Source organism: Podarcis tiliguerta, assembly GCF_965153285.1.
Source record: "Podarcis tiliguerta genome assembly, chromosome: 1".
NCBI classification, from domain to species: Eukaryota; Metazoa; Chordata; class Lepidosauria; order Squamata; family Lacertidae; genus Podarcis; species Podarcis tiliguerta.
Window position 1 is genome coordinate 35,340,731 of NC_139534.1, and position 144,179 is coordinate 35,484,909.

The following is a 144,179-nucleotide window of genomic DNA, read 5'->3' on the forward strand; positions in this document are numbered from 1 at the left end:
GAGGCAAAGAAGGCATTGAGGAGTTCAGCCCTTTCTGTGTCCCCTGTTTGCATTTCACCATCTTCTCCTCTGAGTGACCCCACTGTTTCTTTGTTCTTCCTTTTGCTACGAACATACCCATAGAAGCCTTTTTTGTTGCTTTTAACCTCTCTAGCAAGCCTGAGTTCATTCTGTGCTTTAGCTTTTCTGACTTTGTGTCTACACGTGCTGGCTATTTGTTTGAATTCCTCTTTGGTGGTTTCCCCCCTTTTCCATTTTTTGTACACATCCTTTTTTAATCTTAACTCAGTTAAAAGTTCTTTAGATAGCCACCCTGGCTTCTTTAGGCACCTTCCATGTTTCCGTCTCATTGGTATTGCCTGAAGTTGTGCTTTTACTATCTCCCTCTTAACAAACTCCCAGCCATCATGAACTCCCTTTCCTTTTAGTATTACTGTCCATGGGATCTCACCCAGCACTTCCCTAAGTTTTATGAAGTCGGCTTTCTTAAAGTCAAGAAATTGAGTCCTAGTATGCTTGGCTGCTCCTTTCCGTTGTATAGTAAACTTCAGAAGAGCATGATCACTTGCGCCTAATGATCCTTCCACTTCTACCCCATTAACCAGGTCATCGACATTGGTTAGGACCAGATCTAAAATGGCTGTTCCTCTTGTTGCTTCTCCCACTTTCTGGACAATGAAGTTGTCTGCAAGGCCAGTGAGGAATCTGTTTGACCTTATGCTCTTGGCTGAGTTTGACATCCAACAAATATCTGGGTAATTGAAGTCCCCCATTACTACTATCTCCCTTCCTTTTGCATGCTTGGCCATCTGTTCCAGGAAGGCATCATCTATGTCCTCCGTTTGGCTTGGGGATCTATAGTAAACTCCCACAATGAGGTCACTATTGTTCTTCTCTCCCTTAATTTTGACCCAAATGCTCTCACTTTGGCTTCGAGGTTCTAAATCTTGGATCTCTTCACAGGTATACACATCCCTGACATATAACGCCACTCCTCCTCCTTTCTTGTCTGGTCTGTTTCTCTGAAATAGATTGTATCCCTCCATTTTTACATTCCAATCGTGGGACTTATCCCACCAGGTTTCAGTGATGCCTATTATGTCATATTTAGTTTGCTGTACCAAGAGCTCAAGCTCGTCTTGTTTATTTCCCATGCTTTGTGCATTAGTGTACAGACATTGAAGTCCATTAGTCATTCCCCCGTGTCTCTTATTTAAGGATTTTTTCCTCCCACCACTAGGTCTGCTTGCTGTTTGCTCCATTTGGTCTATGACATTTGGATGATCATCTTCATCAATTAATAGACTCCTACCTTCAGGAGCACTGTCTCCCTCCCCCGCATTAGTCAGTTTAAAGCCCTCCTGATGAGGTTTCTTAGTTTTTTGGCAAAAACATTCCTCCCAACCGTTGTGAGGTGCAGCCCATCGCTTGCCAGAAGTCCATCCTCAAGAAACTGCAGTCCGTGATCTAAGAATCCAAACCGTTCCTGTTTACACCATTTGCGAAGCCAGCTGTTTACTTCCACTATTTTCCTCTCTCTCCCTGGGCCACGTCGTTCAACTGGGAGGACAGATGAGATGACGATTTGTGCATTTAATTGCTTCAATTTCCTGCCCAGAGCCTCGTAGTCTCTTTTGATCTTCTGGAGGCTATTGCTTGCAGTGTCATTGGTTCCCACATGAACCAAGAGGAAGGGGTATTTGTCAGTGGGTTTTATGATTCCTTGCAGTCGTTCAGTTACATCTTGGATCTTAGCCCCGGGGAGACAGCACACTTCCCGAGACATCTTGTCAGGCCCACAGATCACTGCTTCTGTTCCCCTCAGCAAGGAATCCCCTATCACCACTACACGCCTTCTCTTAGGTTTGGTCAGGGTTCTTCCCTGAGCGGTCCGTTCCAAGGTCGCCTGCACATTCCCTGAGGACTGACTTTGCTGCTCATCTTCATATACGTGATCGACTGTAATGAGGGAGAGATCCTCAAATGGAGTCTGCTCTTCGTCTTCCATGCTAGGGGAAAGCCAGAGTATTAGCCATAACAGCCGCACAGAGAGCAAGCTTGTCCTTGGAGAGTTTAGAGATTCTCATTAGTTTCAAGAAGCTAAAAAGAATTGAGTAGTGTTGGGGCAGTTGACTCTAAATAATATACTTGAATGTATGTGCTTTTAGATTACATGAGAGAGGATCTCTATCTTAGGCCACACTTAAAACCAATCTAAAAAAAAATACAACAGTTATGACTACCTTGTTCCATTCATCCCAATAACATTCTAGTATGACTAACCTGGGAAACAAATTGACTTGCCAAGTTTGAGAGGATAAGCATGACTCATCCCTCACAAGTTTGGCTTACTTTCGTTGTACATATACAAACTCCAGAAGAGACAGAAACTCTGGATAAATTTAAGCATTAACGATGGCTGACAAAACTCCAGAATTAAAAGAAACATCATAGACTACAAAGTCACAACAAGAAAAATATTGCAGCAGAAGAAGAACTGATCAAATTCCAAACTAAAACTCGTTGTTGTTCTTTGAAAGCCTAGGGCAATGAAGAAGTCTTTGCATGGCAGTTTCAAAGTGAGTCTACTACGTGACAACGATCTACTTTTGGGTAGGGCATCCATAGAAGAGCCTTCATTTTTTAACTTTAATGTAGACTTTCTTAACATGGGATCCTCCAGATGGACTACAACTCCATTTCTGATCATTGACCATGTTGATGGGAGTCTAGAGGGCACCAGGTTAGGGAAGGCTGCTTTAATATATAGGCTGATATGGAGGTAGGTGATCCTTCACTGCCATGCATCTGGGGAATTTGTGACCCTCCAGATGTTTCTAGACACTGACTCCTATCAACCCCAGCTAGCGTGGTCCAATGACCAGGGCCACAGTTTTCACACCCCTCCTATCGCTATACAGAGGTACCTCGGGTTAAGTACTTAATTCTTTCCGGAGGTCCGTTCTTAACCTGAAAGTGTTCTTAACCTGAAGCAGCACTTTAGCTAATGGGGCCTCCTGCTGCTGCCACGCTACCAGAGCACGATTTCTGTTCTCATCCTGAAGCAAAGTTCTTAACCCAAGGTACTATTTCTGGGTTAGCGGAGTCTGTAACCTGAAGTGTATGTAACCTGAGGTACCACTGTACTTGCTGCTATTTTGTAATCTTGAAACTCTGAGCAAATGTGTGGATATGTCTTTTAAAACATGGCTATTTTCAACAGAATTGACACGTAGGGTTGCCATATGTCCTCTTTTTCAGGGGTAGAGTTGTCATAGTGATCCATAGTTAAAAGTAGAAGTTGGCTCATGTGTCCTCTGCTCTTCCAAATATGGCAAACCTAAACTGAGACTCAAATTATGGAATTGACTACCACATAATGTGGCTTTAAAGGGAGACCTGATAAATTCATAAAGGTTTGATCCAGGCACCCAGTCGTTTCTTTCTGTTGTTCACCCATAAATGTGGGTCCACAGAGATTCACATATTTTTCTCCCCACAGTAACTAATGCTGGTTTAACATCCTGTTTTTCAAGGGCGGTGGTGATTGGTTTGGGTTTATTTTTTACTAGTGTTGCTGCTTACAGTCAAATCCCAAGTCATATTTTATCAATAATATTCGATTAAACTGCTAATGTATGTTAAATTCTTCTGTGGTGGGCACTGAGCCTCCTTTGTCTCCAAGCAAATGTATTTTGCAGAAGCCACTCATACAAAATGCCTTTCATTTAACTCCCCCCCCCCCAAAAAAAAACCTCTCAGAGAATTTTAAACCACCCAGTCCATTACCAAATAGATTCTTCCTCCCTCCCACAGAAGAATGCCCAGGGCAGTAATGGGACATGCTGGGGCAAAGTCTTTCAGCTGCCTTGTGCTTCTTATCTTTTTCAGATATTTATGGAACTTGAAGACTTCAATCTTTGCACTGGTTGGGGCCAAGTATAGTTCTGAGACATTACCATTGCCTATGGGCTCAATTTATATTAAAAATTGTTAGGTACTCTTAAAGGTCTTTGCAATTAATATGATTTAACTAACGCACTGCATATTCAAATCCCACTGAATTCAATGAGACTAAGAACCATTGTACACACAAAACAACAACAAACTTGGGTTTGGCACAGGGTTGTACATCCGAAAAGGCAGCTGAAACCAGTTCTGATTCTCATGGCTGCAGCTGCATGACCTATGTTACGAAACACCTGTTTGTTGCCGTCATGCTGCGCATTAAGTGTTCACTTTAAAAAGCGAACGAGTGGAAGTGTGTGCATGTATACAGAGACATTCATAAGTACACATAGAGTGGTTCCTGGTCACAGAGCACGACTTCACAAATCTGGAGTTCCTGTGTCCTAGACCTAGAGCACCAATGGGCAGAAGATAGATATGGATTGCTGACTCATAATAGATCAGCAAGGATTTCTGACTTGCATTGGTTTAGCAGCAGCTGAAGCAAAATGACCTCTTGCCCTAAGCTTAAATAAAGAAAGCCTGAGGTATTTAGGAGTGTATTTTTGGGTGCGGAAGGACAGTGTGCTCCATTCAGTTCTGGTACTCAGAACAAGTCCCTGAGCTCAGCATCCTTAAATTCTAAGCATCTTTCTCTTGCATCAGGCTCAGGTTGGTGGGTCTCAGAGTTCTAGTAAAAAAATCAAAGTAGATCCCACAAGCCTGACCTCTGCAGGTGGCAATCCTGCAGAAGGGCCTTTTGTGTGGTGGCTCCCTGATTGTAAAACACTCGCCCCAGAGAGCCCCCCTTTTTACCCCAGCCTGACTTAATTTCCCAGCCTTCCAGTGTACAATCTGCATGCACTATAGGTCTATTTTACCTGCAAGCTTTGTAGTTCTCCCTGCTTCCTGGCTGATTGCAGGTTTTTTTTACAGGCTAATTCTTCATAATTTTAAATGTTAATTTAAATGTGCTTTGTATTATTTGCTTTTGCATCACCATTAAAATGCTTGGCATTATAAAGGGGAGGTCTGTGTCCATTTCTGTGTCTAAGCAAGCACACTTCTGCTAGTGCAATAGAAACTCACCTCCCTCTCCTCTCCCTGCTTACCCCCACAAAAGCAGACTTTTTTCTTTAATTAAAGATTTTCTGGTTTTACAAAAGTATGAGCGATGTCTCTCTCTTTTTTCCCAAGTTACATTTTTTTACAGATCAGTTTCATTTGTTGAGACATTAGTGTCACATTAGGAAGAAAAAGGGGGAAAGAGGTGGAGGGGGAAAGGTGAATGGGGTGGGGGCAGATGGCAATGTTTCTATTTTACTTAATATATGTGGGGGGTTTTGTGTCAGCGTCGCTTGTGCAGGTTCTCTGCTATTTGCTTGTCTTCCTTTGGTGGTGAGAGAGGTTGGGGTTGGCCTAGGGTTTTGTGATTGGCTGTGGTGAGCTTTGTTTTCATGTGTGAGTGGGGTGGCTGGGTGTTTCGATCAAGTTAGCCATATTAATTTGTATGCTGTTGGTGGATTTTTGTCGTTGTCTTGTTGGGCTGTGTGTGTGATAAAGGGGAGCCATACCAGGGTGAAGGCATCTTCTTCTTTTTGTCCCTGTGTCAGTTTCAGTTTATTGGTTAGGTTTTCTAGTAGGGCTGTTTCCCATACTATTTGGTACTGTTGGTCCATTCTTACTCCTGACAGGTCTCTCCAGTGCCTGGTTATGACATTTCTGGCTGCTGAAAGTAAGCAAGTACTAGAAATCACCCCAGAATTGGCCCTACTAAACATCTTCCAAGACAATAACGCCCATTTATATCACAAAGAACTCATAACCCACCTAGTTATTTTACATATTTCTTATATGGCTGTTGCGCAGAATAGTTGGATTTTGGGACACTCCCACCACATATGGAGATATGTGCCTGTGGAGGTGCACCCTCTCCAGCATTTAGGTGAGGTTCCTGGGCGTATCAGCGCTAATTTTCTTAGTGTTAGGTGCCACCTGTAGGTGAGTTTCAGAGTGAGTTCTTTCCTTTTCATTTATATGGATATAAGGGGGGGGGGGTTAGACCATATTCTGGTCCACTGGGTGGGGTTAATCTCATAGCCTATGTCATCCTCCCATTGTTTTTTGATTGCGTCTAGGGGGTTCGTGGGATTATGGAGTAGTATTTTGTATATTGTGGATACCATCGCATTGCCATATTCCTTTGTTGTTAGGAGGAGGTTTTTGAAAGCTGTCAGGGGCCTACTTGCTGCTGATTTTACTACTGGATTGTTTAAGAGGGCATGTAGTTGGTGGTGTGTTAACCAGGGCATTTGGGTGTCTTCTAGTTTGTCCTGTATTTCTTGTGTTGACAAGGGTTTGTTATTTTTATAGACATCTATTAGGTGACATAAGCCTTTGGTTTGCCAGGTTTTTATCTACAGGTTTTGTGCTGCATGGTGGAATAATGGGTGGTGTGCCAGCGGAATTAGTGGGGATGGGGTTGGGGAGAATTTGTCTATTTCTGCTTTTCATGCTTTGAGCATGGTCTGTATGTACCTGTTAAGTGTTGTGGGTATTTTCCTTTGTTTGGGAGGAGTGGGTATGCTGTGGTGCAGGTATTTTCAACTGTGTCTCTTTCTAGGTGTATCCATTGTTTTGTCTCATCTTCTAGTATATATGGGATTATATGCTGTACTTGGTTGGCAATGTAATATGCTTCTATGTTGGGGATTCCCCATCCTCCTTCTGAGAAGGGGAGGTGCAAGTATTTGGGGCTTATTCTTGTTTTTTTATGTGAGAAGATAGATGAGTGTAGTTTTCTCTGCCATTTGCGGAGTTGGGTTGGGGGAATCCAGATTGGGAGGGTTTGGAATAGGTAGGTTAGTTTTGGGAGCGTGATCATTTTGATCATGGCTATTTTGTCTGAGAGAGTGAAGTTTATGTTGTTACATCTCTTTAGGTCTTTGTTAATTTGTCACCACAGGGGCTTGTAGTTGTGGAGGTATAATTTATTGAGGTTTCTGGTTATTTGTACCCCCAGGTATCTGAACCTGGTGTGGCAAAGTTTTACCTTGGTGGCGTTAGTGAGTTCTTTTGGGATGTGAGGAGAGGTGTTGAAGCACATGGCCTCCGACTTTGCAAAATTTACCTGTAGGCCCAATACTGTTGCAAATGTGTTGAGTTCTCTGATTAGGGATGTTGCTGTGTTTATGGGGTCTGGTGTTGTGACCATTAGGTCGTCTGTGAAGAGCTCTAATTTATAGGTTCTGACTTTTATTTCCATTCCCTTGATGTCTGTGGCTGCTCAGATTTGGATTGCTAAAGGTTCCAGAGCCAGGATGGATAAGAAGGCAGACAGTGGACATCCTTGTTTTGTGCCTCTTTGGATTGCTATAGTATTAGAGTCCATATTGTTAGTCCTGCATTTTGCTGAGGCTTGGGAGTATATTTGTTTGAGAATTTGTAGGAAGTTGGGGCCAAATTTCATGTTAGTTAGTACTGCTAATAGGTATCTCCATTCTAAGCAATCAAAAGCTTTGAGGATGTCTAGGGACATAATTGTCAGTGGGAGTTTAGTTCCCTTACTGTGTTTGGTTCAGTAATGTCCTGATGGGGTCTGTTATATTGCGACTAGGGACAAAGCCAGTCTGGTCTGGGGCTATTAAGTTGTGTAAGAAGATTTTTAGGTGGTTGGCCAAGATTGATGTGAAAATCTTGTAGTCTTGGTTTATTAATAAGATTGGGCAGTATCATTCTATTTTGAGGCAGTATTTCAGTGGTTTTGGGATGGAGACTGTTTTGGAGTAGGTCCAGATTTTGGGGATGGGTCCCCCTTTTATGATATCATTAAATAGGCGCGTCATGTAGGGCATCAGTACTTCTTTGAAATTCTTATAGAATTCTGCTGTAAAGCCATCTGGGTCTAGGGCTTTGTTTGGTTTCAGGTTTTTGAGGACCACATCTATTTCCTCTGGGGTGATAGGACTGTCCATAAATTCCTGTTCCTCATCAGTTAAGGTAGGCATAGTCAGTCCTGCTAGGAATTTTCTGATTTCCTCCTCAGGTGGGTTATGGGAGGTATATAGGTTGGAGAAGAATTCTGAGGTTATTTCTTTGGGGGAGAAATTTATGCTGCCATCTTTTTTGGTGACGCAGTATATTCTTGTTTTGAGTGCTCTTTTCCTACATCTATTTGCTAATAGTCTGGAGTTTTTCCCTCCATATTCATAGAAGCGTTCTTTAGAGTATAGAATGCTGATCATTGTTTTGTTGATTTATAGAGAGTCTAGTTCTCTTCTTTTTTTATCTATAAGTTGAAGGAGTTTTTTGGAACCTGTTTGTTTGTAGCGTAATGAGAGGGCTGTGATGTCTTGTTCTATTTTGCTAATTTTTGAGGAGGTTTGTTTTTTAAGGAATGCTTTCTCTTTTATGCAAGCTCCTCTGGTGACCGCTTTCATTGAGTCCCATAGGAGGGGGATTGTTATATTGTCTACATCATTTTCCTTGAAGTAGTTTTGGAGAGACTCTCTCTAATTTGTTTGTAGTTAGGATGGGACTGAAGGACCATGCTGGGGTGGTTTGTGTCTCCTCTCTTATTTTAACGGTGACTTCTACCTGGGCATGATCTGTGATCTGAATGTTGACTCCACTGAGGGGATCAGACCATGTGTAAGGAGAACGCTATCCAGTCTGGACACTGTACCGGATTGGAATGTGTGACTGGTGTCTCCCGGGTTTTGCTCACCCCAAATGTTGTAGAGACCCCTGTTTTTTAAACAATTTTAGTAACTTGTAAGAGTCCCTAGTTGTTGGGGATTTTCTTCGGAGGAAGGTTGCCCATGGGGTTGTAGGGTGGATGTCTTTCAGGGATATGCCTTTTATATTTAGGTTGAGGTCACCTCCTAGGATTGCTTCCCCTTCGAGGAGAAGAAGTTGTTTAGTGTTTACTACAAAAGCAGACTTTTAAGGGCACATGAGGGGGCTGCAGGCAATGGACAGGAAAGTGAAATCCCACTGTTTGCACCACATTGGAAGACACTCTATGGTAATTAGAAATAAAAGTGTAAAAATATACTAGGGCAGGGATGGGGAGCCTTTTCCAGCCAGGGGGGCACATTGCCTTGTATGCAACCTCCCAGAGGCCACATGCCAGTGGGGACCCAAGGTAAAAATGGGCAGGGCCAAGAGATTTGACTCTTACCTTTATACAATGGACTATATTTCATCCACACAAAAGTTAAGAGGTTTTTACACACCTTATCACCATCCTCTATGCAAGCAAGCAAGAGAATGTTATTACAGTTTCAGGAGAGATTTCTGCGGAGCAGTGGAGCAGAGTTGGCGAGGGATGTGGCTTAGGAGGAATTCCAAAGACTAGATAGAGGTCTGCATTTGCCCCAGGTATGAAGTTCCCTATCCCTGGACCAGGGCATAAGGTTAGGAAGCAAGCTCACAAGACAAAACTCTCAAGGGTCAGGCAGCCTTAATACTTTGCTTCTATGAAAACAACATTGCGTAACATGGTAAATGCCATAAAATAAGGCACACGTTTTGCTAAAAGCGACAGCATCTATTCCCAGTGCTTTTGTTTTTCCAGGGGGTACTCAAGAGCATGCAGAACCGGCACCTCTTTTTTGTTGTTGTTGTTAAAAAGTGTGACTCTTACTGTAAACAACTTCATGGTGAGTACCGGCACCTATTTTTCAAGAAAAAAAGTGCTGTCTATTCCGAGTGTGCATATATGCAATGGGCAAACTGCTTTCATTAGTATATTTAATCATCTGTCCATTTTAACTATGTTGCACAATTTATTAACAATTCTTCTAGAACTGCTATGTGGGACCTCCCTCCCTTTTGCGGCTCTGAGTTGAAATGCCAAATTAAGACCGACAGGCAAGCAGGCAAGAATGGGCACCGATCAATTCCACATGTTTTTTGGCATCTTAAGTATCCCCAATGTTATGCATTAACTCTACAATGCAGGGAGAGCAGAATATTTTAAGCTGGTTGAGCTGCTTTGTGATCTATCTGTGGACAGTTTTTGGATGCCAACCAGAATATATTAGCACTTTCCTGCAGAATGTTCTGGTTTGCTTCCAAAAATCATTTCCGAGCAAAGAGTTCTCTCTCTGTGGAGGCCACACTCTTTTGCAGCGTTTTCCAACCAGCGTTCTTTTTATTCTGGTGTTAATGGTAATATTTGGGCTAGGTTGAACTCACTCTCCTCAGGCTGTAGCCACTAATATAAATTGTAGGAGCACAATATTTACAAAAAAGAAAGCAAGCATCAATCTTTTCCATTGGCTGTGGACCAGTTCCAGGCATTCTTGGATGAGACTTATTTTCTAGATCCATTTCAATTAGAGTTAAAGCCCAATTTTGGCACAGAAACTGCATTGACCACCTTGTATGATGACCCTTGCTGGGACAGAGACAAGGGGAGTGGGTGCCTGTCTATTCTCAATGTTGTCTCTGTAGTTTTTGACTCCATCAGCCATGGTACCTTCAGGAGCAGCTATCTGAGCTGGGGTAGAGGGCACTGCTTTGAGTTGCTCCTAATCCTTATTGGATGGTTATTTTCAGATAGTGGTGCTTGCAGGTGTTGCTCTGCCCTTGGAGCTTTCTGTAGGCTTCAGTACTATCCCCCGTGCTGCTTAACATGTACATGGTGTGTACCATCACTTACATATATTAGTAATTTTTACTGAAGATTTTCTTGGGTTACAATAGTATGCGCATTGTCTGTTTTTTTTTGAGGCCATAGAACCATTTCTATTGATCAGTTGCATTCAATGTGAGACATTAATGTTGTATACAGTATAAGTTGGTGGAGAAGTGGGAGGGTAGAAAAGCTTACATTCTTTTACTTAATGTATGTGTGGAGGTTTTGTGTCAGTATCACTTGGGTGGGTTCTCTTTCTATTCATTTGTTATTTCCCTTGGCAGTGAGAGAATTTGTTGGGGGCAAGGCATACTTGGTTGTCTTTAGTTGACTGCAATAAGATTTGTTTGTGTGTGGCGGGGGGGGGGGGAGAGTATTGTTGAGTCAAGTTAGCCATATTGATTCATATGCTATTGGTGAGTTTTTGTTGTCTTTTCAGGCCATGTATAGGGACGCGGGGGTGCTGTGAGTTAATCCACAGAGCCTAGGGCTTGCTGATCAGAAGGTCGGCGGTTCGAATCCCCGCGATGGGGTGAGCTCCCGTTGCTTGGTCCCTGCTCCTGCCAACCTAGCAGTTCGAAAGCACATTAAAGTGCAAGTAGATAAATAGGTACCTCTCTGGCGGGAAGGTAAACGGTGTTTCTGTGTGCTGCTCTGGTTCGCCAGAAGCGGCTTAGTCATGCTGGCCACATGACCCGGAAGCTGTACGCCGGCTCCCTCGGCCAATAAAACGAGATGAGCGCTGCAACCCCAGAGTCGGCCACGAGTGGACCTAATGGTCAGGGGTCCCTTTACCTTTTACAGGCCGTGTATATAATAAAGGGGGGGGGGTAAGGTGTCCTCTTTTATTTGTCCCCATGTCAGTCTGTAGGTTAACTTTTGTAGTAAGGCTCTTTCCCCATACGATTTGATACCAGTGGTCCATGTTCACTCCTGACAAGTCTCTTCAGTGTCTAGCTATGGTGCTTCTGGCTGCTGTGGTTAGGTGGGTTATGAGCTCTTTATAGTGTGAGTGCGCATTATTGTCTTGGAAAATATTCAATAGGGATGGTTCTGGGGTGGGTTCCAATATCTGTTTGGATATTTTGCCTATTTCTTGTAAGATTGCTGTCCAGAAAGGTTGGATTTGGGGGCATTCCCACCATATGTGGAGGGTATGTGCCTGTAGAGGTATAAATGTTTTTAAATAAATAAGCAAACACCAGGTCTTAGTTGCTACTCTGTATATTCTACAATAAAGAGAAAGCTTGGCACACAACTTTGCTCCTTAGAGCTAAGTAGTACAAAGACCGTCAAAGAGTGTGAGGATTATAGAAAGAAAAATCATTCAAACATGCCATGTTTAAAACATTATTTATTTATAGAATGTACAAAATTTACAACATTAACAAGTCTGAGCACTATTTACACAGGAATACATCCACAGAAGGTTACAAAAACAGTAGAAAGGATAATAACCAGGAGATTTTGCACAAATATGGCTTCAGATGATCATGCTTTTACTTAGACACATTTCAATATTTTTTTTCACAGCGTAAAAATCTAAAATTCAGAATGAAATACAAATGCAGAGATACAAATTTAGTAACACCATCATGCTTAGACTGAAAAATTTTCAAATTAAGATTTCAAAGTGTGGTCCAATTCAATGGTTACAGAGCAGTATAATAAGTTTCCTGAGTGATGTATCACATTATAATAACCACAGGTTTCACAGACAGGACAATTCAGTCATTCTTGCTTGTGAAGAAGTGCTTAACCACATGGTTCAATCGTGCAACAACGAACAACTGACTACCTTTTCAGAGATCACAATGTATGCAACACATCTCTTTGTAAGACACAATGCGAACAATTCTCTTAGTGATTAACATGTAGAGCAGCTCTATCACATAGAGACTGTTTAAAATAGCATCCCCATGAGGTGCTCGCTACACTCTTAATGTGTAGGATGGCACTCACCTGTTTCGTGCTAGCCATTGCCATGAATGGTGCCATATTGGTGCAGAAACTCTCCATATGACCTAGTCACATTACTTCATAGCAGTGGTGTGGAGAGGGCACACAGGGATGCCATTGTTATCTGCCTCCATATGGTGAGTGCACAAGTGTGGTATGTAGATAACTTCTAAGTGCCTTGCAATCCTTTCACATTTCACATGTGGAAAGTGCGTTCCAAATTACTGATGCAACATGACAAAGAGCATATAAATCGAACATATACGGTATTTTGGCACACAGTTTCAGCCCCAGTCATGACTTTGGTGAGTTGAGGGGTACTCTATGAAACAAACTCAGTAGTACAGAAGATTAAAAGTTGGCTGAAGTGATGCCTTCCTGTCCAATCCCAACCGTTTTAGTGGTATGCCACAACATTGGATGAGCAGTCCCAATAGTCAGTCTTGCATCCCTCTGAATTGCAATTATATTTGAACTAGATTTTACACGGGGCCTCAGGAAAAGGGTATGTCAGATCTGGTGTATGAAATTAGAGGTTACGGATTATAATGTATATGATGTAAGAAACGAACAAACAAAAAACAAGCCATTGCTGGCAGAGGGACATGGCTGGGTTGGATCCCAGGAACAAGAAAAGGGAGGCAAGTTTTACTGCCCCCCCCACCTCCAAAAAAAGCCACTCCTGAGGGTCAAGGTGACTTCTAAAATGGAGTAAGTGAGAATTGACCAAAATTGGATGGAGACACCTTGTTTTCAAATATATTCCTTGAAATTTCAATAACCCCTATTTATCCCTGCTGGCCGTTAGCAGAATAACGTAAGTTAGTCACACAACTAAATGCATCTCATTGCTTTCAATGGGACTTCGTGACTAATTTTATCAACATCATGATGTCTCACATTGCCAATGGGTCTGACTCCCAACTGATCCCCCTAGCCATGAAATGCAGTGTACATGGGACTTTGAACCAGGACTGCTGGGGAAAAAAACAGTGAAAATTACTTCCAGGTAGTTGCCTCCAGTTCAGACTCCTGTGTGCGCCTTGATGCATAAATGGATAGTATGGCCTGTTCTTATAATAGAAGCAGCAGGTTTACATTTATTTATACACATACATCCCACACACAAAGTCCTGCAACGAATACGAGAGTTCATGTTTTCATAAAGTAGCTGAATTACAAATATTTTAGGATTTGGGTGTGTGTCTACAAACACAGCACAGAATATGAGGCTGGTAGATGCTGGTTTGTTTGCTTTGGACAGAAGTTTTTATGAAGCACTTAGGATTTAGAAAAGGTTTCTTATTGGAATACATTTGATCACAGTTCCCTATTCCCATTTTCCCCTCCCCGCTCCCCTTGGTTTACAGCAAGAATATGCGTTGTAACTTGGAAAAGTGCCAGGTCCCCGTGGATCAGCATTAGCCAAACATAATAAAAAGCCAAAGACAACTCATAAAAATCACTATAACTCATGATTACACGGCTGTTCATTGTATATAAAATCCCACTGATCCTTTATACTGTCATAAGGCAGTGACACATATTTGAATTAGCTTCAGCTTTACTTCCCCACCCCCCACAGCACAAGTCTAAAAAAATTGTCATTGTCACATACAGGCTGAAAACACATATCATAGCAAGCCATGGTTGTTTTGTGGGAACACACCATGATACCCACTTCTCAAGTGGGAGCAACAAACCGTGATGATCCCCAACATATGAACAAAGGTTAGCTGGTGTTTTGCTCCAGTTAGGATTTGATGTTACACCAGAGGACCGCATCTCATTGCCTCCACTTACTAGTGAACAAGAAAGAAGTGGGAGCTACACATTCTGCACATTCACAGTAAGCAATCAACAATGGTTTGCCATGACATACTAACAGCCCATGCACTGCCCATAGCTGCTTAACAATAGGACACTGTATAACGTGTCACCAATCCTGATCATGTCATAAAAAAATAAATACTGTGATCTAGTATGTAAAATAAACCCTCTGATGTGCCAAAAGTATTGTCTGGATTAGTAAACGCATTTCAGTGGAAGCATTTCCTTAGTGAAAAGGAATTTGTCCACAACGTTCCTCTGTCAAGAAGTTCCGATCCAAACTCGGATTCTCATTAGACATTTTGTAGGTGTGTCCTACTGACCCATGACAGCAGCCTAACAATGCCCAATGTGCAGCTTTTAAGGGGCTCCAATGCACACAACCAGCATCGATCACAGGGACGGATCCACAAAGGAAATGGGGATGTATCTGTAAAGCACATCAAAACTGGGTTTGCAACATGTGCAGTGCCCTCCTGGAAAAGTTTACTCAGTGGAATGTTCCACTGGATCAGAGAGGTGCGCACAGAGTGTGCAGGACTCTACTCAGAAAGTCCCATTGAGTCCAATGGTCTTCACCCTTGGGGAAGTGTATACAGGACAGCAGTCTTACACTATGAATTGGTTAAATTAAAAGCCTTTTGAAATACAGGCAGTTCCCCATTTGCACAGGGGTGGCATTCCAGGTCATTGCGTGAATTCACATGAAATTGGGAACCCATGGAAAAAGCCTGCAGACACACTGTTCTGCCCTTTTAGTGATGTCTTTGTGACGTTTCCAGGTTTGGGACTGTGCATGTGTGTGCTTCCCTAAATGGTGTCAGCCCAGTATACCTGAAGGAGCATCTCTACCCCCCATCGTTCTGCCTGGACACTGAGGTCCAGCGCTGGGGCCTTCTGGCAGTTCCTTTACTGCGAGAAGCGAAGTTACAGGGAACCAGACAGAGGGCCTTCTTGGTAGTGGCGCTCGCCCTGTGGAATGCCCTCCCATCAGATGTCAAGGAAATGAACAACTGACTTTTAGAAGATATCTGAAGGCAGCCTTGTTTAGGGAAGTTTTTAATGTTTGATGTTTTATTGTGGTTTTAATATTCTGTTAGGATTCGCCATAGTGGCTGGGGAAACCCAGCCAGATAGGGTATTAATAAATTATTATTATTGGACATGCCTAAAAACAGGGCCTGTATTAAAACAATGACCCAAATTAACTGGGTAACAGATGTGTGAAAGAAAATGCTACTTATTTTGTAAAAAAGAAAACACTGACCCTTCAAAAAGCAGAAGGTGCAGGCAGTGGCGTAGCGTGGATTGTCAGCACCCGGGGCAAGGCAAGTAATTTGCGCCCCCTAACCCGGGGCAAGGCAAGTAATTTGCGGGGGGGCCCCCCCGCTGCACTGCCCTCCCCCAGATAGTCCCTCACTCTCTCTCCGCACCGCACGCCTGGCACCCTCCCCTCCACAGTGGGCGGCGACCCGGCAGCTCGGATCGGATTTCCACAGCCAGCACTGCAGTGAGAGTGAGTGAGTGAGCCAGGTAGGGGCAGAGAGCTGCGAGTGCGAGCGCCCCCCCCCCAGATGTTGCGCCCGGTGCGGCCGGCCCCCCTTGCACCCCCCACGCTACGCCACTGGGTGCAGGAACCATCTTGGAAGAGCCATGGACTTCCTTCATCACACATAAGGAAATGCCTCTAAGCTGGTAACTGTTTTCCATAAATGCGTGAATCAAGAATACTTTTCCTTCAAGAGGATCTTTTCATTCATATGCAATAACGTATGCAGTTTATTAAAACTAGAATGATCAATCAACTAATATTTCTTTAGTGCTGTCAGCTGATTAATCAAAAGCCTTTTTTTGCATAGTGGAGTGGCTTCACTGGGGAGCCCTGGTTTAATTTCTTTACTGTTATGTACAAAACTCTAGATATATTCCCTTCAGAAGTTGAAAGCTACTACTTAGGAAGAAATATACCTTTTCGATCAAGTATTTGCAGTGACCAAAATCTTCTGATTACAAAAGGTTTCCTTCAAATTGTTAGAGTTACAACAAAATTCTGTCTTCTTTTTTAAACCAAAGACACAGATTAAAACAAAGGCTTTTTAATCAGCCAAGGCTAAAAGGAATTCACGACAGCTGACTTTAGAAATGTCACTAAGAAAGAAGGGTTTAAAAACATATATTAAATTAAAGTCATATGTATTCATAAATACTTTCATCCTTGAATGCTTTTCTCAATATGTAAGTGGCACTTTATCCTGGGATGTCTACGTAGCAAAAACTAGCAAGAGACATGCCATTATGACTGGTACACTTTGCAAATGTCTCTGTGTGTGATTTATGGGAGTTGTTGTTGCAAATATGGCATCGCTTGAATTTCTGGGTAACGGCAAGTTACAGATGTTTCCCTCACAACACGAAGTGCAGACCTAGAAAAAGGGAAAAAAGTATTGGTCAAGAGAACTGTTCCATATGTGAAAAGACCTTCATCAGATTGAGATAACTACATGTTACACTCCAAGTTCCAGGTTTTGGGTTGGTTGGTTGGTTGGTTTTTAAATGATAATGGAAATTTAGATTACAGAAGTTGCAGGAAAGGGCTAATTTATTTGCCTGTTTCCAGATTCAGGTAGGTAGCCGTGTTGGTCTGACGCAGTCAAAATAGATTTAAAAAATAAACAATTGTCCAGTAGCACCTTAGAGACCAGCTAAGTTTGTTCTTGGTATGCACACAAAAACTTATACCAAGAACAAACTTAGCTGGTTTCTAAGGTGCTACTGGACAATTTTTTAATATTTTATCTGCCTGTTGTTCCATTTTTATCCATCCACAGCAAAGGGCCTCTTTGTCTCATGGCAAACCACTTTTGGAACTAGGAAGGACTTTAGTATGTCGTTTGGATTTATGGCTTGAAGTTTTGTTTTTAAAGAAAAAACAGCCAAGTTTTTAAAAATCCCACTGGATGTACCCAAGCCCTTTCAGGGTGGGAGAAAATTCAGCTGAATGCAATCCCCACTTGCGACCTGAAGTGGAAAGTGCTACCCCTCTAGAAGATGCTACCATGCCTAAAATAGTTTTTTGGAGCTGAGTTGTATTGTGGTGTGAAAAGTAAGGCTAACCAAAACTCACATAATACAAAATTTCTGTATACAGTGGTACCTCTGGTTACGAACAGAATCTTTTCCAGAGGTCCATTCGTAACCGGAAACCGCTCATAACCTGAGGCGCCATTAGCAAAAGCATGCCTCCCGCTGCGCGTGCCTCTCTGGCACGCAATTTCCACTTGCATCCCAGGGCAAAGTTCGCAACTGGGAGCGGCTTCTTCCAGGTTACCGGAGCTCGTAATCCACAGTATGTGCAACCAAAGGCGTTTGCAACCAGAGGTACCACTGCAGTCTCAAGAAATTAATAACGAAAACAACCTCATCTGTTTCCAGATCATTTCCAAATTTCAAAAGAAAAAAAAAAGGCCAGCTGTTGTGAACTTTGGAGAAATCACCCAAGAACCCCATGGAAGATATGATTGGTACGTACAATATTTCTGTGTTTTAAAAATGAACCAGTTTTATTCACATGATTACAGGTAACCACTTCCAAAACTTAACTTACCATCAAATGTATAAAACCATCTCGGTAGCATCCATACCATAGTTGAGAAACCTATGTAGGCAGTGCTTTTGGGGGGTGGGATGCAGGGGTATGCATACCCCTAAACATTTTGTGAATCTAAGTTTGGCCTCATTGAGAGGCAGTATTTCAACATAAGTAGGAAAATGAGAGTACCCCTAAACATATACCGTATTTTTTGCCCTATAGGACGCAATTTTTCCCCTCCAAAAACGAAGGGGAAATGTGTGTGCATCCTATGGGGCGAATGCAGGCTTTCGCTGAAGCCTGGAGAGCGAGAGGGGTCGGTGCGCACTTACCCCTCTCGCTCTCCAGGCTTCAGGAGAGCAGCAGCGCCAGCCCCACAAGATCGGGGGACAGCGGGGAGGCGGAACACTGCCATCCCACTGTCTCCCGATGTGGTTTGGAGGCTGACGGCGGGGAAAAGAGCGCTTCTCCCCGCTGCCTGCCCCGCAAGCTCCGGGGACAGCGGGGAGGCGCAGCGCGTCTTCCCGTTGTCCCCGGACCTGGTCTGCAGGCGGGCGGCGGGGAAAAGAGCGCTTCTCCCCGCTGCCTGCCCCGCAAGCTCCGGGGACAGCGGGGAGGCGCAGCGCGTCTTCCCACTGTCCCCGGACCTGGTCTGCAGGCGGGCAGTGGGAAGAAGAGCGCTTCTCCCCGCTGCCTGCCCCGCAAGCTCCGGGGACAGAGGGGAGGCGCAGCGCGTCTTCCCACTGTCCCCGGACCTGGTCTGCAGGTGGGCGGTGGGGAGAAGAGCGCTTCTCCCCACCGCCTGCCCCGCAAGCTCCGGGGACAGCGGGGAGGCGCAGCGCGTCTTCCCGTTGTCCCCGGACCTGGTCTGCAGGCGGGCGGCGGGGAAAAGAGCGCTTCTCCCCACCGCCTGCCCCGTAAGCTCCGGGGACAGCGGGGAGGCGCAGCGCGTCTTCCCACTGTCCCCGGACCTGGTCTGCAGGTGGGCGGTGGGGAGAAGAGCGCTTCTCCCCACCGCCTGCCCCGTAAGCTCCGGGGACAGCGGGGAGGCGCAGCGCGTCATCCCGTTGTCCCCGGACCTGGTCTGCAGGCGGGCGGCGGGGAGAAGAGCGCTTCTCCCCACTGCCGGCCCCACAAGCGCCTGGGGGGGAAATAAATTTTTTTTCTTTATTTCCCCCCCAAAAAACTTGGTGCGTCCTATGGGGTGAAAAATACGGTATTTGTTTTTAGAAAAAAAAGCACTGTATGCAGGATTAGCCTATGGGTCAAGGGGTTTTTATTTCCCCAAACTTCCACTTGATAAATGCTTACTTACAACCACCTAGTTTTAATAGCAAATATGCTTACTTAATTTTGGGATGCCAACAATCCTCACCTCAGTTCCCCCTTTTATGCAATGCTTAATAATTGGTGCCTATCTGAATACAAAACAAAGCCACAAAAATAAATCATCCTAACTAAAATGGCCATGTCCCCATTTTGTTGGGTAGATACACACACGTGGTGTGAAAAAGATCTGCTCTGTGTTGGAGTGAGCGTGGACCAAGGATTGTCCATTTCACTTCTTACCTTCAAACCCTTATGCTGGAGATCTATGCATCCTGTAGACAGGCAATCCTCCAGAGGAACACAGCGCTTGGTAACAGATACACTCTTTCCATTGGCTTCCAGCGTGTGTTGAGTATAGCAATATCGTGTAGCTGCCAGGACAAGGGGAAAAAATGTTTTTGTATTTTTCCTGTTTGTAAGAGGTTTCACAGGGCTTTTTTGTTTGGAGAAAAGGCAAGCGAGAGGTTACATGGTAGAAGTTTATAAAATTATACGTGGCATGGAGAAAGTGGAAATAAAAAGGTTTCCCCCCCTCTTTCATAACACTAGAAATGGAGTGCAAAATGTAAATCTTGGTAAGCTTCCAAGAGAACTTCTGCCTTCATCTATTTTGCACATCTCCTTTACACATTTTCACAAACCGAACCTTTCTTTTAAAAACAAAAGCCTCTAGACTGTGAAGTCCAATGCCTCAAAGCTTGCTATCCTGAAGCCATTTTACTCATTAACAGCATCCCATTATTCTGTAATCTCTCTCAATGTCTTTGGGGATTTCACATTCTCTAAGAAGTAAGTGAACCTGATTCTGGCTAGGACTAATATCTAGCTAGCGTGTACATCATTTGCCGTGTATTTTGATAGTTCAGCTAATGTAGTCATAAGACTATGAGAATAAAAAGGTTATCCAAAAGCTGTGAGTCTAAGCAGCTTGTGGAGCCTTTGCGGCAAAGTTAAAAGATGGATTAGATTTTCCACCCAGTCGATTCCAGCCTCCAAATCCCATATTTTGCAGATGTACAGCAATCCCACTGAGAGGAGATGTAAAAAGCTCCCGCTATCTTTCAAAGTAGATAACACAAAAGAGCTTTAATAGAAGCCTAACTATGGCAAGTGCATCTCAGCTAAATCATCAAAAGCAGGTAGCTTACGAGCTACACTAATGAATTCACGGGAGTAATGGAAACATGAGTCCAAAAATGTAAGCTGTTGTGCAGCCTAATTAGCCACTCTCCTTTAATACCCCAAATCATGTCTCTTTGAAGTTGGGGAATATGCTGCCACTCGCTTTGTTATGTTTTATTGAGCAGCTCCTTGTAATACAGCTTTTGGCAGTGTGGCTGCTCCCACAAATTGTTATTCTGCCCCCAAATAGAAAGTTCATGTAAATTGGCTGGAAGGTATTAATAATAATAGTAACAGTAATAAATTAAATTTCTATACCACCCTTCATCTGAGGATCACAGGGCAGTTTACGATATAAAAACACAAAAATATATAACATACAACACGTCCCCCCAAATAATCCCCCACCCGCCAGTTTAAATGGCCATGGATTGTTTAATAAGCCAAATTCCTGGGGGCAAAGGAATGCTTTTGAACGGCACCTAGATACCAGGCAAGTCTTCCTGGTGAGAACATTCCACAAATGGAGAGCCACCACAGAAAAGGCCTGCTCTTGTGTATCCGCAGGGTATTCATTTTAGAAGAGCTTGAGAAAGAGGACACCAGTCCTTCAACTCCCCATAAACTACATTTACCCACTTCAACCCGCTTTGCCATCTTGCTCTTCTCAGAAAAGTGTGCTGGGTGCTTGGAAAATCCAGTTTCATTCCTCATGGGCAGTATCATTTTCAAGCAACTTGGCAGAGCATAGTATTCCCCCAGCAGCCTTCTCCCATAGCGGGAGCAAAACATGGTGTCTGACTTCCCTTCCTCCCTTCAAACTAAATTTCCACAGCATTGGCTTCCTTCCAACTAGTTGCCACACTCTGAGCAGGACTAGAATAAAATATCAGAACAGGCATATCTTTGGGCTGTTTTAATTGTTCTGTGTCTACCAGCTTCGTATTTGATGAGGTAACCCTAACGTCTATATTCACTTGAATTAAATTGCTTCTTCCCTATAGTCTCGTGGGAGCAGAACGACAACACCGTGTGTGGTCATCAAATCTAACCCAGAAGATTAAATGGTAAGGCCAGACCATGTGGAAGTTCTACACCGATCTAGAAGGGACTGCAGATGTTGCTGGCCAACTTCCAAAGCACTGAAGTCTGAAATAAGACTGAGGAGAAAGCTTGCCTCATATTTGTTTATAAAAGATAGGCTGGTGGATGTGAATGTGGGAGGGAGTTGCTTGAAAGTGAAGAAAGGTTTTGGGGTGAAGGGTCTGAATGGATGAGAGGAAAGGCAGAAGAACAGTGGATGCATAGGGTGTTTGAGAGTGGACTCAAGTTGAAAGAGATGGGGGTAAGAATACACAGGGGATGATGAGAGGAATCCTACAGGAAGCAGTGAAAGGGACTTCTAGAATGGCTATTTGCAAATTGTTTGTAATGTGTAATCAGTGAGATTATTTTGCTTTCTTGTTTGCTGGTATTTGGGTAATATTGTCTTGGAGTACTGTATGTGAAATGTATTCCTGAATTGTTATAGACTGGAACCTCTGTTTTCGAACATAATCTGTTCCAGAAGATCGTTCGACTTCTGAAACATTCGAAAACTGAGGATCAATGGGCAGTCTGCAAAATCCATTGGAAAAATGTAAAAAAATGCAGCGGAAGCCGTTCGACTTCTGAGGCGTGTTCGAAAATGGAATCAATTACTTCCAGGTTTTTGGTGTTCTGGTTCCAAATCATTTGGCTTCTGAGACGCTTGAAAACTGAGGTTCCACTGTACTTTGAAATGATATAGGATTGCAATGTGACATTTGTTGTACATTTCAGCTGTAAATCATCTAGGGTACAGTATACAAATTAAATATGAAATTGGGTTTGTTTGTTTTGGGTTTGTTTGTTTATGTATGTCATAACAGGAGTTCTTTGGACAGCTCTCAAAGCAAAAGCAAGCCAACATAGCATGCAATATAACATAATAAAAACTATTGGAAATTAAAGTAAAACTGAGACACAAGAGGCCCAGATTATAAAAACAGGAGTTACCGTATTTTTCGCTCTATAGGACGCACTTTTCCCCCTTCAAAAATTAGGGGGAAATGTGTGTGCGTCCTATGGAGCGAAGACGCCATAGCCCCGCGACCCTCTCCCGGCTGGAGAGGTGATGCGCAGCTATGGCAGGAACCTCTATAGCCGCACGTCACCTCTCCAGCCGGGAGAGCGTGCACGGGGCTAAAGCAGCCCCCCGCGACCCTCTCCCGGCTGGAGAGGTGACGTGCAGCTATGGCAGGAACCTCTATAGCTGTACGTCACCTCTCCAGCCGGGAGAGCGTGCACGGGGCTAAAGAATCCCCCCACGACCCTCTCCCGGCTGGAGAGGTGACGTGCGACTATGGCAGCAGCCTCTCCGCTGCGCCTCTCTGGGGCTGGTGGTGGGCTTCCCCCCGCCAGCCCCAAAGAGCAGGTTGAAAGGAACCTGAAGCCTGGAGAGCAAGAGGGGTCGGTGTGCATTGACCCCTCTCGCTCTCCAGGCTTCCAAGGTAGCCGCCTGAACGCACCTTAAACGGCACCTTGTTTTAGAGCGGGAAAACAAGAGGAGGAAAATTCTCCCTCTCTCTGCGCAGCGCCTCCTGCCGCTTCGCTGAAGGGGCGCTGGACAGAGAGGGGGAGAATTTTTTTTCCTTGTTCTCCCACCTCTAAAACAAGGTGCGTCCTATTGTCCGGTGCGTCCTATGGTGCGAAAAATACGGTATTTAAAAGCTGCTTCCTTCTCCATAGTGCAGGGGTCAGGTAGTCTGTGGTAGTACAGCACCTTCAGCAAGCCCAAAATTGGGTGCCCCCAAATGAACCTTCTCAATGATAGGTCTTCCCTACTTTGCACCCCCTCAGCTAAATCTAGCACAGCAGGGGTAGGAACCTTTGGACTGTGGGCCTAATCAGGCCATGCCTGCTGCCCCACACCTCATTTCATAAAGAATGTCAGGCATGGGACAGGTAAGGATGTGGCTGAGCCAAGTGGCATCTGTTGATCAGCTGATTGGCTGTGTCTGAGAATCAGCTGATCTGTGAAGCCTTGCATAGTGTTCTCAAAGACACAACAATGAACTGATGGTCAGGCTTGTGCGCGATGCCTATGCCTGCTGCAGGCAAAACCAGCTCACCTGAAATCATGATGCAGAGTGATTCACAGGTGGGTAATAATCTGTCCTCAGTACAATTCCTTAGAGGTGGCAGGAAGGCCTATATCTGCTAGAAGAATCTGTGTAGCAAGTTTCAACCACATCTAAGATGGACGCACATTCTGAAAACACCTTCACTGCAAATACACAGCTCATTTACCTCTTGGGCAATAGATATCTGGAGCCCACTGGTTGCAGTCATAGTTGTCGACTGCTTCCTCACAGGTGAAACACTTGAATCCCCCAGGATACGGAGTAGCTGAGAAACAAAAACAAAAAATGCCACAGCTACATTAACATCATCAATCCATTTGGAACATTGTTTAAAGGGTGGGTGAGAATAGAAACAAACGGTGCTAAATGTTTGTACAAGATTTACACAAAAGTTGAACATTATCGGTGATGTGATCCGGAGTTCCATGTTTCTTCCTTGCTGTTAACTTTAGAAAAACCTTCAGATGAAAAAGAATGTCAAGCCAAAACAAGAACAGTATTTTCTTGGCTGAAGAAAAATAATATACGGCAGGGGTAGCCAGGGCTTATTTTCAGCTGGAACTCAGTTCTGGCACCTCTCAGGTGGGCACCATTGCCATCAGAAAAGACCGAGGAAGGTGTTCATGGTGAGTTTTGGCACCTCTTTTTCTAGAAAAATAACATGGTGCCTTCTTGTCTGCCCCAGACAGCAAGGGCCATGGGCATGATGGAAGCTGCAGATCAACACATAGAAGCTGCACTGTGCTGCTATTCCTGCTCTGGGGATTGTGCCTCCGAGAACCAGTTTGTAGAGTAACTGAAAGGGCTGATCTTTCAGGGTATGGAGCCAGATCTGCCATTTCAAGCACTATCCAAATCAAGGTAGAATTTGTATTGAACAGAAGCACAGCAACAGCACCTGTTCGAAAAGTGCCCAACAAGAAGAGGGAAAAGAGAGAAACTGAACAGGAGAAAAACAATTGTGTGTACCCCAAAATGCTTCACCACTCATTTGTGGTATTTTATAGCACTCTTCAAAATCTTCAAACCAGAACCTCCTACTGCAAAGCAAGAGAAAAGCAGCTTGGCTATACAACTACATGAGCAACTCCAGGAGAAACATTAAATAGATCCCCAGCTGTGTGCCTGATTTTCCTGCAGACCTTCCTTGCCCCAAATAAGCTATATTAAGTGGAACAGCTGATTGAAGGCTGGTTAGATGTCATTCTGCAGGAGGCAATTGCCCTGCTTCTTTCTCCAGCAAGGCAGTTCCATGGGTGGAATTCCACTCAAGGCATGCGTCAATCTAACCTTTTGGATTCAGAAGCCTTTCAAGCAGCCACCGACATGATGGACATAATGTTAAGAAAGGTCTACTGAAAGGGAGGGGGGAGCAGCAATCCAAATACCCCTCCTCAATGCAGCAAACTTGAAGAGCCACCGGATTAGGCAACAGAGCAGGGGGGCAGCTGAAAAGTGAGAGATGAACCAACAGCAAGTGCCTACTGCAGGATCAGTAGATATTGTTCCTGACTCTAATCAGCCCCTGTATTCAGAAAGTGACATTTTATTCTCTCTGCATATCTGCACTACAAACCCGCAGCACAAGCCTAGACATGTCTACCGTGAAGTGCCACTGAATTCAAGGAGGCTGACTTCCCAAGTAAATGTATACAGAACTGTAGCCTTAAACTGGTTCAATAGTAATTTCCTGACTCTGGGAATCGCGGAAACTGCAGCTCAGGTGGGGTTGGGGGAGAGTGTATGCTACGGAGCTCTAGCAGAAAACTATCAACACCTTCACCATCTCCCGTTAAGAAGTACCCTGATGGACCAGTCAACAACTAATCTAGTCCGGCATTCAGTTCTCTGAGTGCCAGAATTCTTTGAGGAAAATCAATAGACAACTTAAAACAGATATAAAAGATAATATACATTTGCAACTAAACCCTAATGATGCATCTACAGTGACCCCTCTACATTAATTTAGCCAGAGAAATAAATAGCATTCAAAAGGGATGGGGGAGATAAATGTCATAGTCTCACATTTGTCATAGCCAACAGAGATTTGGGGAATAGGCTACAGGGATGAAATTGCCGTGCAGATGTGGGAGCTAGGTTTGCTTTCAAGAAAGAGGTAGAAAAATGCAAAATTTGCTTCTCAAACAATTTGAGCAACATAAAGCATCACAGTTAATCTCTGCTTTTCAGGAACACTGTTCACTACACAGCCACTGGCAGATTATGTCTCCCCAAACCCAAACCTCAGAAAAGCCTAAATGAAAACATATAGACTTTTGCTACTGTGTTCTCTAGAAGCCATCACAAAAGTGATTGCTTTCTTCCTCCTGGGAAAAATGAAAACCTGTTACAGTGATTGTAACATTGGCAAGCAGCCTATATCAACTCCATATATCATACTACCATTGCTGGCTTACAAAATGTGCCTTGGGCCTTGGAACGCAAACACTCCTACAGTTCCGTTCTGTGTTCTGGGAATGAACCAGTACCTTACGAAAGAAAGGAACGAAGTCTTTCTATGTTACACAAAGCCTAGAAAAAATTCCTTGACGCCTACATTCTCCAGCACCCATACATCTGGTGCTAAGGCTCAGAATTTTAGTGCCAGCATAGTAAAAACAAACAAACACCCTTTTTAAAAACTGGCTTTGAATAATGTGATGTGCATGCAGGCACAGATAATCTATTGTGACTGAACTTTCACAATATGGGGAAAATACCGCCACACTTTGCAAGGTTGTTGTAAGTATTTTACAAGCAGTATACTATTCATGTAATGGGAGCTCATTCAGATCTGGATTTCTCAAGTGCCCATGAAGGCCAAACAAGCTCCTGTTTTCCAAGATGTCACATGTTAATTGTAGGATGTACATGCTAGCCAGGCCTTGGTCACAGGGATTGCAACAAAGCTAGCTGCTTTGGACTATAGCAAGGATAACCAGAGAGGACCGTGCATCCTTCGTGGATACATAGGGGGACAATGTTATAGGGCAGTCCAAAGGGACCCAAGGTCCAGGTTTTGTGCATCGGCCTCTGAATCTTCTGCCCTTATCATCTTAAAAACACACAGAGAGACAGAATTTTTATGAAAACTTTGCTTAAACAGGGTGGCTTTCCTTCTAAACACCAGACTCCTTTTGCACCTATATAACAAATGAGTGCATGCAGTTTTTATGTATATTTGTGCTATGGGCCTGGGTCTTTTAAAGCACCTACCAACCCCTGGAATGCAGAAACCCTGTTCATGGGACCTGGACCAATATCCCAGATTCCACAGTCTTCAACTCTTCCTATAATACTTGAATTAAGTATGTTAAGAGATCAGGGCTCAAGCAGAAGGGCAGCATTGCTCCTCTCCTGTGTTCAGAGGGAAGATATTGCTCAGCATTGTGACTCCTTGATGTTATACCTCCAGTCTGTAGGCAAGAGACACATACATGAAAAGCTAAGAAGGGCTGCAAGAAAAAACCTCCAGGAGGTGCCTGGTAATTTCTTTGCTTCTGCTTTCCCCCCTCCTTGTACTGAAAGGAAGCTTCAAAAAGCAGTAGCCACAGCTGTGAGCGAGATTTGTTTGGCTCAGGATCTAAGAAGTTAATAAGCCTGATAGACTGTGGTTCAGAGCAAAAGGCCCCAGTGCCCTAAGAGGACTATTCTAAAGGAAATCAAAAGCAACTGCCCAGTGCCCAGAATTTGCCTGTAACTGTATATTGCAATTCACTCTCTTGGTCAACAGGAAAGCACCTAGTGATGCCAAGCTGAAAGAAAATAGCAGAAATCAACTCCCCATCCCACCTTTGTGCCTTTGTTTAAAAACAAAATTGAAGCTGCAAGTAAAAAAAAGGGTGGAAATACACGAGAAAGGTTGCTTATAGTTGTGCAAGCATCATTTTTAAAACCACCTGTGAAAATGTAAGCCAGCCTTAAAATGTGTGTGCTTGTTGGCTTGTTGGCCTACCTGCAAAAAAAAAAAAAAGTGGCATACAACAGAATGCAGAATGAACAACACAAACAATAAGGTGCTATAAATGCAATTTAATACAAACTGGAACAGAGATATTACCTAAATAAGATGTGGCTAGGCTGCCAACTAAGGAATGTTTGGGAAAGGTTTGCTCGTGCCAACTGGGAGAGCTCAGGATAAAATCAGGAAGAAGCAACACAACCAGAGAAGGCAAGGAGGGTGGAAAGGAGGGTGGAGAAGGCAAGGAGGGTGGAAAGACACCACAGATGACAGTAAGATTGCATGCAACATACGCAATGTGTACAAGGCCATTTGCTTTTTCTGTCCCGCCTGCATGCAGAAGCTCCTTTTCAATGATTCTGGGACAACTTGCATGCTCACTCTGGATTAAAAATATGAATAAGGTTTGCCATTTATTCCCCCAGGTTTTGTGCCCCCCCTCCCACCCCGCAGGCCAAGAAAGAAAGAAAGAAACACACCTGACAAGCAGAAATGCACAACATTGAATTCCTACCATGGTTTATGATTCTGGCTTGTTTAGACTAATCAGAGTTCCCAGTAAACTGCAGTTTTAAATCAAGAAGCAGGTATTTCCAAACTTTGGCTTGTGGGTGGCCATGCCCAAGGAGGAGACTGGAGCTTGCTGAACCAGGCCATTAAGGGGAGGGGGAAAGTGGGAGATTGTTAGATATGCTTTACCATTCCAGAAAACACTTTCCCCTCATTATTTACAAGATCTATGCAATTGCTGCTATTTGCATTAGAAGCAACCTTGTTCTCGGGAGCTGTTTTGGATTCATAGGGTCTGTTTCATTGGATGGAGGGCAAAACAGAGACATTAAGCATTTTATCTGTTCCTATGAGCCACTTCAGTGCCAGCAGATATAGTAAATACTGTATGGCATTTCTGGAAGCATTTTTGGCTTTAGCTTTTTTTACAGTTCTGTTTTCTTTTACTGTTTACAGTGGAGAGAAATGGGAAGGCTGAGACTGAGGAGATGCAGCACCACACGGGGATCTGTGGAGCAACACTTTTGTTCAATAACTGAAATGACTTAATCAATGGCTGTCATTATTTTAAGATCCTGTACTTCTCTGTTGGGGGGATGTTTATGGCTTTTTTCTCTTTAGTGTTGACATCCAAAAATGAAAAAATGCTGTTTGTAAAGAGCTTGTGCTCTTTGAAATGTTAGCTTCCTCTCCTCTTTTTCATATTCCTTGAGATGACATCTTAATACATGGGTAGGCAAACTAAGGCCCGGGGGCCGGATCCGGCCCAATCGCCTTCTAAATCCAGCCCACGGACAGTCCGGGAATCAGCGTGTTTTTACATGAGTAGAATGTGCCCTTTTATTTTAAATGCATCTCTGGGTTATTTGTGGGGCATAGGAATTTGTTCATTTTTTCCCTTCAAAATATACTCCGGACCCCCACAAGATCTGAGGGACAGTGGACAGGCCCTCTGCTGAAAAAGTTTGCTGACCCCTGTCTTAATATAATAAGCTGCTCCTTGAGACTTACTTGAAGGATGAAGGTAGACAATATCTTTCACTGTAAACTCCCGGGCTTGAATTCCATTCAGGTAATCAGCAATGAAACGGATGAGCAGGACCCAGGCCAGCACAGGCCAAGATGCCATTGCAGAGGGGGAGCCTCAAACATGCGGATTTCTTGGGAGTTCGTTCTCCTTGTATCTGGAAGAGATGTGCACCTGGAGGGACAGAAAAAAAGAAAGCACACAACATTGGTCAGTCAGTAAACTCAATTAAACTATTCCCAGCTGCGGCAGACTCTGATCATCTTTCATAATATGGCACCCGGTCCGAGCTCCAAATTTGGCACCCCAAAATGGATTTCTTTTGTACCCCCGCAACTTGGTTGGGGGGGGGGTGCCCATGCCACCCTACATCCAGTGCTATTCCCAAGCAATGAGTACTAATCATGTCAGAACGCAAAGAATTTGGGATCTCTGCCATACCTTACACTCCAAAACTGGATTGCCAAAACATACCGATAATTATGGCCCAACCTCTTACTTTCAAAAAAAGGTAAAGAGGCAGCACATGCTTTCCCAGATCTTATCTCTTGCGTCTCCAGTTAACAAATCTTGGGTAGCAAAGCTAGAAGAGGCTTTCAGTCCTCATCTGCTTACTCAGAAAGGCCAGAAACAGTACAGGAAGTAATGGAACCAGTGGTCTGATTCAAGTTACCATGAAAGTTGTTTCCCCTGTGCACATCATCATGCATAGGCCCTCATATTTTATGAATGTGCAGGTTTATTTTACCATATGTACAGCCAACGCATGCACCCATCTACACCCAACTAAAGGAAATCTTGCATATAAAAGATTCCTTTGCAGAAGGTACATTTCAGAGGTTATTTGGACTTCAATCAAATAGGTACATTTTTATTTCATTAGAATAAGATCAGTACAACTATCTCTGTTCTCTTCATGCAATTATAAAAAACAACAACTATGTACCATAATGCTTGAAGCACCAACCTGAGTCAGGGCTTGGAACTGAACTGACGCCAAAAGTCTTTGGTACCGGAAAAGTGGCACAAAGGTGTAAGTTTAGAACACTTGGTAAAATTCCACACGGCCACTTATTTATTATACAAGGCCCTACAGTCCACCGAGGGCTATCCCCTTTAATATGCCAGCTACAATTTATTTTTAATCAGGAGAGATTGTTACCGTGAGATCCTATCATGAGATTCTTGGGCAGTTGCCAATGAAACCAAGAAAACCATTGTTCACAGAATGTGGTCTCAGCCCCAGTAAGATGTGTGCCTTATGAAACTGTAAGGATCAGCACACCAAGATACTTGATGTGTTGTCATGTAATGTGCTGTAATGTAATACATTTTTTTTTACACTGAGATCTGCGGCCCTTCAGGCCCTCTCGTCAAAACTACCAGCATGCTCTTTCTAAGCAGTTATGTTCAAGTCCATAAGCCAATTCACCTGGCAAATTCTGCAGCGTAGCCAGTCTTTCAGACTGAGATAAACAGATCCATCCTTTCCCCTTGAGACAACAAAGTAATTACTGGAGCAGTAATTAAAGGAGAGTAAGTTGCTTGAAGAGGTGCCACACAAATGATGGCATCTAGCTATACACACTTGTTGGACAACTTTTTTGTAAACAAAAGAAGAAGATCTAGCTTATCCAACAAATGGTGCCAACAGACATAATGGGAAGAAAATATAGAGCAGCAATTGTTTAGACTATCTGAAGCAGGCAATTTTACCAAAGTCTTTCCATCCCCATTTGCACTCCTAAGAAGACACACAGAGTGGCCTTCTAAAATCACCCCTACCAAGTTGAACATGAAAGCTATGAGAGATAGGGAACGATTATTATATTATTATTATTTAAAGAGAGAGAGCAGAATATATATATTCTCCCCTCCCACATACACAATTTTTAAAGCAACCTATTCATTATAATACTTTTATCCTTGCTCTAATACTACAGCTGCTCTCTTCGACGTTCTTTTCTGGAGCCATATAAAGAATTTAATTCTATTCTACATCTATCATATCTTCCAAGGGTTTCAGTAGGGGGCAACCAAGGAACCTGGAACCCCAGACCTTCTAGGATTGCTCCCAAATCTCTTGCCCCCTCCTTTTCTCAAAGCTTTAAAAAAAATATATGCTTGCAGGATGTGTTGTAACACAGAGTGCCATTGACACCCCAGCCACTCACTACCTTAACTTGCCCAGAGGCACTGTGTCTTTTCATGCCAATCTGTGTCAGGAGCTTGAGTCCAAAGTTCTTTAAGTACTTTGCAGCACTCCTTGTCTCTTGCATTGAATAGAACATGGAGTAGATTACATGGGGTAAAATGGCCATAGTTATGTTTACACCTCCAAATCCCATTCAAATAACACATCCCACCCTATTCTGGAGGGATGAATGGAACTGCACCTGATGAAGCCATGGGCAAAGCCACTCTGATGGGAGAGGCTTCCCACTCACATGTGCATCAAGGGAGGAAAGGGTAGTGGACAACCCCACACGTTTCTCACTATGTATGCAAGAAGGCACTGTTCCCCCTTCCGCTCATATTCACTGCACATAGCACTGTTTCATTGACATTACTTTATTCCACTCCATTCATTATAATGCAAATGCAGTGCAAAGGAAGTGGGGGAATGCAATCAATTATGTATCGTTTGTGGACTGAAAGCAACGACAGCAAATACCAATCATATTCACTGAGTTGGCTTCCATTCTGGACACATGATGAATAAGCCAACATTGGCCACTTCTGCTTGCTCCCATTTTCCTTGGACTTCTCCAATAGCCCTACTCCTCACCCATACAGGTCTGAGGGAAAAAGTGAATATGGCTAATATGAGAGCTTTATCAACAAATACAGAAGCCTGATCAGTTCTCTCTATCTCTCTCTCTCTCTCTCTCTGCCAGGAGAGCTTGGCTGTTCTGGAGGGTTGGCAAGCAGATCTCCAGCACCCTCCTACCTACCTGGCAGCGATCACATTCTTCTCCCTGCTCCTCAACAGAAAGTGAATGGCCTCCTTATATTCTTCTAAAAGCCTCATCCTTCCAATCCATAATGCTAGTAAGAAATGTTGCGACAGAACTGGTGCCAGCCTTTAGGGCAGACATGCAGCTGGCTCCTGTTTTCAGACATCAGTCCAATGGAGAACAGGGCATTGAAAGAAGTGCTAGCAGAACTAAAGCCATCTCCCTTCTCTTAAAAGGGTTGAAACATTACATCAAAAGCTTCTCAAAGATCCAAAATTCAGGATAGAACTCAATTCCAAGGAAAAGCAAATAAATGAGGTTATCAGCCAGGCCCAAAGACTTCACTGAAGAGCCATGTTTTAACTCGGCATCTGAAGAACATGAAAAAAAAGGCCCTGCTCCTTTTCGATACCTGCCAATCTTCACACGACTTCATGTAATAGGGCCTCAGATGTTAGAACAAAGTACAAAAGGGGGCACACACAGGGAATGGCCCTGCATAAACATAATGGAAGGATGTGTTGGTATCCTTGTGGCAGGCCTGAATGCTAGAAATGGTTGCTGGTGGTTCTCCAAGTTTTTGTTATTATTTGTTGAATTTATATACCGCCCTATACCCGGAGGTTGAGTTCCAGTGAGGTTCTAGTATTACAGAGTTAGGAAAACTGTGGCCCTACAGATGTGGAGACTCCATTTACTGATGACTGGTCAGGCTGGCTGGGGCTGAAGGGAACTAGAATCCCAACACTGTCCGGCAGACACCAAATTTGCCATCCCAGATCAAAATAAACCAACACCAGAAAATATAGAAGATGATTTATTTATCCCAGTAACATACTGCAAAGGCCGATGCACAGTTCCAGACTTGGGAATTTTGTCCTGTCATTGCCAAAAAAACAACCCAGCCATTTGTACAGTATCTTGTATGTTACATAATAGGAAATACAGGGGATGTGTTCTTTATTTATTCCTCCACTCATTCTGTAAGCTGCCTGCTGTAACAATAGTTCTCTGGGTGGCAAACAAATGACCACAGTGCAAATGAACAATTGTATTAGGCAAGAAATTACAGGGTGCAGTGCAAGAGTCACCACAGCTGTTATCACAAGAGTTAATGCTAATGCAATTAGTCCAGGTTCAAGGAAGGATGCCCAATCCAATGCAATCTGCTGCTCTGTGAGTGCGTATGTCATCATGGTTTCTCCAGCCCAGAATAAACCAGTAAAATGACTATGACTGGAAACATGGCCACCAAGTCCCTCTTTACAGCTGTGCCCTAAGAAGCTTGAAAGTGCACGAGGCATAAACTGGAGAGATAAAAGGCAGATCAAAAGAGCAAGCTACAAACTCTCGAGGGATAGAGTAGGGAGCTGTGAATACACTAAAATTGCCCTCGGGCAGAGCTGTTCTAACATACTGCATGCATATTACCACCAGCTCCCCGGGCCAAGCAGACAAGTCATCTGGGTCTTAGTCACAGCTGCTTTCATAGTGAAAGCACATTTACATACTTAACTATGGAGGGTTATCTATTTGCAATTCATATTTGCAAGAGGGTTCCTTTTATGAAGTAAACAAAGCAAGAACTGGAAGGGGGGGGGGAGAAACCAAGGGGTTAGTAGATGCCAGTTATTCACTGCATGTGATTCAGATATTTTGTTGACTTAAAACATTGTGGGGGAAAGCATGTCCTCTTATGCAGTGCCAACACAACAAAAACAGAAAACTAAGAAAAACAAACAAAAATTATAACCAGTTTTTGAGCAACAGTGCTGGCTGAAACATTTTTTAACCAAGAAGATAGAGCACCAAAAAATAGTACAGTATGTGGAAAGCCTACCACATCCTTAATGATCCTAGACCAACTTCAAATCAATCGTTAAAAAGAAATTTAAAATCTGAGACTGTGTTTCAAAGGGAGCCCAACCTAGCCAACTGTCAGAGGAAAGAGGTGGATTTTCCAGAATTCTGAGTGTTTAAATTCTTCTATCTGTCCAATCCCCTAATATAATGCTTCTCGCAATCAACCTTGAAATTTCCACCAAAGGGGCATTGCCCTAGGGCATTCTCAACCTGGTGCCTGACAGGGGTTTGGGGCTCCAACTCCTTTCAAATGCACAGATCTTTGTAAATCTACTGTCCCCTGGATTCACTCTCACTTACTGCGTCCCCTTCCCTTATGTTACACCTATTCTGTTTTTAAAAGCTTGCGTTCCGATTGTCATCTGTCACCCTGTAGTATTCTCTCTGTGTCTCATTTCCTTTGCTGACAACTTCTTGATCCTCTCAAACCTGTTTTTCACTCTTTTCAATCAAATGAGACTGCTGGAGTTTGAATTTCTGAACATCCCTTGTTTTCCTCTGCCGTATATCCATATTCTTGACAAGTCCTCTCCTTTTCAATTGATCGATACAGCTAGAATCACTACTCTCTCCACAAGCACTGCTCTTTTTCCTCTGAAGCCTCTACCATCATCTAAAATGCTGCTTATTGACCCATTATTTTCTACTCATTTCTCAGTTCACTCTCTTCTTCACTGACTTTTTTCTCCTCAGCATCACTTACCTTTGGAACATGGCTACTGTATATCCACCTTGTCTTCTCCCTCTATTGGTACCAATCAATTCCCTCCTTCTCTTGCTGTTTCCTACCACCCAACATCAAACCCTTTCTTCCTCTATCATTTCAATCAAGCACCTCCCCAATACACATTTTTAATTATCACTTTTCCTGATTGATTCATCCTTTTCTTCTTCCCTACTACGTATTGTCCTTGAAAATATTATAAGCCTCTAGGAAGAGTCCATGTTGCTTAAAAAAACACACCAACCTAGTCTTGAAGGATTTCAGGCACATTGAAATGAAAGTGTATTACTGACTGTGACCAGAGATATCAAACTATCCTTCCAAAGATCGCATGGTCAACCCATGGTGGAGATCCAGAGATCCTGCTTTCCCTTGTAATATATGAACTCACCCACCAAAGTAACCCAGATCCTACACTATATTACCTATTGTTATGTACAGCAGGAGCAGGAAACCTCTGGCCTTCCAAATATGGTTGCCCTACAACTCTCATTGCAACCATTATCCCTACATGCTAGGACTGATGAGAGCTGGGAGTTCAATAACATCTGGAGGGCCACAGGTTAGCTATTCCTGATGTTCAGCATCGCTAATGGTGACTTTGTAGCTGGAGAGGAAAGGAAGGTCATCAAGCCCTCTATACAGAGAGGCAAAGTGCTTATGTTCAAATATCTAACAAATTAGTCCACGCCACCCAAATTATTGTATAATTTACGCAGAGAACTGGGCCACACTAAAGTGTGCCAAATAATGGTATCTCCAAAACAAATATTTTCAGTTATAGACTTTCCCTGACTCATAAGATTGGGCCTGTTTTATGTGTTTGAATCCCCCCAAACCTGTTTTATTTGTTTTTTATATACTTCTATATTACGTTTTCCTTGCTTCGTGCCATTTTTAAAAATTATTTTTGTTTTACACTGTACACTGCTTAGAGAGTTGTAAAATATCAAGGGGTTTATAACTGTTTCAAAAAGCAATCAATCCATAATCAAGAAAGGGAGCTATAGGGGTAATTATCAGTACAGCAACAGTAGGTTTTTAAAGGAAAACAAAAAATGCCGCACAATGCTTAGTTCCTTCAGCCTGCATGCAAACTGTTCCTAACACTCTGGCATGAAATCCCGGCCAACTTGAAATTGCCTCATCCTCACCCAGCTTGCAGCAACACATCTCCCCCAACATTAGGCAGGCCTGTTCCCCCTCCCTTGGCCTTTTGCTCCGAAAATGGAGCTACTGAAGTCACCCAGCAAATTCGCCAAGCAGCAACATAATTGTCCATTTGTCAGATCTGATTAAGATGGCGACATGTTGTCTTTGCTATCACCAGCTCAGGAAACAATAGAAGGCTGGGGATAATAAACTGCAGAAGAGACTTCCTTCATGTGCTGCAGTAACAACATCAACTGTAATGAAACTTTTAATCCCTCTTGAATGCTGGACAGGACTTGCAGAGTGTCTCGTGGCACCCCGTCAGACCCATTCCCAGAACCAGCCTTTGATTTGTTACCCTCAGATGGTCCTTTGCTAAGAGTCTGGTCCACAACCCATTTGCAGAAATGGGAACGTTCCAGGGCACAGCATCTTCAAACAGCCTCCTGGGCACCAGCACCTTCAAATATTTTGAAAAATATTTTTTTGTTTGGTTTGAAGATTCATTACAGGGAGTGCTACCTACTTTTCTGTTTTGGGAGTTGTGGTTGCTTCACCCCTTGGGTTGTTTTGCAGGGTGGGAGGGTTCTGAGCAGCACCAGTTTTTCTTTTGCGAAATGGGTCTTTTGTGACATCCAGAATTTTAGATTTCCAAATGTGACACCAGGCTCCTACACTGTTCTAGTATAGAAGACCATGGTTAATCATCAGAAGTATACCCAACTTGAATTAGTCTTATTTTTAATCGTATCACTGGCCCATCCAAATAATCCTCTAGTCACATTACAAAGACATTCAAGCAGAATTCTCTCTTTCGCTTATTACCCCTAAGTGTCATAATAATGCAGGATTGTTCTGTAAGTCTCTTATGATTTAAACTCTTGAATGCATAGCCACCTTCTACAAAATGCATTAAGGATTTCACAGAATTTTGTGTGAAAAGGTTGTGTGTATATGATCAACTTCTTTCCCTTCAACGATTACCACAGCCTTCCTAAAAATACCTGTTTTAGGCTTTCAAGTAATAATTTAGTTCATCCAATCTAATAATTAATCACCTAAGATGTTCATCTTGAAGAGTAAGAAACGTTTTTCTTCCTAGTGGCACTGTAGTACTTGATACAGGCAGGAATTCATATGGCTTTCACACGGCACCCTCAGAATAAAATTAAGATAATTTATCAAGGTGCAGAAATAGGGATTTGAACTAAACAACACAATTGCCTAAAAACATTAATCCATAAATAATGCCATATTCTGACATTATCATTCCTATGTGGCTTATTTTTCACATGTGTAAGGTGATTTCATAAACATTTCTGTGGTCTATGATTGTTATCAAAGCAGCAGAATGCAGAAGACAGAGGAAAACTATCCAGAAGTAGCAACTTTCTTGTTTATGAACATGCATTTCAAACGGCACTGGGGAAGAGGGGAAAGAAGGAAACTTTGAGTGGGAAAAGGTAGAGGAAAGGTTTGAGGTTCCTATCATCTCTGACCTTGCTAGCTGGGGTTGATGGGAGTTGGAGATGTCTAAGAACATGTGGTGTGCAGATATTCTTCATTCCTGATTTAAGTGGTCCCTTCACATCATCCACTGCTTCTCCACTCAAATGTCCTCTTGTTATTTTATTTTCTTCTGCTTGGACTCAGTTACATTCATTTGTTTGCAACACATAGTTGGCTCCAGAAACTTAAATTCATTTGTAAAAACAGAAGCTAAGGCTTTGCATACAGAATTCTAACATGATGCAACACCATTGTATTGAATCTAAACAAAATATGAATGCAACCATTGTATTTCAACTGTTTTTATAGAAATGTTTTTATATTATAAATCACTTTGAAATACATTGTGGGAAGTGATTCATAAGCCAGATGAACAAACAAATAAATAAGCATGTAACCCTAAGCCATTATGATGAGCCTCAGGCTCCCATGCTCTTGTAATGGGAAGCTTCCGTTTCCATTTAACCACAGTTTATAGCATTACATCTGAACCCTAAACAGTGGTCAATCTTAACTATTATTTATGAAAGGAAGCTTGCTCCATTAACCATAGTTTAAAGTTGGCTTATTTTCGTAAACCATTGTGAAAACTAATAGCAATTTGTCCGGGTTCAGACATTGCAACAAGATGAGTTCTAAAAGAAACCAAAGGGTTTTCAAATTCCACCATGCAGCAGTGCCAAAAGGAGGACAAGCCCTGTTGCCCAGACTTTTCCTTCCATGTGTTGCTAAATCATGACTTAGTACAGGCTTCCTCAGACTCGGACCTCCAGAGGTTTTTGGCCTACAACTCACACGATCCCTAGGTAGCAGGACCAGTGATCAGGGATGATGGGAATTGTAGTCTCAAAACATCTGGAGGGCCGAGGTTGAGGAAGCCTGACTTAGCACAAGAGGAGTCAACATGATGCCGTCCAGATCCCAACATTTAAATTTGCATTGTTTTATGGAATTTTATGCTCCATTGTATTTGTATACATTGCTTGATACTTCTAAGCCACCTTCTCCTACAAGATGTAAGTTCAAATGGCTAGTGATCCTGCATACAAGTAGTTTTGCATTTCCTTTCGGCTTTCACCTTAGTCCAGTGAGGGCGCCATCTGCAACACTAGCATAGCAATCCCTTAAAATGGAGCCGCTTCCACAATCCTTTCTAAATATCATTTTGGGGATGGGGTGGTGAAAGCTATCAAAGATACCTCAGCAAGCAACATCTCACACACCCTTTGTCAAGTGGGGCAACCTCCAGGCAGGTCAAATTTTCAATCTCAACCCTCCCCCAACACACACACACACACACCAAGTCACAATAGTATTTGCATGTCTGAATCAGGCCTCCAGCAGCTTTGCTGTGCAACATGCTTACAATGGGAAAATATGTGGCAATGAGAAGTAATCCAAGTTAATCCAACCTCAAGGTCCATCAATAGCAACACCCTAGTAGTCCCGGGCCCTAAGGAAGTTAGATTGGCTTCAACCAGAGCCAGGGCCTTTTCAGCTCTGGCTCCGGCCTGGTGGAATGCTCTGCCTCATGAGACCAGGGCCCTGCAGGATCTGATTTCTTTCCACAGGGCCTGTAAGACAGAGTTGTTCCGCCTGGCCTTTGGCTTGGAGCCAATTTGATTCCCTCCCTCTCTTTCTTTTTTCTTTTCCTTCTCCTCCTGTGATGAGGCTATATTTTAATATTTTAATGTTTCAATATTTTAATGTTGTATTTTCATTTTGTTTTTAAGTTGTTATCATTCAACTTCTTTTTATTATTGCTTGTAAGCCGCTCTGAGCCTGACCTTAGCTGGGGAGGGCGGGGGATAAATAAAAATTATTATTATTATTATTTCATTGTGTATGATCCCCGTCAGATGCCATGCAATGGACTTGAACCGTAAATAACTTGACAGCACACTCTGCAATCCCACTGTAATCCTTGATCCCCTACCTCACTCCTGTTAGGCAACAACTGACATTGTTTTGGATATGGAAATCTTGGTGCAAATTTGATTTGGGGTGCAGGAACAAAAAATTGCTGTGATGGAGTGGAATGCTGCAATGCAATGGAAGCAACTGTTCCCAGAACAACACAAAATTCATGCTGCCATATCATTTCTCAGAATCTCACTTTTCGCTCAGAACTACAGAAAACTGAGACCAAAAAAACCCCTCTGTAATAATAATCACACGGCACAGTTTCACAGCACGTACCAAGGCTTTTCCTGTTACTGTTGTATTTGGAAGAGTTTCGTTTTGTTTTCACCAAAGGTAAGGACAAAAGCATGTCTAAATTGGAGAGCAACAGCCAGGAATAAATGGGATGAAATTTGATAAGGATAAAGAGCAGGCCCAGAATTAAAACCACCAAAATTGTATTTACTACTTGAGAAACATATGCCTGGCAAGCAGTGATGCAGAAATAGGACGCGAAAGGTCAATGCTGATGGCCAGCTAAATAAGGAGAGTTTTTCCATATGTTTAACACATAAATATTTCAAGTGCTAATCTCACACTGGTCCTGATTTAGCATCACTAGTGGATACTCCATTAACTCCGTCCTGAAGCCATTTTTCAACTATATCACTACTACTTTTATTGGCACAGCACTAGAAGTGGTTCAGGTAAGGTAAAGAACTCCAGTCGAATTCGACTATGGGGTATTGTGCTCATCTCCACTTTCAGGCCGAGGGAGCTGGCGTTTGTCCGCAGAAAGGTTTTCCAGGTCATGTGGCCAGCATGACTAAACAGCTTCTGGTGCTGGAGCACACAGAAATGCCGTTTACCTTCCCACCGCAATGGTACCTATTTATCTACTTACACTGGTATGCTTTCGAACTGCTAGGTTGGCAGGAGCTGGGACAAAGCAATGGGAGGTCACTCCGTTGTGTGGATTTGAACTGCCGACCTTACGCTCGGCAAGCTCAAGATGGCTGCACAGCAGATGGAATGTTGGTACAGCTTTGGAACATAGGAAGACACTGTGCTAGGCCATTGGTCCATCAAGCTCAATATTGTCACCACTGACAGAGGCTCTCCAAGGTTCAGGAAGGGTCTCTTAAAATGCAGGACACGGAACTTGAAAACTTCAGCGTGCAAAGCAGACGCTCAACCATTCAGCTATGGACCTCCCCATAAGACATCAAACTAGCTTGCCATCAGGTATTGAAGGGAACTGAATCTATCTGCTGAAATTCCCTTTTCTTTTTCATACTTATAAAAATATATGTATGTAAGCAAATCATCCTTTTGCCCCTAGTCACCCTCCCCATGCCTTTCCTTAGGTAGGGTGGGGGGAGCAAGTGCTGCCACTGCTGTGACTCAGCATAGGTCAGAGTGTGTCCCACTTGTGGTTTCGAAGCCACCAGATGAAAACTAAGGAGTTGATGGGATATCGCACCAGTGATGTTAGATTCCATAATTCTCCTGAACTTTAAGATTACAGTGGTACCTCAGGTTAAGAACTTAATTTGTTCTGGAGGTCTGTTCTTAACCTGAAACTGTTCTTAACCTGAAGCACCACTTTAGCTAATAGGGCCTCCCACTGCCGCTGTGCCGCCGGAGCACAATTTCTGTTCTCATCCTGAAGCAAAGTTCTTAAGGTAATATTTCTGAGTTAGCGGAGTCTGAAACCTGAAGTGTCTGTAACCTGAAGCGTATGTAACCTGAGGTACCACTGTACACACTTGGATTCTGTGGGGCTTACCTGTAAATAGAAATACAGTGGTACCTCAGGTTACATACGCTTCAGGTTACAGACTCCGCTAACCCAGAAACAGTGCTTCAGGTTAAGAACTTTGCTTCAGGATAAGAACAGAAATCGTGCAGCGGCGGCGCAGTGGCAGCAGGAGGCCCCATTAGCTAAAGTGGTGCTTCAAGTTAAGAACAGTTTCAGGTTAAGAACGGACCTCCGGAACGAATTAAGTACTTAACCCGAGGTACCACTGTAAAGCAGAACTGCTTGTTTATGTTTTTGCTCATTCTTGTATTCTGTGTTGGTGCTCAGTTTCACTCCCACTTTTTCTCCATGCCTGGGCTGGCTGACATTTTAAACAGACAAAAATCATTCCATGTCTTTCTCTTCTCAACAAATCTCCCTCCCCAACACCTCCACTCATTTTTTTCCTTTCCTGTCCCCCCACCCCTTTCTCCCAAGCCTTGGGAAAGGTCAAACACACTCTAGCTGGTTTGACGTCTGTGCAGGCTTCATTATATCACATAGTCATCGGTTAAGACCCAGAGCAGACATGGTGAAGGAGTTCACCGTCCTACCTCAATTACAGCAGGCAAGTATGGTCAAACAGTCAAACACAATTAGTGTACTAATTACTCCATGAAAAAGTGGACCATCTAGTCTTGCTGCTAATTACAAGTTGCAAGGGGAGTTCATGGAGCTAAAAAGGGCAGCATTTTTTTCAAGCGCTCATGAATGTGCTCTCTTTGGCTACATACACACCATACTTTTAAAGGATATTCTACAGGCACACATACACACATAAACCCCTCAAAGAATCCTGAAAACTATAGCTTGTCCCTCACTTAAATACCATTCCCTACACCCTTAACAAATTGCAGGTTTCTTTTTAGGGTGGGGCATGCTTCAAAGTGTGTTTTCAACCTTTCTAATCTAACCAAATTTGTATTCCTGTCCTGTTTCCCCCCCACCATTAGTGTTCCAAAGCAGCTTGTTTCATGAGGCGTGAATATTCTAGAAGAGCAATCATCAATAAAGTAACAAGTAGCCAAAAGTAAAAGCAGAAGCAATAATAATTAGTTAAACCTTGAAGAGACTTTTTTTTTTCAAGGACCAAGAAAACAAGATAGCCTTCTCTTGGTACCTGAGCAACAACAAACTCAAGCAGACATCTCTCCAGAGATGTGGCATTACCATAGAAAAAGCCTTGTTCCCAAATTAATCTGATAACCTGGTTTGTACTTCTACTTGCACACTTAACCACTGACAAGTTATTCATATCCTCCAAAAGATTTTCCCATTTCCATTTTGCAGGGCTCTGAAGTTTGTCAAGATAACACCGTATCTTTTGTAATTCAAATATGAAAGTAAAAATATACATTTTATCTATTAACTACAACACTCAGTTTCAAATAGAACAAAACGCATACTTCTTGAAGTCACCAACTTGACAGTTCCCAAGTACTGGCTTCTGGGAACTTAACTTCTCTGTTCCCAGCAAGACCCAGAACCTGAACCCAAAAGCCTTTGGACTGATTCAGCAGGGCTCTTCTCATGGGTACAAATACTTGAGGAATTCAATTACTCTGAACTGTGATGGAAACAGAAGCTCCATGGACTAATGGGTGGATTAGATGCAATTATTCTTCTATTTTTGCACTTCTTTGAATTTTGCGATTCGGCACCTGGTTTAAAAAAGTGCCAAGGTGAATTAAAATGTATATTTTATGATGAAATGCATGTAATTGAGTTAAAAGGCATATTTCAATGTGATCTTTGTGTTGAAACTCATAAATATGTGTTTTAATATATAGGCAACAACCGATTTGTGTGGGACTTATGTTCCTGACTCCTGTGTGCGTTCGTGGAGTAAACATAATCCCACTCCACCTCAATATGCCTTCTATTACAGCCCCCTTTCCAGCAACTTCTGAGTTGCTGCAATGCACATGTGTGCAATTGCACATCAATTGTATGTGCATAAATCAGTTGTTGCCACTACACAGATAATTGTGGAAACAGGATGGGATGAACATATGCAAAACTGGTAACAACTGGACACAGACTGATCTAAGGATGGTTATTCCTCCTGCCACGTAAAAATTACTTTGCTCATCAGATGGAAGGTGATACCCAGGCTGACACTAAGGCAAACTGGGGCAGTTTCTTCCAAGCAGACTGGCTGGCTCAGAAGAGCTCGAGGCTGCAAATAATTCCACGGCGAGAAGAGCAGACAAATGCCTCCCCCCCCCCCCAAGTGCTTCTCCTTGCTAACAGTGTTTCCAGCCTACCAGGTGAACACCGGAACTTTTCCCTGCCAAGAGACCTACTAATAAGGAGTTCTGCAGCTTGTCACAACATGGCAGGCTACAAGCTACAGCCCTCCTGCTTGGAAGTGGATCTTTTTACAAGCAGCATTCACCCCTGGGATATACACAGTTTTCTAGGAGGGATAGCGAAATACAAAAACACAGCCACAACAACAAATCTCTAGGAGCTGGCAGTCATCTGAAACAGGAATCAGATCATCTACTTGATTGCAAATTGATGTTGCAGTGCATTATTTGCAAGAACAAAAGCGATGCAAACTTTTATTGATTTATTGTATTTGACCCTACCACACACCTTTACTGTATTTTCTTTTGTAGTATGTTTAAGGGCCTTGGCCAAAAAGCAGCACAGTGGTGCCCCGCAAGACGAATGCCTCGGAAGACGAAAAACTCGCAAGACGAAAGAGTTTTCCATTTTCTGAGGTGCTTCGCAAGACGGATTTCCCTATGGGCTTGCTTCGCAAGACGAAACGTCTTGCGCCTTTTTTTTAAACCGCCAATGCTTTCCTATGGGAAACCGTCAATACACATTGGTGCTTCGCAAGACGAAAAAACTCGTAGAACGAAAAAACTCGCAGAACGAATTAATTTCGTCTTGCGAGGCACCACTGTATATAAATAAACCAACGATGATAATGATGAACAAGAAACATTAAAAGAGCATCCTAAGACATGCATATAAGCTACCAGGAAGGACCATTCCACAACAGTTTAATACTGTTCTGCGCCACCCCAGCCTCCAAATGATGCAAGATTTCAGGGGTTCTAGACACTTACCCAGGGTTTGGTTTCCTGGGAATGAGGGCAAGTGGAGACCAGGCCCATGCAGAGCTTGTCTGAGACCCAGGGCAGGTGTTCCTTGTTGGCTGGGAGGCATGGGAAGTTCTTGCATGACAGTGTAAGTCTGGTGGGGGACCCCAGCCAACTTAGGCTTCAGAAGCCTGGGCCAACTGTACCTGGCTGCCCCACTGCCTGCACAGGCCTGGTGGAGACTGTGGTGTCTTTAGGATATATGGTTTATTTACACATATCTTCAATCTTAACACCACAAGAGGGTCTTGCTCTCCCATAGCCAATGCCTTGGTTTCAAGCAGAAATCAGGCGTGGCTTTTCACCCAGCTGCCCAGCCTGAAGCCTTCCAGCTTCTAGTGAACGTAACTCAACTCCCAACTCTGCCTTTGTCTTTCAAACTACCAGAGAGTTGAAGGAGGGTGGCCATCTCATTTTTCTTCTGCCAGGCCGGTACAGAGAAGACAGATACACTTGCCCCAGGCCTCAGAGGCCCAAGCCCAGCAGGAGGGGTGTTGGTCAGGGGCCTGCCAGATTTATGCTACCATGCATAGAAAGGCCCCAGGCCAACCAGGAACTCCTGCGCAGGGTCTCACTTCTGCTACAGAGTGACTTCCTTCATTATCTTAATGGTCTATCCTTCAAGGACCATGACCTCACCAGGAAGCTAGCCTGGCTAGTCCAGGAATTGAAGCCATGCTAGATTGGGGAATTAGAAGGGAACTCAGGCATACAGCCACCCCCTCCTCAAAACAATACTTACTTAACATGGCAGTTAAGGACAATGCCACTTGCTATTTCTTCATCATGAGAATACCAGAACTCAGGAGTTCACGTGACTCTATTTCCAAGTACATAAAGCTCAATGGGACCCTGGATAATGAGACAGTACAGCTCTTATACAAGGAGTACAAAACAGTGTGAATATAACACTGCCTGGTCTTCTTGCCATGTTTAGGATGGCACCCAATTCCCTCCAAATGCTCCTCTCTTTCATTTTTTTGGAGCTTAAGACACAGAAGAGTATGGTACAACTGTGCTAGCATTTCCACAAAACTAAACACAGCCTGAAAATCCACTTTCAACTATCAATAGGTAAAGTGTCTGGTGCAGACATAACAGTAACTTGTCGTGAGGTTCTGAAAAGTGGAAGGAGGGAGGGCCACATACCCAACCATGGATGGTTAGAAGATCAAGCAGAGATGTAGCTGAACCAGAATCAAGTGTTAAGAGGAACAAACAAGCAAGCACATACACACACACACATGCACACACACACACAACTATATCCGCATCCAAAAATAGTCCCCATATCCAAAATTTACTAGTTCAGAATATTCCAATGAAGTTAGTGCAAACTGGGTGAGGGCAACCAAATCTGAATTCAGGCTCCTCAAAAATAAGGCGACTTTATTCAGATTATTATAAAATTACATTGTTTAAGGTTGTCACTACCCTTCCTCTTGAGGGAGGCTCTGTACTTATATGGGATGCAGGTGGTGATGTGGTCTAAACCACTGAGCCTCTTGGGCTTGCCAATCGGAAGGTTGGCGGTTTGAATCCCCGTGATAGAGTGAGCTCCTTTTGCTCTGTCCCAGCTCCTGCCAACCTAGCAGTTCGAAAGCATGCCAGTGCAAGTAGATAAATAGGTACCACTGTGGCGGGAAGGTAAACAGTGTTTCCATGCACTCTGGTTTCTGTCACAGTGTCCCGTTGCGCCAGAGGCAGTTTAGTAATGCTGGCCACATGACCTGGAAAGCTGTCTGTGGACAAACACCAGCTCCCTCGGCCTGAAAGCAAGATGAACGCCACAACCCCATAGTCGCCTTTGACTGGAAGTAACTGTCCAGGGGTCCTTTACCTTTTTATTTTATTTTATTTTTTACTTATGGAGCTCCTGGCAGTAAGAGGCTGTGGTCAGAAATGTAACCCGTTGATAGTCCTATGTGGCACAGTGGATCAGTGGGTCTGGCTGGTAACCAGAAGGTTGGTGGTTTGAGCACCTGCAGAGATGGCTGTGGGCAGGAATCCTGCATTGCAGGGGGTTGGAGTAGTTGACCTTCAGGGTCCCTTCCAGGTCTACGACTCTATGACTCTATGCTCATCAGCCAATGTTCCTGCCTGAGACCATGTGGTGAAGGGCAGGTAACAACAACAGACTTCCCCGATAACTGTTCTAAATGCTTTATGAGTTTGTAATTAAACAGCCTCCTTCACAGCTCATAAAAACAATAATTGCAGTTAAGATCTCCACATGGCAGCCTTTAATATGTGAATGTGGCCTTAGAGATCCCACAAATACAAGTTTAGTGTACACACATATTGGGGGATATATATATATAACATTTACAAGGCAATTTTTCTCTCTCTTGGGCCTACCTTTTTTGACTGTACCCCTGGTCTTATCACATTAATAATTTGGGAGCTTCATTTCCAGAAAGCAAGAATCAAATGAATATTTTATATTTGTTAACACAGCCCTGGAGCAAAAAGAGCAGGTGGGGAGAGAGGAGCCCATACTCACTGATTCAGACACCTTTAAAACAACATCCTGGCAAAGCCAGCCAGCAACGGCAGCTTCAGCTGAGCTGATCTTTCTGGTGCTGCTTCTGGAAGCATGGAAGAATGAGTTTAAGCCGACATTCCTTCAAGCTAGATCAAGGCACTGAAATATTGAACATGATAGCACCTATTTGAACACAAACGCCAACTTAAATGCATGTTAGTTCTTGAAATGAAGCCTCATCCCAATACTCTCAACTCAAATACACACGTAAGCAATTTGGGTTGTACTGCAGGGCCATATTAGAGGCAGAAAATGGGTTGCAAAGACAACAGCTATATTCAGTCTGGAGCACAATTTAGCAAATTTGCACTACCTGCTTTCACAACACAGTTTTGCAAAATATGAGGGGTGGGGGAACCTACAGCTGGTGAGCATGCTGTCTTTGTTCAACAATATTTTTTGATGACATATTCTTAAATGTGTAAAAAATAATAATCCTTGACATGTCTGCAAATAAGATATTTGCATTCATAAGTCATGGAAGCCGAGACTTCCAGCGTTCAACCACTTAGCCTTGCAGTGTTGCATGTATGGGTCCAGAACCCACCCACCCAGTTAATGGTTTTAACAAAGTGTGGTCTGAAAACAGCAGAAATAAACCAACCCTGGGTGGGGTAAAGCAGTGGCCAGGGAGGGTTAAGCAGCCCTCCCTCCACTTCTCTACTCCAAAATTCCCCCTGCCCTACTACCACTAAGCAGCCGCTTGGCAAAAGTGTGGGTTATGAGAACGGCCATCAAAATGTCTCTGAACCAAACTCATTAACGATACTTGCACAAGGCACCCACTGGACCCTATGGTCTGTCCACCAGGTTCTCCGCCACTAAACAATGTTAGTGTTCATACTGTGTGATATACCTAGAATTACATTTTTCTCCAAGGTGGCACTAGTCATAACACAAATTTGGCAATTATCAGGTCCTCGTGGTTTGCAACACATTACAAGCAGCTACCGAAGGTGGAGAAACGATTAAACCTGTCCCTGCTGCCTATTAGAAATAAGCTTCAGGATCAAACAGCAGCCCACTGCAGAGAGATCTGGAGAGAAAATGAAAACCAGAATGTCATTTGTCCCAACAGATCAAGGCCTATAATTTGTTAACTTCCTCTATGAGCATTGTCCTTAGGCTCAGATTTCAAGCTTGACATGTTTTAGGTAAGTGCCCTAGGACAAATGTACTGACATGCAAAAGAGAGTCAATGAGGTAACCATTTTTTTCATTAAAAAAAAGTTTTGCATCATTCCTCTGCGATAATTCTGCATCTTATACCTAATTGCTGCACCAAGAACCATGCTTCCTTCACACATTTATATAGCACAACCTGTGCAGTGATGCCCACTGCTAACCTCTATTTTCCCCGCAGAGCATTTACCAAAAATACTGAGAGGTATGTGGGCAAGTTTACCCAGCATAGGTTCTTGCTGGCACACGGAACCAGAACAGTAACCGACTTTGATGCATACCAACAGCATCATTGGTTAGAGCAGTGCTAGAAACTGAGCTATGAAAGCTAGGAGCTAAATGGCACCTTAAACCTAGGTTATGGGCGCAGCAACGGAATATCTAGCCGCACTTTTTAAATAACAAGAATACAAAGCTGAAAACGAATAAACTGCAGCTAAAATCTTATGTTCATTTAGTTCTCATCTGAAGGCTGCAAAAAACAAAGCCATGCTTCCCCTCCCCTACCCCCTAATATTCTTAAGAGGATCTCTTCTTCATTCTTTAGAGAGTGGCTGGAAGTGGGGAGGCAGAAAAAGGTCCTCCTTTCCTTCCAGTCTGCAGACAAGCCCTGGATTCCCCCTACACCCCCTTTCCTTCATATAAATATATCTTGTTGGCACCACAGTTAACACATATTAAAGGCCTATACAACTGATGGCAGAGACACCCACCTTGAGTGTCCAGTTCGCAAACCTAAGACTTAAGGGTTCCTTCAATGATCCCACTCCAAAATTTGTTTTGATTTTAAGCAAAGTCTGAGATAATACTTTAACATGAATTGCTTAAACCATCATAAATAACTGGCTAGTATATTTCAAATTAAAAGGACATCATACATTAAAAGTACATTAAACAAGGCAACTAAAACGTAAACAAAACATGTTGGGGTTTAAAGAAAAGAAAGTTTTCAGGTCCCCAATCCATGCACATTTTACTTGGGAGGAAGCCCCATTGAACTCATTTGGGATTTACTTCCGAGTAACAGTGGCAATTTTAATCTGAAATCTTCGGCACAGTACTGCGCCCAGAGCTCAGAAACTGCTCGTGTTTATGAAATTCCCTGTCGCAAAACACGCCTACAACAATGAGAGTGTTGAATGCTGGTTACAGTGGTGGAAAGAGAGACTGCCAGCACAGCCACGCACCAGCAGGATAACTGGGTGCCATTTTCTATCCCCCCAACCCACTGCCTCCCATATTGCGCAGAAACCTCAACCACCACTGCTCCACAATGGCCGTCAATAATCTCAGCACAGAGTACAATGAAAAAGGGCTTTGCTGGGACAGCCTAAAGGCACGTGAAAACACCGAGAAAGGAAAATACCAACAAGGGGAAGGCAGAAATATAAAGTCACATTTAAATCCCTCCATCCCAAATGTTAGAATACCTTCTGTGTGGAAATCCCCTCCAAGTGGTGATTCAGCAGGCCACTCCTTTGTATACTTTTAGGCATTCTGACATTCAAAAAATGCTGAGTGATCTGAAGCTTTTATTGACTGCTCTGCTTGCGGATGTTGTTTTAATGTTGTTTTATCTTGCTTTATGTGGTGTAAACCATTTTTAGGGTGCTTTGTTAATAAATTAAAAAATGCAGGGTACAAATTTAAACACTTACCCCTTTCACAACGCCCATGTTCAAAGACAGAGGAACAATCATATTGCTAAAGTGTTTGGTTCACAGATTTCCAGAACAGCTTTTAAATGGCAAATCAGCACACTGACATGTTTCTCAAACATCTGTATGTATTTTTTTTACCTTTACCTATATATTTTTTCAGTCTTAGGTTTGGCAGGAAACAAAACAACAACAGACACTCTCTTCAACTGCTTCTCTTCACTTGCAAAGACCTGAAAAATCTGAGGCAGGGCGCATGACTTCCAAATCCACCCACTGAAGTACTGTCACAAATTGTTCACTACACAAAGTTCCAAAAATTACTTAGGCACTATATATGCCATACCTTTTCTTTGGGGGCTTATACACTGAAGTGCTTCTATCTTATTGTCAAGTATGAGGTGAGTATAGAACTGCTTCCCGTTTTCTAATCTAATCCCCCACTGCATGTAGGAAAATATGCATAACATTGTTGTGGGTGAGGGCTAGAGCTAGAAAGCATGGATTCACCAGTTCTCCATTACTGGGCCTTTCCCATAAAAGAATATTCTTACCTAATTAATAATAATAAAAACCCTACTTTCCCCTGAATTCTATACAGCTCAGATACACAATGAAAACAAACAAACACACATTTTAACAACCCAAAATCACACAAGATACACTGAAAAAGGGCTCCCTTGCAAATAATTATTAGCAAACAAGGTACGGCCTTGAGGCAGATGAGGCAGCAGAGGGGCTGAAACTAAGCAGGTCTGGATTGGGCCAGTGTCTGAGTGGGAGTCCACTTCAAAGCACCATGAATATCACCTTGAGTTCCATGTTGGAAGACAGGCAGGATATAAAATTACAAAGCATGTTGCTTTGTAACGAGGAGAAAAGGAACACAAGCGCCACACATTTCCCCCCTGAAATCTTGGATGCCACAAGCCCTGAGGCTACTGCTGTCAGAGCAGACCAGCTCCACTCTGCTTCTCATCCGCTTTTGGTTAGGAGAATTTTGATCAGGATCTTGTCTACTCAAAGAATTTGCAGTAGCATCAAATCCACCCTCATCACATTTCATCTCCATTCACTGTTGGCCCTTATTGTCCCAGAACAAGTGTCTGATTCAAAGAAATGTAATCACAGTTACATTTCTAAATTTAATACTAATAATAATACTAATACTAAAGTATAAACGTTTTGCTGATTTTGGGCTATTTTCATATAGTTGCCCTCCATCCCAAGACCGCTTTGGGTTGGCATTTCATTGGATAAATTCACCCGTTTATGACTGTGCGCCAGAAAAAAAGGAAGGAAATCAGAAAATCAGCATCACTGGTTGTTTAGCTTCTGACGGCAGACAAGATTAGCAAATTTCAGCGTTGACTAGTAGCTTTCAGAATTGACTACTATAAAACTATTTCTCTTTTCTTTTTGATGAATCTAACTTAAGAGAGAAAGAGCATGCAATATAATACCAAAGGTTCGCAAAACACTGCAAGTCTTTGGCATGGGCCACACACTCAACTGCTTCTAGCGACATACAAATTATTTTGAGAAAACGAGGAAGTACCTCAACGTAGGCAGAAACAGATCGTGGAATGTAGCATGGAATTGGACCCTACACAAACATCAGCCGACCCCACACACTGAATGCTGAGCTGGATGGACCCGTAGGGAGAACAGGGGAGAATCCCAGGGTACTCAAGCAGCCCATCTCCCCATCCACATACAGAAGAGTAGGTTTCTTACATAAACAAGCTTAAGCTTTCCATTTAAGGGCAGCTTTGTAGACAGAAAGAACACAGCTCAAGCATGGCATATGCTGCCACCTACTTCTCTCTTGCCAATCCCTGCTGGCATCCATATTGGTAATTTCCATTGGGCAAGTCAACGAGTGCAACTGGGGCCAAATCAACAAATTCAGGCTAAACTGGGAAACACAATCTTGCCCAACTGTCAGAGCACGCTATCACCCGAAGACCTGCAGCAAGGGACAGTGTGCAAACCCACTAGGAATTGGTTCCAAACTGTTCTTACCATCAAGCAGATTTCTTGGTGGTCAACCAAAGTCTGACCTCTTTCAGCTAAAGCCAGCAAGCTCTAATCCTGTCTGCTGAAGCAGACCTTTATTGTATCGGCAGCCCTTTATTTGAAGAGTGCTCTTAAAGCGCCTTTCCTCAGTTTTCTCTTCTCCAGGCCATATATGCCCAGTTCCTTCAGAAGTCTTGTTTTCCATACTACTGACCTTCTCTGCCCTTCCCTAAACCCATTCCATTATGCCTGTATCCTTTTTCAAGTGTGTCTCCCAGAACCGGACAGAGAACTACAGTTGAAGTCTGACTAGAGCAAAACCAAGTGGAAGGGCTCCTTCCCACGACCTGGAAATTATGGTTCTATTCACTGAAGGCTAAAAATACATAAGCCATGTCGGATGAGCACCATCCTAGACTCCATTTCCTCCCCATGTCTTTATCCGGTGCCAGTTCCTTTGTTCTGAATAAACAAGCATGAATAGTGAACATTACTGTCAGATCAGCCATATTTCTACTCCTATCATCTCCTAGCTCTGGGGGCATTTCCCTCCCAATAACATTTAATCAAAAGTGCTTCCTCTAAAATTTCAAAGTTTGACTGATTTCTTGAACAATATTACTTAAATAAAAACAGCAAACGCAGAAGGTAAACTGTGGAAGAAATAATCTGCTAGGACCAAATATAGCTCTCTTGGGCAGAGGTGGAGGGCAAGAGTTCAGACCATCAAGAAATTCAAGATTAGCACTTTCAGAGTAGCCAAGTTTAACATTAGTAACAGACAGGTTTTGTAGGATGCTTACTACTATGGAAATCATCTGTCTTAATTGCACTTGCTGATAAGGGAAAAAAAGAGTTTACACGCTACATTCCTAATTGCAATTTTTGGCTGTTGAACTTTATGCCTTACGTTTATGCCCGTAAATCTTCTTGCACTGTAACCAGTCATTACAATAGCTCTGAGGAAAGTGATGAAATTCTAATTGAAAGCCAAGTGGGAACACCTCACAGCCACAGATTATAGGACTCTACCAGCAAACCTGGGAACCCCTTTGCTAGCAAGCTTTCTTGGTATATTTCAAGGATGGGGAATCTGTGGGGCTCCATATGCTGTAGGACCAAAACTCCCAGCATCCCTATTGGCCATGCTGCTGGGAATGCTGGGAGTTGTAGTCCAGCAACATCTGAAGCCCCACCAGTACCTCTATTATTGGTCTGTTTATCACAGTCTTGCACATTGAATGCCCTTGGTTTCAAATACGCTAAAAGAAATGAACCTTTCCAAAGCATCCTAAATTTGGGCGTTCTTAAATGGCTGAACTGGATACAACTCTGTTTGCAAGGGGAAAATATTTAGTTCAACATAGTATACAATTTATTACAACACAGAAATCTGAAAACAATCAGAACAAGTTACAGAGCAGTGTGACCTTCTCATAAACAAACTGCATAAATACACTGTAAACAAACATTTCTATTTTAGGTTCCCAGGACATTATTGTTAAATTGGAGACATTATTATTTTACCATTAAACACACACACACACACAAACATAAGCAAACAGATTTGCCAACAGCAAAAGCTATTTAAATTAAAACTCTTTTTTCAAAAATACTCTCTGAACAATTAACTGACTGTGCAAATATGCAATGTCCTTAATTAGAATTCTGTTCTGCTTACTACACTTTGGGGGAACATTTCTAGAGAAATGTTGGCTACCACACAGGACAACAGAAGGAGCTGTTCACACACACACACAAAGAACAACCATCCCACTCTATTCTGAGAGTTCTTATTGTTTCCTATACATGCCAAATGAACAGAGAGGAGATAAAAAGGTGGTCTGCCTCCACCTCTCAAGCCTGCCTCTGATGACAATTGTCCTGACAGTGCATGCACAACTCCCTTATCCTACTCCAAAATTTCATTAGTAAGACTTTTATCTTACTCATTTGTTGACAGCAGTAGAAAGGGGTGAAACAGACAGGGATGGGTGCGTGTATGCTCACATCTCATTCTGCCAACACAGGGCACCATCCCTGTGAGGCCATCCCTGCATCCTGAGATCACCTGTGATGAACCACCAGTCTCGTACAATCCTTTAAGAGGGAGGCTGCCTCTTACCAAAGGAGATGGTGATGAGAAGAGGAATTAAACTCAGGAAACGCACCTTCAGAGCCAATCTCCCTTATGTATTTTCAGAGCTTCCGTGTGCTTCTCTTACTGCCTCAGAAGAATGTGTTCTCACTCTCCCCACTGCAAGAGTACACATCTCCTGTGCTTCATCTTAACTGAGGTAGTAAAAAAGGATAAACACAGTGTGGCTAACCCCACATATTTCATGTGGACAGGTGGCATTTCTGGCACCTATCGTGAACTGTTAATAGGGAGGTCCATTGTTTCCCCCTCACCTACCCTGGGACACCAGAAGGTGTCAGGAGCTAGCAAACCTGCCCTTCAGCCGCACTTGACTTGAAGGCAGGTTGCAACTGAACACCACACATTCCCACTATAGGGAGAAGAATTCAGGAACGGCTGCCAAGCATGGGTTGCCACTTGTACTGAACCAAAGCTTGCATTTGGAACATCGTCTGGGTAAAGCAGGAGCCTGGAGAATAGAGAAATATACTTTATTGCATAAAGAGCTGCCCATTCATGCTTGCGTGCTCCTCATATAGCAATGTCTAAGGACAAAGCTGAGATGTTACACACCAATTCCAAAGAGGGCAAAATAATCAATGGGTTACTCCTTGTCTGGTCAGAAGTAAGTTCTATCATATTTAACAAGGCTTAGAATTGCAACCTTAATTGCCATCTGCTTTCTAAAGGTAAAGGGACCCCTGACCATTAGGTCCAGTCATGACCGACTCTGGGGTTGCGGAGCTCATCTCGCTTTATTGGCAGAAGGAGCCAGCATACAGCTTCCGGGTCATGTGGCCAGCATGACTAAGCCGCTTCTGGCGAACCAGAGCAGCTCACAGAAACGCCGTTTACCTTCCCGCCGGAGCGGTACCTATTTATTTACTTGCACTTTGACGTGCTTTCGAACTGCTAGGTTGGCAGGAGCAGGGACCGAGCAACAGGAGCTCACCCCGTCGCAGGGATTCGAACCGCTGACCTTCTGATCGGCAAGTCCTAGGCTCTGTGGTTTAACCCACAGCACCACCCACGTCCCAGATCCGCTTTCTAGAGCATGGCAAAACCCAATTCTTCTTTTAATGTGACTTTGGGAAATTCACTGATCTAAGTTGGAGGGCAGAGACCAGTCCAGCTAATTCTGGTCTGGGGCACTGTTATTCTTCACCGCTTTCATATTTCTTTTTTATGATCACTATTTGTTGTTGGTAACCTTGAAGACTGATTAAAAAGTGGGATATACATACTTTTTGTTTGGGGAAAATAACCCTAAATAAGTGTGTGTGAGGGAGGGAGTGAGAGAAATACAAATTCACAATCTTATCCTTTCCTCACACCTTCAGTTCTGCAAAATGTATCAATCTTCCAGCAACTAAAGGTGTGTTAATGAAGGGCCCAGTCCCATGACAACTATTTGTGACTTGTTTTTGACTTCCATAAAGCTGAACAGAGATCCACCTGCATTAAGTACCTCTTTCAAAAGACTCAGAGATTCTGTAAGATGCAGAGCATGGAACCAGCAAGCGCTAAAGGATTTGCATAATGTGTGATGCACACAAGCGATGACAAGAGAAGCTTCATGCTCATCTGATGTCTTGAGTCAGAAAGAGTTCAGGGGATCCACCTAACTGAAAATGTAAACTATGAAGTGCCGGGTCAATAACTGAACACCACCTCTGCACTCTCATTGGCTCAAACGCTTCCATTTTCAGTACAGTGTAATGTGATGTCCAGACAAAGCTGTCAAAACACTAGGACATTTTACTATGATGAAAAGCTTGTTTGTTTTGGTGGGAGCCCTGCTGTTTAGAGTGCGCAGCAGGGTGCCCAACTGAAGACCTATCATCCAGAGCGTCACTGCGCTTACTCATACCACATTCTGCAGAATAAAGCCCAAAAGAAAAACTTTCAACTGTATTGTTATTATATTTATTTATACCCTGCCATTTTCCAGTTCGGGACTCAAGGCAGCTTACACAGATAAAACAGAACCAGCTAAGAACATGGGGAAAATCAATAATTATTATAATTCAATTAGTGTTGTTTTAATGTTTAAAAATCCAATATTTAAAAAAAAAAAAATCACAGCACCTGCTCTGTCCTCAAAAACAATCAGTCCCCAAAGCCCTTTTGGAATAGAAAGGCCTTTACCTGCCAGCAGAAAGATAGCAAGGAAGGAGCCAGTCTAACTTCTCTAGGAGGGAGTATTACTTTCAGACAGAGCAAGAAATATTTAGTAGCTCTCTGGGAGTGAGGTGGGATGATACTCTTTAAAAATCATAAGAAGATTGGAGCTGTACCGATTTCTACTGTCCAAAAGACGGAATGACCTTTCAGTCTGTTAGATTAGCCACTTCAGTTAATATAGTGGCATGTTCTGCTTCCTTGCATTGCCCATCAACAGTTAGTACCTACAGCCGATTGGGCAAGCTAGGTAAGCAACTATTTAAAAGGCAAAGTGTGGCTAGCTTTTTGTTTGGTTATTATCAGGCCACCGCTATCCAGATCACTCCTTCACTAAGGGAACCTTAGAACTGAGAACAATTCTGCCACCATAAACCTTCCCTCTTAGTTAACTAACTGTCCTGTCTACTTACTTTGCAATACTTGCAGAGGCACGTTGGACTGTTGAGGAAGGTAATGAAAGAGGAACTGGAGAGAAGCAAAGAAGCTGAACAGGTCTCAGACATGGTGATGACCGACTCTACTTAATTTGACTTTCCACTTTTATTTCGGGACCCAAGCCATTAATTTGTAAATGAGGGCAAACGGATAATTTATAGTTCCATCCATCACAATAAATTTATCCTCACCCAGCCAGAAATAACCCCATTAGGAGTCTAGTACAGAGCAAGACTATGTAGCCAAGACTTTTACAGGGTGGGGGAGATCAGACAAGACATCAACCTCTCAAATCTAATCTCGATTATCATTCGTAGTCTGGAGAGAGAAATTAAAGAAATAAATCAATGTCTTTATAGTCTGATGTGCTACATGGCAATAATAAATACCACCTTCTGTGATTATTCATGAACATTCATAAAGGTATTTGAAGATGAAGGGTGCCAAGTAATAATTAACCAGTGTGAAACATCACGAGTTTTGTTTTTGTCCAAGTTATAAAAGCTCAGCAAATATACAGCGTGTTTATCCTGGAGGCAACTATGCTCCATCTGCATAAAGAAAATCTACATTGCCAGTTGACTTGTTTCAAGGCAGAAGAACTACCAAGAAAGCCAGCTTAGAAGTTTAAGCGCCATGGACTGCCCACGACGAATCCCGAGAATTGGAAACTTGGCAAATGTGTTGAGAATTCTTTCTGCTAGGGGTGCCTACTGTATCCCAACTCCTCCACTATGATTTTCTGAGCAGAGGGAGAGAGTTACGGCTGTGATGTACATAGATACACTATGAACCAGTTGCAAGAGGATGGTGAGAGCAAATATATGATTGTTTCCCCAACACCATCAAATTGCCAAACACCACCACCCCAATTCCCATTTTGCCCAAAGCGTCAAGAAAGACATTATTAAAGACACCATTAAATAATTATTGGTATCTACATCGTGATCTCTTCAAGGCTGAGAGAGCCCATTAAGAGTACCTTGCACCAATATTTAAGCTTGCACTGAATATGCCCCTATTTCCAAGTTGAGGGGGTTGGTTTTGGTCACACAGTGATAAGAGAAACGAGGTTTTGCATAGTTTTATTTTATCTTTTTACTTCAAATGTTCCACGACTAAGTCCTGACAATGAAAGCACAGTACTGGCTGAGCCTAGGTACCTGAAACTAGATACTCTCACAAACTCAGCTGAAGGGCATCAAATATGTACATATTTCATTTATGTTACAATGAACACCTAAAATGCAAAGGCTGGGCACACCCATGAGAAAGCCTATCAGGTGAATGTCTGAAAATTGGGGGTTAATGCCAGTAAGAGGATCTGTCCAGTCACTATCACAGCTCTGTGTATTTAAAATCCTACAAATGCAGAAGTGGCAATTGGCTCACTGTGAACACAGACAAAATAGATGCCTCCTAACTATACATCTTTGGCACCTGTTAAATTACTTATTCCTTACAACATCAAAAGCATTTCAGCGAGACAGACATCAATAACATTCATAACTCTCACATATATACCAGCTTCTGAATCCTAGTGGTTCTTGCAGTATCCAGCCAAAACATTTTATTAAAATATTATTTCATTTCCAAAAGGTGATTTTCAGCACTGTGGACAGGCCTTAATGGAACCCCAATGAGCCCCATCAAGTGATATAGGCTCTTTCACATTGTCAGTAATTTAGATTACAATCCAAGGCACACTTAAGAAGCAAGGCTCATTGAATTCAGTGGGCTTTTTGCCTAAATAACCTCTCAGAAGTCTGCTTTACCATCCCTTCACTGTACTCCTTTATTTAACATCATTGCATTTTCAGGGTGCAAACATTCTGACCCAACAGTGGGTAGATTCAAAACAACACCTCCAATAGGGTTAAAATGCTACAGAGGAGATGGAACAAGAGCTCTGTTCATTTATCTCACTGTCCTCCATGTTCTTCTTCAGTAGTATCATGCATAATGCAAGCATCACATTAAAAGCAAAGAAGATGCACTCACGCTACCCATACGTAATGCAGATCTGACATTTAAGAAACCACCAGTACGGAGTAACAGCAGTAGAAAGAGATCCAAAGATGAAAAACCCACAGCTGCATAAAACAGCATTTATAGAGAAGTCCCAACACGGTTTCAAGCAAAACATAACTCTTTCTAGGGAATAGCTGTCTAAAGAACAAAGCTTTATTCTGGTGTAAGCGTATGAATTCTAGAAGGCACGCTGGGTGGGATTCAACTAAGTTGCTGTGTGCATGGAATGAGTTCTGCTCACATTTGGGATTCTCCTCCCCCTAAAACTGTTCTGGAGATTAGGGGAACCACAGGGCAGGTTTAGGAGGAACAGGAGGAAGGAAAGAGGGGGGAGGGAGTTTAAATGCATGAGCAGACCTCATTTCCTGTGTACATAATGCTACATTAAACTCCAATTTTTTATTATTCTTACTATTATCATCATCAACAACAACATCAACATCAACACCACCTCCATCATCAACATCATGTGAAGCTCAGAACTAAACTTAAGTAGTGCTGAAGTGTCTTAATGGTGGCGTGTTCCCTTGTCACAAAGGAGGTTCCTCACAGTTAGATCATGGTCTGCAGCGCTCTTCAGTTTACACATGGACACAAGATACATGTTTCAACAATGTTGTCTATAAGGCTATCTAGTTACAGCCCAGGAGCCAAGAGGTGAAACTGTATCCCTTTGAACTTCTTACCAAATTAGACCACAGTGTTAAAGGTATCGGGGATTAATTAGAGGGCAGGTTTCTGTGCAGTTGCTCCAAAGGCTGGTCATGTGCCCTCTTTCTGCTACAGCTGGGGAGAGCTGGGGGGAGCTGGGGAAATACACATCTGCAGAGGTCTGGCCTGTTGTATAAAACTGCTCTCTACCGGTGCTCTGAAATGTTTCTTAAAATAATAATAATAATAATAATAATAATAATAATAATAATAATAAAATAAAGAGCAACACAGCAAGCAAAGAGTGAGATAACAAGACAAATGCTATGGATGTGGAATAAGAACACTATTAAAAAAAGTCAAGCAGCACAGAAATGCAACACTGCAATTCTATGTCTATTTACTAATAGTAGTAGTAGTAGTAAGAATACTACTAATTTCTTACTTGTACCCCGCCCATCTGACTGGGGCGCCCCAGCCACTTTGTGTGGCTTCCAACAGAATACAATATATCAGGCATGATACTCATGTCCAATGGGGCCTACTCATTAATAAGTCCCAGACAATCACTGAATTGGGTTTGGAGGCTATATGGAAGACAGTGGTCCTTGAGGCATACAGGTCCCAAAGTGTTGAGGGCTTTAAAGGGTTAAGATCAGCAGCCTGAGTTGACCACAGAAATAGATCAGCAGCTGGGGTAGATCTCACAAAACTGGCTATCACCCATCAGCAACCCACCTGCGGCACTTTGCACCAGCTGAAGTTTCTGAACAATTTAAGGGTTGACCCACCCAAATCAATTCTGGAGGTTTCAAGGACATAAACAATGACAGCAAGGAAGGGTCTTGGTGAGTGAGCCAGCTGAAGCTGGAAAAAGGAACCCAGCACCGCTGATGCATCTAACAAGAGTACCATGCCAAGGGTATCCCCAAACGATAAATTCAGGGGCACGGCTGGATCAGGACATTTTGCTGCTATGGGCAAAACACCATGATTATGCCCCTTCCTCCATGTCAACTCCCCCCCTCCACAGATCCGGGCTTTCTTCCACTGCCCCACCCATACTGCCACTGGTCCCACAACTGCAGTTTTGCCTGAGGCTGTGCCCATGCTACCACCATGACGCAGCAACAGAGGTGAGGACCGTGAAGGCAACAGCGCTGCACCAGCATTGAGGGCAAAGCCCCAGCAGGGCTGGCAGCAGAACAATAGCAGGGGCAGGGAGAGGGCCGGATCCACCACCCGAGGCTAACAGCCTCACCTAGCCTCATGGGTGGCTCAGCCCTGTTCAGGGGGGATGCAACCCCCTTCCAGGACAAACTGTAAACTCAAACCAGAGTCAAATGGCCTATCCACTAGCCGTAGTTCTGTTTTGCCTGGACTAAATGTTGATAGCGATTAGCCGCAACAAGTGAGCCTCATAGGCAAGCAAGGATTTGAACCTCGTTAACAAAACAGTTGTAGCCATGGAAGGAGAATGGGGGGGGGGGGGGAGAGAGAATACAAAACAAGGAACACTGAGATTCGAACAAGTATTTAAGAACCGAAACCAGAAAAGCCAAACCCAAGTTGTCTTTAGCTAAATAAAGGAGAAGAGCTTTATTTTCTGTCTATCCCTTTTTGCCCTCCAGATGAAAAAAAGGACAAATTTTATGGCCGCAAGGAAATCACTGCAGCTCATATACTGAGGTCTAATTCACATGGCCCATTGAGATTTACCACAAATTGATATCTACGACAAAGCTCCTGCTGATTTATGGAAAGGGTCACTTGGGACACTGAGCTCTTTTCCAACCTGCTCATGTTCTTCATCCAAAAAGGGCTACCAATGGCATAGTTCTTCAAAACCACAATCCATTTAGTTCTGGAGCAGTTCCACTATTTTTTAAAAAAATGAAAGGGACAGAGATCTGATTCTCTAGGAAGGGGAAAAAAACTTGCCTCACAAATGGAAAAGGGCTACAGGAAAACAGATGACTCTGTTTTCCAAGATGACACCCTACTACCGGTTGATAAAAGTTAATATTCCCTCTTCGGCTGAAAAAAAAGGAGCCCTTACATGAATTATTTGTACACAGGCTGTGTTTCCATACAGCCTGTGGAGCAGAGCTACTATCTTGCCAGCTATGTGATGTCATATAAATTCTGTGCCAGTTTCAGGAGTGTAAGCCTAAAGCATAATGAGCTTCCTGCTCCAAGAGGAGCCTCATTCCAAGTGCTGCCCTTGATGTCAATGCCAGGACAAAATTATCTAGGATGAGCAAATGTGGCTGTATTATCAACTTTCCAATGACACCTGCAAGACGTATGTATTCAACACTACCCTCTGTATCTTATTACTCTTATGGCAGTGCAACAATATGCAGTCCTTTAAAAATATATATATCATTAAAATTTCAACAAAAATAACAAAAACAGAAAAAAATAACAAATACAACAACAAACGTAGAAAAATATACACAAAAACAATATCAAATCCATAAAATGGGATTCCCCAAATCCCGTAACTTCCCTCCACCCCGGTTCCTTAAATTTTCTTTTCAACTACATATCATTTCTACTCCAAAATATTTTTAACCTCAAATATGCAGCCCTGAAGCAAAGATCTAGTGACAAGATAATGGGATCTCGCAAATCCTCCAACTGAAATTTTCCCCTAAAAAAAAATTCACTTAAATAAGAGCTCAGAAACCCACGGCCCTCCAGATGTTGCTTGACTACAACTCCCATCATCCCTGACCATGGACCATGCTGGCTGGGACTGATGGAAGTTGTAGTCCAACAACCCTAGTTCTGCATCCCTGACTTAAAGGAAACATGCCCAGGAGAACATTGCATATAACTAGAAGACCAGTGTGTTTCAAATATAGAGAATGTAAATAAATAGTGTCCTTTGAGTCATGAGAAGGCATGTAGGTCACTGGTTATCAAACCTTAGAATTCCATCTATGATCTTATTGCCTGGACTGACATTTTGCTGCTAAACTCTCTTAATCTCAACCCCATTTCAGTCCTATGTCATTAATGGCTCCAGCAACCACTGCTTGAAGACTTGTATAGGTTTTCAAAGCCTTCAAGATCCTGATTCACTATCTTGGAAACAGAGACAAAGGATTATACTGTCCCCAAGCTACCATATTGTTTCCCCTCAAAAGACAGATAGGTACAGATAAATTCAAATTAACCTCAGATCGGTAATAAATATGGCGCCTAAAGTCTGGACTGGAGGGTTTTAGAACTGAATTCTGTTGTAATTAACGACCCTTCCAACAACTGTGCTCAGGATCATGGTGTTACGTCTTACACCTCAACTCAATAGTTTTAATTTAAGTTCATCTCTACATAAGCTTAGCTCAACCCAGCGCAGGAGACACAGAATGAATTAATTTGAAGGAGCCAACACTGGGTATAAAAATGAGAGGGTTTTTTCGGCTGTGGCTCCAATCTGGTGGAACGCTCTGTCACAAGAGACTAGGGCCCTGTGGGACTTGACATCTTTCCGCAGGGCCTGCAAGACAGAGCTGTTCCATCACAGGGCACAGCCTGACTCCCTCCTTTGGCAATCTTCACAGAACTTTAGCCTAATGGTTGCCATCATTTTGAGTTGAATTAATTTTATAATGAAATGCTTTTAGAATGCTGTACTATTTTATTGTTGTTAGCCGCCCTGAGCCCGGCTTCGGCTGGGGAGGGCGGGATATAAATAAATTTTATTATTATTATTATTATTATTATTATTATTCACACAGGAGGAGGAAATCAGTGCTATCAACCAATTATCTTGTTCTGTGCTATTCAAGAGCAGAGAGAAAAAACATTACAAAGCCATGAACTAAGGTGTAATTGTCCCATACTGAAGGCTTGGCTGAAGAATACAGAACAACTGAAAAAATATTTAGCAAGGTACACTAAATTTCAAAGGATTTTTAAAAGTCAATTACTGTATAAAGAATGTATCCTTAAGCACCTTTGCTCCCCACAACTTACCTACCTTATTTTCACCAAGATAGAAATTCTGTGCTGGTTTACTATTTAGGTAATGCAGCCATTAGCCTCAGTTGCAAGCAACACAATTAACTGGTACTTGATAATGCTCATTTAGGTAACTGGATGCTCCAGAAAACCAATGAGGTGCAACTTAGGATAAGTGAAGTTCTCAGAAGATATGCAATGGAACAGTTGTTCTACAGGAACATTACATGCAGGAAAGAGAGAGAGAGAACAAATAAAATGACACCAACATAGGAAGATTATGTTTGAAAAGGGAATTCATAAGAAAGGTAACATTACGAGGTAAACATTTTTCCCAAACAAGTGAGAAAAAGGAGTACCTTTGTTTGATTATCAAGTTTCTCTCTTTTGTAACTGATCTCCTTTGCTCACTTTACAGATAACAGTGGAATCAAGGAGGAATTTAATGCTTTTAAAGTATGTATTGCTTTCATCTCCAAATTTTCCAGCCCCGTGCAGGTCTCCCACAGGGGTGGTCCAGGCTAGCCTACTGGTGCCTGTAAACAGCTTCAAGGATAAAGGTAGACAAATTGCACAATCCATTGCTGACATGAGCTTGTGCCTTATTTCCCTCCCCTCCAAGCAAATGCAAGGCATTACACCCACTCTCATCTCATATAGCTCAAGGGAGTATTATTGTTCATAAGACAGGATTTTACCACTGTCCCAAATGATCAAATAATATTTTGGCTGGGATACGGGGACAGTACAATATTTCTGTTTAGGCATCCCAAAGATTACTTATAGCATTAGAACGCTTGGGTGAAGTAGCGTAACATACCAAATGTTTAGTTCCAAGCATTTATGCAGCAGGATGGAATAAATTTTCACTAATGGTAAACATTCCTGCAGCTCTGAAACACAACTACAAGATTACTCAACTGATTCAAAGTGTTTGCCACATGAAAGGGAACGACATATGTAAACTTGTTAAGCACAATCAAAGCTTTAGTCTGCACCCGTGCCAAGGATTTTAACAATAGTGCTAAGAATGCATTCTAAATAGAACAATTATGGTCGACATCTATTTACTCTTAATTTTATGATAAAGAAAACTGTCTCACTGATTTAGATCTATTTAAAAGCTCGCTTTAGATCTGCAGCATAAAGACTAAAATGCATATATATTTTTGAAATGTAAGTGTTTAAGAATCAACACACAAATGCTATAGTGTTTTTTTCTTGTTGCGGGAAAAAGCACTGGATAAAACGCAAACCACCCCAAAACTATGCTGATTAATTTAGGCTTATCAAATCAAAAGTTTTATGCAACTGCTATTCATTGAAGTTGAGTGTTGTTGCATTCCACAGGATTTGCTCATTCCATGTGTATTAAATTCAAATATTTAAAGGCCTCCCTGTGGAAGGAAGCCACAGAGAATCAGCAACCCAAGCAATTTCTAAACTGACACATGAGGAATGCTGCTACACATGCAACAAATGCAGTCATCTGATTGCTTTGCCAAATGCACATATATCCATTCGGTGGTTGTTCACCCATTTCAGTAACTTCCTACAGGGTCAAGCGCAGGCACAGAGTTACTACCAAGACTAGGCTTGTCACTCCACAAGCCTGCTTTGGAAGCAACAATAACTATGGCTTACCATTACATGAATGAGCCTGCGGCTCATACGCTCCCCTCTCTTCCACTGCCACAAGGCAATCATAAGTTTTCCATTCCTTTTTAAATTATCTATTTAGCATTGCATCCAAACCTGAACTGTAGGTACTCTTAACTACAGTTTATTGAAACAAGTCAGCTTCATAAACTATAGTTTTCTGGATTCAGACAATGCTGAAATGTATGGTTAAACTAAAAAGGAAACAAACGCTTTCAAAATCTTCCTTGTTGCAGCTCATACATACAATGGCCAGCTATGGTTTAGTCAGTGTTACATTTTAAGGACTCTGTGGAAGCCAGCCAACTTCAAACCATATTTTATAAAGCTGGCTTGTCACTAAGCACAATTAAGATTGACCACAGTTTAGGGTTCAGCAGTAAAGGTAAACTGTGGTTAATCTATAAAAGGAAGCAGAAGCTTCTGAACTCCTCACAGCAGAGGAGGAGAACACAGGAGCCTATGGTTTAATGAATATATACAGTATGTACAACTGTTGTACATGTATATTGTTCAGTGTACTCATTGCATATCCAATTTGTGGAGGAAAGAGCATTTCTATAAAGCTATGGCTTTGTGCAGTTTCTATGGGCTTTTAAGATAAAAGACCTATAAGGGATTCCCCCCGTACCCCACTGCTTTGTTGATATATCCTAAGCATGATAAAAATGGTTCCTCCAGTCCCATATTGAAAACTGGCTCATAACCAATAAATTCTTTTTTATATCTGTGTTAAGTTCGGTTCTTAGGAAATGCTGCTGTCATAACTCTCAATCTAGCAAATGTATGTGGATATATACATTTATATATACACATATATATACACACACACACACAATTAAATGAGTTTAGTATTTCCCTCTTACCAATCTAACCATTTAATTATTTAAAAGTGCATATAGAAGCTAATAGTTCAACTTTGCATGCCATTTGTGCAAGCTATAGCTTACCAACTCCAGACGAACCCTGTTCCGTTTCCCATTTACATTGCAAATACCGAAAATGGAGGACGGATGGCTTTGTGAACATGTTGCATAAATCCTACCCACAATCCTACCCAGTGGAATAATGCTCATTGATTTCAATTATGTGTCACAGAAAGAAATCTGCATTTGTGTATTTGCTGTATTTGTGCTAGTGTAAAGCACTTTTACTTGTGTGAGGTGAGACATTCAATTTACATCAATCCCCTCTATCACAGTTCTCTCATTCTCTCCTGGCAGATCTCCCAGTGCTCTAGAGCAACTTTTCATGGGTCCGTAGAGGATGTAGTCGTTGCGGAGGACAGAAAATATTGGGTGCCCTGCCTTGTCCAAGAAGAAGTGCTTTCTGCTGGTGCAAGGCCACCACTAGATATAATCTTAGTGCCATATTCATACAGAGACTTGATTCATTGAAAGGTCGATTTTATTTGAGAAAATAAAGCTGCTATGTAAGCCATGTAAACCTAACACACAGTCAAAATAATAATTTTAGGTACTGAAGCATATTCTCAGGGATTATCCAGTTCTATCAGAATCATCACCGTATTCAATATCACATATTCAGTAATAAGCATGGCCACATCCCCACACCTGATTCTACAGCGCTATCGGTGTTGCTGGATTAATGGTTCTCCATCAGCATGATAATAAAATAAATAAAAGATAGCTTAGTCGGTAGAGCAGGAGACTCTTAATCTCAGGGTCGTAGGTTCAAGCTTCACGTAGGAAAAAAGATTCCTGCATTGCAATGGGTTGGACTAGATGACCCTCGTGGTCCCTTCCAACTCTACAATTCCATTATTCTATGAAAACAGTTCCAGAAACTAAATATAGTTTGCTAGAAATGGACAGCATAAATGCATTTCTTCAAGAAAGCTCTAAAATGAATTGTAGACACTAAAAACAAATGAATATTACCCTTCCAGCCATAGTTACCATACCTTTCCGTGTACAAGATGCCCCCATGTATAAGACGCCCCCTATTTTGGGGGACTGAAATTTAAGAAAATGGAGGGGAGATAGCACAGAGTTGTTGAGCTTTGGGAGGGGATTGCTGAAAATCGCTCACCTGCACCCGTCACAAAATCTGCCTCGTCCGTCCCCTCGCCGGCAGAAGCTGCCAATCACACGCCCAATTGCTGCACCTTCAGCCAATCGACACCATCCATTTATACAGAAACCAATCACACGCACAATAGCTGCTAACAGCCGCGGCAGCAACCAATCAAACATCCACCCTATGCACTACCCATGTATAAGACGACCCCCATCTTTTAAAGAAAAAACCCTAGTCTTATACACGGAAAAGGCCAGAAAGCAGTTATAAATGCCACTGATTTTAACAAGGGGTGGGTCCTATGCAACTTGCCTAGGAGTGAGCCCCACTGAACTCCCTAGGAATAACTTCCAAGCACATGCAGACCAGACTGCACTGCCAAACACATACTGTAGCAACAGCTAACCACTTTTGCTTCATTATTCCCATTTGAATATTTTTATTTACACACACATATACCCAAGTAACTACACTAATTAGGGCAGAGAAATTTGTTTCGATAAATAACCATTGCTGCTGCCATGAGTGCTGGAAGGAAGACCTGCTCCCTGCTGCAAGGCCCATTTCCACCTGGCCCAGGGGGCGGGGCCCAGACTCACCCTGAACAGCTAAAAGAGGCTCCTGGGAGGCCATTGGGACATTGCTGGAACAACTCTTGGTTTGGGGCAACTTGCTAAAATGTTTAAATTGTTTTAAACGGTTCTAGTTTTGGTTCCTCTGTTTTGTTTTTGTGGGGTTGGGGTTGGTTAAACATTTAGGTGGAGTTGGTGGTTATTTTAATTTGGGTATAACTGTAAACTGTTTATTATTGTTGTTGTTGTTGTTACTGTTATTATTGATTTCTACTGATTTATTGATTTATTGGTTGGCTGGCTGCTTATATAGGATATTTTGTTTTTCAATGTTTGATGTTTTGTTGTGTTTTTATATATGGTGTAAGCCGCCTAGAGTGGCAGGGGAAACCCAGGCAGATGGGTGGGATATAAATTTTAAAAGAGAAAAAGAAATATTCGATTGAAATAATCAACCAATATTTCCACATGTGGAACAATTCAAAATCCTTACAATGGGAGTGCGATCTAGTTGTAGATCTTTGGGTGATTTCTAGGGTGCCCAACTCCCAAGTGCGGTAGGAACAAAAAGGCTTCCATTGGTGCCCATTTTCTATAGTAATTCATATGTAGAAATCTATCTTAAGTGTGTAAGTTGTCCCAGTGTGTACTGTAGATAATTAGCTCCATCTCTTGGCCACCTTTTTGAATCTAGCTTTGCTCCTATAAGCCATTTTTTGTATCCATCTGTGATAGATGGACATCAGGATTCTCACAAAAAAAAAAAGTCGATTACACAATAGTTTCCTCATGTTTAACTTGCCTCGACTTTAAGGCTACATATCTTGCTGCCGACTGTGGCAGCAATCCACAAACCTGTCAAGCCTTACCACCTGGACTTAAAGTGAATTTAAGAAAGATTAATATCCTTTAAATCACATCTCATCGTTTGACTTCAAATCTTGGATACGCATCACATTCAATGAATGTTACAGCTTGAGATCACAAGCTGTAGACGTTCTATCTATAATAATAAATCTCGAAATAGCTCATTCAAACTCGCAAAACGAGAGATGGGACAGCCCACAGAATGAGACAGATTTTTAAAAAGAAAAGAGAAAGGTAAGAAGTGGGGATATTTATTGAAGATATAACCCTCTAGTTACCTTACCAAGCCAGGACACATCAATATTCTCTGCCCTACTCTTGTTTTTCCTGAAACACGTCAGGTAATTTATAAGCATCATGCATTTATGGAAGAACAGTTCAAAGCATCTTCGCCCCTTTTCATCCATGTGTAAATTATTTGATGTTGTACTTATTAAACGGTTTTATTTATTTATTGCCTTTCTATCCCACCTTTTTTGCCCTTCTTCATTCAATCCCCACATCAACCCTGTGAGGTAGGTATGGCTGGTCCAGTGGCGTAGCGTGGGGGTGCAGGGGGGGCCGGCCGCACCGGGCGCAACATCTGGGGGTTAGGAGCGCAAATCCACGGGTTAGGGGGCGCAAATCCACGGGTTAGGGGGTGCAAATTACTTGCCTTGCCCTGGGTGCTGACAACCCATGCTACGCCACTGGGCTGGTCACACCCAGTTAGTTTCATAGCTGAGTGGGGATTTGAACCCTTGTATCCCAGTTCTTACTCCAACACTCTCACCACACCCCCACACTGGCTCTCACAACACACATGTGAAATCACTTGATGCTACGCATGTTAACTCAGAAGTCAGTCAATGAGACCAATTTTGAAATCAAAGAATCACTTCAAAAACAGTCATTCTAGCAAATGCCCAAAATGACAGACTTAGATGAATTAAAGTAATTGCAAGTTTTCTTGAGTCATTAAAGTTATGAAAGTTTTTATGGTAAATGAACAATTCCAAAGGAAAACCTTTTGAAGTTCACAATTATTATTGTTACAAAAACAAACAAACAAGCAAATCTCAGGACTGAAATATTTTTTTCATTTTTAAGTGGCAAGACGGCATTCAGGCTAGAATGTGCAACATTATCTAGACTACCACATTAAAATAAATGTGTGAATCACTCCGCTTGTATTACCAATATAGACCACTAGTAAATGTACCATACTTATGATCTAACAGCTTTGTATGTTTATTCAAAAGTAAGTCCCACTGTGTTCAATGGTACTTACTCCCAAGTAAGTGTGCAAAAGATTACAGCCAATGATTGCAATTTGCATGATTTCCTGGGAGTTAAGTCCCATGGATTTTCTCCTGGGCAATCATGCATAAGATAAGGACAAACATGCATAAGATTAAACTTAAGACTTGGACTTCCATCTTCCCTTAAGTGATTTTCTCCGCAAGTACCGGCTTTACCTATCAGTTTTTAGCAGTTCTAGACACATGTTCATCCAATGAAAAGAGCATCACCCTACAGACAAAATGCTTTGCAAGTATGAGAAGCAACTATTGGAATTCACAGCAAAATGCATTCACTTGGCATTTGAGTATTTGAGTCAGGCCTATTAACTTTGTGTGTATGTCACATTAGTAGAAAAGGAGCCTCAAAAAAATGTAAACTCTTGAGCCTGTTAAATAAAAAGGAGTTCTGCATCCTCAGTATACCACCAAATGCATTCCGTTTATTCACATTTAACACGCTAAACGGTCTGACCAAAAATCAATAGAACTGAATCAACTTTAACCTAAGCTTCTCAACGGAGCTGTTCTAGATATTCAACTACAAGGCCTGGTTTGTTCCTCTTAATAGAGTTTCTGCTGTAATATTTAAAACTAGGGTGTAGCTTAAATTCGAATACCACAAACAGCGAAGATGCACGTAGATATTTCTTTTAAGTATTTCATCTGTAGGGATCAACCACCAGGCTGCAAAATATTCTGCGGTCACGGGGGAGGGGGCAGAGGCTGCTTGCTTTTTTTAAGTCCACTTTACTTAGCAAAGAAAGACATCTGTATTTCGTAGGTAAGCCTCCCGTCTCGAATCCGTTTGTATTATCTCCAGCGCGGAAACTTCCCCCCAGCGAAGCGCCTATTTCATTTCCTGCCCTCTGAAAGCTCGCCAGCTCTTGATCCTTGGGGGAGATGGACTGACCATGACACTCTCGCCGACGAGGAGGGAAGACCAGACCCAGGAAGGGAGGGAAACCACCGCGCTCGTGATCGTGCACTTGCAAAGCGCGCCGATCAATTCCCCAAACATTTCATCTGTTGCTGCAGATCCCCAGCGCTTGCAGCGAGCAACGCACAACAAAAGCCTCGCCTGAGACTCCGCGCCTCTCGCACGCAGCGCTGTGCCGCCTCCTCTACACGGGGACCCTCCTTTCCCCCTTATTTAAAAACAGTCATCAAGGTGGGGGGAACCCGGGCTACTCACCGCTTGCGTGGCCAGCCGCCCGCCTCGGGCCAGCCGCCCCATCCCACGAGCGCACAATGCAGCGAGCGAGGCTGGCGGCGTGCACTGCAGTCCTGCTCTGGAACGCTCAGCCTCCCCGACACTCCCGCCAGCCAATGAGAGCGCCGGAAGCCGCGCTAAATTCTTGGGCTGCCTCGCCATTGGCCAGCCAATTAGCGTGGCTTGGCTGATCAGAGGGGTTGAGACGAGCTGCAGGGCTGGTCGCCCGCGTTGCAAAGCGAAGGGAGAGAGAGAGCGAGAGCGAGCCAGAGAAAGGAGGAGAAGCAGCCTTGGCTTCGCCACGCAGCCCTTCGACCCACCTCCGGGACTGGGGGTTCCTCCACAGGTCACGAGAGATCACCCCTTGTGCTTTGGGGTTGCATGTCACAGAATCTATGGAATGATTCCCAGATCCTTCTGGGGCGCCTGTGGAACCCCCTGCCACCAGGAGTGCCAACTTCAATAAAATTGGGGGGGGCAGGCAAGCCCCGCCCCGCATAATCAATCACAGGACATGGAACATGCATGGCATTTGAATGATGGCAATGTCCATTAACTTTGGGGGGCAGCCCCCTCAAATATTTGGGGGGGGGGCTGAAGGGACCTTGGTCCCTAGGAGTTCGCTCTGATGCCTGCCAGACTTCCCCAGTCACCGAAGCATTTCTGTTTCCCGCACCCCAAAAAGAGCCCCGTCATATTAGAACCCAAACCCTCTCCCAACGGCACCACGACAACAAGATGCTGCTGGAATGCAGGCTACAAACCCGAGCACAGGACTGGGCTCCTTTTTCCAGTAGCTGGAAAAGACACCACCGCCACTGAAAATTTGTGGCAAAATATGCCCCCAAAGGCCCAACTTTCCTTCTGTGACAGACCACCTGTGATTGGGTCCCACATCTTAGGAAGTGGGATGCCTTCCGTCTGCCATTTCTTTCCCCTGCCTTCATTCCTATGCTACCTTAACCTCCCATCCTCTGCCGCTCTCCTATGGGCAGCATCACCTGTTGCCCCCTTACAGTCAGAGTATGATTTTTGCCCTGTCACTCCTCCCCCCCCCCAATAGTAAGACACATTACTTCCCTCACCCACTGTATCTCTTTGGTCCTCGTCCCAGACATCTGTTTTCATGATTGACCTGTTGCATGAATGATAGATATCACCTGGGCAACCTAAAACGAATACTGTGATTCTTCAAAACAGGGTCAGGGTCCATCGGGATCCATTGCTTCAGGAACAGAGTGCCAAATTCTGACCAGATGCCCTACAGAAGCAGCAGCCCCCTACCCCACCACTGGAGGTGCCTCCATGAAGCTCTCCCTCACCTGTTCCTGCCTGAGAATGTGCCTTAAAGGGATAGTGTGTATATAGCCTGAATGCATCATGTGATCTCTCTCTCCCCCACCCCCCCGCGCCTTTTTTTAAACAGTAACAGAAGCAGGAAGGGGCACCAATGGAAGCTTCTATCTCAGGACTAAAACTAGGAATGTTGGGAGGGGGTAGATTTTTTTGGCAAAACTATGGCAAAAAGGTTATCAAACCTTGACACTACATTCCCAATGAGATTCAGGTGTGTTTCAAGAAAAGCAGCAACAAATGGAATGTTTACAATCACATTCAGCTGGGCCCAGAGATACAGTTTGCCAGTCCAGGATTCAGAGATAGATAGATAGATAGATAGATAGATAGATAGATAGATAGATAGATAGATGATAGATAGATAGATAGATAGATAGATAGATGATAGATAGATAGATAGATGTCGTTACTGCACACCGATGATGAAAGGCAGATTTAACCGTAGGCTGCAGGAGTGGAGGGTGGGCTGAAGCAACAGATTTAGGATACCACTGAATGCCATCAAAATATCAATTATTTAGCATAGTATTAGATTTTTTTACTACCATTGGTGTGAGAGTGGGAGCATGGAACTTTTTTTGCCTCAAACATCAAAATACATTGGCCTATCTCCTGAAATAACTTCTAGGTGGGTTTGAATCCTGACACCTATCTTTCCACATTTCTTGTGACTAGGATACAGTAGTTACCGTAAGTGTTCTCCAGACACTAAAAATATTCACTAAAGGCAGCCCTAAATAACCAGAGTTTTCAGCTATGCATATTTAGCAATATGTAATTCAATCCAGACAGTGTAGACGAGTGTGAACAATTCATTGGCTGTGGAATAAATCAAGACAGGAAGCCAGCCAGGTTTCACAACTAGGCTGCAGGGATTTCTCTAGTTTCCTCTCACAAATGAAGTTACAGGTCTCCAACATGTGGCAGAACGGTGGAGCCAACAGGCAAGGGGAATTTAGGGGTAAGTCTTGATCACTGTTTACTTCATACTCCATAAATGTTAATTAAATTGGACACAAAACAAGTGCAGAGCTTTGGCACAGTGCTTGTTGTTCAGTCTTGGTTCACTTGAAGTAAAAGTCTATTCAGAATTTTCCCATGCTCAATGCAATTTTTTTTAATGCATTAATTGACATGGTTTTACATGGGTCTAGCAGGTTAGATCATGCATTAGACCACATCCATTGGCTTCCAGTTTGGTTTTGGGTTCAATTCAAAGTGCTGATTATGTCCTTGAAAGTCTTAAACTGGGGTGAGGAACCTTTTCAGTCCAAGAACCACATTCCTTCATGGACAGCCTTCTAGGGGTTGTGGGAATGGCAAGAGACAAATGCAGAAGAGAGACCAGAAAGATGAAAGTGAGTAGAGCAATGGCTATGACTCTTACCCTTTTATAGTAGACTACATTCCAGCTTTGCAAAACTAAGAAGTCTCCACACGTACACCTGTCCATTCTTGATCCAGGCAAGCATCAAGGACTCATTCCGGCCACAGTTTGGTGTTGACACTAAATAAACAAAATATTTAATGTGTTGCAGTTCCAACCAACTTTAACACTCTTTTTTCAGATGTTCAGAGAGAACACTTGCTGAAACCAGGCAACAGTGGCATAGCGTGGGGGGTGCAGGGGGGGCCGGCCGCAATATCTGGGGGGGGGGGCGCTCGCACTCGCAGCTCTCTGCCCCTACCTGGCTCACTCACTCTCTCTCACTGCAGTGCTGGCTGTGCGAATCCGATCCGAGCCGCCGGGTCGCCGCCCACTGTGGAGGGGAGGGTGCCAGGCGTGCGGTGTGGTGCGGAGAGAGAGCGAGGGACTATCTGGGGGAGGGACAGTGCAGCGGGGGGTGTGTGTGCAAATTACTTGCCTTGCCCCGGGTTAGGGGGCGCAAATTACTTGCCTTGCCCCGTGTGCTGACAACCCACGCTACACCACTGCCAGGCAATGGGGGGAGCAATATCCCCGTGCATGCAAAGTGCACTTGGAACCTTCCCTGTGATCAGAAACACTGTTCTTATGCCACTGCAGCCCCCCACCATACATTTCAGGCCTTGCTAAGCCCCCGCCCTTGCCTCACAAGATGCCTTTCAGGGGCTTCAGTGCCCCTCTTTCAAAAGAAGAGTTTTGCTTACACAACAGTGGATCGAATCATTAGCAGCAGGAACTGCTACTGCCATCATCTGTAATGCTCATGCCGTATTTAAACTTTTTATGGCCTGCACTTGCCGTTTCTGACTTTTTTATGCTTTGACATTTTTCAAGTTTTCAAAGAGACGGTTGGATTAATTTCCCGTCAAACAGGGACAGTGCATGCAAATGGAAAACGGCAAAGTTCTGTTGGCCAAACTGGCTCTTCCTATGAGGTGAGTGCGGCAACTCCATTCATCCTGTTTGAAGTTTTAATGAAATGTCCTTTGTAAAATCCTCAATACTGTGGTGGCTGCTAAACAAAGAATAGTTTAAATCAACTCGGGCAGCAGCAGCAGCAGCTGGAAAAAGAGGATGGCCCAGTAATGACAAGCGGGGCTGAGTCTGGCCCAACACAAATTGGAAATAAACAGTGTGGCTCTGAAACAGATCAGGTTGCTTCCCAAAGCTACAGATGCAAGTCAAATATTGTGGCTGGTGCACACCGCTAGAGTAAGACCTTTTGAAGTAAGTGAAGCAATAACGTTACCATCTTAAGATCATTTAATTCAGTCTAAAATTATGAGTGCATCACTGGCTGGAAATCTCTCATCTAGAATGAATGTGTTGAGCATTATATATTGCTTCTTATGGTGTTAATTACTTTAAAAAACAATGGACTACACCTATTAATGACTGCCCATGCAATCCTAACCTCATTTACCTGGGAGTAATCCCCACTCAATCAAATGGAACTTATTTCAGAGGAGAAAGAGTTAGGATTGCTGCCCAACTTAATCCAACCGATTGCGGTCTGTGACTTAGTATAAGAATTTTTGGGATGAGTTAAGCAAAGAAATAATTTTTAAAAAGAAAACAGAATATTCTTCACTGCATGTCATGCTCTAAGCTTCCATTTTAAAAAATTGTTTATTTTGTGAGTTCTTCTGAATGCCCACACAGGACTTATTTGTTTTGTTTTGGGGAAATGCACTTAATTCCTTCTGTTTTCCTCCATTGATTATAGCATACACAAAAAGAAGCAGCTCTGGGAACATGCCAGAAAACGCAGGGACAATGTAAAATATTTCTAAGCGAGGATCACTACAGTTCGTGGGAGGAAAGTATTTTGCAGAAGTGGAATCTGTGATTGGTGCAAATTAATGAGGAGCTTCAGAAAGGCTGTAAAGATCTCATTAGGCGAAGTTCGTCGAGGATTACATCTTTGTTTTCTTAATTTCACCTTTAAATGGTCTTTAAATGGAAAGAATAATTACGCCATGAGACAGAAAGGGATAGGCAGTGGTGAATCATATTTCACAGCTCAATAGTTTCAACTTCAGCCATTTACTATGTTAACTTAGGCAGGAAAAATGAAGCACATCTATCGCTGGCTCTAGATCACCTACAGCAGACCAGTGAACACAGCCCCAGCTTTTCACCAGATGAGCTAATTCTACTCAGTGCTGACTGGACTGGGACCAGCACTTGTGAAATTAATGGAACATAAACATCTGGTGCGGATTTTGCCATTCTCCCGCCCCACATATGAGCCACTGGCTCACCATATCTGATTTCCAGAAAAGCCGTTATTATGCCAAAGGAGCCACCAGTTAGCTTTGATTAACAAGGTTAAATGCCAATAAGAGCTTCACACACCAAGTATGCACAAATTATTGTTCATTTGCCGTGGCATGTGGAATTGGCTATGTGAATCATCATAAACTGTTCCCAACCGTCATGTGGGTGTCTTAAAAAATGTTAACAAAAAGAACATCATCAAGCCCAGGCAAAGTTGAGGACTTTTTGAGCCCTCTTTATTTCACGAGCAAAATGAAACATCACTGTTGTTTTTAGAGCTAGTAAAACAAGGTAAAAATTCCTATTTTATGAGCTCTTAACCATTATATCATAATTATTATTAACATCATGCAGGACCTGTAACACAAGGTTGGAGTATATATTTAGGGATCCAATCAACACAGAACAGCAGCTTTATAGTGCTATTCAAGGGAGGAGGAGAAGAGGAGGACTTTGGATTTGATATAATGGAAGATGGAAGATGAAATTCTAAGGAACAAGCTACTCCCTCTTTTTGACGGACCTCCATTCTCCTTCTCCCACCTGACACTGTTCCCCGGCATGAAAATTAACTGTTTCATTGTATGCGGTTTTGACTAATATATTCACTTTTATGCACCCTGTCGCCTAATATATGCCATGCTTCGATTTGCTTAATGTTTCAGAAAGCGTGCATCTGATAGATTTGCCTTTAAATGAGAACAAAATCAAATTTCTCCCCCATCCCTGTAGCCAATAGGCATGGACGAGAAGAGTTGTAGTCGAGCAATAGCTGGACGGTCATAGTTTCTCCACCCCTGTTCTAGACCTTCCAGTCATTTTCATTACAGTTGACCATGATTCCAGCTTGCCACTTGGGTTGAGGACAGCTACATTTGTAAAGGAGCAGTGGTTTGAATGCACTATAAACATGCAACAACAGATGGCGCCAGAGAGCAGGAAATTTTAAAACATGATTTCCCATAGAGATTTTTTTCTTTGGTTATAACGATCTAATTTCTGACTTATTTGTAGCATTTTTTTCCTGTGTCTAGATCTACCCTGGGAGTGATTCTGCTATTTTGTAGAGGTTGGGTAGCTTGTTCATTTTGTTTCAATATTCCTTTATGGCCTAAATCCACCCTGGACAATTAATATACAGTTGTACCTTGGATCCCAAACGCCTTGATGTTCAGATGTTTTGGCTCCCAAACGCTGCAAACCTGGAAGTGAGTGTTCCAGTTTGTGAACGTTCTTTGGAACCCGAACGTCCGACGGGGTTTCCACGGCTTCCGATTGGCTGCAGGAGCTTCCTGGTTTCTGAACGTTTTGGAAGTCAAATGGACTTCTGGAATAGATTCTGTTCAACTTCCAAGGTACAACTGTATAGCATAAAAATGCAATACAAATACAACACAATGTCATAAGGAAACTTGAACATTACGGGGGGGGGGGGGAGGGGTGGACATAATGAACCAACTTGATTCTATGTCAGGCTCTAGCAGATACCCTCAGGGGATAGGATCTCAGTCCCGGGAGTTCTAAGCCTCTGAGCCAGATCACTTACAAAGGAAATCAAGGTCAACCGGTCAGCTTACTTCAAGCAAGCCAAGATCAAACACTGGGAATCAGCCTGGGTCCAGAACATACAAGGCAAAGTGGCTATCACACGACAGACAGATAAGGCTGTATATTTATCACCTATATATATCATTTATATATACTGTATCACCTATATATTTTTCCACAAACTAAAAGACTCCCGTGGGAAGCCCCTCTATACTCTGCCCCTCTAGATCACAGCTACAGCTGCTGGTGATGAAGGTGTTTCAGGGATTGCTTGCTCCCAAAGAGACCACTTACTCTCAGGTTGGGTATGTAGAAGTCATTGCTCTTTGGTCTGGAGCCAGTATTTTGGCAGCAGCTGGGCTGGAGGGTGGCTTGGCCTCCTCCTCTGAAAGCACTAAGGGCTTTTCAGCGAGTCTCCTCTCAGAAAGCCCCTCTGTGCCAGTTCCAGGGGGACCTTACTGCTCTTCTAGGTGCTTAGCCTGCAGGGAGTTAGGTTCATCCTCTAAGACCTCTGAATCCAGTACCAGGTCAGGACTAGGTGTGACATTAAAGCAGAATGAACCAAAAGAAAAGCCCAGTCCTCCTCACTTTCTCCCAAAGCAAGTAGAGTACCAGGGCACTCAGAACAGGTTCCTTCACCAAACCAGGCCAGACGCTAGATTCAGACTGCATACTATATCAGGCACAGGCAAACTCGGCCCTCTGGGTATTTTTGAGACTACAATTCCCATCATCCCTGACCACTGGTCCTGTTAGCTAGGGGTGATGGGAGTTGTAGTCCCAAAACATCTGGAGGGCCGAGTTTGCCTATGCCTGTGTTGTTGTTTAGTCATTTAGTCGTGTCTGACTCTTCGTGACCCCAGGGACCAGAGCACGCCAGGCACTCCTGTCTTCCACTGCCTCCCGCAGTTTGGTCAAACACATGCTGGTAGCTTCGAGAACACTGTCCAACCATCTCATCCTCTGTCGTCCCCTTCTCCTTGTGCCCTCCATCTTTCCCAACATCAGAGTCTTTTCCAGGTCTCTGGAGTCTTCTCTTCTCATGAGGTGGCCAAAGTATTGGAGCCTCAGCTTCACGATCTGTCCTTCCAGTGAGCACTCAGGGCTAATTTCCTTAAGAATGGATAGGTTTGATCTTGCAGTCCATGGGACTCTCAAGAGTCTCCTCCAGCACCATAATTCACAAGTATGCCTGTACTATATCTTTAAAACACATCTGAAGTGCACACTCCCCTCAAAGAGTTCTGGGTACTGTAGTTTACACCTCACAGAATTATAATTCCCAGCAGCTCATAACAAACTACAGTGCCCATAATGATTTGAGGGAATAAATGTGCTTCGAATGTGCTTTGAAGTTCTGGCATGTAAGCAGCCTGAGATGGAGTCATAAAGTACATCACACTTCCAGAGGAGCAATAGTCAAATTTCTGCTAAAGAAGGGATCGGTTAAAATGGATGAGGAGGAAGGGAAGTTTACAAACGTGTTAAAAGTGTGACACACTATATAAACGGTATTTCAGTTTTTAATGCAAAGGACCAGGCATAGTAATTCAAGGAATGTTTAAGGTCATGGTAATATTTATCAACTCCAGAGAGCTCCGGAAGAAAGTGCGCCGTAACAGTAAATCACATTATGACTCCAGTATCCGTGAGTGACAGCTCAACATCCTATGCTACCTATCAGACCCAAATCACTATTTATTCCCATCTTGGAAGAGTGCATGTATGTGCAAACAAACTCAGGAAATAGCACAGGGAGCCAAGGCTGCTAGATATTGCTAAGCACAATCTATTAATTAATTTCCTAATTATTGTTCGTGATATGCTTCCGCAAAACCTGGGGATGAATGGTTTTATAATTATGGGTGCAAAACATTAATTGTGATTAATAGGTTTTGGCTCTAAGAACTACAGGAAGAAATAATAAAGCAACATATTATCTCATCAAAAAACGGAAAGATTTATTACTGTTGAGCAGAGAAAGAACAACTCAAGTTTCTTTTCAGTCATCGTTCTAGTGCTTTTTCTAGCCTTTACACATCAGGTATCATAAGAAGTAAATAGTTTCTTTGTTGGCACAGAATCAAAGAGTTGGAAGGGGCCCTGAGCGTCATTTCATCCAACCTTATTCAGTTGGCCCATATGGGGATCAAACCCACAACCTTGGCATTATCAGCACCATGCTCTAACCAACTGAGCTAACTGGTGTTCATAATGCAGTTGACAGCAGACAGTCATTTGTTTTAACTTTGGCTCACTTGCTACCTGGAAATTCCATGCAGTTATTTACTTTCAGCACACCATAATGAAGGATCTGATTATACTAATGAGAGTGGGGGGGGGGGGTTGTTGGTCTGAATGATTCCTCAAGGACTTGACTATAGAAGATCCAGGTTTAGCAAGGTGTAGCCAATATGGTGCCCTCCAGATGTTGAGCTCCAACTTCCATCACCCTCAGCCACCATGGCCAATAGCCAGGGAAATTGTAGTTTAGCAACATCTGGATGGAATCACATTTACTGCCCCTGAGCAAAGTTATCTGCTCAGATGATACCTTTGTTTAATGGGTAAAAAAAAAAGAAGGATGGAGGGGAATGGTTTGTCCTTTTCTCCTCTGAGGACACAGTAAGCTAAGCTGGCATTCAGGTTGCCTCCAGACTGCCAGTATTTCACGTGAAAAATTCAAGTGTATACAGGAACTTTAGATCTGCACAATTAAATTTGATTAACGCTCTCTCTCAAGCTACCACAACAAACACAGTTTTTAAAAGAATTGGACTTTTGGCTGTTCGGAAAGTGTCCTGGAAATGCATGGGAAAATGTGGGGTGAATAAATGATCAATGGGAAAGATGACAACGTATAAACACCGTGCAAGCAAATCTGAATGGATGCTTCTAACTGCCCCACAAATAAATCAGAACAAATGCCCAATAAGAATCTGACATCGTCGAACCTCCCCGTGAGCTTTGTGCAAGCATGAATGCTCAATAAACAGGTCATCCAGAGGAGCCCTCAGAATATCAGTGAATAATTGGTGCTGATATTGGCCCAAATTGGCAGCGGTGGCAGGGCAGGTGGAGAAGCAGTGGCAGCAGATATGACAGTGGCAGTAGCAGTGGCAGGGCAGGGCGGCGCTTTCTCCTCAAGCGGCGAAACAGGACATGCTGCCTCGGCCCCCTGAAAATCTAATAGGAACTGTTGGAGTGTTAATGCTCTGAACCTTTCACTTAGTCATATCCTTTACTTGCAAGCCTCCAAAGGAACCTGGCTACACACTGTGTCTCTGGAGTTCTCACCACACATCAGCAGAATTGGCATCAGCATAACAATACATCTAAAGGATATTGATAGTAAGGCAAACTAATGGAACCTAAGATTTTTTGCAAATGCCCTGCTAGGGAGGGGGAATAAAGTACATTAAATTAGGACAGGGGCTAGCAAGCTTGTGTCTCTCTTCAACCAGATATTGCACATTTACCCATGCACAATAACACAAAAACTGCATCTAAATTTCCGCATGGAATCCCCAGTCTACTCGTATGCTTAAATGTATTCACACGCGTACCTGGACTGGGACCCAGATTGCTTGTCTGGCAGAATATGTGGCCTCATTAACTGCCTTTGTGCAGTACTAGCGACTAGAAGGGCACAGAGATTGCAGTGGGATAATGTGCTTACACAAGGAATGCTGGATGGAGGCCACACAAGTTAGAGATGTGTCACTGCAAGGTCAGAAGGTATGGAATATTCACAGCATCAAGAAAGCATTGTGTAAACTCTGTTGACTGTTAAAGTGGGGGATTGGCAGTGCGTGTGAATCTCATTTAATATACTGAGGGTTGTTGTTGTTGTTGTTAAAAAAGGAAAGCCATAGTTTTTCTCCATAAAACCGTGAGCACAGCAGGGTTTGTAGATTCCCTGTCATCTTCCTGAACAGATTATGGAAAGAAGAATGCAACATTGTGCGAGACTGTTCTCCTTCCTCTGCAGCCTCCCGTGTGTCACCTAAATCTGCTCTGGAGGGTCCCCATACCCCGTGGAGCAGATTTTTAGGGTGCACAGGATGCGCAGGGACTAGAGGGAAGTACTAAGATGATGTCCCAGTACAGAAGCTGAAATCACACATAGACCCACAGAAATCATAAGAAGCCAGGATAGAGAAGACCAGAATTCTGCATCAGGAACGGAAAACTTCTGACACTTCAGAGGTAGTTAGACTACAGCTCCCATCACTGCTGTTTGGGACAGATGGGAGTTGGAGTCTAGAAAAATCTGGAGGGCTCTATGTTCCGCTTCCCAGCTCTAGAGACAAAAGAAGCTCAACTAAAAGCATGAAGACTCGAAGAAAGAAAGAAAAAGAAAGAAAGAAATAGATAGAAAAAGAAAGAAAGAAATGCTTTGGAAAAGAAAGAAATCGCTTTATTACCAAGTAATAATAAAGTAATAAATCACTTTATTACTAAAATAAGAAAACTATCAACTAGGTTGAGTGGGAAACATTTTTCCATGTTTTTTTTATATCTAAACAGCCTTTAAATCTGCTTTTCCCACTTAGAAATATCACAGGAACTGTTTAATTGCTGCCTTTCAAACAAAAGCTTCTTTTTGTTGTTGCTAGAGCCTTCATCTTATGCCTTGATTTTCATCCAGCACCCAATGGCCTCCCCAGTCTACATAGTACAGTACGTTAGCACTATAGTAAGGGCACTTCCAGATTTGGGGGGGGGGGTTAATGAGAGGGTATATTCTGCAACATGTCATTGATGCTAAAATGGTGGATTTATATTTGAGCACCCACACATTACCAGTGGTTTTATGATGCTTCCCCGAGGCTACTGCATTATTGCCATCAAAGGAGCATTCTTGCACTATAGTACAACAACATCATTGGTGGAATGAAAAGGAGATTCCAACTATACATACGGGAAAAAAACTTTCTGAACGTAAGAGCTGTTCAACAGTGGAATGGTCCCCCTTGAGAGGGTGTGGACTCTCCTTCCTGGAAGGTTTTTAAGCAGAGGTTGAATGTCACGGATGCTTTAGCTGAGCTTCCTGCACTGCAGGGGGTTGGACTAGATGACCCTTGAACCCCTTTCTACTCTAGGATTCTATGAAAAGTTACAGGATTTCAGCAGGAAGCTATGAAATATGCTCTAATCTGAAACAAAGGAGTATGTCCTCCTCAAAACCTTTTCAGGTACAGACAGTATTTAAAGAGAGATCACACATAATGATACCTGATTCCACATATACCTGATACCTGATAGCACATATAACCATGAATGCACAACAAAAATGGACCTCTGGGGAAGCCCTAATGCATTCCACAGAGGTTGGGGAAGGCTACGGAAGCATTATTTTATTTTAATTTAGAATGCCATGCAATCACACATCTCTGGGACAGAGGGTATAATTTTGGGAAGTACCCGTAATCATTCCATTATTCATGACACAGGATTATATCTTTCATTTGTCATGGCCAGATGCAAAGTCGTATCATATCTCCATGGCTTTGGGTTTTGTTTTGGGTTTTTTTTAAAAAAAAAAATGTCGTCTTCCATTTGTATTATCTCCCTGCATTTACCAGCAATACCGTAACAATGGGAATATTGAAGACATGCAAAAGGCAGAACACAGAGCTATTGAGCTGTCTGGTGTATCATAGATGCTATCGACTGCAGTGTCTACTGCTACCTTCCTCTTTGCTTCCACTTCAAAGGCTATCGGCAGAGCCAAGCAAATGTAATGTAATTGCGATGCACTTAAAGGTTCCAGAAGAAGAAATGACATTTCAACGTCCTTATTGTACAAAACATGAAGCAAGGATGCAATGAACCTTCCATTAATCATCATCTAGCAAGGAGACCTCAGCTCATTAGTTATTTCTCTCTTTTTTAAATGGTCAGTCAACAAAAGAAACTACAAAAAAACAAGGGAAGGTTAGATGCAGTCATTTAATGCATCTAAGTTCATATGCTTAACTTATGGAACCCTCCTATCTATACCACAGATGAGAAAAAGATGTAAGAACTTCTGAGTGGTCCCTGCACTGTTTTTATATTTAGCTTCTGGTTTTAGTCAGCTCATTTCCTTTTGTTAAAAATATTTTTTGCTTTCGGTACAGAAATAAACAGGAACCATGGAGTAACACTGAAATAACAGAACTCACATTTTTCTCCCCATCACTTACGTAAATTAAAATCAGTGGTGATTATTGGATGCATGCAACCTCACCTATATGAATTGAGGGCCCAAGGAAGCGTTTTAGCATATTGGAATCTCAGGTGGCAAGAAATGTTCAGGTGTTGTTTGCATCCCACTTGGCAGTTAGTTAGCTGCTGGTAGGTTATTCTGGTCTCTGGTTTTGGATGGTGTTGCTGATTGTGTGCAATTTATCACTCTGTTTTAATGTGAATTTTTACTTTGTACTTGGAACCAATGCCCTGGGATCTAGGAGATGCAGGCTATCCATATTCTTAATGAATGAATGAATAGGGGTATTCACTCACTCACTCATATTAATGAATATGAGTATCTACCTACTCCCTAGGGATGGGCAAATTTGTCAATTTTTGTTTTCTTCTCAGTTTCTCATTTCTGCAATCTTAAGGTCAATTCTCCACATTTCCACACCAGCTTGCAAATTATTACTTTTTACAGTAGAAGTCCTTGTGAAAATGTGTGTTTTGTGCAATTTTGTTGGTGTTTCGGGGGGCAAGGTGTGGCCATCGCCTTCCCCAACAATTTTGGGTATTCTGCTAAAGGAATCTGGCGGTTGTGGATCCTGTCCGATGCCCGTGTGGTGGGGGGCCATGGCACGACCCTCGGTGACATCAGGAGAGAGCCTATAGTTGTATTAGCATCAACAGGCTCCACCTTCTGGTGAATAAACCCCCTTTGGGCTCACCCCTCTCCAAGTGGGTGGAGTCTAATGTTCTGTGGTCCAATGCCTAAGCCAATACCTTCTCACTTGCTGTAATCAATAAAGTTGTGGCCTTTTCCTTACCCATTAACCTTACATACTGTGTCCACGTGTCTTTATTCCCCAAGTGGGGATCGGGTCCTCGAATCACAATATACACTTCTTTGCAAAGCCATTTCCCCAAGACAATATTTTTTGTTGTTTTAAGCAATATATGCATTTTTGTACACATTACTTGGCCGGAGAACTGGGTTACAAAATTCAGAGAAGCATAAATTTCAGAGGGTAGCTGTGTTTGGTTAAAGATATTGTTTCAGAAATTGAGAATGAGGTAAGTTCACTTTTAAACACTGACCAAATCTCGTTCTCCGCCATTCCTATTGCTCTCGTCTCTGCATGTATTTTTGTAAATAGCATGCAAGCTATGCATTTCCACTACACTCCCCTCACACGGGAGAAACCAATCCCATAGAAGACTGGCTTTAGAGTTATTATTGTAAACCAGGGTTTCCCAAACTTGGGTCCCAGCTGTTTTTGGACTACAATTCCCATCATCCCTGACCACTTTTCCTGCCAGCTAGGGATGATGGGAGTTGTAGTCCTAAAACAGCTGAAGACCCAAGTTTGGGAAACCTTGGTTTAAACATTTGGGGAACACAGGAAGCTTCCATACGCTCAGTGGCATCAGCTGTCCAGAGTTTCAGGCAGAGTTTTCTCCCAGCCTGATCTGATGATCCTGGGACCTTCTGCATGCAAGACAGATGTTCTACCACAGAGCTATGACCCTTGGGTATCCACAAACAAACCTGATCCATCAACCTGTTTGCACTTCTGCAGCTAAAACAGAGCTCTGGGCCTGGCAGCTAATGCACATTCCTATTTGCCAGCACATGATTAGGCCAGTGCAGGATTTCATTGGGACCTTACAGCTCTGAAGGATCCATAAATCTGGAAAGGGATTGTGGATGAGGGTCCCTTGCTTTTTCATTGATAAAACTATTACCTCATCTCCATGATTAATGATGGGTTTTTTTACGAGAGATGTCATGGCTTCCCTAACTTCAGGCAATCTGTAATTTGACTATCTTTGGTCGTGGTGAAAATTATCCATGCGTGTTATATTCAAACAAAATGCACTTCCAATCCCAGAGCGGCAGACAAAGGTTAAAGATCAATTAAGGGAGCTCAAAGATAGCCTGCCTAGGGCTAGAAAAATTCCAAAGATGCTTCACTAGAATACAGGCATAATGATGGGTTTGAATATACTGATGGCAGACAGAAACACACAGACAGTCATGTTGCTCTCTGGGAAAGTTACAGTTTTTCAATTGCAATAAAACCGATTTAATACAAATCATGTTTAAGGTTGGAATCCTAAGCACATTTACTTGAAACATGTCTCAATAAAATCTATGAAACTTATCTATGAATAAGCTAGGTGACGGATTATAATTCTCATCTGTGATCTGCCCAAATGTTGAGATCATCTTCAGGGACCCTGACCCAGGTAACTACACCTTTGGAGATAAGGCTGTTGGCAACTGGGGACAGAGCCTTCTTTGTGGTGGTGCCTCAGTCCTGAATTACCTTCCCAGAGAGAATAAAAAAAATCTTTCCAGTAGCACCTTAGAGACCAACTACCTTTTTTATTTTGTTTCGACTACAGCAGACCAACACGGCTACCTACCTGTAACTTCCCAGAGAGGTTCACCAGGCACAAAATATTACTCCTTTTCAGTACCAGGTGAATTTTAAAATTATTATTATCTGTTTTACAATACGTTGAATGCTGCTGACCTTTTCAGACTATGCTGCTGCCTTAACCATTGCCAAAAGGTAATACGACAATAATAAAACAATCTATTCCATAGTCGCCTGGCAGTGTTGGCTTGTTTATAGTAAAAAGGAGGCGGCTAAAATATTATAAATAAATAAAAGTCCTTTGTAGGAGTTGCTGCACAAAACTTTCTCGTTTCTGTCTGAAGTTTATGGGCTGGGTTCAGAGATCTCCATTAGGAATGTGTGTGCATGTATGAAGTACTATAGATATGCATTTTGAGGACATCAGCCCATTTCATAAGTGGGAAGGAGATATAGCTCAGTGATAACATAAATACTTTGCACATGATGGTCTCAGGTTCAATCTGTAATTGAGGTGATAGACTTCTGACTGAAAGGTGATAGACTTCTGACTGAAATCTAGGCAAGCGACTGCCATTCAGATAGGAGGATTCAGTGGATCTGCATTCTGAAGTGGATTAAAATGTGGACAGGAATATGATCCTATTTTGAATCTACACTCTAAAAAAAATCTAGACCTGCCTTTTAAGCATTTTCCTTTCTTTTACAGGTAACAGCCATTTGGAACTGCTAGAAAGCACTACAGGTCCATTGGGGCAGCCATTTTTCTTCTGTAAAATGTCCCTGGATGGGATAACAAGTGATCCTGCCTCATTTCTCCATGGGTAATTGTGGCCCTGGGGATGTGGGTGGCACTGTGGTCTAAACCACAGAGCCTAGAACTTGCCAATCAGAAGGTCAGTGGTTCAAATCCCTGCGATGGGGTGAGCTCCCGTTGCTCAGTCCCTGCTCCTGCCAACCTAGCAGTTCGAAAGCACATCAAAGTGCAAGTAGATAAACAGGTACTGCTCCAGCGGGAAGGTAAACGGCATTTCCATGCACTGCTCTAGTTCGCCAGAAGCGGCTTAGTCATGCTGGCCACAGGACCCAGAAGCTGTCTGCAGACAAACGCCGGCTTCCTCAGCCAATAAAGCGAAATGAGCGCCAATAAAGCGAGATGAGAGTCTTCCGCGGCTGGACTTAATGGTCAGGGGTCCCTTTACCTTTACCTTAATTGTCGCATCACATTGTAAGCATATTTTTAAGAGTTTTGGGCACATTTTTTTAAATAAGAAGGATCATAGAATAATATAGAAACAGGATGGAATGGACTTAAAAAGGAAGTAAAATTGGCACATACTGAATTTAGAGTTATCAGCTTATTCCTACAATGATCTGACCTGGTATTGATCATCTGACCTGGTATAAGGTAGCTTCCTGTATTTAAAAAGTGATTGTGCCTGGAGAAGGGTGCAGATCAAGGAAGGCAAATCCCAGAGTTCCTTCATAGGCATGGCACTAATTGCCAGCTTCTTGTATATCCTGCATGGATATCCAATATCTCTTCCTACTTTTATGCATCCCATTAGACATCAGAACTACCCTGGAGTTCAAATATCTTACCATGAAGTGTCTCTCCTTATTGTACACTGTCTGTCAAGTTTCGTTTCAAATTGGCTTTTAACCCTGCTGAAATGTAAAACCTTCCAAGACTGGATCCTGTGCTGCTTAAACAGTCTGAGCCATTACTTCATACCTCCCGATACTATAATTATCTTGTCATCGTCTTCAGTTGGGCATTGGCCTCCCAAAAGTTATTTCCTTCATAATACATATTTCTTGAATGTGCATCTCCTATGTCCTTCTCCCCCCCAAAAAAACTACCTATCTTGTCTTTCTCACTGTGGTCCACCAGTTAGAAGGAATGGCATGTGTAGGAAGAATAATTGTTTTAAGCAACAGTAACGTCTTTCATATTCCATAGGGGCAACAAAACCCAGAATACTGCGAGATCAGCCACCATCCATTTGCTCATTTGTTTAACTTTGCCCTCACCTGTAGGGCTGTAGGACAGGAGAGACATCACCTTGCTGGCAAAGGTCCATATTGTTAAAGCTATGGTTTTCCCAGTAGTGATGTATGGAAGTGAGAGCTGGACCATAAAGAAGGCTGATCGCCGAAGAATTGATGCTTTTGAATTCTGGTGCTGGAGGAGACTCTTGAGAGTCCCATGGACTGCAAGAAGATCAAACCTATCCATTCTTAAGGAAATCAGCCCTGAGTGCTCACTGGAAGGACAGATCCTGAAGCTGAGGCTCCAATACTTTGGCCACCTCATGAGAAGAGAAGACTCCCTGGAAAAGACCCTGATGTTGGGAAAGATGGAGGGCCCAAGGAGAAGGGGACGACAGAGGACGAGATGGTTGGACAGTGTTCTCGAAGCTACCAGCATGAGTTTGACCAAACTGCGGGAGGCAATGGAAGACAGGAGTGCCAGGCATGCTCTGGTCCAGGGGGTCACAAAGAGTCGGACATGACTAAACAACAACAATAACAACAGGGCTATAGCTCAGTGGGGGATGGTCTGCTTTGCATGCAGAACGTCCCAGGTTCAATCCTCAGCTTCTCCAGGTAGGGCTGGCAGAGTGTCTAAGGAACTGCTCCCAGTCAGTGTAGACAAGACTGAGCTAGATGGACCAATGGCCTGACTGGGCACAAGACAGCAGCTAGGGCCACATTCCCTCTGGGTAAATTGTCAACTGCTAGCTGCCTGAAGTCTCTTGGTGGTGGAGCACCACCTCCGGAGTCCTCTCCCAAGTGAAGCTTGCCAGGTGCCTACTCAGTGTTTTTTTCTAGAAAAAGAAGTGCCAGAACTCACCATGAACGCCTCCCTTATTCTCTTATAATGGCAATGGTGTACCTCTGAGAGGTGCCAGTTCCAGTGAGTTCTGGGTGAGAAAAAGCCCTACTGACATTGTTACAGTGGTACTTCGGGTTACATACGCTTCAAGTTACAGACTCCGCTAACCCAGAAATAGTGCTTCAGGTTAAGGACTTTGCTTCAGGATGAGAACAGAAATCGTGCTCCGGCGGTGCGGCGGCAGCAGGAGGCCCCATTAGCTAAAGTGGTGCTTCAGGTTAAGAACAGTTTCAGGTTAAGTACGGACCTCCGGAACAAATTAAGTACTTAACCTGAGGTACCACTGTATATTGTTGGTTGAATACCACCCATAATCTCACATATTATTCTGCAGGTGCTCTTGTAGAGCAGAGTGAGAGGAGAGCAGTATTGAACACTGGGAGAAAAATGACTTAAGTGTATTTTGATGAAGTAATGACAGTGGCAGCCAGAGGAGAAGGTAGGAAAGACTTGGAACAGTATCATGAGCTGCAAGATCGTGCTTAGAAATGAAGAAGGAGTAATATTTGTACATAGAAGTATAATAAAGTGGGACAGAGTCTCTATTAAACTAAAGTTTGGTTGCCCTGCTGGAACAGAGATGGTAAAACTGATTGCGCTACATAATGACATGTATTTGTATATGCAAGAGTTAGAAGTCTGAGTTCTCTGTATGGATAAACATTGGAAAAGTAAAACCAGTCCATAGAAAGCTTCTGAGGTTTATAACATAAATGGAAAAGTCATTTACAAGTTAAATTTGTTCTATCTGTCCAGCATATATTGGATATTTTGTCTGTGTGTGTGTGTGTGTGTGTGTGTGTGTGTGTGTGTGTATTTTTAAATGCCCAGTAAGGGATGGGCAATTTGAGCAATTACTACAGGAACGCTGTATGAGCCAGATGGCTGAAAATCATTTGCATTTTTACTGATGCACAGACAGTGTGAGACACATAATATCTGCAAGGAAAGTGGTGGATAAGTGACCAGGGGCTAAGTAGAAGCATTGTACTTTTGCAAATGCATGATTTATTTATTTATTTGTTTGATTTTTTTTGCCATTTCCAGGAGGCAGCCCAAATCTTTCTCACAAAAGGCACAAACTAATTTCTTTGCCACATGCACTCCATGACATCACACTGATTTTTCATGACACTACTTTAAATATTCATGCTTAAATGAGTGTGCTTTGAAATGCCAGGCCCTCTGTTTTATTGCAGGAAATGATGTCCCTCCTGCAGGCAAGTTCAAACTGGCGAGGAAAACGACTGACTGACGGATAGAAAGATAATGGAAGAATGGAAGAGAATGCTCCCAGGGAAGGCAATCCATCTGTTGACGGGTGGCGGATAATGCATGGACACCAGCTCACTTCAAATGAAGCACCCACTATACTGGTGGGGAATCTCCTTCAAATGAGAAATGGCGTTTCTGCTCCTGCATGGTTCTTTGGAAAGAAATGCAGCTCATTGGTGGAGCATCTGCCTTTGAATGCAGAAGGTCCCAAGTTAAACCCCTGACATCTCCAAGTAGGAGCAGGAAAGACTTCCTGCCTGGAACCCATCAGTGTAGACCATGGGTAGGCAAACTAAGGCCCAGGGGCTGGATCCGGCCCAATTGCCTTCTAAATCCGGCCCACCGACGGTCTGGGATTCAGCTTGTTTTTACATGAGTAGAATGTGTCCTTTTATTTAAAATACATCTCTGGGTTATTTGTGGGGAATAGGAATTCATTCTTTTTTCTTCTTCAAAATATAGTCCAGCCCCCCACAAGGTCTGAGGGACAGTGGACTGGCCCCCTGCTGAAAAAGTTTGCTGACCCCTGGTGTAGACAGTACTGAGTGAGATTAAAGAAAGGTCCCACTCAGTATAGGACAGCTTCCCGTGTTAATTGATTTTCCTATCTATTTTCTAAAAAGGAGTGCCACAGCCAAAATGTCACTAGCTGCAAAAGATATCTCAGAGCCAAAGTAGATGCAATGTTAACCCCATAAATGCAATTAATGTGTGTATTTAAAAAGTTAATAGCAGCTGCAAGGAGGGAAGGAGTAGTGGCACCACAGCAGAAGGAGAAGGAGAATTTACCGTATTTTTCGCTCTATAAGACGCACCAGACCACAAGACGCACCTAGTTTTTGGAGGAGGAAAACAAGAAAAAAAATATTCTGAATCTCAGAAGCCAGAACAGCAAGAGGGATCGCTGCACAGTGAAAGCAGCAATCCTTCTTGCTGTTCTGGCTTCTGCGATAGCTGCACAGCCTGCATTCGCTCCATAAGACGCACACACATTTCCTCTTACTTTTTAGGAGGGAAAAAGTGAGTCTTATAGAGCAAAAAATACGGTAACTCTCTCTCCACCCCTCCCCCACTGTGATCCTGATGAAAGTCATCTCCCTGAAGCTGGCTTCTACACCGGCATCAATGGAGGCTTCCCTTCCAGTGCAAACACCAGCTTCACTGAGATTATTTTCATTAGAACCACAGTAGGGAAGGAAAGGTTAAATTGTTACCCCTTTACCACTGCGATTGCTCCAGCCCTGCTGCAAATACAATAAAATAAAAAAGAGCAAATTAATTGCATTCATTCTGGAGTGAGCCCAAGGACTGATGGGTCAAAGTTATCACAAAGGAGGCACTTCTCTATAGAAAAATAGCCTATGTCCCACATGTAGATTATCACATGGCAATTGCATATGCTGACATACATCTTTACATAGGCACTGTCTGGCTAGGGTCACTACACAAAGTTGATGTCTGTGTGGCAGAACCACACACATTCAATGCCCCTTTTTAAAGAGTTCAAAGAATTCCCCCTATTGGCTGCCACATGCCAAACCACTGGTAGGTGGGATTTTAGCTTTTATTGAAGAGTTGTGTGTGCGCACAGTTCCAGGGGGGTCTGTAAGAACCCAAATGGATCAGGACAAGGAGGTACATGGCATTGGGAAGCTACGGGCAGTCAAGACTTCACAGCATCTACAATACCATCATTGCAGGGTAACCTTTTTACAGATGGTTACTCAGGAAACTTTAATGAAGGTTATTGTATGGCTTCTGTTGATTTCCATAAAAACCTCTTGGTGATTTTCATTGTTCACAGCAGTATTTTAAAAAAAATAAAAAAACAAGCAATGAACAAACAAAAGTAGGATGGCAAGTCATTTCTAAATTTGTTCAATCCCTACACAGAAGTGCTTTTGTGCTGAAATGTTGTCAAGTCTGAAGTGGCTCTCAGAATAGAGCATTTTATGATGGGCACCATGGAAAGTTTGCTTTCAACTCAGCAATTAAAAATGTTTATTCGCAACCCCATTGCCAAAAGGCACACGTTGGTTTTATCTCAAGCTCAGTCAAGATAATCTATTTCATCTGGCCCATCACTCCATGGGGCTACATAAGCCAGAAGAGCCAGGGGACAAGATGCTGGCTTGAAATCAGTGAGTCGTGAGCCACATGGAAGTCTCTAACCATCTGCTGCTGACAATTTTATTTTTAAAGACTTTCACATGACTTAGAATTATTTATTTTATTCAGTCACGTTTCTCTGGCCCAGAAGAATCATGCTGGATGCCTATTTTTCAGGTACTTACTTTTCCATCAGCCAAACAGTATTTTTTTTTCAGTTTTATAGCTAATGCGCTTTTCAGCATAAGTGAGGCTGTGAAATGCTAGCAAAGCAATGAACAGCAAAGCATGTCTTGCAATAGGAGGATGGGGACAAGAGCCCCCTCCAGAGACCCTTTTTATTGTAGATTCATGACCATTTGAGCTCCCCATGTAACTGCGGGGTTTATAGGCAATCCCACTTTCAATGCATACTTGTTTTCACCTGCAAAAGTTTCGGCGCAGACATACTGCTTCATTTCTGTGTCTCTCCCAGTAACTTCCTGCTGAAATCATGTCTTTTTCCATACCACAAATATGTTTCACCTTGGTTCTGTTGCTCCATGGTGCAAAGAGCACCCCTGTAGATGACAATAAGGCCATGACAATGGAGAAGCATCTCAGAACCACTAATAAATTGGAATGATGTGTAAATGGTCCACCACTAACATTGCAATGGCAGCAAAAGAAGACACACCAGTCCGGAGGGACCCACTGTGTTTTGGGAACCTATGAGGCAACAACAAGAGGAAAGAGTAATACTGAACATTCTTGTAATATTGGCACTCCTGGCTAGTTGGCTGATTGCCACCCAAAAAGGGATGTTCCTGTTAGGATGTGAAGATCCACAGCAAGAAAAATGTCTCCTGTGTAATCCACACACTTTCAACCTGAACGCTTTGCTTTTATTGATGAGTAGCATTGAAACGCTTGTTCTGGTAGAGTTGCTTTAATTTGGATAAAGCATTAGGATTTTTTACTCTCCAAGGCTGTCTGGAGAACAAAATTCATTACCAATGCATTCCTGAAGAAGAGCTTCATTCGATTCAGAGCATAAATCGTCTGCTGAAGATTTGGCATGCCTTTCATTACTTCCATGGCAGTATTTTTGCACTTTGCCTTCACTACTTGGCCATCTTTAGCCCTAATATGAAGAAGTCTGTAGATGTGTCAGATAGCAAAGACAGAAAACTGGCTCCTACTCTGTGCCTGATGAAATCATTTGTCCTGTAAAAGACAAAAATGGATGACCTTACTGAAATCCAGACCTGGGCCTCCTACAGCTAGGCAGTGCTGAAATATGGTTTGTGTCTTTTCCAGATAGTGGGGACATGGTGAAGCAGAGGAAGAAAAGAAAGGTTTTAAATACTGGTGTACAATGAAGTGTGGAAAATATATTACCAATTAAGGGGTATGTTTATAGATGTTGGTACTTCTCTCTTTAACAATCTATGTAAGACCATACCCCCATTAATAAATGCTACTATCCCACTATCCCACAAACAAAGCAGCCCTATTGGCTGAAGTCACCTGGGAAAAGTATCATATTGGCTGCAGTCATGTGGGACTGCATACGGGCCAATAGGACAATGCAACAACTAGCCATGAACACAGCGGGTGTCACAATTTATTACCGGGTTTTGATTGTGTCAATTATAGCCAGGATGCACTGTGGTGGCCCCATAAATGTATCTATCAAAGCCAATCAAGTTACGTGTATTACATTTTTTCTTTCTAGCCAAGTCGTAAACAGAGCCTCCATGTCCCTTCCTCTTTAAGATCCAGAAAGCAATGGACTGGCACCATAGGAACATTTTCTTTCAACAGCCAGAGGCAAAATCTAACACAATCCTCCACTTCAGGTAAAGTTTCATATTAGAATTTAAAACGCCGTCCTGTTTTTAAAATTACTATTGCAGAAGCAGCAACTTTTTGATATATCATTCTGAAGGCCTTGTGGAATACAGTGGTTTTCCTGTGGTGTTAAAATAATTAGAGGGTAAAATATCTCAAAGTAGCTATGGGTGTGTACAATCTACATACCTGCAGAATTCTGCTTTCTTCCATCTTTTTTCTCTAATGACACATGTGCCAGGCTCTGAATCTAATGTGTGTGTTTGCTTTTCTTGCTGGACTTGTTGATCCAGCTATGTTTTCACCTCAGAACTTTTTGTTTTAAAGGCAATCTTTCTTTCTCTTACAATTTTGCAAGGATATTTTGTGTGTGTGTGTGTGTGTGTGTGTGTGTGATTGCCACAAGCGCCAATCAATCAGCACTCTCCATTGGCAGCTTGTGTAGGAAACAGGAAGAACTTGAGTTCGATTCTGACTTGCAAGAAACGGCCAAGTAGAGAAGGCAAAGTGCAGAAAGACTGCCACGGAAATAATGAAAGACGTACAAAATCTGCAGCATGCAATTTATGTTCTAAACTTAGTGAGGCTCTTCTTCAGGAATGCACTGATGATTAATTTTGTTCTCTAGACAGCTTTGGAGAATAAAAATCCAAATGTTTTATCCCAATTAAAGTAACTCCTGCAGAACAAGTATTTCAAAGCCGCTCATCAAGAAAAGCAAAGCTTTCAGGTTGAAGCTCTGCATATTACACATGGGACATTTTTCTTGCAGTGTATCATCACATCCTAAAGGAGTGCTCCTTTTCCACCAGCTAGCTAAGTTCTAATCCAGAATACTCCATTCCATTCCCCTTTACCAGTTGTCCATTCTTTCTTTTCCACCTGACATTTCAAAACTCTCCATTATGAAGGAAATCAGCCCTGAGTGCTCACTGGAAGGACAGATCCTGAAGCTGAGACTCCAGTACTTTGGCCACCTCGTGAGAAGAGAAGACTTCCTGGAAAAGACCCTGATGTTGGGAAAGATGGAGGGCACAAGGAGAAGGGGACAACAGAGGACAAGATGGTTGGACGGTGTTCTCGAAGCTACCAGCATGAGTTTGACTAAACTGCAGGAGGCAGTGGAAGACAGGAGTGCCTGGTGTGCTCTGGCCCATGGGATCACGAAGAGTCGGACATGACTAAACACTAAACAACAACAACAGCTGCATCTTCAGACTTCACTGAATGTTGCCCCCATGGCATGGTTTCCAGTGCATTCAATGAAAATGACCATCACTCTGAATTATTGAAGGTCAAAGACTGTTGAGAATCTGAGTGCTAACTTTGTTTCAAAACTTAGTTCCTTTTTAAGTTCACAGACAAAGTGGGTTACTCATGCTTTATTACCGGCACAAGGAGAGGTTCAGTTGATGCTGGCTGCTGACAGAGTTTCATGGACCATTTTTTCCACACAATAGAAACCATCCCAGGAGACAAATGCTCATTAGTAGAATACATTTTGGATGAGAAATATTTTTATGAACTTGAGCTTCTGCCAATGTGAACTCATTAACCAAGTGCAAAAATATTCCTTCTTTTGCCAAATTACAGTATCTGTGTATGGCATAGCCAAAACTAATTATGATAAACTTTCTGCTTTCAAGAGTCTAGGAATGACCTCTTGTTCTGCTTCATAGACATCTTTGGAAATTATCACCACTTCCATTACTGGTTTATGATCGAGTTAGACAGGGCAAACTTCCTATTTATGACACGTCAGCAGGCATTCTGGAGCTTTAAAGCCACACAGAGTTATAAAACAATATTCCACAATGCCGAGTTTGGCAGTGTTTATTTATTTAAAATAAATACACTGCAAATGCATGTGCATTGTTTATCTGTATCAAAATTACTACCAGTAGGGATATTTAAAAAAAACCCAAACTCTTAAAACATTTTCATTACCATCACTAAAGACCAGAAGGCAAAATTACAAGCTCAACATTCACAAGACAAACATAGGAAACCATCTTACAATGACTTAGACCATCCAACTCAGTACTGTCAACACTGACTGGCCCCATCCCTCCAGGATATCTGATCCTACCTAGAGATGCCAGGAATGGAAGCAAGGACCTTCTGCATGCCAAGAAGTTGCTCTATGACTGGATAATGACCCTTCCCCTTATTTTGCTTCCTGAAACAAAGGGCAAGATGGTGGTTCTCCTCGCATTCCTTATTCAGGAGGAGCCATCTAGCTGGTAATCAAATCCAGTTCAACACTGCTAATGGAATAGCATGCTCACTCACAGGCTACTTCAGGGGACATGGATGGACCCAGCTCTGTCCTCTGACTGAGGGGAATGGCCAGTGGGGGCCAAGACAAAAGGCTGGAGGCTGCCATCACTGCCTCCACACCATCAATCTGCTGCCTCAGGTGACTGCTTCACTCTTCCTGCAGGGCCCTGAACGTTGTGAAATCAGAGGCCAGGCTTCATACAATGTGCTTGTACCTGCACTGGGACGTTTAAAGGCCTCCATTCTTCCTGCAGCCTTTTCTACTAAACACACACAAACATAAATGTCAGGGGACCTTTGTGAGAAGCATTCTGCATGGAGGTCAGCAGCTGGAAAGAAAAGCTGTTCTTCCCCATCCTGTGTTTATGCACACATCTTTAAGTCATGCAGGGGGCTCACTTGCATGTGTCCACACTGATCATGCTATATGAAGAAGAAGAAGAAGAAGAAGAAGAAGAAGAAGAAGAGGAGGAGGAGGAGGAGTTTGGACTTGATATCCCGCCTTTCACTCCCTTTAAGGAGTCTCAAAGCGGCTAACATTCTCCTTTCCCTTCCTCCCCCACAACAAACACTCTGTGAGGTGAGTGGGGCTGAGAGACTTCAAAGAAGTGTGACTGGCCCAAGGTCACCCAGCAGCTGCATGTGGAGGAGCGGAGACACGAACCCGGTTCCCCAGATTACGAGTCTACCGCTCTTAACCACTACACCACACTATATGAATAAAACAACCTTAAAATTAAAACCACGAAATCAAGGGGTTGGATCCAATGGCTGTGTCCAACAAACATCAGGTGCTTGCTTCTCTTTTTGAAAGAGGAGTTCAGATCATGGAGATCTCTCCACGGAAGCTTCTTGTTCCTGAAACAGAAGCTGAATCTGTACATGGAATGGACTCCTTTGGATTTAGTGTCTTTGTTTTTGTAAGCTAAGGTTACTTGTCAATAGCCCCCCCCCCCCATTTTTTAAAATGTATTTCTTTCTAATCAATTTTGGAAATGGAAACACTTTGGACTGCATCCAAAGTTTTACACCTCCTTTTCACACTGTCCTTTTCTTACAAGGCAGAAGGGCACAAGCATATTTTGTCTGGGAATAAGGGAGAGATGATATGGCAATGCACTGCAGCAACATTTCAAATTGATGAATGCTTTTTTCATTGATTATATCCATAAACAGTGCTAATAATATTTGCCCTCTGTAGAGGATGGATGTCAGGCTTCATCTGGCATTAGGAGGCACTGTTCGTAAGGAATATATATATATATCTCAGTGGTGAAGTGCATTGTTGCCTTTTCGTCGTTGTTAATAGTGCCATAGCTTCTCTCTTTTCCTCTGCACACATTAATCGGAAGATTTCCTGTGGCTTTATAGCTGGACTTCCTTCTGAATTTAAAATGCCTCTGAAATGCACAAAGGGATCTCTAATTATCTATATCGCAGTGTCCAATCTGAGAATCAAAGGGCATGGGGCAAGCTTTTGAGAAAAGGCTATTATATTTTCTGGCACTTAATTTAACATAGTGTAAAAATAGCCTGAATAAAACATTTTAGTGGAAGAGACTAAAGCGATTGATGAGGATAATGATGAACTCATTGAAACTACAGTGACACTTAGCCTGATGCCACTAACGCAGCCTCATGCATAATTCTTTTTGGAAATTTTATAGTACGGGAAATGGCATCTCACATGCCGACATTGAAATAATTTCCATTGAGGCCAATAGAAATAAAGCCTACAGATGCCTGGAGGGAGGAAGCAGGCTGATAAAGAATTAATACACCCTTTATGTAAAGCAGTATTGGTTTTGTCCTCTATTTTCACATGCATGGATGGTTTTCATTGCAGCGATAACCCAACAAATCCAACTGGATTACTTCAGAAGTCTCATATCATTACTATACATTCAAACAATAAGGGCTTTTTCAAATCTGATGCAAAGCAAAAAAATATACCAATGTAGAGGTGCTCCTGGAATTAAAATCAGTACAGTGGTACCTCGGGTTACATATGCTTCAGGTTACTGACTCCGCTAACCCAGAAATATTACCTCGGGTTCAGAACTTTGCTTCAGGATGAGAACAGAAATCGCGCAGCAGTAGGAGGCCCCATTAGCTAAAGTGGTGCTTCAGGTTAAGAACAGTTTCAGGTTAAGAACAGACCTCCAGAACGAATTAAGTACTTAACCTGAGGTACCACTGTATGTGTATATGAATGCATTTATGGACACAAATGCTGATCCCAGAAATCGGTAGAACAAGCAGATTCATTAACAAGCCTGACTTAAAGGGTACAGGATACTAGCATTAATGCTTTAATACTTACTAGCACAAAGAGCAATGTACAATATTGCATGGGGTGCTTTTGCCACACACAGGCGGATGGGAATTATTTCTAACTTGCTCCTTCTCCTCCAGGGCTCCTGGTACACACATTCTCTCTCTGTTACCTGAGACATTGAAATCCTCTCCTTGACCTCCCCATTCCTCTGCCTTGGCTGACCATTTCCTTGCTTCCTAGTGAGTAGGCCCCAATTCATAAGCAGATCATTGAGGCCTCCTAGAAGAAGCTGACTACCCAGTATTTCCACGGCAGAGATGCTACTCAGTGTTACAGCACATGCTTTGCAAGATAACCTGGCCTCTCAAGATAGGGCTGAGAAAGCCTCCCATCTGAAACCCTGGTGTTGTAGTCTCCTTGCTGAGCAACAGCGTGCAGAGCTCAGTGGAGTGGGAGGCCAGCTAACCAGAGGAGTCTCTGAGGTGTACTTGCCTGGAGGCAGAATCAGCTTCCGAAGTCAGAACCAATCCTAGGGTTGGACAAACAGTCATCCGCAGGGTCAGATGGTCCAGAAATCCAATGATCAGGAGTTCAAGGGTCAAGCTGAGCAGGAAGCAGCAAGGTAAAGCCAGGAACTACAAGCATTACTACCTGATTGCTGCTGGAAGCCCTGCTTAAAAAGGCTGAAGCCAGCTGGTTCTCATCAGTGCCTTCTCCTCTGTCTCATTGAAGGCTAATCAGCTGCAGGTGGAGTCATTCCCCCTTCTCCCCCTTCAGGCTGCTGTTCAGCAGGTGCAGCTGACACCTAGAAAACCACCACCTGTCAGTGTAGCGAGAGAGAGCACTGAGCCAGGTGGACTAATGGCATGTGTTCCTTTGCTCCTTCTGTGCTTAACTTTTCCAGCTTTTTCCATCCCTCTTCTCCCTCCTTTCTGTATCTGGGGGCCCTGGCAAAGAGGGATTGCCCTTCAGGTCTTTGTATACATTCATTCTCTCTCTCCGGGATCTTCAGAACTTTGAGGGAGTAGCTACAAATCTCGTAAGACAGGGTTGAGGAACTTGTAGCCTTCCAGGTATTTTTTGGACTCAACTCCCATCAGACCCAGCCAATGTTCAGGAATGATAGGAATCAAGGAGCCAGTGGTTAGTAACTCCTGATTTAGTGCACTACAATCTGCTCATGCCAAGGTACCTGACTTGAGTGACAACTATACTGTTTCAGTGACTGGACATCAATAGCAGCTGCAGGTATGTATTACTGAGTGTAAGACGACAGTGGAGCACAGCTGGGCACCCCGTCGCTGTTCGTTCTTTAAACAAATAAAAGTGTGATCCCATAGATTATGCAATGGCCTTGCCTTAAGGCTGCTGGGTGGCAGCTTCAAATCTAGTCTATGAGAGCTGATGTTGTTTTTTTACCTCTTAAGTAGATCAGAAAATAGAACAGGTTTTTCTTAAGTCACTTTTTATAAAAGATGAAATAACTTCACACTCTCAAATTCTGTGATTCTTCCATAGGATTTTTAAAAACTTCACATCCCTTTTAAGCCCTGTCCCTGTTATATCTTCCTTGCCGTCAAATTCAGATGTCGAAAAGAGCCGGGAATGTGTTTCACATTCCGTAAATCATGTCCGTGTTCAGTCTCAGATGTGCATTAACACTTTATGCCAAGCCCATAAATTTCCATTCCGAGAACTCCCACACCGCATGAAGTCATCTCCAATGACCTTTGAAGCAGCCTCCAGCTGATAGCAAACCTCAAGATCAAACCTTCAGTGAAAACATTTGCAAAGCCCAAGCACTTGTAAAAGCTAATAGCTTACTCCTTGTCTTGGAGATACTGCCTTTCGATGTCTTTCAACTGTCCAGGTTTGTTTACATTGCGCCATCCTATCTCCTTAACCTTTGCTATAGACAGTCTTCAGCTTCTGGGCATGTTCCACAGCTGCAGATGTGCTATGAATGAATCACAAAGCAAAACATGTGATTGTTCTCTCTGGCTTTTACATAGCACAGTGGCTAAGAGATGGAAGTCTCATCCTCACCATGCAGTCCAGTCATGGCTTTCCCCAAAGAATCTTGGGAAATGTTGTTTACACCTCACAGAACTACAGTTCCCAGTACCCTCAACAAACTACAATTCCCAGGATTCTTAAGGGAAAGCTAAGTATGGATGTTACCTGAGCTATGATTCAACAAATCCTATTGTTGCCTCTGCTATTAATAGGCAAGATGTTCCATCTATGCAGAGGTAGTATGAGGAGGAAAATTGAATGCTCCAGACTGAGTCTTAGACCAGAAGTTGTACTCCCTTGAAGGACTATGTCCATGGTTTGGAAATTCTCAGGGATTTGACCCTGAGTCTCCCAGTCCTAGCCTGACACTGTTTACTGCTACCCCACACTAGTTGGGAATTCAATACTACATATAATTCAATACTGCTTCTTTTCACTCACACTGAAGGTTTGCTATCCTTCAGTTGTGTTGTCACTTTAGAACTGCATTACCATCTTCTCTCTTCTGTTTATGGTGGAACAAAACTACAGGGTGGTGATCTGAAATACCAGTGATAAGAACAAAAAAGAGCTGTGCAATGAAAAACAAAGGAACACTGCGCTGCGACCTTTTAAACCACATCCTGAAATGACACCGGTTATATCCTTTGCACAAATATATTCCAACCCTCACAGCACTGAGGAGCTTCCAAAAAAACTTTCACTTGCTGGTTTAAACTGGGAGTTTTTCACACACAAAAAAACACTTCCTGCTGATACTTAAGTTTGAAGCAAACAAGCTAGTTCAATGTGGGAAATGGAGCATACCTTAATATAAGGGTTAGCAGACAGCATACCATAGTCCATCAGGGGCAAATTGACTAACTTCTAGTCAAACCATCATCTTATTATTACCATCTTTGCTGGGTCATAAACGGAAGAGAGAAACCCTTTTTCTTCTTCCTTTTTGGGGAAATAATTGGGGGGGGTGTTTTTAAAAACTGTGTTAAAAAAAATTGTTGTCAGGTTTTTTTTAAGGTTTTGTCAAATAACAACTTTTATGGCTAAAAAGTAAATACAGTGGTACCTCGGGTTACAGACACTTCAGGTTACAGACTCCGCTATCCCAGAAATAGTACCTCGGGTTATAAACTTTGCTTCAGGATGAGAACAGAAAATCGTGCGGCGGTGGCAGGAGGCCCCATTAGCTAAAGTGGTACCTCAGGTTAAGAGCAGTTTCAGGTTAAGAACGGACCTCCAGAATGAATTAAGTTCTTAACCCGAGGTACCACTGTATTGTCATTGAAGAAAAATTACCACTGTTGGAGAAAAACATACAATTTCAGACAAACCAAAACCCAAAACCTGTGCAAAGCACTATGCAAGCCCTGCATAACAGACTTACGTAGAAGGCTTTGTGATAGCTCAGTTGGTAGTGCAACAGACTCTTAATCTCAGGGTTAAGGGTTCAAGCCCCATGTTGGGCAAAGGATTCCTGAATTGCAGAGGGTTCAACTAATGGCCCTTGTGTTCCCTTCCAACTCTACAATTCTATGATTCTAAGGCGGCTTTGGCTCAACTGTCCATCAGCTGATGGCCAGCGGAGTCAAAGGCATCTTTTTGCAGGCACTGGCTGTGCGAGTTCCCCAGAACTCTTGCAGCCAATCCAGCAGGCAGGTTTCTGCTCTTCCAGCTGATGGCAGTAAAGCCCAAGTCTGTTTTCCCTTGCCAATACACCAGTGGGAATGCACTTTAAGGATCCCAATGATACATTGCCGGCTGTGTCTGTACCTGCCGCTCACCGGAAGCCATGTAAGATGTCAGACGTTGGGCTTAAGGGCGTGGTTTGTGGAAAACAGCTTTACAGGCCAAATTTGAAACCCAAGTTTGGTCCCCAGGCTAGGGATATCCCTTCTGTGCTCTAGAACAAATTATCAAAGTAGCCCCCACAGCTTGGGATAAAGGCTTCCCTCTCCATACATATCTGCACTATTTTTGTATGTGTATGTTTTACTTCAAATCTTGAAAACTCTTACCTGCCACCACTGGTAGATTTACAGTTACAGTATACACAAAGGCTTATGGAAGCAACTTCTTTTTTAAAAAAAACACACACATTCCCCCACCTCCCAAAAAAGTTCAGATCTTTGGTGTGCTCTTCTTTTTAAATTGTTGGAAATATTTGTGGCTTACATTTTTGGCAAATGTCTCTCCTGTATTTAACTATATCCCCCAAATCTTTCCCCTTCATTAAGCTCCCTTTTCACCTTTAAGTGCTGCATTTAGCCACAAAAAAGGGGGTGGCGTCCTACACAATGCCTTTACTAATCTGTTATATCAATCTCATCACACTTATCTGGCTTCAGGGTATTAAAGCTCACTCCCCGACCCCAATGAATATCATCCAAATCTTTGTCTTCTTAATCTCCTTAAGGGTTCAATTATGCTGCTCCTCGCAACATGGGGCGACGAGGAGGAGTGGCACAGGTGGGGATGGAGGCTGCACGTCTTAAAAAAAAAACCCTAATCCTTTCAAAGGTGCTGGAGAAGCATAAAGAGAGGCACAGTGAGTGTGTGCTTTCTCAAAGAGCATGCATATAAAATACATGGGTGCCCTCGTGTTTCTTGCGCTTCTTTCTTGGCCAACGATGTTGTTGTTGTTTAGTCGTTTAGTTGTGTCCGACTCTTTGTGACCCCATGGACCAGAGCACACCAGGCACTTCTGTCTTCCACTGCCTCCTGCAGTTTGGTCAAACTCATGCTGGTAGCTTCGAGAACATTGTCCAACCATCTCGTCTTCTGTCATCCCCTTCTCCTTGTGCCCTCCATCTTTCCCAACTTCAGGGTCTTCCAGGGAGTCTTCTCTTCTCACGAGGTGGCCAAAGTATTGGAGTCTCAGCTTCAGGATCTGTCCTTCCAGTGAACACTCAGGGCTGATTTCCTTGAGAATGGACACGTTTGATCTTCTTGCAGTCCATGGGACTCTCAAGAGTCTCCTCCAGCACCACAATTCAAAAGCATCAATTCTTCGGCGATCAGCCTTCTTTATGGTCCAGCTCTCACTTCCATACATCACTACTGGGAAAACCATAGCTTTAACCATATGGGCCTTTGTTGGCAAGATGGCCAACGATACAGGAAGTCAAATACCAGGGCAATATAGAGAGTGCTTGTGTATGCGTGGCTGTGCAATTGTTTATGGAACACTTTGTTTTGGATGTTTGTATGTGATGCCAATAAAAGGTTTGATGACGATGATTTATGGAACACCAATGGACAAGAATTAATGATGCCAAAACAGATGTGCTACACACTTTTCCTAAATGCAGTCCATCTTTCCTTCCTTGAGTTCTACCCCCCCCCCCCATGAAGACTATTTGCATGAGGAAACGGCTCCACCAGTGCAGTTTCCCCACTCAAAACTAGCTTTCTGGAGTCTTAATTTAACTGAAGCTGCATTTACATGCACATGCAAATCAGGACATCTTCCTCTACCTCCCATAAATTGGTCTCAAAACTTGTATGTGAATGTGCCTGGTGCAAAGAAAGAACGAAGGCTGCCTCAAGTTGTAGCCAACATTTCTCACAAACACCTTCGTCATCTCTTCTCCCTAGGCAACAGTCTTCAATTTCAGTCACTATATGAATTGAGAACCTGTGCAAAACGTGTCCAGCAGTGGAGTCACAATTTATAGAGCTATGATACCCAAAATAAAATACGATGAGTTAGTACAGGAATCTGTATTTGCTGCATTCCAGTCTCTCACTTTGCTGCGCCTCTCATATAAGAACCTGCCTTCCCAATCATTCATTCTGCCCAGCAATTTCTGCTCACGATGCAGTGGTATCAAAGCAACATTGCAATCTGAGATCCTGGATGGTAAACCTTTCCCATCCCAGATGTTGTTGGGCTGCAAGTCCCATCAGATCCAACCAGCACTGCCAATGGTAAGGGATGATGGGAGCTGGAGTCCAACAAAATCTAGAGAGCCACCATTTCCCATACCTGCTCTAAATGCTGAGGATTGAACTAGAACCTTTTACATGCAGGGTGGATGCTTGGCCACTGAGCTTTGTGCTCATGGCTTGTTTCTAGCTGTGGTGTGTATTTGATCTGAATATCTTCTCCTACTAAACATAGGGTATTTCTTGTTTTAATGGAAGCTCAGGATAAGGTTTATCCTCATTTGTGTCACAAACTCTAGAACGTTCACACTCTAGAATTTGTGAATTTTCGCTCATTAACCGAAGTATCCTAAATGCAATTTAACCCATTATTTCTTCCAAAGTGACACAGTACAATACTCTTAAATTAAAGCACCAATTAAATGCCATCTAGCTATTGCTTTGTGATGCCATTTACAACTAGCAAAATTTCAAATTTCAGCCCTTTGTGTGTCTCACACACGCATGCATAGTAACCAAAAAAGCTTTTAATAAAATAGCACCACACGTTAATCCTGTTCCCAGATGATCTTGGCTTCTCTCCAAAAGACTAGCCATCACCCATATTGGGCAGAGACCTTTTCTTTACAGCGTAAACAAAATCAAACCATTACCTTGTCTACAAGTAACAACAAGAAACAATTTTTTAAAACAAATGACTTTTTTTTTGCAAACAAATGTCACAAAAATCAGGAAACCACCCCCCCAAAAAACCCCAACAACTAATGAGCAATGCTCATGGAAGAATTCAGGTTTGAGTGACACATAATTCAGAAGAGGCTGATCTTCTTACTTTCATGCAATTCAAATTTAGTTAAATAAAACTAGAGCCAGAGCGTGCAAAACCTTGGTTCAAAAGCAGAATGATTTAAGACACCCATGAGCATGGTAAAACAGAGCAATAATTAAGGAGAGTTCTGCAGTTTAAACTGCAGATGTTACTCTCTGTAAAAAGACTATAATAGTAAAAAAATAATATTACGTTTCCTAGGCAACTGTTTTATCTAGACATGATCGTTCCAAGTTGCAGTATTTTGTCATCATATGTACAATACATTTAATACCCGGGGGTGTGATCTAGCCCCTTCCTGAGAACAGCAAGGTATATATGCAGACCTGTACATCTGTGCAGTTTTTGGTACATGGGAGGGAAGAATCCCCTTGTACATGCAAAGATCTCCACGTGCAAAAGAATTCATTCCAAGAAGGACCAAATCATGTATTTATTTTTCTCATCCTCACAACAACCCTGTGAGGTAGGATGTATTTGTTATGTAGGGAAAGGATGTTCCCAAAAACTGACCTGCCTGCAAGTCAGTACCTGAGCAGGGATTTGAAGGCTGGATTCCTAACTGCAACATTTCATCTGCCTATAGATATTGGATGGCCGCTAAAAACACATTCAAAATCCACAGGGTGACTGAATAAAGCCGCCCCCTCCAAAAGGAGGAGGGGGAGGGACCATGAAGGCAAATTTTACAAGAGGAAACTATTGTGCACTGATGAGGAATGACCTACAGGACCTCGGGGTTTTGTTTGGTTTCCACTGTATAATATTGCTAATTATTTTCTCTAAGGTCATGGTGAACAAGATCCAGACAAGTTACACACATTGAAAACAATTGGGGGTGGGGGGAAGAGCACAATAGGTTTTGCAAAACTACAAAATTTCAGGTGTATTAAACGCTTTCTCACTAGCTGTATAGGTTTCCAATTCATGCGCTGTTTGTAATGCTAATGCATACTGGTGGCCTCCATCCAGTGTGGGTTCATTGGCCACATGCAAACTGTTTCCGTGCATACACTAGAGTTTCCCCTTTGTCTTCTTCTTGACTATTGTGCTGAACATGTGGCATGGTTCTAAACTAAAGGCTTTAGGTGCTTTCTTCTGGGCTGTGAAGGGGTCCAGAATTTCCACACACTACCTTAGACTAAGGCACCTGTCCCCACCCAAAAAACACCCCACTTTATACTTGGGTTTAATTCAGGCATCATGGTGAAAGACACTTATCCATGACAGAAAAGTAGAGATGCCATGGGTTGTAATTAGGTAGCAAACTATAATTAGAAATAGGCTTGCAAAACCAAGGTTTGTGCTATGATATCTGAATTTCCAAACCATAGTTGCAAGAAGAAACCTAGTTAACTGAGTCAGACCTTGGTCCATCTAGCTCAATAACTGTCTACACTGATCAGCAACTGCTCTCTGAGATTTAGGACAAGAGTCTTTTCCAGCCTCATGCAGAGACATTTGTATTGAGCACTGATACCTATCTGTAATTACATAGATTCCCCCATGAATTTTCCATAGTTTATTATTGAAGAACTGATGTAGCAAGAGAAAAACCATGTAATTCACATTTTATTGCTGTGGTATGGCTTGATGTCCCAATAAATAGGATGTTTTAGCAGATGCCACACTGTCTCATCCGTTTTAAAGACTCATCTTCATCAAATTGACTATTTATTCTTAAAAACAATATTAGGGGGGAAATAGACATGAGGGTTCAATGCTTAACCTCCATATCAGAGGAAAAAAAGAATAATTCCTTATTAAGATAATATGCAAAATGTACAAATTCTCCTATCAACCAGAAACTCTTCCACTTACTAGAATTCCAGTAACTAGCCAAGTCAATACAACATTTGGTCATCGTGTTTGGTCTTTTTAATACTTTGAACAAGCATCTGCTGGTGTCTTCACCGTAAAAGCAGCACTCTTCAAAAACAACAGAACACAGCACCATTCTATATTTTTTCTTTGTTTAGTAGATGTCATAGGATTCTTCTTCTTTGTTACCATCTCATGTGGGTGCCATTGCCCTTCTAAGAGGACGAGGGAGGCATTCAAGGTGAGTTCTGGCACCTCTTTTTCTAGAAAAGTAGCACTGGTCACCATCTGAGAGATGGTCTTCATATAGCTCCAAGTGACAAATTAAGTCTGCTTAACAGAAAGAGTCATGTCACAAAACAAAAATGGCGGTGACTGAAACCAGCAACAGGATACTAGCAGCCTGTCGGCTGCTGCCCGACGTCCTCCGAGCATGGACAACTGCAAATACCGCATTAGTATGATTTGTTGGTATGTCTACATTGCAGATCATCCCTTCACAGCAAGAGATGCATTCCTGTAAGTTTTAAAAGACAACATATGATTTTTTAATTTAATTAATCAATGAATTACATCTGCAAAAAGTTGCAAGTAAAGAAAAATAAGCATTCTGAAGGAGCATTTTTTGTTTTGCTATAGTAGGCTCAACTTAAGAAAGGGCATTCCATCAATACACCATGGCAGAGGGATGCCTCTTTTTTGGTGGTACCTGGCATCTGTGGGTTGGTGTTTTGTTTCACAAGTACCTGCATTACAAATAAGCAAGCAATCTGTTTCCTGATTTATTTGATAACAATTAAAATTGCTTCCACACCAAGTTCCTTACACTTAACTGGAAAGGAAGTTCCACAGAGCAGTAATATGGCACTATGTTATCCAAATGTACTGTCTCTGCCTCTGTGTCAAAGAGGCAGAAAGGAACCCACTGCTCTTGAACAGAACAGGAGTTAAATGGCAGTTCATTATTATCCGTCAACCGAACTGAAAGCAGAGAAACAGCAGCCGCAATGTTTCTACAGTAGTAAAAGTTGCAATTCTCAGCAATGCTTTGCCTGTCTACATTGCATTTGTGTTGTGCAGCAAGAAATAGAAAACAAATGCCACAAATTGAGCCCGGCGGGGAGAGATGGGGATTCCTGGGATATAACAATTTGGCAATGGCAGTGTCTGGATCCTCTGTAAGGAATGAGTGAATGGACGACAGTAATTCCTGAGAAAAGAGCTAATTACAGTGGAAGCAACCTAAATGTCACAGCCTCATATGGCAGCAGTTTCTTTACCATAATTAATTAACGGAAACTTGACATTTTTATGTAACTGTTAAATGCATAATAAAGGGCTGAATCCCTGCTAAATGTGTGCTTTTAAACAGAAGGTTAATAATTTGTGTAATGCTCTTGACATGCGATGTGCAACCTAGAAGAATGCACACTTGCAGATTCCCATTGCCAGCAACAGAATGGTAAACCATGTGAGTGCAAAGGAAACATCCTTCATCTGTGGTCAGCATTGTTGAATGTTCTGGCTTCCCCCTGCTTCATAATTATCGTGGTTTTTCTCCTCTACATCAGCTCTGTGAGAATAATGACCATTGTCCCCATTTTATGGTTGTGAGACTGAGATTCAGCCTGAATGAGATGCCAAAAGCACCCAGTGAGTTCTGTAACTGAGCTGATACTTCGGCCAATGTCCAAGCATGACACTTCTGTCAATAAAAAGGTAAAGGTACCCCTGCCCGTACGGGCCAGTCTTGACAGACTCTGGGGTTGTGCGCTCATCTCACTCTAGAGGCCGGGAGCCAGTGCAGTCCGCAGACACTTCCGGGTCACGTGGCCAGCGTGACAAGCTGCATCTGGCGAGCCAGCGCAGCACACGGAACGCCGTTTACCTTCCCGCTAGTAAGCGGTCCCTATTTATCTACTTGCACCCTGGTGTGCTTTTGAACTGCTAGGTTGGCAGGCGCTGGGACCGAGCGACGGGAGCGCACCCCGCCACGGGGATTCGAACCGTCGACCTTTCGATTGGCAAGTCCTAGGCGCTGAGGCTTTTACCCACAGCGCCACCCGGGTCCCTTTTACTTCTGTCAATAGGCCACACCAATTCCCAACAGTGAAGACCTCCATCAGTGATTCAGCTACATATAAACACGCATCATTTTGTCTACTACATGCTTGCAATATCTAGGTCAAAATGTATTAACCCACATACAAGATATTCCCTTAAAGGCCTGATCACAGATGTCTGACAGTCTGGGACCTCAGCTGTCAGCAAGAATACAAGGGCCAAGGAAACCTTGCTTTTTCCAGCCTCTTGTCCTTAAAAATAAATTTAAAAAATCAAAATTCTAGTTGACTGATGTTCTGCAACCTACATAAACAAACGCGAACCAAGCAAAAATTATTTGTATGTTCTGTGCAATGTAATCGGCTTCTTCTGGAACGCTAATATGTGCATAATAAGCTGCTCCTGGTGAGTGACTAAAATAAATTTAATAATTAATAATATGCACCATGGCCTTTTAAACTGGGAGGGGGGGTACTCTTTTTGTTTGTTACTATGTTGTGTGTTTTTGTGTTGTAAACTGCCCTATGATCCTTGGACGAAGGGCGGTGTAGAAACTTAATACAGTCATACCTCGGGTTGCAGTCACTTCAGGTTAAGCCTTTTGGGTTGTGCTCCGCAGCGACCCGGAAGTAACGGAGCGTGTTACTTCCGGGTTTTGCTGCTCGCACATGCGCAGACGCTCAAAATGACATCACGCGCATGCGCGGAAGCAGCGAATCGTGACCCACGCATGTGCAGACGTGGGTTGCGTTCACATCAGGATGCAAACGGGGCTCCAGAACGGATCCCGTTTGCATCCAGAGGTACCACTGTACATCATCACCATCATCACCAATGCAAGGCAACAACTATACTTGGGATGGGGATTACTGTTGTCTTCTGAGTGTAATGATTGCCTAATTTATGCCTTGGGTGTGGAGGACAGAGAGGGCACCATGTTCTAAAGTACTTTCCTGTACACAAAAAGGCAATGCTCACAGTGTGACTAGTTTCCCTGTGGTGGCGACATCCAACAAAACGGCACTCTTCTCTGGTGGCACATTTTTTAGTGACAGAGGTGCTCCTTCCATGACTGGTGAAGTGATGGACTGTCAAGCAGTACTCTGTGTCTAAGCAACCAAAAGGAAGAAGAGAAAATCAGTAATAGAGTTGATGTAGTGAGATTCAAATCAGAGACTGGACTTTCTGACCAGAACTCAAGATGTCTGGCGTTTTTCATAAATAAGGCATTTTTTTCCTGCCCCCACTGCCCTGCATCACCTGGTTTGACCACAGATACATCTCTCCTTGCTTCAGAATATTTTAAAAGTTTGTTCTCTGAAATTAGGGCATACACTTTCTGGTCCTGTTCTTCCTTAGATGGGAAATCCCTACATATTGGCATACGCTTCTGCATTCCACTGGATGCAGATTTTCCTAAGGTACTGGAGAAGGTGGCCAGGGTACTAGCACAACCCACCCTGCACCCATTCATTTGACCAGCACATTTTCCCACACAAAAGGCAAGACAGCACTGCTTGCATCTAAATGCAATCTGCAGCACACATAGAGATTGGAGGTGTGGGTGTTACCTAGACAAAAACTCAAGGAGTGACCACCACCTTTCCACTACCAAGTCACCATTTTGTTTTCCAATAACATGTTCCAAAGGTGCCCTTCATATATTACAGAGGAACTGCTGATTTGTGACATGTTAAAGTCTTGGCATCCTATTGGTGGGTTCGGTCTTGTGGGTGCTTTCTGTGCAGTGGATGACAAGCTGGGAATGGAAGCAGCCCTATAGGAAAGAGCCTTACAGCAACAACATAAAATGAAGTTACTGATAAGCCGTATGAAGGACACCAAAGTCAGATATACATGTGATTGGCTCTGTGACAAATAAGAAGCATGGCAAGTAAGGCAGTGTACTCTAAAGCCAATAGTGTTAAATACCTTCTTAGCCACTTTGATATCTAAAATATGGTGTGGTCAGATGGAAAAGCCAGAACAAATAGCATTAAATATCTTACTGTTCCCCATGTACTTACTCTGAGGACACCATTTGTCTTCAGCCCATCTGTTACAGTTGTAATTGTCAACCACATTGTCACATGTAAAACACTTGAAGCTGCTTGGAAATGGAGTAGCTTTGAAATTAAAAAATAAAAATAAAGAAATGAAAAGAAGTAAATCGTTTCAGAATCCCAAATGTCCAAATGTCATAACCCCAAATTCAGTTCTTCCCCAGTTGGGTTCCGGAGAGAGGGGAACCAAACAGCAATGAGCCTTGTTGAATTGCATCACAATCCTAAGTATACCCACTATGGGCCTATTGAATTAAGAGTGGGTTTCAGGTGTGTGCAGGGGGCTGCCATGCGGGGAGGAGCTAGGAAAGCCCCATTGCATGAGTGGAGTTTTGCTCAGTTTTCTCTGCATCCAACCCTTAATCATTTATATCCTGTCTCTCACACCCAACCAAGATACTCAAAGTGGATTTTGTCTTTTGGATGCTTTCTTGATTTTATTCTTCATCTCAAGAGCCCTCGGTGGCAGCATAGCCCATTGTGGGGTACCCACTTGTAATGGTTCTGGGGTTGCTCATGCTTAAGTTGCCGTTACTCCTGGCTAGGTTGCCTGGTTGAACCCTTTCTGTCTGGACAGCCTTCAGTTCGTGGCTGCCTCAGTCACTGGCAGAATCTGTCAGTGGGCATTTCTTGAACCTCTTCCAGCATAGAAGCTGTTTGACACCCAGTCTCCTCCTACTTTGCCTGCGCGTAAGTCTTCTGCGCAAAGTGGGTGTGGGCAGTGGAGTACTCGTGCCCTCTCCGCTGGTCTCCAGTGAAGAGTCCTGGAGCCACCTCTCCGATTCCCCCATCTGCCCCCCTTCTCCACTGGTGTTACACTGATTTCCTTCCCCCGCAGATGGGCTACCTCTCTCCCTGCTGGGACCCTCTCCGCCATCCCTCTGGAGCCTCCTCTCCGCCTCCAGTTCCGATGGCAGTTCCCTGACACCACTGTACCAGGTTAAATAAAACAGATCAGCACTAACTACAATACAGTGGCGCAGACAGACTTTAAACGAGGAGCCCATCCAGCCCCCGGTTTCTTGTGATACAACATCCAAAGAGCAAGGCAACACATGGAAAACCGCTATGTTCAATTACAGATGCAAAATCTCAGCAGGATGTGTCCTAAACAACAGTATGAGAAAGATGTAGCAAAAGTAATAAAAAGAGGAACATGCAGGTGTGCTTTAATCAAGGGTTCAACCAAAAAATTAACAACTACCAGAGACAATCAAGTTGATGTTTAGCTTTTAGGTCTATTAGAAATGCATTGTGAATTCATGATGATGATGATGATGATGATGATGATGATACTACAAGGCATTTCAAACAGAAAATGCCCAAAGAGTTGAAAACATATGCACTGGCATAGGCAACAAAACTGTAACAGAACTGTAACTGGCTACTTACGGTCTACTGGAAGCCTCACATTATGGAAGTTGATGTTCTTGGCTAGAATCCAACTATTGGAGACTATGAAGAGCTGAACAAAAGCTGCAGCCAACATTTGACAGAGGAACGGCATTCTGTTTGTTGCACATCAAAGCATAAGGTTCTTATAACTGAGAGGAAGAAGGGGAGAAATAATGTATCATTACGGGGGGAAAAAAGCCTGAGAACTGATTTTATGTCTGGCACACTCTGTACAATACGTTACTCACATCCACCTCTGCCAGCACTGTTAGTCCCAGCACTGGCCTAGGGGGCATACATGAATTAAAGGTGACATCAGCTCCACAAAGCTAAGCTGGCACTGCCTTCTGCTGGCCTGGTTGTAATGTACATCACAGCACTGCTACATATTACAGCAAAAGGCCATTCATAAGTGCAGCGGTTGTGATAGAGCAGAGGAGGTTAGGGGGGGGAAATCCATTAACAAGCTTGAATGGATAAAATTAAGCTTTTTTTAGAAAGAAAGATGAGTGCAGGTTGCAGTGGCCACTGGCAATCTGAACTATAGAAGAATACAGGCCTCGGGTTTATTTTTTAAAGAGGGTTTTCAAGACTCTGATCAGAATCTACAACACTATGATTTCTAGGCTGTCCATTTTCTGCTGAATGCAAAACAAGTTCACACATCTTCATTACTGCATGCATTTTAAATATCTCAATTAACGCTTATCTATCTTTAACAGGTAACATGCATATTCAAAAAGTAGTTGCTCCAATAGAATTACCTACTTGCCTATTTTGCATCTCTCATCTTGCACAATGCCATCACATCAGCAAGTATCAATGCTCAGTTCGAAGGTATCAGAATTCCACTCGCAGATCTGCAGATGCTAATGAGAAATAAAAAGGCATTCAGTGTAATTTCTCCCACTAAAGGTCACAGTTAAAGATAAAGTCTTCATGGATAAACATTAAAGAACTTTTCCAAGTCACAAAGACTCATTTACCAAAATGGGAGGGGGGATTTGATATTGGTTATATAAAGGGCAAAAGAACTTAATATGTGCAGTCATACCTTCAAACCAAGGATGGATTTAATCCAAAGGTTTGGTGAAAAGATGAATATGGGACATAGAAAGCTGTGGGTCGGGCCACCAGTGTATTGAACTCAGTAATACTGTCTGACAGAGGCTGTCCTGAGTTTCAGAGGACTCCTGTCCCTCTCTCCCTGGAAATGCTGGAAGTTGAACTACAGTCCTTCCATAAAATGTATCATCAATATCACAAAGCATTTTTGCCATGAATGACACGATTTACAACAGAATGCGCAGGTGTCAAAGCTTACAAGCATGCACACGATTAATGTTGTCATGCAGGAACATTGTTGGCACTTCTGAATATTGCACAAACACAACATGGACGTGTCAGGTATTAGTGGACTGTATACAACTGCTATTCAGAATCACCACTAGATGGCATAAGATAAGATGAGATCTGAGTTTCCCAACCCCTTCTTGTACACTGGGATCTGAACTGCAGCCAGTTAAAGTGCTGGGAACCAGCCTGTGCTTCTTCTCTCACTCAACATGCACAAGTCAAGTCAAGTTTCATTGGCTAAAAACCAATGGCCATTGCAAACATGTGAAGGTATTGCAGTTTATAATAGATTATTTCCAGAAGAATGCTCCATATTTAGCTGGCCAAATTAATCCCCAATTCTTCCTGGGACAGACACAGTCTAGGGTATGATATGTTTATCTCCATCTGGTCGCCAAATGAATGAAACAATACCCATACAAACATCCCAACACACCGGGCCATGTCCATACTTCAGGGTTTCTAACTTATTGGAAACTAGCTGTGTGCTGATTAATTGCTCCTGCTGAGCTCCTCCTTCTCTGGTGCACGTGAGAGAAACAAATCAGGAAATTGATACTAAACTTGGCTTTTTTGAGATGTCCTGGATTGTGCACTGTTGTTCCCTGGCAAACCAGAATTACTAGCCATAAAAGCATGGTTTGTTGACTAAAGATTCCTGGCTACTTAAGAGGAAGCAAACAATGAACTTGGGTCTGAACATCTTGCTTTGGATTTCCCTGTGCATGACAAGAGCACAGTAGAATATATCTGCTTATTCCTGATAAATCATGAGAGGAATTCAGTGTTGCACTAATCGTTCTGTCAGTGCAAGCATTCTGGCTTGCCACACAGAATGATGCCCCCTCTCCTCCCCACCACCATGCGCTTTTCCATGGGTTCTTCTGATCTACCCCCAAGCCAATGTCGGCGGGCACAGGGGGAGGAGATGGGGGGAAACCCCATTGCACAAGAAAAAGTTATTGCAAAGGGCTTCCACTGACAGGACGCATTAGTTGAATCCTGCCCCATCGGAGCAATGCTGACTTACTGTGACGTGCAAACATGCCCAGAGAATATACTGTCACACAAAAACAAGTCCAATTTGTTAGCAAAGTTATTATGTTATAAATCTGGAATAATTCCAGCCACCAATACCAAGTAGAAAGTGCTCCCCCCCCCCAAGGATGCTGGTTTTACTTGCTGCCAAGGGTGTCAATTTGAATAAAATATTGTGGGGGCCCAAGGTAAACCCTGCCATGCATAATTGATCACATGATGCAGTGCACACACACAACCTTAATAGGACTGCCCATCAACTTTGTGGGGGCCCAGCCCCCTCAAATATTTTATTGTGGGGGCCGAAGCCCCCATGGTCCCTAGGACTTGGTTCCTATGTTTGCTGCAGACCAGTATAAGGAGGCACACACCGTTCTTTAAAAATATTATCTTCGATCTTGTCTGCTTAGAACCATGCATTATTTTTGCTTTATTTCCATTCAAGTTGACAACTATTTATCCCTGATGCACAACTGAAGAGTGGTACCAGGAGTAGACTCACCCTTGAAATACAGTGGTACCTCCGTTTACGAACTTAATTCGTTCCAGAAGTCCATTCTTACACTGAAAGCGTTCTTAAACGGAGGTGTGCTTTCCCCAAGTGAGGCCACCCATTGCCAGTGCTGGTTTGTCTTCCATTCGTCTTCCAGGGCAAAGCTCACTAGCCGGAACACCTACTTTCAGTTTTGCGGAGTGCGTCGCCTGAATCGTTCATTAACAGGACTGTTCTTAGACCGAGGTATGATTGTACAGGGGACCCTCCATATATGAATTAAATTCATTCCGGGGGTCCGTCCGCAACCTGAAAAGTTCGTTTGCAGAGGCGCACAGCAAAACTCAGAAGTATACACTTCCGGGTTTGCCGCGTTCGTAACCCGAAAGTTACGTATCCAGAGTGGTACGTAACTAGAGGGTCCACTGTATTCTAAAGCTTTGCATAGCTTTGACCGTACACAGTATTGCAACACAGAGAACTTTGTTTCTCCCAGTCCTTGAAACTATTGTTTCTGTTCTCTCTTTAAGTATTTCATTCTGTACTCTTCAAACACCAAACTAGCGAAAGAATCTTGGGCCATAATATAGGGTATGTACACATTAGCAGCTTGGAGCCCAGCATAGTCGTTTTCCTCTGCTACATTTTAAGTCACTTCACCAATGCCCATTACCTTATTTGTTTCAGTGCATCAAACTCCAGTTCACTGAAGCTGTAATCTGCACATGCGCTGTAATCTGCACATGCGCAATGATTGCCTGAACTGGTTTCCTATGGATTGTGGCTAGCGTCATGTGTACTCAGCTTCCACCACCAGTGGTGCAAGTGTGCTGGAGCTGAATTAAGTGGTAATATAGACAAAGCTTTATTTCTGAATAGCTCACTTAATGTTTGCTCTGTGAGGGTGGGGCACTGATACCCTTCAATGCAGGGCTTATCTGTCGCAGAAAAGCAACCAGCTTTTATGGGAGCAAGGCATGACCCAGAGCTTCTGACAGCCAGCACTCACCTTAAAACACAAAACTGCACCTGCACCACCAAACAAACATTTCACTTTAGACCTTGTTGCTTCAGTATGAGCCACTTTGAGGAAAACAAACAATGCAAGCTAAGACCAGCCTTCGCCTACCTGCTGCCCACAAGTTATTTTGGGTAGTAATTCTCAACAGCCCCAGCCAACATAGATTTTCTCCACTCTGAAACATCCCTGTACAATTTTTTAAAAAACAAAACAAACTCATGGCATGTTTTTCTGCAATCCCAATCCCTCATCTAGGATGCCTACTATAAGGTGTCACTGGCCTGAACAAGCCTATTCTCTATTCTCTGCCTCCATCTTGTTATCTCCTTCCCTCCTTCTCAGACTAATGTCTTAACATTTTGTATATCCTTGCTTGGTTGCTTAGAGTTTCTTAATATATATTTTTTCTGTTGATTTACAAACTTGCATACAACAACACACCTGGGGTGTCCCCTGAGTATGTGGAAACCACTGACTCATTTTTGAGTGAGCCCATTTAGTTTCCAGACTAATGCTTGACTGTCTGGGTTTACTATTAGAGAAGTGATTCTCAAAACTCTCCTCAGCCCCTCAGATGGACCACTTGAAAAATGCTGAGAGCCTTGGTGGGACCACTAAATGATTTTTCTGCCTGTTGCAGCCGCAGTTTGAGAACCCCTCTGAAAGGGAATTGCCTAAATTTGACCAAACTTTGGATGTAATATTCTTTCCCTTCTTCATTTTTAAAAATAAAACAAAAACTAGGAACAGAAATCTGGAGAGCTCAATGATTTAAACCCCCACCCCCCGTGTGTGTACACCCAGGTGATGTTGTAATTACTCAGTTTTGGAATTGTCTATTTTTATCAGAAATTTTCTGCCCTCCAACCTAAATACTCTAATGTGGAATGTATAGCTATTTTTCCTCTACACACAGAGTTCTTAATTTAAATCTGCCCACCCCAGGTTACATATTAAAAGCCAGCCGAGTTAATAAATCCTTCGGTCAATAAAGTCTCTGTATCTCAAACATTTACACTGCCACTACCCCAAGGGGAACCAGCCTGGCTATTTCTAGAGATTTCTGCCCACCATCCACGACTTCATTAATCAAATTGTTTTTGCACAGCAAATGGTGTGCAGCAGCCTGTGAAAGTATCTGCTACTACAATGCGAACTGAACAAATGCACTGTTTAGGGTTTGTTTTTTACCAGTTGTTCCTGGAAGCTATCGTTTTTTTGCAACTGAAAATTGTAACAATCCAAGCCATTTCAGCTGCTACTTGTAATTAAAAACCTAAATGGAGTCACCAACTGTGAAAAACTACAGTCTTGTTTAAGTCTTGTAAAAGACTGATAAAAGCATAAAACAGAAGCAACTGGTGTTAATGTGTTGGAATGTAGTATTTCAACGTATGGTTTTTGTTTTTAATGAAACACAATCTCTTTATCATTACCTAATGCAATATATATCCCACCTTTTTTTCTTTTCTTTTTTCTTTTTTTCTTTAAAGGAGAAGATAAATAGTAGTGTGGTACAGTAAAGGTAAAGATACCCCTGCCCCTACGGGCCAGTTGTGTCCGACTCTAGGGTTGCGTGCTCATCTCGCTCTAGAGGCCGTGAGCCAGCGCCGTCCGAAGACACTTCCGGGTCACGTGGCCAGCGTGACGAAGCTGCAGCTGGCGAGCCAGCACCAGCGCAGCACACGGAAATGCCGTTTACCTTCCTGCTATAAAGGGTCCCTATTTATCTACTTGCACTTAAGAGTGCTTTCAAACTGCTAGGTGGGCAGGAGCTGGGACCGAACGACGGGAGCTCACCCCGCCACGGGGATTCGAACCGCTGACCATACGATCAGCAAGTCCTAGGCACTGAGGTTTTACCCACAGCGCCACCCGCATCCCAGTAGTGTGGTACCTTAAAGATTAATTTATTTATTCTGGCACGAAACTTTACGAGTGACGTCCTGGTCCATTAAATATAAATAATATAAACTGAACAGAAGTGGAACCCATGTAGAGTTTTGGTACACTGAGATTACCAAAATCAAGCCTTTCTATTGCTGTATGTTTTGTTTCTATGTACTGATTCAGCATCAGAACATTTATGTCATGGGTGGAGAACTTGGGTTCCTCTAGATGTTGCCTGAACAATGGTCAAGGTTGATGGGAGTTGGGGATCCAACAATATCTGGAGGGCCACAAATTTTCCATCCTTCCTACATCCTTATCTTCCCCACCCCAGTTGTGTAAGCCCCACCAATCAGCTGATTGTTGGCACTGGCAAAGTGCTGTACACAGGACTTTGCTATTGCTGCCAACCAGCTGGTTGACAGTGCCTACAAAGCCCCTTTGTCGCAGCCACATCTTTCCTTCCCCATACCTGACGTCAGATGTAGGGCTGGTGGGTGTGGTCAAATGGGGGTGCTGTCTCTATGGGCTGGACATTTCCCATCCCTGCTATATGCCAAATTAGATCCCATACATTACACACCTTATGTATGACTGAGAGAGCAAGGGGGAATGCAAGTACTTGAACCAAGATTTTGAATTTTTGGTTCATATTAAACCAGATTAAAATTTAAATGAAGGTTTGAATGATTGACAGGGGATTTTGTTTTCCTAAGCACAATAAAACTACTTTATGTGTGGATAACAAGTGGATGCAAGTTTTCTCCCCTGCTTTCTTTACCATTTTAGGTGGCACACCTGTGCTTCAGAAAGGCGCCTTTGTTCTCTCTCATTCCACTGCTGTCCTCTCTCCCTTGCTTTTCTTTCTTCAAGCTTGTTCCCTTTTTAACTGCCTCTGGTTTCTCCTTTTGCAAAGAAACAATCCTTCAGGGTTGTGGGGGAGGCATCTAATATGTGACAACTGTGGTTATGTCCAATAAAATATGGCAATCTTCCTCTCTATAACCAACATGCCATGCATCTCTGAATTGAACTGAACCCTGACGTTTCATTAACAGCTCATTCTTCAGACATTGGTGACTCAAAGGGGGAGGGGGGAAATGTGTGTAAACAGCTGCAGTTCAAGTTCACTTCTTTTTAAAGTATCACTCCCTTGTCTGCACTACAGCAGAGCCTCGTTTGGGTTAGGCATGTTTGTACTTACGCTTAACTGAAAGTCCAGTCTGATCCCCAGCTTCAAAGGAACACAGACTGCTGGTAAAGTTCTGCAGAGCAGCATTTGCAATGAGCTCACTATACCTCCCAGGACTTCAGCACTGCAACCCACAGAGGCAGCATTCCCCTGCATGTGTCTGAATGTTCCCTTTCTGGCTGCACACTTTATCACTGGGAGAGCCATTGAACATGTCCTTACCAGAACGCTCTCCTGCTCTCTGCTATCAGAAGACCAGTTCAACACCGATGGTAAAGAAAGAGTAAATCTTAACATGGTGTTGTAAAGCATGATTACAATTGTAAAGCAACCTGTGGTCTCTTGATGAAGGGCAGTATGTAAATTTAATAAATGACGACGACGATGCTTTGTGAAATAACAGGGACCAAGGGCTAAGAAGGGTTCCCAAAATGAGGGGTTCAGCATCCTGCATCTCTTGACTAGCAACAGGATTATGTTAAAAAGGCAGTGACCTGCTTAAAAAAGCAGGTAATGACAGAGAAGTCCCTCCCCTCTCCCTTGCTAAGTGCAATGTCTTCTCCCCTACCTGCACCTTCCAAGGAGCAGATCAATGGAAGAAGAGGCTCTGGCCTGGCACTGAAGACAGAAGGCTGAGATACAACCTCCTTCTCTTTCTCTCTCTCTCTCTCTCTCTCCCTATATTGGTAAGGAGATTTAAGTGGGGGAGCATTGGTATTGCCCCAACTGCAGTTTGAAGCGATATAGGCCACTCTGCCACCTCAGGACTTTACACCTCCCTCATCTCATATACTGTGGTGGACAGGCAGAAGGAAGGAGATACAGATGGTTTGGGGTCAGGGAAAGAGAGTCAGTGGTGGCGACAGAAAATGTGCTGAAGAAGGGGGGAGGCAAAGTACATTTCTGGTGCAGGCAAGCACTGTCCACCATGTTAAGATTTCTGAAAAAGAAACAACAGTGTATTTCACATTGGCATTCCCATCCATTCATGTCCCATTAACTTTGATGGACTTGACTAGTAGGTATGCTTAAGACTTCAGGCTTGTTTAATTTTATTATTAAACTGTAACTTGTATGGGAAGAGTGCCTTTCCTTCAAGCAATCACATACGTTGAGTGATTGGGAGATGGGAAGGGGCAAGACACTTGTCTACTGGGGGATGCTTGGGTTTAGCTCCAAGAACAGTGCGGCAGATTGTGTACTTCCTCTGAAGCTGATCCAATCCAACTACAAATAAACCAACTCACACCCAGGCATCAACCCATGTGTACCAACGCTTCCTGCAGACCAACCTTTCCCCAACCTTGGGTCTCCATATGCTGGGACCCCGTCATTCGAAGCCACCACAGCTAATGATCATGGATGATGAAGGTTGTAGTCCATCAATATTTGACGACTTTGAGTTAGAGGAGGCTGCTAGAGAATGTGGGATTTTGTAGAAAGTTTTATGGGATGTGTATGAAGGGCAGGTCATCTGAACATCACACTATTTTTCTGCAAGTGTTGTTGCACAATCCTGTCCTTGGTAGTTCACATGCAGTGTTGTACCCCCTAGTACCCCCACAAGCACTCATATTTCTTGCTCTGTCACAATTCCACTGTATGGCCTCATTCAGCCCTGCTGTCTCCAGAGGCTTCATTAACATTGATCTGATTAAAGGGAAACTAAACTAAACCAACAGATCAACTGAAGTAGGTTAATAAGAACTTCCTAAAAAGAGGGCAACATGCTTCACTTACTTCATGCCTGAAAACAAGGTAATAAAGTAGAGATGCCTCAAGGTAATGTGTGTGTGTGTGTGTGTGTGTGTGTGTGTGTGTGTAGGTGGGTGTTCCCTCCAGTGTGGTATGCTGCACACTCATGTTAATAAAATGTACCTGGATTTTTTACCCGCAACCTGCATACCTTTCACTCAGATATAAATCAGGAGCATGAAAAGGAAAGGAAGAGAAAAGCAGGTGGGGACACTACAGTGTCTCAAAACGATTAAAATTCCAGCTCTGTGTGGTTCTGCACACAGTAATTCAGCACTGGTATTTGAAAAACTGATCCCTGATTTCAGCAAAAGCAACCTTAAATTAGGACGGTTTCAACAAGGTAATGCTTAGTGACGAAAAGGTAAGATAGATGAATAACCAGGAACAATCTTGATTAACCTACCTCTTGTCCACCCTGATAACATATGAGTAGGAATGGGCAAATCTTGCAATTTCAGTTTCTCATTTTTCCAGTCTCAAGTTCAGTTCCCCACATTTTCACGAGAGTCTGAATTTTTTTTTTTTAATTTTTTTTTAGAAAATCCTCACAAGAATTTATCAGGATTTTAGGTCACATTTCTCCTAATATGCATATTTTTTCAAGCACTTTCCCATAATATATATGTTTTGGTATGCTATTTCCAGCAATATAGGCATTGGTTTCTTCTTATTATTCTTTTAATAAAACCCTTTTTATTTACCTTTCATATGCTGTATATAGGTAACTAATATCCAGTGCAGATAAGTAATGCAATGAGTATACAGAGGTAAATGACACAACAAGGATAAACTAACATCTATAAGCAGAAAATAGCAACAGCAACAAACATTCCCTCCCCCACTGCATTTCTATACACATGCTCCCCTAATATACACACACTGAACATGTTATTTGGTTGGAGAGCCACACTGCAAAATTTAGAGTAGCTACGTTTCATGTTTGCACATTGTTTTGGGACATGCAAATTTGCATTAAAACGGAACTCCATCCCTTTATATAAGATATGAGTTTTGCAGTCATCATTAGGTTTTTGTATTTCTGTTATGTCCTGTGGCCAATATGAAAATAAAGCTAGGCAGGCAATATATCATGGTGGTGTCAAGTCCTGCTAATCTTAAACTTGAGGAGATGCTGAGTGTCTTTGCTGAGTAAAGGTTTCCTTGGTGTTCTATACCAGGCTTCCTCAACATCAGCCCTCTAGATGTTTTTGGCCTACAACTCCCATGATCCCTAGCTAGCAGGCCTAGTGGTCAGGGATGATGGGAATTGTAGTCTCAAAACATCTAAAGGACCGAGGTTGAGGAAGCCTGTTCTATACAGTAAAATGGACTAAATTCCTTGGGGCTTTGAGGCATCCCATGAAACTACTTCAGCACTATGATGTTGATTTGAGACAATACTTCAATATTAGCTGCCAATTACCCAGATGTTTATATTACACTTCAACAAGTCCAGATTTGCTTCAGAGTACAAAATTGTGCCGCGTCAGATAAGAAGACTGTGCAGGTTTATTTTATTTTTTGCACATATTATACATCACATCTGACATGGCATGGCACTTGTGTTGAACACAAAATGTAAAGTAAGAATTATCTCATTGAAATGAGTCAGCTCCTCTCATAAGTGAGAAGTGGCCTTTTTAAAGCATACTTTTTAAAAACAGGGGCACTGAAGCTAAGGTTAGCATTCGACCATTGCAAAAATTTCCTTTTGCAAAACAGACTGTTCTTCCTCCCCCCCCCCACCCTCCATCCCCCCTCTCCAGATGTGGGGATGGTGCAAAGCCACACAAGGGGAGGGGGAATCCGCTTGGACTGGCATGAGAAGTTAGCTGAATACCGCCTAAGAATGCTTAACATGTTTTTAAGGCTGCAAATTTATGCACATTTAATCCCACTGAACAGCAGGACAGAAGTATAACATACATGGATTTGTGCTAAGATAATGAGACTCTGCAAATAGTGTTTTGTCTCTAGTTTTGCTAGTTTGTTCTAAAGTCTATGCCAGGGCTGGCCCACCCAAGAGGCAAGGTCAGGCAAATGCCACAGGTGGCAGGATCTACAGAAGCAGCAGATCCCAATGCAGCTCTTTATTTTCCCACCCCCTTGTTCCTAATGCAGATCCTCACTCCTTCTTCCCCGGAGGGAAGGAGAGGTGCCATTTTGTAGTTAGCCTCAGGTGCCAAAATGTCTTGGTCCAGCCCAGGGTCTATCCTTTTACTAATTTAAACCCCAGTCTGTAACCGTGAGTAAAGACTCCCAAAGCTGCACATCTGGTGAAATTGGGGTGTGCTTTATACAAAAGATGACACAACAGAGCTGCACAGCAGCTGTGTTGAAAGAGTGTATATAATCCATTCACAAAATATCCTGTGCTCCTAAAATCTTTTCTGCCAACTGTCAGCCTGAGGCAAATTTTTACAAGTGAGTTATAGCTTTCACTCTTGAAAACTGGGAGGGGTATATAATGGAGCTACTGACAAACCATCTTAATTACTACTGCTTTGAAAAATATGTTAGAAAGAAAGTCATAAAAAGCCCCACATCCAAACCCCCAAAAGAGATTAAATCAGTAAGAATTCCTTTGCTATGAAACTACCATATGGGTATACAAAGGGAAATCTACATTATGCCCATAAATCAATAGATCCCTTTGATCTCTGTGTAACCTGATGAATTCTGTGCCCCTGATTTACACACCAGGTGGTAGCAGGCAATTGTCAATCGGCAACCAAAAAGCAAAAAGAGAGAAAAAGAAAAGAAAACAGCAACCAGCAAGTTTATTGCGGACCAAAATGTTCACAATAGCCTTTGGAAATCAGGACGTCATTCTTCTTTTCTTGATGTGCACATATTGATCATGAACTGAATCATGGCGTTCAAATGCCACCAATAAAAAGCAACATTCTAATCTAGTTCAGGGCTTATATGGAGTCACAGAAACTACTGTGGCAAGAGTGAAAATTCAAGATTCATAAGCGTTTGTCAAGGACAGAATACAGGCATAGAGCAAGTTTTGTTTGTTTTTTATGTCCATGTAAACCCCAGTCACAATTTGGCACCTTTTATTGAAGTGAAAGAAATTTATGTGCATGCTTTACCCTTCCAGTAAAATCAAGGAGACAGGAAAGTGCCAGACTCTGGGAGGGGTGTGATCCTATTGTTTCAAACACACACCCCCAACATGGGCAACTGTTAGAAGACTAAAACGATTGTACAAGCCCCTGTCATATACTAAACCCCTGCTGGCTTGCACAAAAAGAGCAGAGTAAAATTACTAGCACTTAAAGCAGGCTGAGCATTTAATTCTTGGTTATTAGGCACGTATAATTTCCTGCAATTTAGACACTGCTGCTGGATGCCTCTTTGATGTTCCATAGTTTTAAGGTTGAGGAAAGACCACCACTAGCAGTACCATCTCAGAAAACGTGGCTCCTTGTTCTTTCATTTGTACTTGTTTGCTCATAGCACTGTGGGTGGAGGGGGAGAGGAAATCTCTTTTCTTTACATATTAAAATTGCTCTCAAGTATGCAGTTAGCAAAGCTTGTCCTAACAAATCAGTGGCCACACACATAAAGCAATCTCCTGGCTCCCAGGTACTCTGCACTCTGCAGCGTTAGTGCTACCAACATATATTCCGTTGTGCTAAGGAAGAATATCCAGCTGATGTTGTTCTGCATAATGACTGTGCCCTTATGGTCTATTTACACTGTGATGCTGTCAGACAAGTCTTATTGGCTTCAGTCTAGCCAAGGTTAGTCCCATTGAGAACCATAGGACTTGAGTTAGTTGCAACTAGATTATTTATTTCATTTGCATACCACACTTCATCCAAAGAGCACAAGGCAGTTCACAACGTGCAAAAATACAAAATGAGAACACAAAATACATAGCACAAAAACAAACTAATAACTCCCCTCCCACAAAAACATTTTAAAGGCCATAGAATGTTAATCAGCCAAAGCTCTGATTATGGAGAAATGTTCTGTTTGTATCATTGGTCAAGACGCAATGGGGACACTGAGTTTAACCACTTAGCTACCCAAGAGTATGTCATTTTGGGAATAACAGAAACCAGGGTGGAAATTGAACCTGGAAGCTTTCCAGAGGGTTAGCTATGCTAATCTCTGGTAGCAAAAGCAACGAAGAGTCTTGTGCCACCTTAAATAATAACAAATTTAGTGTGGCATATGCTTTTATGGACTAGACTTCACTTCCTCTGGTAAAGTACAGTGGTATCTTGGCTCTTGAACTTAATTCATTCTGGAAGTCCGTTCCAAAACCAAGGCATTCCAAAACCAAGGCGTGCTTTCCAACAGAAAGTAATGCAAAATGAATTAATCCGTTCCAGACTTTTAAAAACAACGTCTAAAACAGCAATTTAACATGAATTTTACTACCTAAGGAGACTATTAATCCATAAAATGAAATCAATAAACAATGTACTGCAGTCACACAATCAATCAGTAGGTGAACTGCATTCCACAGTCACAAAAGCAAAACAAAAAGAGACACAAAAACACAAAATAAATAGCAAAATCAGACAGACTTCAGTGTAACACTCAAAACAGAAGTGTGGCACTCAAAACGGAAGCGTAACACTCAAAACGGAGCATGTTCAGCTTCCGAAAAAAGTTCGCAAACCTGAACACTTACTTCCGGGTTTGCAGTGTTTGGGCTCCAAGTTGTTTTTAGTGCCAAGGCATTTGAGAACCAAGGTACCACTGTATCTATTTTCCTTGTTACTTATTCAAAGATATACAAAAGTTTATACCCACTACAATGTTATCTTTTTATAATACTCCACTTCATCCAATGTAGAAAAACAAAACAAAGGAAACCTATGCCACATTCAATTTGTTAAATCCTTCAGGTGCACCCATGAAATCTTAGTTGAGATTTCCAGTTTTAGCTTGTAAATGTAAAGCAAAAGCAAAAGCATTTCAGGCCTCATGCTTGCTGTGTCATCTCCCTGCCTGAAATCCTGGAGAACCACTGCCAGCCAATGGAGACAATTCTTCTTCTTCTTCTTCTTCTTCTTCTTCTTCTTCTGCTTCTTCTTTGGTGATCACTCTTAGCCGAGTAAGATTGTCTTCCATAAACACGGTTTTAACAATGAGTCCATAAGTGACTGTGGAGGCCAATTCTGGATCCACATGTCCTTCCACAGTGGGGATATTGTTTTCCAGGCAGGAGTTGATCATGGTGTGGATTTGCCAAGTGTGCCTTCCTCTTAGCTCGTTTCTCCCTTGTGTCCTGAGTTTGAGTGTCTTCAAAGTCCATGACACCTTTGGTAAAGGCTGTTCTCCAACTGGAGCGCTCGCAGGCCAGTGTTTCCCAGTTGTCAGTGTTTATACTACATTTTTTTTAGATTTGCCTTGAGACATTCTTTAAGCCTCTTTTGTTGACCACTGGCATTACGCTTTCCATTTTTAAGTTCGGAATAGAGTAGTTGCTTTGGAAGACGATCATCAGGCATCCGCACAACATGACCAGTCCAACGAAGCTGATGTTGAAGAATCATTGCTTCAGTACTGGTGATCTTTGCTTCTTCCAGCACACCGATATTATGGAGACAATACTGGCTACACTTATTCTGCATCTGCGCCAATCCTGTACGTTCATCTAGGGTTACCCGGGCAGGTATTATTTATGCCTAAAGCACATTCCAAGTGAGTTCTGTAACTCACTTTTCTCTACGGGCAACCATAAAAGGATAGGTTGCTCACTCCCCCAGAGTATGGTTATCACAGTATCAGGTCAGAGGTTAAATGCCCTAAATTATGTCGGTTCAGGTGAAGAATACAGCACTGCTTTGTAATGATTTTGCAAGAAGGGCTTGCAATTTTGCTTCTTAAGAGCAGAGGTGTTTGCTTGCTTTAGCCACTGCACAAAAGATAACAAGAGATAAGCATAAAGCTAGGAGCATAATAAAGCCGTGCAGATAACAGTACGTACTCTCAAAACAAACTCAACAGTGGAAGGAACACTAATGTGATGGTGACGATGCAAATGCAAGAGAAATACTAAGCTTGCTTTACTGCTGTTCTACTGCTTTTGTAACATGTACTTGAAAACCGAGACCTGACAGGATAGGCAATGAAGTCAGATAGTAGCTGGGTATGCAAGTTTTTATGACCCAAACTGTGCAGGTCTGCAAGACATTTTTGGTAACAAAAGCGGCTTGGAAGATTGGGAGGACTGTTCACATATTAAATGCTATTGAAGAGTGTCAAGCATTGGTTTCAATGTAACCAATTACCCAAAGTTGTTAAAGAAATATATTTCCGCTGTTAAGTAGTTGTATCCTCTTGGAAAACTTTGACTAAAATGGAAAATTTATTGAAATTTGCTGCTATTGTTTAATGAATTAGTTAGCTGCCCTTCACCATAAGGTCCAAGAGTGGATTAAAAAAATTTAAAGTGCACTGTTTTAAGAAGTTTAACACAAAGTACAGTTGCAAGACTGGAGGTGGATCATAAAAATAAAGATCTTAAGTGCCGGGGTAAGGAGACTGATAGAATTTCAGGGATTCACCTCATTATACCTGTCACACAGAATTCATGAGATGTCTTCTACTGAGAAAAATAAGCTTTAGTCTGTGTGTGTGTGTGTGTGTGTGTGTGCGCGCGCGCGCCAGCATTCTACCTCCCTTTACTGTCAGAGGCAATTGTTTAGAATCTAAGATCCCTCCCCCACCTCAGTTCAAACTCTTATCCACACCTGGACCCCCTTTTTTCTTACTACCAAATGTCTAGATTCCAGAGTCTTCCATATGTGTTCGTGTATTATGTATAAGCACTTCTTGTAATGGAGGAGAGGGGAATAGCCTTTGCAGTCAGGAAGGCATATCTTCATAGTTCCTCTTGGCATGACTGACCCAAGTTTTTGCAATCCGGTCAAGATGGCGGCAGGACAGGCAGTCAGCTCCAGCGCTCCACAGATTTTAATTGAGTTTTAACTCTAGCCCTAATATGCCCAATATGTATTTTACAGACAGGCATAAAACTGTTTGCAGCATATACTCCTTCTAATGCCTTCTTTCACCATTTCAAGGCTAAGCAGAAGCTACTTGAGAAGCCAACCGCATGCCACAGTGGAAGCATGTCAGCACAAAGTAGCTGAGAAAGGCATGCCACGAGACTGACCCCACGAGGTCTTTCTGGGAAAGAAAGGTGATAAAATGTATTCCCACCTTATTCACAAGTAGCTCTCCCATTAGTAAGCAAAGATTCCAGCCCTTGGCTTGCAACATACAGCTCCAGGGCACCAAAGATGCCAAAAGTGGAACATTCTGGAAGACCACAGTAGCAAGATTTATTTCAAGTTGTTAAATCACGATGAGCAAAAGGGTGATTTTCCAAACCAGGAAATGAGATAACAACTAGTTTGATAATAAGTTAAGTTCATTAAGTTCAACATAGAATATTCATCCATATTTTATTTTCTTTGTTGCCTCAGGTTAGCTAATATCACAATGCTTCCTAGATGTTTAATTCACCCTGTCAGCCCTCCCTGTCAATACTCAAAGGTCTGCAATCTGGCCATTTCAGTTTCAACCAGTGTTTCTTGTTTAACTTTGCACATAGTACAGAAGATTTACCACCTGCCAAATGCTATCTATTGAAAACAAAGCAAAGGTAAATTTGTCAAGCTGAGTTAGATAGACATTGTTTGAATTTCCATTTTATTACTCCTCTTAGCTCATGGTAGAAATTAGTTCAAATATCCCTCATAGGATTAGCAACAGTTGGTACCATAGGGAGCACAGAATTAACATGAGGAGTCCAATGTGTGCACTATATTGGCTGCACACAGCTCAAGGTTTAGAATTTTATGGAAATACTTGATCATGAGACTTCAGAGAATAATGTAGAAAATACCTGATGGGTTGGTCACAAAATATAACTAATGGCTTGCCCACTCCAGAGCAAAATGTGGATTTGCACACTGCCTGTCAGGCCCTCAGGCTACTTAAGCCACTACCTTCTCCATAAGCTACAGCCCTCAATAGCCCTGCTTTGTATTTTTGGTTGGTTGGAATGTGTCGCTGAACTCTGATAATGCCTCTTATTTGTCCAGATGTAAGTGTATGTAGAAACTAGCTGACTATACAAAGGCACATCTTCACATGATTTTCGGTTTCACTGCTGGAAAAGCTGCCATCCTGGCTTGCACAATGCTCTGTTGTGTTCAGTGCAAATTCTCTCTAGGAGCTGCATCTAATAGTGTCTAAGCCTTAGTGGAAATTGCTTCCACTTGTCAAAGAAAGTTTTATAAGAGTAGAAAACTGAATTCGCTGTAGTTTTACTGAAGACTGGAAGGGGTAAAAATAATCCATGTAGATTAACAGCCTTGGTTTAGTGAGAAGCATATTAAGATAGTCAAGTAACAGATAACTTTTGACACATAGCCACATAGCCAAAATAATTATAAGGACAAGAATTTTGGGAACTGTTTGCTATACTTCCACACTATCCCTCCCACACTCCGAGGCACCTTAATCACCCTGCAGTCTTCATCCCATATCTCCCTTTGATAAGAGAGAGGGAGAAGAATGTCTAGGAGGCATTCCTTCTGTACCAGTGATGGGCCACTTGGAAGAGACAAGAGAATGCTACAGCAGCAACTTTCCTGGTGTGATTAGAAAGCACCACAGGAGAAACCAGAAGTGCAAACTGCTGCTGCACAAGAGACGGCTGCTGAACAACCGCCATTCATTCCATTGAGACAAGCAGTTTGTAAACTATCTTCAGAACCATGCCAAAGAAAACTTAGAGAAGAGACATGGGGGCTTCTGCCCCCCTTAAACCAGGCATAGGCAAACTCTGGCCCTCCAGATGTTTGAGACTACAATTCCCATCATCCCTAACCACTGGTCCTGTTAGCTAAGGATGATGGGAATTGTAGTCCCAAACATTTGGAGGGCCAGAGTTTGCCTATGCCCGCAACTGTCATATAGCATTACAAGGCATAAAGACTGATACATACTTGGCTCCTGTGCACATTATGCCGCTCCTCATGTGTACTGCAGCATCTCTTTGGCTTTGTGTTTTCTACTCAGACGTTCCACTGCACTGGGTGTGTTTAGGATTGCAAACTTCCTTGCTCTTTGAAGAGTTTAAGGAACATGAGATGTTTAAATGCCTAGATGAGTAGGTCCCATTTGTGTGATCCATCAATTATAGAAAAGGGGTGCAGATCACACAGAAATTGCTTGCTTGGGCACTTAACATGTGTAGTTCCTGGGTTCACATTACAAGGGTCCATGCACAATAGTGTAATGCTCCCATGCCTGCTGTGTGTATACAGAACAAGGCCTTACGTGACCCATATATCAGTCTAGTTCTACCATGAAAACTATTGTTGACATTTATCAGTATCATTAATTAGGAGCCCCTTTTGGACTTTTTTGTGTGAAAAGGAAGATGAACACACAATATTTGGTTTAAAGATTGGGACAACACTGGATTATGAAAAGTGGAATAGTTGGATGTTACCGTGGAACGAATGTTTGAATAATTATTTTTATGTAACTGACAGATGAAGAATCATAAGTCCTTTCTTTCTTTTTACTTTGTATCATAGAAAAGCTTTAATAAAAAAAATTATGGGAAAAATCTGGTTCTACTGTGGAGCGTATGTGGGAGAGGTGCCTTTTTAAAAATGTTAATGACTTCATTTAGATACCTAGAGCTACTCTGATTTATGTACAAGAGTCTGCTCAGTAGATTGGTTAACCAAACTAATCAATATACCTAAGCAAAGTAAAAATTAATTATGTTGCCCTTTGCTCATTTCCACACACAATTATCTCCCAGGATGAAAAATGAGTCCTTATCTGGCTTAGCATTACATGTGAACCAGTGCTCACGGTTTGCTTCTCCCAAACTAACAAGCGGCAAGCCAAGAATAAACCTTGGCTTCCATTTATTGGAATATTGGAGAGAAACATATACTGAGCCCTGGTTCTCACATTCAGTGCTAAGCCAAGGCTTGTGGCTTATTGCTCCTAGCAGAACAGAGCAGCACTAGCACACTGCTTTTTTTTTTTTTTTTTACAGGAAGCTATAAATCACGGCACACCATGATGTGCAAACCAACCCTGTATACAGGGATTGGGAAGTGAAAGGATGCACTGAATATATATCAGGCTTTTAAGAAAAGTCTTGTAAACCTTTGAGTAAATGATCCTTAGGAGTGATCAAACAGGTACCATGCCTTGTTATTAGTTTAATTTGAAGGACTGCTGCTATAACCCAGTTTCTAGCTTACCCTTGTCTTTAGTTTCCTGAACACAGATGGTGATGATGTCCACTGAATCAGAACATGAACATAATAGCTATACTCTTCCTATGCCCCCCCCAAAAAAAGATCAGCATCTCCAGTAATAAATAATTAGTTGGAAGTTTGCCCAATGCCTTAATTTTTTTAATGTTATATGCAAGAGTGATCCTTCTTGTTTTAATTAACTGTCTCATATTTCCATGTGCTCCTTCTGAAACCTTCTCTTGAAACACTGTTCTGAAAGGTTTGCCTAACAGGGAGCATTTAATAATAATAAAAAAGGTCCACGTGGTGTTTCAGGGTTTGCTAGATAATAGAAAACTCAACAGTGTGTGTTTTTAGTCCTATCTTTATTGACAAAGGCATGCCTGCTGGCAGGATGGTCCACTTAAGAGTGTAGTACTTTGCTCTGAAAAATGCTGAACACAAGTTTCGAGGGCTTTGCTATCTTGACAAATTCCACCCCTGCTAGGAAACAGCCAAGCAGCAATGGCCATGTTGTACGACTGGGGCACAATTCCTCATTATTCTACAATTCCACAAGAGGCCCAACTCTTTCTTTCTCCACATGACAGCACTCCGGCACAATTACCCTTTCTTGTACCTTTCCCAATTCATCATAAAGTGAACTTGCTATGTGCCAGACCAGTGATACACTTTAATACAGCCTTTAAAGAATCCCAGGGTGAATAAAGTACCGTATATACCCTGCCACTCTCACACATTGGCCACTGCTTTATTTTCAACTGGGGACTAATGGCTGCTTAGGTCCCATTAATCTTCGATTTCCCTTTAATTTCCAGGTTTCTTATGTTGTATTTCCAGACTTCCAGAACACCTTAATAGCTGCTTTCCTTGGGTCTGTGTTCCACACAGCAGACTCTTGGTCAAATGTTCAGCAGTCAGCCAGTTGGCTTGCAGTATTAGAGGTGAATTCAGTATTGGGCTATTACCTGCAGAATTTCTATCTCTGTCATAGCTGATGTACAGCAAAGAGAGGAATGCACTCTGGGACTGAGTATCTCAGACCCTCCAAGTGTCCCTATTTTCCAGGGACAGTCTCAGATTTACAGAAGCTGTCCCGGTTTCTGATTTGAACCCAGAATGCCCCGCTTTTCCTTAGGACGTCCCTATTTCATTGGGGAAATGTTGGAGAGTATGGTGGGATGTTCCTATTGGCATTATGTGATTTGTTTAACATTTAATGTTTTATTATGTTTCTATACATGTTGGAAGCTGCCCAGAGTAGCTGGGACAACCAGTCAGATGGGTGGGGTATAAATAAACAAAGTTGTTGTTGTTGTTGAATAGGGTGTCTCTGCTTTCATTGGAGAAATGTTGGAGGCTATGGGATGTGGTCACCAACATCAGGGTTCACCCAGATCAGCTGTTCTACATGTCTCTGGCAGCACATGTCACGTTCATTTGGTTCCCTGGAGCAGGATAGAAGCCTGAAAAGTCAATAGAATCTCTCCTCTCTCCCTCTCTCTCATATATATAAACAGTTTATTTGAAAATGCTGCATTAATGGGCTCATGTTGAATAAGGGAATGGAAGGGTGGAAGGGGGAAGGGGACATGCTAGCAACCCATACATGCAATAGCACCTGTCACCACTTAACCCAGAGTTCTCTTGACAGCGCTTTAAGAGTATGTTTGCATAAAATCTCTAAACACTACTGTAACATTATTACAAGGAAAGGTAGGAACTGGGTCAACCGTAATGAGACGGCAGATTTCTTCTTCTGGTCCCTGGAAGTTAGCAAAGCCGGGCCAAGTTTCTAGCTCAGCCTCTCCAACAACAAACGGTCTTTGTGCACACCTGACAGAAAACGAGACGCCTGCATTCTAGTGTTAATAGGTCCAACAGAAATGATAAAGGTATCAGTGCCTGCATTCCCTGAGAAATCCTGGGCTTTGTTCACTCACGGTGGCAGCTATCCAGAGGCACAGTGACTGCAGCACTGTTCTCCAGTCATTCCTAAGTCTCTCTGCTACCATTAGGAAAACTTTTGAGGGCAGGAGCAGGGAGAGAGAAAGTTTCCAAGTTAGAAAAGAAATTGCCTTGGGTGGGGGGAATAATAATAATAATGCAATATTTATAATACCAGGGACACTGAACTAATTAAGCTGAGGCTGGCTTAATTATGTCAAATTATAGACATTGCAGAGGGTTGCAGCTGTGCAGGTTTCCCAAAATGACACACCACCCGGCACTATTTGTTGACATAATTGTGCCTCTAAACACTAAGGCAGAACAAACACTCATTTATATTTAAATTATATCCAGGTTTGCTGCTTTCTGTCTTCCCTCTTTCATCTCAAATGTGGCACAAACTTGCCACGCACACAGTGCTTAACCCCCATTCTTCTACAATCCCCCCGGAAACAACGACAGCAAGAGGCAGAAGCAGAGAGAACTGTGAACCAGTCATCTGCCTGCAAGTTTATGAAAATTCCAAGAACTCAAAACCATATTTGTCTAGCGGCGCCTGTTGAATGCTACCAGTGCCACCTAGCCTAAGAGAACCATGCATTCCAAACAGCAAACTCACACTGCAACCCCAGGCAATGCACTGGCTGTCAATTTGCAACTGGGCTGAGTTCAAGGTGTTGCTATTAGTAGATAAAGCCATTAACAACTTGGGGCCAATATGCCTATGAGATCGCCTTACCCCATTAGATGTGTCCACTTGACCACTTTGATAGGCAGAATTGGAACTTTTACAGGTGCCACTTAATACCCACACCCAGCTCTATTTTTCTAGAAAAAGAGGTGGCATAACTCACCATGAACGCCTCCTTTGTTCTCTTATAATGGCAATGGCGCACACCTGAGAGGTGCCAAACAGGATTGCAGTCAATATGAGACCACTGAGAAAGAAAACCAGGGTGTCAGCACACTTAGGGTAACCCAAGAGTTTGCAGAATCTCACATTAAAACTTTAGGAACAAAATCCTATGCCGCAATCCCCTAAAAATAGCTCAATGAGGCTGAGCTTTCTCATTGGCAATGTAGTGGTGAAGGTGGGGGGTAGAAAACTATAAATGGAACGGAGTGAAATTATATCATAATTGCCATTAGTTTCTTCTTCAAATGAGCCCTTTTATTGTCTGGCTGAAACATATTTATCAATTCCTAAATGTTTTCAGTTCTACCAAATAGTTAACCAATGCATGCAAAAAGTATATGGTATTAAAACAGTTGTTTTCAGCAAATGCTAAAAGTCGTCAAAATGAAAAGGCAGTTACTAAATGGATTTATAATAAAAGAGATAAAGAGATAAAGAGATAAAGAGGACAGGTCATCAAACCAGGCTCAGCAGCCTATATCCGGGGCTGTCAAGCAGCTCAAAATTCTGCAAAGCATATATGAAGAGCTGGTAGACAGTGAGAGGCAAAGAATGTTAACGTTTTGAGTAAAACCGTGTAGCTAGTTTCGAGACAAACCTGCCTTTGAAACTCAAAACAGTTCCACAATTCAAGCTCAGAACATCTGCAAAGGAGCTGAATGTTGCATTTCAAATATGTATGAATTATTCATCAAGTAAAAGAGGCACTTCCAAAAGGTGAGAGAGATCATTTGCAAACATAGGCACAGGTTTATATGGCAGGTGGCTGGCACTGAAGTCGTTTTCACACAGAGCACACTGATGCATGACCTAGTGATGGAGCGGAGCATGAAGAAGCCGAGTTAAGGAGGGTGATGGAATTTTAGAAATGGAAAGCTTGTGCTGAGAAGTTCACGTTAGAAGCACTTAAACTGAAAGCAGTTCCCTCCAAGGATCTTACCTGCCCAATGCCACCTGTTAACAATCAGGAGGTAGCAGAGGACCCTCTCTGATTCACTCAGGATGAGTACTCCATGCTTGTTTATCTCCTCATCGCATTAAAAAGGCAAGGCAAGAGGGTAGGCTAATCTGATTTCATTACACTGCCTCTGACATGAATTCTCAGAGTCGGCTTTGAAAATATGAAAACATTCCTCTTCTGTGCACCCCAGTCTAACTTGGTGGCTTATAATCATCAATCCAAACTTCTTGGACTGAGAAGCTTCTTTCCCCCTGTATCTTCTTTCGACGGCAGTACCAACCTTTGCTGCCACAAAGCACTTTTTTTAATATGTTCTCAACATTACTGCTACTTACATATATGCTTTTCATCTCAAATCCAATAGGTTTCTGTTGCCTGCTGTTGCTGGACTCTATACCTGGTCCCTCTTTTGCTCAGCTACCTGCATCTCTCTGTTGTCTTTTAGCATGAGAGTATTTGGTAACTTTCCATGGATGTAAAGAAATGTTGCAGCAGCAGAAGACAGAGCCAGTGTAACATCTTTAACAGCCTGCCTTCCAAAATAAAGTTGGGAGGCCGATATATATAGATGTTCACATCTCAGTGAAGGTTTTGGGGAATTTGGCAGCAGGCATAATAGAGACTCCAGAGAGCAAGATCCAGTTACAGAAATCAAGCTACAAAAGGCAACAAAAACAGTATTCATGTTTCTTTGTGGGGGGAGGGAGAAGCACAGAGGATTGGTATTTACAGGCAGAAGAAAATCAACACAAAGACACGCAAGGCATGGCTTCTGCTTGTTTGTTAAGGGTGGAAGTAGCACGCTAAAATAACTGTAGGGTCCAGATCCATGGTAAAAACTCTGGAGCACCGAGGGCATTGCCCTGTCAGCACACACAATTTACTATTCAATATAAAAAAATGCAATGATGTGATTCATAGCTTTCCATACAGGAACAAATGTGAAATTCAACTCATATGAAAGAGCAGGGCCGGTCTAAGACATTTAGGCACCTGAGGCAAACCACAAAATGGCACCCCACTCTCCACCAGGGGAGAAGGGGTGAGGGAAAATAATCATCAAGTGAATAAAGATGTACATCGGGGTCTGCTGCCCCTGTGGATCCCGCTGCCTCAACTTGCCTCATGGGTGGGCCGGTCCTGTGAAAGACACGGAGTGCAATGATCTTTTATGAAGATATCCTGCTGTGTGCACACAGCAAGGGATGTGTTTGCTGCAATCCGATAATCAATTGTTACTATTGACAAGAGATTGCTAAAAATCCTTACAGAGACACAATGACTCATTTTAGCCAACTAGGGTATTTTTTAACAGTTGAAACATTTTTGTACTTTCAACTTTTTTTGCTGTAATTTTATCTCCTAACGTGTTTTCTGTATTATGGAAGCTAATTTGACTTGATTGTAGGAATAACACCAGGTTGAATTCAACACTGTGCTCTTCCAGTTGTTCCATCTGTGCAAAGGTTTCAGGTTGCCAGGTGGAATGACTCCCCACCACTCCACCTACTGTACACTGTTCTGGGAGCCCTCCCAACCTCCATAGGGCCAATTTGGGGGGCATGCCTCCCCAATAATACTCAATATGACTCTTTCCTCACAACAGGTTCTCCCTCCCTAGACCTACCACTGCCTTCCCCACCATGTTGCCCACCTCAAGCGGGGGCTCCTATTTGCCTTCCTCCTCCGGTCAGATCCTTGCTATTTCCCCCTTCAGTTATGACCTCTAATGCAGCAGGACACAAACTCACGAGAAACATCTCTCATACAATTCTAGGTGCCTTCACTTTTCTTAGACATCCAAGTTCTATCACGGGCCGCAGTTTGGCCTTGCTCATCTACCCAATTGCTTGAGTACCATAAGTAAGATACCCTTGAGATTTTTCATCTTCACCAGCAACTACTTTCCTCGGTCTGGTGCCTTCCAGATGCTACCAGACTGCAATTCCCATGGTCAGGAATGATTAGAATTGATCTGGAGGTGGCCAGTCTGAGGAACACGGGCCTACAGGATGTCATGCATGTTTGAGTCATACCAGGGTAAAGCACACACCCAACACCACTTAACTTGGATGACCTTCAAATCACCACGAGCCCTGCAATTTTATAATTCCAGTTTTTGAGCTTCTGTGATTAGGGTGGCAGTGATGAGAGAAGAACGAGGAGGTAATGACTATCCATCTAACTTTTATTTAATTGAAGTGAAGGTTATTGTGCCTAGCCTTGACTGGTGGCAGAGAGCCAAAACCTTGGTAACAAAGCTAGTGGTTCATCTTTCATTCTGAAGCTTAGTCAATGTGTTAACCACACACAAAGGGGTATAGGGGTGGGGAACCACAGGAGATTAGCTCAAGATAGTGCTCCAAGGTTCAAACACATTCATGCCAAAAAAGATAGCTGTGATGGACTCTCAAAATGTCCTGGAGTTTCTGCCTTGCAGGTTCTTGGCTTTGTCTCTTGCTGTGTGTCTTCTGCTACGGATTAATATTGTAAATATGTCCATTATTTAATATCACCCTTTTGAACCTGCCTTCACTGGTAGGTAATGTGCTGAGGAACAGGGACCTTCCCTATAGCAGTGCCAAGGGATGGACAGACTAGTCCATGTTACTTTCACATGTGTTCATTCATAATTTTGTTCAATCTCAATTCCACATTAAAATTACAAATTTTTAAAAAATCCCCCCAAAATTGCATTTAAATAATATTTGTTTTACTGTATTTTATCCCTAAATATGCATTTCTAAATGCATTTTGGCACTTTTACAAGCTGAGAACAGCATACCAAAATCTGGAGAAGAGAAAAATCTGATAAGGATAATGGACTGCACATTACTGTGGGAACTGCAAATCAGGTAAGTTCAAATCAGAAACCACCAAGATCAAATTACTCAAACAACCATAGTGATGCCTTGATTAGGACATTCCTTTCCAGACATATATACATATATATATTTCTGCATCACCTTTATTTTGTATAATATACTTTCCCAGTCCCCACCCTGGCCCAGGCTTTTAGTGGATGGTGGGTTTTGTTCTCTCTGATGCTCTTCTTTACACTGGCTTTTCAGTGGTTTTTCTCGTTTTTTTATGCAGCTTTTTGTGACTTTCCTAAACCAAAGTTCCTCCCAAAGCAGTAGACACCCCCCTCCCACTGTACCAGTTCAGCTAGCAGCTTGGGCCTCATATTTTGGGAACGGACTAATCCTGATTTATTTATTTTTAAGTCCTGCAAGTAGAAAGCTGAGCCGCACCACCTTATTCTGCTGCATGTGCACACCAGTCCTTAGGACTTACTATCTACACTATGAATCTGAAATGGTCATTCTCCCAGGAATCCTGCAGAGCTGGGAGGCAGGGGAAGGAGCACCTACTGTAGAATATGCCCTGTGATTGTAAGCCAAAAGGTTACTGTCTTATCAAGGTACACAAAGATGTGTTTATGGAGGTTAGGTTGCTATGGATGGCTGGACTGGAAGAAATAAAGCAGAAACCAGGGAAATAAGCATGAAATAGTATGAAACATGATCAGATGATTTGCTTTTGTCTGAGCTGTTGCATGCTGAGGAGATCAAAACGCAGGAAACCCACATTAATAGATGGCATGCCACATACATCTCAGGCAAAGAGAAAGATTTATTTGCTCAGCGCGAGTGTTTAGAATGCCATTATAACTGCGGCCTCAAGGAACTGCCCTTGCATGTCAGATACATAGTTGGTCTTTGTGCTGCAGGAAATGAACACCCGCAGGAAATGAATACGCTGCCAAAGCCACTTCAGTTAAAACCTATTTGGGAAATCCAGGAGGTTCTCTAAGCCACTGATCACAGTACCATGACAGGTTAACTGGTGCAGCACAAGAGACCAGGATGAGTCACAGTGCAACAAGTGTGTTAGAGCTTTAATACAAATCAGAATACTTCACCGAATGTATGCATTTGCAGAATTTATTGTCATTCCCAGAACCCCACAACTCCGATACAAGCCCTTGCTTAGATACGAAATATTGATCATGACGGAATCGCAGAATATTTGTTGCGTTACGAAACGTTGATCATGATGGAATGACATAACATTTGTTGTGGCAGGGTAAGCTGTCACCTTCCACGAAGCATTGGCTGCATCCACCTGAGCCTCATACCTTTCCATAACAACTCTCTTATAAAAAGACCTACTGTAGATGTACAGTACATTTGAGATTAAGGAACCATTGGCTACTGGAACAGGAAACTCGACATTTATCCCAGTCAAAATAATCAAGCAGGTTCACCAGCTGGGACAAAGAATGTTCAGGTTCAGGTAATGCCAGCAACTCCCATCTCACATCTTCAGAAACATGTGAATGTAGTATGAGATTGCACTTTCTAGTTATAGCCTGTTAGCTGTGGCTTTTGCATCGGTCTGAATGAGATGTATGTGCGTAAGGCTCTTCCATGCAAAGGAGAATCCTGATTGTCCCAGGATCCCACACCTGTGTTGATTTCCTTTCAATCTGACACCATTGTTTGGTCAGCAGATGACAAAGGCAGGGCCAGTGTGGGGTCGTTTTTAACCAAAATAATAACAACAATGAAGTGTTCATAGTCATATATTGACAGAAGTGTCATAGGTGCCAGCACAAAATAGGCAGCAGGGGGGGGGTACTGGTACTCTTTACTGCCACACACACAAAAAGTCCTGGCCCAAGAAACAGGTCAACTTACAAAATATAAGGCCAGCAGTCACCATCTCTCACTTTCTTTCCCACCCATTATAACATGAATTCCTCAATGTAAAAAAAAAAAGCACCTTAATCCAAAACTTAGAGCTGCGGGCTGCCCAACACGAGCCAAAGGCTTCAGAAATTCTATCAGATCCAAACCATATGTAATTAAGCACAAGAACTTCCATCTCTGTCTACTGGAGGTCTTTTCTGCATCTTACACAATCACACTTAGATTTACATATAAATATTTATCCTGGTACATAAATTTAGTTGTGTGTTCTTTGAGCTATTTTTGCTGTAGGCCTATTCACACAAATTACAGATATTACAAACATTTCTGAAAGGGTTTCCTCCAAACCACTTTGAAGATGCGGCTGTCTCTACACCCAATAAATACATATTACACTGAGAACATATGACCCGGCTTTTTCTTGAGTGATAAATTAACTCAGGTAGACATTATGGTTTTACAGGCACTGCAGTGCTTGTTTGGTAGGGGTTTTCCCTGCTCTTTGTGTGTCAGATCCCAGCTCTTTGACTAGCTGCCATTTTGAGAGGCAATCCTTGCTTTCATCCTCTTGTTGCTACTGTTGTTACTCTCTGCCACACCCACCATCATGCTGAGTACTAAAATCTCTTCTGTTGTGATTTGGACAGACAAGACCCATTCATGGTAATGCTGGTTACATGCCAAATTTCCCCTGTATGAAAATGAATGATTTTCCCCCTGGAGCATACTTGAGTTGGCACGAAGCCAAAGGATACGAACCCAAACACACAGAGAAACACACTAACAATGAGATTCGCAAACAAAAAGTCAGCTTCCAAACGAGTAGTCACGCAAGTCTGTTTCAACAAAAACAACAAAGTCCTATACCACTTAAAAGACTAACAAATGCACTGAACGAATATTGCTGATAATGTTTTGTTAGGTGGCAGTTTGCCCATCTTCATTCTGTACTTTCTCTTGTTTATACTTAATAAACATTTGTTATTTTCCTGTCAAAACAGAACAAGAGACTGGCATAATTATGACATAAACTATGTCTAAACACCGCAGTTGTTCAGTTCTATTCTCAGGACAGTTGACAAAATGAATAAACCAGTGCTTTTTTTCTGGGGGGAAGCAGGGGTAGAAGAAGAAGAAGAAGAGTTTGGATTTGATATCCCGCCTTTCACTCCCCTTCAGGAGTCTCACAGCGGCTAACATTCTCCTTTCCCTTCCTCCCCCACAACAAACACTCTGTGAGGTGAGTGAGGCTGAGAGACTTCAAAGAAGTGTGACTGGCCCAAGGTCACCCAGCAGCTGCATGTGGAGGAGCGGAGACGCGAACCCGGTTCCCCAGATTACGAGACTATCGCTCTTAACCACTACACCACACTGGCTCTTCATGTACCCCTAGACATTTTGTGAATCTAACGGGAGAGGATTTAAAAAAAATTCGTTTCTTCTCTAGCACGGTGAATTGTCAGTTCCGTTGCTACCCCTAATGGCGGCCTCATTTCCTGTCACAGTGTTTCCTGAGTCTCAGACAGAAGCGAGGGTTTAATGTGTGAAGTAGGAGCTGGTGTATGTAAATCCATGGTTTTTGAAAGGACAAATCTGGCGATGAACACCAACAGAAAGCAGAGGAATCGGGAAGACGCTAGTGCACACAAACTCATGCCAATGTGGAAGTTACTGTGATGGTCAGCTGTGTAATATGAGGTAATGCATGTTATTTGTACTTTTGTCCATTTACTGAATTTATTTTTCCTGATTTGAACTATAAAATGATTATTTTCTTGAGTCAAAATGAGAGTACCCCTAAACATTTTTTTAGAAAAAAAGCACTGAATAAAACAATTGAAATGGAAGCTGAAAGGATAAAAGATAAGATAAGTGAAAAGGTAAACAAGTGGAAAATGAAGCAAGATCCATACCCAGTTCCCTAACACTGGTGGGCCACCTTAGTTAAACAGAGATGTTATAACGAAAGGCCTCTTAAATTAAATCAATGAGTACTGAAGAGGTAGGAGAAGCTGACAAACGGGTGCCTTCTGGTGAAGCCAAAAAGGTGACTCCTTTTTGTGGACTTGAGTCCAGTTGATTAGATAAGTGAGGTGTTGCCATCAGCTGGCAGGAATATATATATATACCTGTGGGTGTAAAACTATTCACAAAATGCAGTAGTTAAGTTATACACAGCACAGTCAGCTAAACTGTGTCTTTATATAGCAGCCACTTAATTTTTGTATACAAATTCCTGTCAACTTGGAATTTGGCCCATCAAAATCCTTACCAGCCCTAGGGCCAGGCTGCCATAGCATATATTTTCACACTGGTTTTTTTTATTTTTTTTATTGTGGCAGCATGGCCTTTGCGTAATGTAGTGCCATCCAGCTCTCATTTACATCACGGAATCACAGGGGACAGCAGGAGCTGTATGTTGAAAACAGAGGCAGCAAATGGCCACACAACAAGCACAGCAGCAGGAAGCAACCATATAATACATACAGAGATAGCTATTTCAGGAATGTCGAAGGCCTTGTGCGTGCCTGGTAGCTTTTGAGTTCTGCTCTCTGAACATCAACGTGCACATGCATGCATGTACAGGCATGCACTTGAAGGAGCATTGCAAATTAGTTTTCAAAGAGCTCGTAATTTCAGAAGTAGTTAGCCATAACAGTACTCATGTGGGGAGTGCAGAATTATCAAAAGGTACATGTGACAGCAGTTGAGCCACGTCTGCAAACCCAGCTCACTGCAGAACAGCAATGGGCTGAATAAGTGAGTTCTAGTGGAAAACCAGCCAATAGGTCGAAGCTCTTGAACCCCTTTTTTACCTATCTCTTCCTCTCCCCCAGCCATCTCCACTTTCCATTCTCATCGTGCTCCTCAAACCACCCTTCCCCTGCTGTTAGGTACGACTGGAGGGTCAAAGACATAACTGCCCCAATTAATGTGAAATTCTTATTTGTGTATTAAATTTATATTGCACACTTCCTCCCAAAGGAGCCCAGGGCAGCAAACAAACCAGTCATGAAATAATGCAATTAAAAATATACAAAAACAATTAAAAGGTTATTAAAAAAAACAAAAATTATCTCAGCAGCATGGTTTTTCAGAATGTGGCTAACCTAGGCATGCATCTGGCACCACAAGAATACAACAGTACAAACAACAAAACATAATTATTATGGCATAAGCTTTTGTGGACTAGACTGGAGTGTACTTCATCAGATGGCAAGAGGTGTTATCCTTCAGCTGACCTGGTCTAAGGTGCTACAGCACGTTTAGTAGTTTTTGCTCCAACAAGCCTACGATGGAAAACAGATCATCACAGTGGGCCACAGCTGCCCACATGATATACGGCCAAATGGAAAGTCCTAAAAATGTGAGATTGGAAAAGATGATCTTGTATGTAAATATACAAGCAACAACAGTGCTTCAGTGCATTCTATTCTTAAAGCAGAATGGCAAAATATAGCAGGAGTGCTTCAACGTAGCACTGTGGCAATCTTTCAATCAGTGCAAGCTTTTCGGCTTGCCAGATGGAACAATCCCTCCTCCTCCTCCTCTTCATCTCCTGTGCCCTGTTCTGGGTTTTTCCTCAACCTCCACCCAATTCTGGGGGGCTTGGGTTAAGGAGAAGGAAGGAAATCCTCCCACAGGCTTATGCTAGCAGGACAAACAGTTGAATCCCGACCAGTGCTTTACTGTTTGCATGATATTTGGACAAGGAATTAAGAAACATATGTTACCATCACAATCTGTTTGTTTTAAATAGTAACTCTCAAGATACATTAAATATTTTGCAGGAATCCAGACATGCCATTTATTTCGGCTTGTTCTATCCTTCCTGCAGTAATAGCAAGAGGGCTTCACATAGCTGAATGATAGTGAGCCAAGAGCCCATTTATATAAGACAAGATTACAGCATATCAGTTGCTGAATATATCTTGCTATCTGCTTTTCAGCCGCAACAAGTTGTAAATCCTAATAAAGAATTCACCACAGACATGTGAAAAGTAAGAGAGGGAAGAAAAGGACAAGGCTGCAGTCAACACAAACAAAGCACAGAAACAGGATCTAATTAAAATGAGGTTGGGATCTTATCTTTTAAAAGTGGTTAACCACATCAAACGCTGGATATGAATGTGCTTAGAA

At 42.7% G+C, this 144,179-nt stretch overlaps 2 protein-coding genes across 10 annotated transcripts in view; both read right to left on the reverse strand.

Moving 5' to 3' along the window:
• Positions 1–16,081: 16,081 nt before the first annotated feature.
• Positions 16,082–70,650, reverse strand: LYPD6 (LY6/PLAUR domain containing 6). Its single transcript, XM_083414309.1, has 5 exons — positions 70,537–70,650; positions 29,067–29,256; positions 23,751–23,849; positions 19,539–19,669; positions 16,082–16,803 (listed from the first exon to the last, which is right to left on the reverse strand). The coding sequence occupies exons 2-5, from the start codon at positions 29,182–29,184 to the stop codon at positions 16,642–16,644; spliced, it is 510 nt and encodes a 169-aa protein (XP_083270435.1). The 5' UTR covers positions 29,185–29,256; positions 70,537–70,650; the 3' UTR covers positions 16,082–16,641.
• Positions 70,651–105,546: 34,896 nt separating this feature from the next.
• Positions 105,547–144,179, reverse strand: part of LYPD6B (LY6/PLAUR domain containing 6B) — a 58,225-nt gene continuing 19,592 nt past the window's right edge. For 2 of the 9 annotated variants that reach the window (XM_083414237.1, XM_083414241.1), the window contains exons 2-6: positions 113,248–113,344; positions 112,473–112,624; positions 111,045–111,143; positions 109,996–110,126; positions 105,547–107,470 (exon numbers count right to left, since the gene is read on the reverse strand). In XM_083414237.1, coding sequence (XP_083270363.1) covers positions 107,306–107,470; positions 109,996–110,126; positions 111,045–111,143; positions 112,473–112,587 — 510 coding nt within the window. In that variant the 5' untranslated portion in view covers positions 112,588–112,624; positions 113,248–113,344 and the 3' untranslated portion in view covers positions 105,547–107,305. Of the gene's footprint in view, positions 107,471–109,995; positions 110,127–111,044; positions 111,144–112,472; positions 112,625–113,239; positions 113,345–116,491; positions 116,570–134,301; positions 134,386–144,179 lie in introns of all 9 variants that reach the window. The other 7 variants (XM_083414233.1, XM_083414236.1, XM_083414239.1 and 4 more) reach the window with 6 other exon arrangements.

What these genes read in the sequence shown, in the direction of transcription:
- LYPD6 (XM_083414309.1), bottom strand. Translation starts at nt 29,184, where the DNA reads ATGGCATCTTGGCCTGTGCTGGCCTGGGTCCTGCTCATCCGTTTCATT. An exon ending in AGATATCTATTGCCCAAGAG is followed by an intron (nt 19,670 to 23,750) that starts GTAAATGAGCTG and finishes TTGTCCTGGCAG; the next exon opens with CTACACGATATTGCTATACT. An exon ending in TCCAGCATAAGGGTTTGAAG is followed by an intron (nt 16,804 to 19,538) that starts GTAAGAAGTGAA and finishes CCCTTTTTCTAG; the next exon opens with GTCTGCACTTCGTGTTGTGA.